The 144,179-nt window shown below is 44.9% G+C and overlaps 2 protein-coding genes and 1 non-coding gene across 5 annotated transcripts; 1 reads left to right on the forward strand and 2 right to left on the reverse strand.

Moving 5' to 3' along the window:
• The first annotated feature begins 950 nt into the window (after nt 1-950).
• On the forward strand, nt 951-2,666 carry LOC137504834 (piggyBac transposable element-derived protein 4-like). Its single transcript, XM_068233426.1, has one exon. The coding sequence runs from the start codon at nt 951-953 to the stop codon at nt 2,664-2,666; it is 1,716 nt and encodes a 571-aa protein (XP_068089527.1).
• Nucleotides 2,667-6,550: 3,884 nt separating this feature from the next.
• Nucleotides 6,551-80,770, reverse strand: PAPOLG (poly(A) polymerase gamma). Of its 3 annotated transcripts, XM_068232409.1 has the most exons (24): nt 80,554-80,770; nt 59,592-59,750; nt 59,377-59,443; nt 56,399-56,480; nt 56,209-56,318; nt 48,296-48,349; nt 45,063-45,174; nt 43,449-43,538; nt 41,561-41,699; nt 41,387-41,459; nt 38,780-38,900; nt 33,870-33,954; nt 30,185-30,235; nt 28,613-28,732; nt 26,182-26,291; nt 24,956-25,077; nt 22,111-22,280; nt 21,823-21,990; nt 20,368-20,465; nt 20,064-20,284; nt 19,160-19,216; nt 15,061-15,120; nt 8,864-8,981; nt 6,551-6,862 (listed from the first exon to the last, which is right to left on the reverse strand). In XM_068232409.1, the coding sequence occupies exons 1-23, from the start codon at nt 80,568-80,570 to the stop codon at nt 8,883-8,885; spliced, it is 2,385 nt and encodes a 794-aa protein (XP_068088510.1). In that variant the 5' UTR covers nt 80,571-80,770; the 3' UTR covers nt 6,551-6,862; nt 8,864-8,882. The 3 variants fall into 3 exon arrangements, with proteins under 3 accessions (XP_068088510.1, XP_068088509.1, XP_068088511.1); XM_068232408.1 differs by having other exon boundaries at nt 6,551-8,981; XM_068232410.1 differs by lacking the exons at nt 6,551-6,862; nt 8,864-8,981; nt 15,061-15,120; ... (10 more) ...; nt 38,780-38,900; nt 41,387-41,459 and having other exon boundaries at nt 41,557-41,699.
• On the reverse strand, nt 71,938-72,030 carry LOC137505484 (small nucleolar RNA U83B). Its single transcript, XR_011020095.1, has one exon. It is a non-coding gene; the product is annotated as a small nucleolar RNA U83B (small nucleolar RNA).
• Nucleotides 80,771-144,179: the final 63,409 nt, after the last annotated feature.

A 144,179-nucleotide genomic window follows, 5' to 3' on the forward strand; every position in this document is an offset into this window, starting at 1 on the left:
CTCAGCGGGACTCCTGCATCTGTCCCCCGCAATGCAGCATGTGTGTTTGGCCGCCGGGATCCCCAGAGCCCCTGTAATCTAGCGGGGACCCGGCGGCCATGTGATCGGGGGTAGTGGCGGCTCGCGGAGGCGGCAAATACCTGCTGTGCGGGAGTCCCTAGAGCGATCGGCGCTCCCCAGGGACTCCTGCCTGGCTCCCCCAGCAGCATTTCCCCTCTTCTTCTGCGGGAGTCCCTAGCGCGATCGGCGCTCCCCAGGGACTCCTGCCTGGCTCCCCCAGCAGCAGCGGCTGTCCCCTCTTCTTCTGCGGGCTCTCCCCGCTTCCTCTCTACGAATTCCGGCCTCCGGGTCCCCCTCTCGCCCCAGAATGCTCCTGGGGACCCGGCGGCCAATCAGAGCAAGCAGCGTGACGTCGGGCGGCGTGACGTCATGGGGGTGGGCGGGAAATTTGAAAAGGGTGATTTTTCATTGGCCCTAAAGTGCATTGTATTGGATACACATGTATGAATTACATGTGTATCCAATACACTGTTGCCACTTGCATCCCTGCTGTGAGCTGTGAGCTGTGAGCTGTGAGCTGCTTTGATCTTTGTGATCTGCTTTGATCTTTGTGATCTGCTGGATTTTTTGGATTTCTGTGTACCGACCTCTGCCTGAACTTTGACCTACTCTCTTTGCCTGCTGATTTTGCCCGATTGGATTTCCGTGTACCGACCTCTGCCTGAACTTTGACCTACGCTCTTTGCCTGCTGATTCTGACCGATATTGGATTTCCGTGTACCGACCTCTGCCTGAACTTTGACCTACGCTCTTTGCCTGCTGATTCTGCCCAATTTGGATTTCTGTGTACCGACCTCTGCCTGGATTTCGACTACTCTGCCTGCCGCCTGTACCGACCTCTGCCTGGATTTTTACTACGCTCTTCTCCTGCCACCTGCCCATCACCTGCTATGGCGTCATCTTCAAGGCATCTCACAGCGGAAGCGCTGATGCAGTTAGAGGACAGCGATCCGGATATGCCGTCGCTGGAGGACTCCAGTGACAGTGATGCGCCTGGCAACCTGTCGTCCGACAGCGAGAGTGACAGCGACTCCATCTCCAGCGACACGGAGGTCAGTGACGCACGAGTTTGGTGCCCAGTCAACACCACTCGGGCCCCACCACCGCCCCCCCGTTTCCCTTTTACTGGGGAACCCGGCCTGAAGGTTGCTTGTGAACACTGCCCCCTGGCCTACCTGCAGCTGTTCTTCAGTGACGCTGTCATTGACAAAATCGTGGTGGAGACGAACCGCTACGCCGCGCAAGAAATTGCTGCTCCACGAAGGCCCCTTTCCAGGACCAGGATGTGGGAGCCAATTACGAAGGAGGATTTGTGGCGGTTCCTTGGACTGATTATTCTGCAGGGGGTGGTGGGGAAACCCCTGCAGAAATGGTACTGGTCGACCAACAAAGTCATCGCCACCCCGTTCTTTGGCACGGTCATGTCAGAGTACCGCTTTGGACTCATTATGAAATTTCTGCATTTCGCAGACAACACTGCCTTTGATGAGTCCACCCACCCTGCGCCAAAGCTAAAGAAGATATGGGAGGTTCATCAGCTGGTCATGGAAAACTTCCGCAACACTTATGTACCCCAGAGGGACATAAGTGTGGATGAAAGCTTGATGGCCTTCAAGGGCAGACTGTTCTGGATCCAATATATCGCATCCAAGAGGGCCCGGTTTGGAGTAAAGTCCTACACTTTATGCGAGTCTGCCACCGGATACATCTGGAACAGCGTACTGTACACCGGGAAAGGGACACAGTTCAACCCTGCATTCAGCAATTACGGGCTGGCGACTTCATCCGTGCTGTCCTTGGTGGAGCCACTTTTGAATAAGGGGTATTGTTTGACGACGGACAATTTTTATAGTTCACCTGAACTGTTTGAATTTCTTATCAGGAACAAAACCGACGCCTACGGCACCGTTCGTCCTAACCGGCGAGAAATGCCTACTGCCTTCGCCAAGCAAAAGCTAAAATCTGGGGACATTGTGGCTTGGCAGAAGGGAAAAATGTTGGCACTCCGCTGGCGTGACAAGAGGGACGTGTGTGCGCTCAGCACAGTCCACGATGCATCCTCTGTCACCACCAGAACGCGAGGAGGGAAAGTCCTGGACAAGCCGCAAGTTATCCTGGACTACAACCATACAATGGGTGGGGTGGACCGAGCTGACCAGGCGATGACATACTACCCCGCAGTGCGGAAACAGCAGAAAAAGTACTATAAAATTTTTTTTCGTCATCTGCTGGAACAGGCATTGTGGAATGCATTCATCTTGCATAAGCAACGCAGTGAAAGGCCAGGATCACATGCTGACTTCATATGGAAACTGTGTGAAACCATATGCCTAAAGTACCCAACTTCATCATCAGATGTGCGAGTTGGGCGCCGTGCATCATATGTGGTCAATCCGGAGCGCCTCACTGGCCGCCACTTTTCTGAATACATCCCACCCACTCCAAAAAAAGCGACACCAACAAGAATGTGTGTGGTTTGCTGCAGCAAGACGGATAGCAAGGGGAAGAAAGTCCGCAAAGAAACCCGGTTTTACTGCCCGGACTGTGATGTCGGCCTGTGTCCCGTTCCATGCTTTAAGATTTATCACACACGGGAGGTGTACTAGGGATATACTGTACTAATTATTGTATATACTGTACTGATTATTGTATATATATATAATCTGCTGCTTATTTGTACAGTTTTGCTATTTCATTTTATTGATAAATTTATTTTTTCCTGCAAATTTGTGTTCCAGTCTTTTATTTATATGTAAAATGTCTACCATGCTTTTATTCTGACATATTTTGGTGAGTTATAACTTTTGAATCGGAGGTCCTAAAATTCTTGAAAACAATGTACCGCTTTTGACTCCTAATTCCAGACAGAAATGAACCGCCAGGAGGGTTAACCACTTAAGCCTAACTGGACGAGATTTGTCGTCCAGTTAGGCTGCGCGCGCTCCCACGGGCCCCCCCGTGCGCACTCCCGCTACCTGCCGTTAGCCGAGCGAACAGTGAAAGGGATTATAGATCCCTTTCACCGATCGCATCCCCCCGGAGAAAAGCCGCCAGCATCTCTAGACGCTGCAGCTTTTCTGCGTGCCAAAAAGTTCCGTGTCTTCTTTCTTCTTCCTGGGAGCGAGCTCGATCGCTCCCAGGACTATTTGACTGTGGCCCACATACATTTTCCTTTAGACATACACTTTTTTTACATTAAAAATAAACAGTTTACCTCCCACACCAAAAATTACCCACATTTCAATTTTTTTTTACAATAATAAAAAAACAAAAAACAAATAGTTACCTAAGGGTCTTAAAAAAATATGGGCTTGTAAATAGTGATGGACGCAAATTGAAAAATTGCACCTTTACTTCCAAATAAAATATCAGCGCCATACATTGTGATAGGGACATAATTTAAATGGTGTAATAAGCAGGACAAATTGGCAAATAAAGTACATGGGTATTAATTATGGTGGCATGTACGAATTTTAAACTATAATGGCCAAAAGCTGAGAAATGATGATTTTTTTCCCATTTAATATTCCTGATAAAATGGATTTAGAATAAATTCATTTTCAGCAAAATATATCACCCACAGAAAGCCTAATTGGTGGCGGAAAAAACAAGATATAGATCCATTCATTGTGATGAGTAGTGATAAAGTTATTGGCAAATGAATGGGAGGTGAAAGTTGCTCAGATGCAAAAAAAAATTTCAACCCTGTGGGCTTAAGTGGTTAACAGACATTCATCTGCAGATCTGAAAATCCATCCTGGTGGATCTGATCTGCAGATGAATGTCTTGTTAAACAAGGTGTGTATGAGAATCTGCAGATATAGATTATGAATACATTTTGCAGGAACGGATCTTCTGCAGGAACAGATACAAATCTTTTGCATGTGTACAGCATCTTGCAAAGATTTCTATCTGATGGGGAGTTCGGCTCCATAGAATAGACTGTAGGTATGGCTCTCATACTACATGGAAGGGGGTAAAATTGGTCTGATCTTTCATTTTCCAAAGACTATGGTCTGATGTGTGTATGCACCCCTACCCCATAGAAATCTATGCCAAGCACTGAGGAGGATCAATCTGAAAGTCTGTATGCATGTTGGATTCATTCGGCTCTGTAATATTAACAAGCTTACACATCATTGCATGCCAGCAGTTCTGGAGGGGTGGTTAGCTTCCATGGACAACAAAGGATGATTTGCATATTCAGCAGTGTTGCATTGTGGGGCACCTCATGTACTCACTCACCGAATAATCGCAGATACCTTTTGTTTTAATAAGGCAAATGTGTTTTCCATAGCATTCACAATCTGATGGTTCTCATACTACATGGTGTTAGGGAGGCCAATCAAAATTGGATTTATGCATGCACCTTTACCCCGGTACACCTTGCCAGGTTCAGGCCACCAAGATAAGGGGACCTGATATGGTCTTGCACGAAGATCAGTATGAACTGGCTATCAGGTTATCACGTTCCTAATGACCATAAAAGGCTGCCCTCCAACTTTATTTTTAAAGGACAACCGAGGTTACGTGACATGAGATAGAAGTGTATGTACAGTGCCAAGCACACAAATGCAGTGTTCCTTTTTCTTTCTGTCTGAAAAAAAAGTTAATTAGGTATGCAAAAGGACTGTTTCTGTATGGGTTGGACTATAGCAGAACACTCACTGATAAGCAATTATAGCTATAAACCACTTCCCTGTCCATAATTAGCATCTGAGAGGAGAAAAGAGATAAATGGTCAATAGTTCATTGAAGTATGCCAGAGCTCAAATCTATGAAAGGGTCATTGAGCAGAGACAATAGTAAAACAACATTACAAAAAAAAAAATCTAAATTTAAATAGACTAAAAACTGGGATATCTAAAGTCATTTTTTTGGGGGAGGATAGAAACATTTGTCTCTATTTTCACCTCAGATATACTTTAAGTATGTTAGCTTACAAAATTTAGGAAGTTTAGCAGTTTGTATTTGAAGCCCTGCATAGTGTTTGCAAAACGCTCATGGTTGCAGTTACTGTCCAGTCTTGTAATGTAAGGATCAAGGCAGCTAACGATGTACTACCTAATAGAAAAGCCATCTTTCAGCACAGAAGCACTTCTGTCACATTCTGGCTCTCTGCACACAAGTGAGAGAACCCAAAGTTATCCACAGTTCATGTAGCAGGATTGACAAATGCCGTGGATAGACTGCTTTCCACCCACTTTTTTTGGGGGGGGGTAAATTGTATGGGTGGACTCTCTAGGTCAGGGGACCCCAAACTTAGTCAGGGGCCGGGTCAATATACTTTAAACTGCTGGGGGGCCAGAGTGTACATAAAATGATGTAGAACAACATTACATTGAACCTAGGTAGTGTAAGCAGCACCTGAAAAACAATCCACCACATGCAAAGCAATCAGTTGAAAATACAGTATGGATGTTGAATAGTCCTCCCAAAACAACCCTCTTTCCCCAGTAATTGCAAGGACTGCAAATTATCCCCCCAACACACTGCTTTTAGAGTAGATTACCTCTAACCATCCCACCACAATGTTTTTGCGCACCAGACAGTGGAGCATACCCAGGTAACAACCTGCCATACAATTGGACAGTAATTGGATTGGAAGCCAGCGAATTACTGCCGCAACTATAAGTAATACATTTTGTGTGTGGAGGGCTGGTAAAAAAGCCTCAGGGGGCCGCATTCGGCCCGCAGGCCTTAGTTTGAGGACCACTGCTCTAGGTATTACTACTGTTTTGTTAATGTTGTAGATTCCCTTTTGAATGTGTCAAGTTCTGCATATTGTTTTTATATACCAAGTGACTTTTAATCTCCAATGTGTGAGCCTACGGCAAAAGTACATATGATATGTGGTGTTTTGTCTGAAGCTTGAATACTATATTGTGATGTCATTTGTTGCATGGCTGCGGATTTATATATTAAAATGTATCCAGCTTCACTTTCTGCTTTTGTTCATCCGAAGCACTACCAGGAATGTTTACAAATAGTGGCTGATAAGGAAACATACACAATAATCGAATCACTTCCCTTAACTTCAGATACAAGCTTCAGGTTTGGATCAAAGCTTCCGATTGAAGAAAGTGTCGTTTTTAACTGTTTGGTAGCAGAACAGCATTCAATTTTTTTTTTCCCTGGTAGCAGATTTTTTGCTCTAAAGAATCTTTTAAAGCAAAGAAGAAATGCAGAGTTTCAGACCACTTTAAAGATCAAGAAGTTTTGAATCAGGATGATACCATTTATTGGCTAACTTAGAGATGGATAAACAGTGAGCTTTTGACTTATAAAAAGCCTTCGTCGGACTGGTTCCTGACCAAAACTGAAAAACACAGCTTCTATACACTGACATACAGAGGAGAAACATTCTTTACCAAACATAAATGTAATTAGATGCCTTAACTGTTACTGAGAAGGCTTTCCCAGGCATCCTATCTAAATTGATAAGATCAATAGAATCCTCAACATGACAAAGCAGATCACACAGACAAAATGGGGGCAGTAGTTTTATTGGCACTTTAAAGGATATGACACAGGATAATTTGAATATATGGCTTATATTACGTTACTGGAGGATTTGACAATACAATGACACAGATGTACATAAAGTGGATTTACGAATGTGAAGCTTTATAAAAATGTACTTGCATTTGTAATATATAGCTATATAAAAAAAAAAAAAAAAAAAAGTGTACAGATTAGACATTGCTGAATTGAGGCAGCTGTAAGGACAGTGGTCGAGGCCTCCACTGTGCAGCACCATGTAACAGATGCTCCTCCGCAATGCTCAAGAATTAACACAGACCTGATTAGAGAGAAATAAGGAAGCCTCCATTATTGGTGTCCTAAAATGCCAATTATCGGAATGACTTACATGGAAGCTGTGTGAGAAAATCAGGTTTTCTGCAGAATTGTTAACAGGCGATTAATTTAGAAGACATACAATCAGAGGATTAATACTACAGCTAGGCAACACTTTTTAATTACTATAGTAAATCGAATGTTAACAGTCCCTGAGGAATTTGCCTCTGAAGAAATCTCGCCGGGAGCATGCTATTACTGTATTGTAATTCCTGTTCCAAGGAGTCTGTACACCTACACTAAACACTGCTGTGCTGCTGCCTGCTACTAGCAAGTTTCCTCATGTATCTCTTGCTTCCTCCCAACATCCCGCTGCTGCCCATTCCTGTGGATGGTAGTATTACCTATCTACGTTTTATCTGCACATTTCATAATCCACGTCACCCATCCAAAACTAAAACAGCAATGTAACTGGGATCATAGAAATGCTAATTAATAGTGATACCACACAGCAACAGGCAGGTGTGTAAAAAAAAAAAAGCAAGGGAGGGAGTAATGAGTGTGCAAGGGGGTGGAGGGAGAAAGGATTTAGATGGAGGAAAGTCAAGAGCAACTGGCAGTAGCTGCACAGCAATGCAGTATTTTGTGTACTTGTACACATGGCTGTTGAGGAGGAGAAGTACATTTAAATAGGCTAGGGTATACTCCCTGAGGTAGGGGCAAAAATCAGTACTGTACTATAATTATTCCTGGTTGCGTTGATTTCAGGGTGTATTTTACACACAATATATAGACTTATTGGCAGCTTCCATATTTCTCACATGACAGGTGCACTTTAAGATGAGCCTGATGGTAGAACTATGCAAGGGACCATTGTGGATATTTCTGTGGCTTTCATATCTAGGGTCTGACTACTTGGCAAGCAACTGATCTTTCAGTCAGGAACTTTAGTGCCAGACTTCAGGCCTTTTGTACTACATTTAATTCACTTGGAGAGATTTTTATTGAAAACTCTGAAGGGGGAGGGGAGAAGATAACCTATAAGGGAGCTTAATCAACACATGCGCAAAGAAAACTGGAGGCATTCCGTTAGTTGTCACAAGGTTTCTTTTTGAAGCCATTCCAGTTTCTGCACTTGCCTTCATAAATGTGCTCCATGGAGTACTATGTGGGTACCAAAAGAGAAAGGATTTCAAATTTCCAGTTAGATTACTACTTCCTATCAGAAGCCATGGGTAGAAAACTCTTCCTATAAACAGGGGAGTCTATAAGCGTACTTACCACAAGCTGTGGAGTCTACAGCATGAGCTGAAGTAGTAACCTGTGAAGACAGCCTTTACCTAATAGCAGATTTCATGTGCACTTCTGAATAAATGCAGGTGAACTTGTTGGATAAATTATTGGGGATATAATCTAACTATTGCCTTGAAAATAATTGCTAATTTACCGTACAAGTCTCCACAGGAGACAGTTCTGGGCTTTGTATTCCACATAGAAACTAAAACCTTCATCTGCAGACTGCAGATATCCTTAGCAAGCCTGCAAAAGACGAGGCCTTGCTCCAGCATACTGTCCAGGAACGGCCATTATCCCAGAGAGTACGAGTGAGGTAACGACAAGCAATACACTTTGGAATACTAATCAGGGATGCAGAAACAAAAAAGGACGACATAAAAACACAAATCTTACAAAGAGCACTGCATACAAACAAGACGTGTTTTTCTTCAGTTTTTAGCAATTTTTGGAAAAAACGTGACAGACAAAGGTTACAAACTGAAAACAGAATAATAATTTTTTTTTCTTTTTACATTTTTAAAGTTTTTACAAAAAAAGGAAAACGTGAAAACAAGTTTTAAAAGGCTATAAAAAAATATGGTGTTGGCAGTATGCAGCTGGAAGCCTGAAGATCGGAGGAAGATGTCCATAACATTGCTTCAAGTCACTTAGTAACAGTCAGGTGGATGAAGCTATTCAGGCCACACTACAGCAAGTGATCGCTTCTTACCGCTATAGTAATACTCTGGTTACCGGTTAAGAGTGAGTCTAATAGAATTCTTAGTAACCCGTATTCTGCTGGTTGGCACAGGGGAAGATGCATCAGGCAGCTCGTTACTTGGCAGTCTCTGTAAAAACAAAAAGGGAGCAAATAAACATTCTGAAGGCATGCCTACAAGTTTAGAAACGTGTTCGCTTTAATGTAAGCTTTAATGTAATCAGAACTGAACACTTAAAGTGGTATTTTCACCATAAAATCAAATTTCAACAGCATGTGGTCTGAGTGTATTAAGTGATAAAGATGCTAATCCTGCATTCAAAACTTGCAAACATTTTTTTGCAGTTATGGTATGGAGTTATCACATACTGAGCACTGGCCCTTTAATAGTCAGTGTCAAACAGTTGAATGCTGGGGGTTCTTTTCATCTAGAATATATTCCTCTTCCATTTCCCTGCCTAGCTGCTTATCAGAAACACCCTCTGATCACTCAGCGATTGGAGAAGATTCCTAGTATACACCTCAGTGGGAGTGTCTGAAGACTCTGGGATGAGGGTAGCTAATGAATATACAATGAACAAGAGAAGGGTGGGGGAAAACAAGAGTCGGGGGGGGGGGGGACACAAGAGTCAGGGGGGATATGAGGTCAGCATTAGCTTGGCAAGATGGCTACTGTAGAAAATAGGATTTTCTGTTTTTCCTTTATAAAAAATTCACATATATATGTGTGCGTTTTTTTATTTCTAGGTTAGCATGGGTGTGGCTTGTTCTTTAAGTACCATATGCCTATGTGTGTTACAGTATCAAGAGCATAATAGCCTCCCAGGCAAAGTTTTCCTGGAGCCCCCTGCACCTCCCACATGTAGTGCCTAGTCATTCCATCACCCCCATACCCAGGGCCGGATTACCGACCAGGCAACAAAAGCAGTCGCTTGGGGCCCCATTCAGAGTCAAAGGGGCCCCATCAGCACATAAACCAGCAGTGCAGTAACTATGGAAAGATGCATATCATTTTAAAGCTCTCTTTCTCCTCTTTCCAATGATATATAAATGGTCACCCTATGCCTTTCAGTTTTCAATATTTTTGCGATCAAATTGCGGCCACAGCAATTTCGATCGCGAAAATAGCGAAAACGAAAAGGTGTAGGGTGGCAGTTTATCTATCATTGGAAAGAGGAGAAAGAGAGCTTCAAAATGATATGCATCTTTCCATAGTTACATTGTATTACACAGGACAACTTTTCTCCAAAGTCGGCAGCTCGATTCAGCACAATGCAATGAAATATAAAGAACCCAGGGGGATATAATTACAAACATCATGCTGGTAGGTGTGAGGATGTAATTAGTTGTGGGTATGCTTAAAGGCATTTCCACAGGCACTGCTCGGAGTCCCTTTAAAGGCTCTGCCTTTGACACAGGAGACCAGGGTTCGAATCTTGGCTCTGCCTGTTCAGTAAGCCAGCACCTATTCAGTAGGAGACCTTAGGCAAGTCTCTCTAACACTGCTACTGCCTATAGGGCACGTCCTAGTGGCTGCAGCTCTGGCGCTTTGAGTCCACCAGGAGAAAAGCACGATATAAATGTTATTTGTCTTGTCTTGTCAAATGATGCCGTGCGCTGCTGATTGTCTTCAGAGCCAGGCTCTCTTCCTAGGTCCCCCTCCTGCTACTGTGCGCTCTGCCGCTGCCCACTCCTCCCTCCCTTCCCACAGAGAACCACAGCTGTAGCAAGAATGATAGCAGCAGATGGCAAACGCTCACTCACCTATCCATGATCCAAGCGATAGAGATCCCGTCATCTGAAACCCATCTGTCTTTTCTACAGTGCAACCGCTCGCTCTGAACTTCCTGATTCTCAGATCAGACAGGAAGTAGTAATAGTAGAAGTAACAGAGCAGCAGCAGAGGAGACAGATGGGCTCCGGATGACAGGACCTCTATTGCTTGGATCGCAATAGGTGAATGTGAATCAACTGGTGCTGTCATTCTCCCCCGCTGCGGCTGCCTTCTCTTCTGGACTATCGTATTAACTGGGATGGAGGCTGCATGTTGGCTGTCTAATTTGGGAGGAAATCGGTTGTTCGGTGGTGGGGTGGTTATGTAATTCTGTCTGGGGAACGGCTTCCGGTTTGGCGGTGTCCAGAGCTTTCTGCTATTGCCTGGCTGGAGATGCAGGGGGAAGTGCTGCTGCTGTGATATCTGGCGCCCTCTTCAGAGGGGAGCCCAAGCCCTTGAGTGCAAATGTCCAAGCCATTCATCTCTCACTCTGAATTTTGCCGCTGCTATTCCCTTTTGCACCCACAGAGGAAAGCGGGCTGTTACCCATAGCAACCAGTAGCTCGGCTGCCCCGGTGTGTGCGGCATGTTGCTGTGCAGCTGCACCTTCTGATTCTATTACGACATGATGGGGGGCCCAAATCAGTTACTTTGCTTAGGGCCCCATTTAGCCTTAATCCGGCTCTGCCCATACCTACTGGCCAATCATGTCTCCTCAGAGTAGTGCTGTAATATTTACCTGGATCCATGCACACCTCGGATCTCCTCCTCCTGGGAACCACATGCTCTCTGCTGCCATCCTCCATCTCCTGATGCAGGTCATGTGATTGGGCAGTGGCGTCCCTACCATAGTGCGCAGGGGGCGGGGCGCACCGGGTGTCAGACACCCAGGGGGGTGTCACCACGACCCCCCACAGCAGCACAGCAGGAGGGAGAAGCAGGGGCAGCGGTGGGGAGGGGGGAAATATTCCCCCCCTCCCTCACCTGGGACCCCTCCTTCTGCCTCTCTCCCCCTCCAGAATAGCGGCGACAAGTGCGGGGCGGCCGGAGACGTATGAACAATTACTCACCTGATTTCCGCGTTCCAAGCGTGGAGCGCAGCGTCATGACGTCACAGGTCTCTGTCTTCAATGCCGCCCACTGTGCTTCCTGATTAGTGGAAGCACAGTGGGCGGCATTGGAGACGGAGACCTGTAACGTCATGACGCTGGGAACGCGGAGATTAGGTGAGTAATTGTCTATACGCCTCCGGCCGCCTCGCACTTTGTCCCAGCTATTCACGAGGGGGAGAGAGAGGCAGAAGGAGGGGTCCCAGGTGAGGGAGGGGGGGGGATATTTCCCCCCCTCCCCACCGCTGCCCCCACTGCCCCTTCTTCTAGCGCTGCTTCTCCCCCTCCTGGGCATCTTTATTGGGGGGGGGGGGGGGGGACTGTACTAGCTATACTGGGGGCAACTATACCAGCTATACTGGGGGCAACTATACCAGCTATACTGGGGGCAACTATACCAGCTATACTGGGGGCAACTATACCAGCTATACTGGGGGCAACTATACCAGCTATACTGGGGGCAACTATACCAGCTATACTGGGGGCAACTATACCAGCTATACTGGGGGCAACTATACCAGCTATACTGGGGCAACTATACCAGCTATACTGGGGCAACTATACCAACTATACTGGGGGCAACTATACCAACTATACTGGGGGCAACTATACCAACTATACTGGGGGCAACTATACCGGGGGCAACTATACCAGCTATACTGGGGGCAACTATACCAGCTATACTGGGGGCAACTATACCAGCTATACTGGGGGCAACTATACTGGGGGCAGCTATACTGGGGGCAGCTATACTGGGGGCAACTAAACTAGCTATACTGGGGGCAACTATATCAGCTATACTGGGGGCAACTATACCAGCTATACTGGGGGCAACTATACTGGGGGCAACTAAACTAGCTATACTGGGGGCAGGTATACTAGCTATACTGGGGGCAGGTATACTGGGGCAACTAAACTAGCTATACTGGGGGCAACTAAACTAGCTATACTGGGGGGCAACTAAACTAGCTATACTGGGGGGCAACTAAACTAGCTATACTGGGGGGCAACTAAACTAGCTATACTGGGGGGCAACTAAACCAGCTATACTGGGGCAACTATACTAGCTATACTGGTGGCAAATAGCTTCACTGGGGGCAACTATACTGGGGGAAACTACTAGCTATACTGGGGCAACTATACTAGCTAATACTTTAAAGTACAGTTAGCTCCGCCCTCATCCGGTCATGACCACGCCCATTTTTTGCCGCGAAGCACGCCACAGGTTGTGGCCACGCCCATTTTTTTAGGGGGGGAGGGGGGTCTTTTAATACCCAGCACCGGGTGCCAAATGCCCTAGGTACGCCACTGTGATTGGGAGACCAGAGAATGGCAGCATAGAGCACGCGACTCCTGGGAGGAAGAGGGAGGTGCACAGCTCAAGTGGCTATTGGTGGGAAATTGGAGAACAGAAGTTGGAAAGTAGGGAATTGAGGCAATTGTAGCCAGTGACATTCTCCAAGCCCTGCTCGGTAAGCATCACTTACCAGCCTTCTAGCAGGGCCGCGGGCAGGCAGGGAGCTGCGTGTATCACTAAGGTTTTCTGTCCTGTGCATCCCAGTTATCCCTTTATATGTGCTGCAGCCACCAGGGGGAGCTCTTCTGTATGCTAGAAGATATACTCATCTAAAGGGATGCAGGACAGCCCTCAGAATTGTCACCTTCCTCTGCTTTGATACAGTGAAAACCCACCCAATACCCCATCGCATCAAATGATAGTGAGAGGCAGGCTGTGTGACTCTACCCATTGGCTGCCTGTCAAATCCACCGCACAGACAGCATGGGGAGAGCAAATTATCGGCTGCTGTGAGCTGGAGAAAAATACTGAACACTTTTGCCCGGTAAATAAAATGCGGAAATCTTTGTTAATTGATATTTATGATGGAGAACAGGGATGTTTGCCAAGTATTCCTCACTTGCAACAATCTATACAGACATGGATCAGCTGACAGGCACTTGAACTACTCTAAGACCACTCCACGCCAACGGGCGTGGCCGCAGCGGCAGCCACAGGACCGCCTAACCCCTACGTTTGCAGGAGATCGCGCACAGGCTGCCCGCGCATCTCCTGCTCTGGAATACATCCTGGTGGATCTGATCTGCCGATGAATGTCTGTTAAACAAGGTGTGTATGAGGATCTGCAGATATAGACTATGAATGCATTTTGCAGGAAAGGATCTTTTGCAGATACTGATCTTTTAAATGTGTAAAGCATCTGTGTGTGCAGCATCTTGCAAAGATTTTTATCTGATGGGGAGTTCAGCTCCATAGAATAGACTGTAGAGTATGGCTCTCATACTACATGGAAGGGGGTAAAATTGGTCTAAGATCTTTCATTAATCTTTTAAGTGTGTACACACCACAAGAAACCACGTTTCAGTCCTGCATAAAATTGACAAGTAAACAGATAGCAAAGCAAAGAGGGGGGGGGGGGCGGGGGGAAGCTAAACGCACTCCAAAAGCCATATTTAAAGAGACACTGAAGCGAAAAAAAAATGATGATATTATGATTTGTATGTGTAGTACAGCTAAGAGAAAAAACATTAAGATCAGATACATCAGTCTAATTGTTTCTAGTACAGGAAGAGTTGAGAAACTCCAGTTATCTCTATGCAAAAAAGCTATTAAGCTCTCCGACTAACTTAGTCGTGGAGAGGGCTGTTATCTGACTTATTATCTCAACTGTAATTGAACTGTTTACTTTTCCTCTGCTAGAGGAGAGTTCATTACTTCACAGACTGCTCTGAAAGACTCATTTTGAATGCTGAGTGTTGTGTAATCTGCACATATTATAGGATAATGCAATGTTAGAAAAAACACTATATACCTGAAAATAAAAATATGAGAATATTTTCTTTGCTGCTAATCTTCTAGTAATTATTCATAGTACACAACCAATTCACTATATCATATTTTTTTTCGCTTCAGTGTCTCTTTAACCACGTCTTGCACTGATGTAATTCAAAATCCTTCTGTCTGCAAGTTTGTGTATGTCTTAGGGTGCCCATACATCACTCGATATTGCAGCCTGATCGACCTTCCTATTCGATAATTTCATCGAAACTGAACAATCAGTGCCACAACACGGCCACACAATTGAGCTTTCATCCATAATGATCAATTGGGAAGGTCAGAAAATGTACACAAGTGGATTTGGCTGTGAGTTTTGCAGTTTATGGACAGAAAAGGTTTGCACATTCACTGACTAATGCAGGAAGAAATTCCCATGATGCATCACTTCTGCTCACTTTTCTTACTTCTGTAAGCCGTTACCCAGCAAGTTACAATTTGATGGTGTTTAAACAGCAGACTTTCACAACCGTACCTGTCCTCTCCGGCGTTCAATAGTAGGAATTGGCAAAACTTCTGGGACAGCCACACTTTCCTAAAATCAAAAAGGGAAGCAAAGAATTACACTTAAATCTATCACTGCTTTAAAGGTTTACTAGAGTCAGGGAAATTTACTGCAAAAGGAGACAGAGGGAACACCAGTGAAAATAATTTAATAAAAAAGTGCTTCATTTTTATAATAATGATGTATAAATGATTTAGGGTTTGCCCATTATAAAATCTTTCCTCTTCCCGATTTACAGTCTGACATTTTTCACATGGTGACAGGTTTACTGCTGGCAGGTAATGCCAGGGGAAGGAGAGGATGCTTGTTTTTTGGCAGTTGGAAACCGCAGTAAACAGCTGTCATTTCCCACAATGCAACAAGGCTCCCACCACAATATCAGCCCTGATCAGTTTGAGAAAAGGAAGTTATTTCTCTTGGGAAAGGGGGTATCAGCTCCTGATTGGGATGAACTTCAACTTCTGCTTAGAGTTTCTATCTACGCAGGTCTAACTTAAAGGGAAGGTTCAAGCAAAATAAGAAAATGAGTTTCACTTACCTGGGGCTTCTACCAGCCCCCATGCAGCCATTCTGTGCCCTCGTAGTCGCTCACTGCTGCTCCAGTCCCCCGCTGGCAGCTTGCCGACCTCGGAGGTCGGCGGGCCGCATTGCGTACATTTTTACGCATTCCCGCTAGTGTAGGAACATTAACACATACATTTTTACGCATTACTGGTTCAATGCGTACATTTTTACGCATTGAACCAGTAATGCGTAAAAATGTATGTGTTAATGTTCCTGCACTAGCGAGAATGCGTAAAAATGTACTCAATGGGTCCCGCCGACCTCCGAGGTCGGGAAGCTGCCAGCGGGGGACTGGAGCAGCAGTGAATGACTACGAGGGCACAGGATGGCTGCATGGGGCTGGTAGAAGCCCCAGGTAAGTGAAACTCATTTTTTTTTATTTTGCTTGGACATTCCCTTTAAAGGGGGTTCTCCGGTACCTGTCAAAAAGCTAAAACTGACACTTACCTGGGGCTTCTATCAGCCCCCTGGAGCTGTAATGTCCCACGCCTTCCTCCTCCAATGCTCCGTTTCCAGCCGCTGGTAATCTGCTAATTATTAGTCTAATTAGACAAATCGAACTGTGGCTATGCGCTCGCTCCTGCACGCGTCATGGGGAGCTTACTGCGCAGTATGAAGTTTTCTTGTACTGTGCCTGCGCAGTAAGCTCCCGATGTGTGGGAGTGAGCGCACAGCCACGCAGGTGCAGTTCTATTAGTCTACTTAGACGAATAATTAGCAGGGTACCAGCGGCAGGGAACGGAGCATCGGAGCAGAGTGAGACGGAGCGGATTGAAGACAAACCGAGGACAACGGGAGGACAGCGAGGGACGCATCCAGGCTTATGGGACTGGAGGAAGCCCAAGGTAAGTAAAATCTTTATGTTGACTCAACACTGAGTCTCTTTAAGGGCGTTAGGCTGCCGGTCCCCAGGAGGTTAAAGTGGACCTGAACTCTTGCACAGGAGAAAAGGAAAACCAAGAAATGCACCCTGTATGCATTTAGAGTTTAGTCTGTCTAATTCTCCCTCTGTGACTAATCACAAGTTGTAATTTGATCCCTCAACTGTTTCAGCTGACTGCCACGACAGAGCTAATTGGTAAAAAACAAAAAAACAAAAAACAAAAACACAAGATGTTAATGGGTCTGCTTCCATTAAAGCAGGAAGTAGGCACACTACAGAGAAATGGTTTTCGTTAAAGGAATACGATACTCAAGTGTTCTAAAATGACAATGTACAAATAATGTCTACGTAGCTGTGTAACATTTTCCTACTTTTCATGTTAAATATCAGAGGCAAAAGCTGTAATTGAGGGTAGGATTTAGCTATATTGGGACAAATCAATTGGAGAAGGGGTGTCTGATATGCAACTCTGGCTGTGCATTGAAGCAGATACAGAAAGCAAATATCAAACAAACTCTGAAAGCAAAAACAGTATGAAAAGCTGTGACAGTTACATTTCCTCTGCTCTCTTCAGACAGGTCAGTCAGAAACAGGGTACAGGAGCTGCAGCTGTTGGGAGCTCTCTTCTCTGTCACACACAGAGCTACACAGAGTTAACTGATCAAGTGACTGGAATTTCCCCTCTCCTCATGGCTCAGTCAGCCATCAGTTTTGGCATCAGTAAAGTTTGAAAGTATTTTGCTAACAGTAAACAAACAAGTTGCTACTAAAATGTATACACCAGTAGCACTTCCCAAACAATTCCTGTGTCAACTGAAAAAAAAAAAAAATATGTGAATCGATAGTATTCCTTTAAAGGGAAGGTTCAGGGACTGTTTAAAAAAAAAAAAAAATCCGCATCCACTTACCTGGGGCTTCCTCCAGCCCGTGGCAGGCAGGAGGTGCCCTCAGCGCCGCTCCGCAGGCTGCCGGTGGCCGGGCCGACCCGACCCGGCCAGGCCGGCGGCCAGGTCGGGCTCCTTCCGCGTTCCAAAATGCGCCTCACGGCGGCGCGCTGTCATCGGACGTCCTCCAGGCTTTACTGCGCAGGCTCAGTAGTTCTGAGCCTGCGCAGTAAAGCCCGGAGGACGTCCGATGAAGTCAGCGCGCCGCTGTGAGGCGCATTTTGGAACGCGGAAGGAGCCCGACCTGGCCGCCGGCCTGGCCAGGTCGGCCACCAGCAGCCTGCGGAGCGGCGCCGAGGGCACCTCCTGCCTGCCACGGGCTGGAGGAAGCCCCAGGTAAGTGGATGCGGATTTTTTTTTTTTTTTTTAAACAGTCCCTGAACCTTCCCTTTAAGGCTAGGTTCACAGTGGGCTGTTGCAACGAAAAACAAAAAAAGTTGCAACACAGCATAATGCTACATTAGTCGCATACAATAGTTACAGTGGTGTGCATCTGTTAACATATTGGTTTAGAGGTAACGCACTGCAGCAGTGCGTTACCATAACGCAAAAGTTACACCACCACTATCGGAGCAGTCCTTTTCAGCGCAGGAAAATTTGGGCCGGCGCAGGAAGATTTGGGCACAGCCGGCGCCACCGCAGACTATAAAAGGGAATTACTTCTATAGCGCGCTCAGTGAGTAACATCGGCTCCGGCAGAAGACGTAGCCGAAGTTGCAAAAAATAAATAAATAAAAAAATTCGGCCTCCAGCAATCGCTGGAAGCCAAATTATATCATTCCCCCATTATCCATGGTGGCCTGGAGGGGGGGGGGGGGGGGGAATAGTAATTAACACGGCCGGGACTTGTGCAGCAGCAGGATCAGCCATATACCGGCTGTATCCTGCGCCCAAGTCTCCTGAGCAGATTTCATATGCATGCCACCACTATCACTGCAGTGCGGTAACCAGCATTATAATGACTTTATAACGCAGGATAATGTCCCACTGTAAAAGTAGCCAAAAGGTTATGCTGTTGCGTATCTTTTAGGGCAGAGAGTAAGTTCTGAGTTCAGGTCTGCTTCAGAGAGGAACTGTCGCGAAAAGCTTAACATTTAAAACACATACAAATAAGGAGTACATCTCTTCCAGAGTAAAAATGAGCCATACATTACTTTTCTCCTATGTTGGCGTCACTTACAGTAGGTAGTAGAAATCTGACATTACCGACAGGTTTTGGTTTAGTCCATCTCTTCATGGGGGGATTCTCAGCATGGCCTTTAAGAAGAAATCTTTCAGGGAATGTCTTTATAAAGATGCTGGCCAGCCTGCCTGCACATTTTTTTTGGCAGTTGGACGGAGCAACTGCCGTTCACCAAGTGCCTTTATAAATAAAGAAAACCCTGAGAATCCCCCATGAGAAGAGGGGCTAGTCCAAAATCTGTTGGTAATGTCAGATTTCTACTACTTACTGCAAGTCACAGCAACATAGGAGAAAAGCAATTTATGGCTCATTTTACTCTTTAAGAAACATGCTTCTTATTTGTAGATGTTTACATGTATTTAAAATTAAGAATTTCGCAACAGAGGTCCTTTAAGAGTGACAGGCATACTTTGATTTTCTGATCTTACTGCATCACATAGTGAAATGTTGGCATATAACAAGGTTTTCTCACAAGAATATACAAGATGTGCTTACCACAGCTCTACTTTCCTCCTGCTTAGGAACCGGAGACTCTGCAGACAATCCTAGAATCTACAGGGAAACAATTATTGCATAATGGGGTATTCATAGTTCCACAGGAGAAAACAGATGAAAACAAATATGCAGCAATTTGTCCCCAATTTATCAGTAACCACCATGCATTAAAGTGAAACTATCATGACCATTGGCTGCATCATGGTAATAATAAGTTGTGTTTATGAATGTAGACATTGCACCATAAGGAGCTTGCACATAGCCAGGTCTTGAAGCACTTTGGTAGCTGTGAAACTGGGGGTGGGGGGTTACAAATGTACAGAGCTCATGCTCAAAAAGTGTGATTAGTGATAAAGGTCTACTTATTCCAGTAAATGACTTGCTTAGAAGATGGAATACGCAGGCTGGCCCATAGTAGACACACATGGTTCAATAGTGCCACGATTTTGCAAAACATTTCCCATTCTGGTATCGGCTTACTCACTAAGTAACTGAAAATTAAGATGCAGCTCTGATAACTCTGTACTGCTCAACACAAAAAAAACCCTCAATGATGTCCAATCAACAAACTGCTGATCAATTGACAAAGGGGAGAATAGATCAGTGGCAGATTTGTCAGTCGTTCTGTCTGGGAGGAGTGTGACTGTTCTGGATATGTCACATGTAAAACAGGTTTTTTTTGTGTTGGTTTTTTAATACTGTGTGGTGATGGTGGGTCTCATGGGTAGAGAAGTTTGGAATGGCTAATACTGAGAATAGCAGATTTCCAGAAAGAGCAAGCTCTGCATTATAAATGCATTATGGAGAGAGCATTTACTAAACTGAGGAAGAAACCTAATGGACCTCTGCAGAAAGTCAAATTAGAATGTAGAACTTCAGGTACTCCATTGAGTTGATGTCAAACCTTTTGGAAGTCCCTCATCCGCTTTGGAGACAGCTCTGTACATGGAGAATGAGGCCTCTTCGATAAGCTGGTCGGGCTGACATTCAGCGCTTTATTGTAGGCAGGCTCACAGAATATGTCCGGTGCAGACATATGACGAGGAACAACATTCATGCCCACTACTGTTGGTATAGTAAATTCAGGCTGAGACCTAATTGCTGTTGCTTGATCAGGATCAGTTTCTGAGGAGGCAATGGAAGAACATGTAACTGTGCTGGCAGGATTCTATCCTACTATGAAGCAATCATTCAGCTGAAACACTTACTTTTCCCAATGACAGGAATGGACAATCCCTGAGATGGGTCATAAGGCACAGCCGTCTCTGGAGAAAAGCTTGCTGCAGCAACTACTGGTAAAGGCCACCTGATAGAAAGATTGCTGCATTAATGAAGATCCATTAAGTATCAGCATCAGCTACTGGGTTATGCTGCTCATTTCTGTCCGTACAAAATAAACCTGATTAAGGCTTGTAAGCAGGGATGAGCTCCGGATAAAAATGCAGATAAAAAACCCGAAAGTTCCCCCCCTTTCTAGAGAACGGGGTTAAACTTACCCAGCAGCCGTCTTGTTTAACCCATCCCAATGTTTGTCACGTGACTACAAACACTTCCTCCTTCCGGGTTGAAGGAGGAAGCGTAGTAGTCACGTGACAGCTTGGAACGCAGTGTTGGACACATGGTCGGACAGGTTAAAGAAGGCTGCTGGGTATGTGTTTAAACACCTCTCCCCCCCCCCCCCCCCCCCCCCACACACACACACACACACTCAGCTGCACTAATTAGAGGATGAAATTCATTCGGATTTCATCTGTTATTTTATCCATAACTCATCCCTGCTTGTAGGTGGTGGCATAGGGTATCCAATGTTAAGGTTTGAGAACCAGAACCCTTTTGGTTTTTTAATAGTCAACTAAAGAAACCCAAGAGCCCAGCAAAGTGCAAATTTGACTTCTTAGAGCAGCAAGGATTTGCAAAATTAATCTCTAAGTGAGCAACAACTTCTTGAAGGGCTTTTTGCACAAACAGCTGAACTCAGTTCAGCCGCCTAGCTGTTGGCTATGAGTGCCATCCACCTGGAATTAGGAATGCCGACAGTGTGGCGTAGGTGTGATGTCAGGTGGGGAGAATAGCACTATTGGCTGTCCCTGGGTCGAATTGATCCACCAGACGGATCGCTGGCTAGGTGGCCATCGGGGGTTGCTGCATACATGCTGGATTACTGACAAGCAGAGGTCAAGTATGGGCCGGTGTTAGTCGAGGAGCAGAAATGCAAACCTTAAACCAACAGAGGTTGACTCCGGTGATACCTTTAATGACTAACTGTATATGGTTTATTACAAGCTTTCTGTACGGTTCTAAACCAGTTCTGTATAATGCTTGATTAAGACTTTTGAAAGCTTGCAATAAACCATGTACAGTCATTAAAGGTATAACCAGAACAAACATCTTTGATTTGACATCTGCATGACAGGAGGAGGTTATCGGCCACCTCAGCCAAATTTAATCTACCGTGTGTACAATCCTTTAAAAAGACACTGAAGCATACAAATCATAATTTTTTCCCGTGTAGTACAGCTAAGAGATAAAACATTAGGAGCAGAGACACGAGTCTATTATTGTTTCCAGTACAGGAAGCGTTAAACTCCAGTTATCTGTGCAAAAGAGCCATTGAGCTCCACGACTTCCAAAGGTGCATGGTTTTGATAGTATGCATTGCTGACCTGTGTGGATCTGGGCTGTTTCTACTGGATGTTCTAGAAGGGGCAAACGTCTCCAGAGATGTGTACTCTGTAACCTGGGGATTGCTTGACCTGCGAACAGCTTGGTAAGGCACTGCTGAACTCACTGGGTTCTGGTGGGATGGGACAAAGTTTGGCACACCATCCTCCCTGTAATGAAAACAGAATTACATTTCTAACTTCCAATGAAAGACAGCTACAATAGAAACAGAAGGGGGGAAATTTCAGTGAGGAAACGAAGGTTTCACCAGACAGATGGCTTGCCCTGACCTCTGTTCCTGTAACGATGGACTGTTTGGTCTGCAGCATTTGGTACATGGTGGGAAAGACTCGTTTGAGCCAGAGTCTGTGTCCTGAGAGCTGTCCAGACTGCTTCCATCCGAGGAGGCTCGCTTCGATAACAGACCAGAGGCAGATTTACCGATATCTGGGATACTTTGCTACAAGACAAAGAAGAAGGTACGGTTAGGAGGAACCAATATCTGAAAAGGATGGTCAATGAGATGCCAATTCCAAGTTGATGCAGTTGAATAGTACATATTTAAGCTGCACAAATTTACATAGTTTTGGCATCAACTGATTTAGCAGTATCTCATTTACCATCTACAACGAGTGCAAGCTAGGAGAAACATTCTGGCCATGCAAACTTCATCTGACATTCTGAATTCTCAGATTGAGGATAAACCTCAACAGGATCGGAGATTTATTTTCAGATCAGAGAGTGAAAAATCGAAAAGCTCTTATTTGTTAGCAGAAAACCTACAAATCTGTCTTAAAGCGGACCCAAACCAAACATTTTTTTAATTCTAAATTTTTAGATGCCCCACTCTGACACGTACAAAGATAAATAAACACTCCTTCAAGCCTATGGGCATTTCAGTGCATGCTTTTCCCCCTTCTCTTTTCATAATTAGGGTTATACAGGTGGCAGCCATTAGCAATTCCTCCTTTGCCAGACATTCCACCAGTTTGCCGGTTTCTGTCCCGACAATATGAAAGGAAGGGAGGGGCTCCTCCAATAAATGTAAAATAGTTTATATTGGAAACCAGGGGGACGGGAGCGCACATGCACACTAACATGGAGCAGCGGTAATATTACTACCTAGAGCCTATTTTTAAACGGGCTTAAGTAGACTAGAAATTTAGATTTAGCACAAACCAATTTATTCTGGTCAAATGCAATTTTACAATCCATACCACGGAGTCAAAATCAAAAAGAAAAATTGTAACATGTGGCCACCTTTAGGGCTCGTTCACATCTAGGGAGTTTTCTGTCTTTTTTCAAGCGCAGGCGATTTTGAAAAGACGCCCTCAACACTTGTCCAACGATTCCCTAAAAGAGAGTTCACATCTGAGCAGTTCGTTCCCAAACCTCTCAGCAAAGCAGTGCCTGTAGCATTTGAGGCTTTTGCCTCTATGGAAGGTATAGGGAAATCACAAAATGCTTGGGGGGGGGGGGGGGGGGGGGGGATGTGGCTGGGGGAAAAACTAAAAAAAAAAAAAAAAAAAACACACGCTTTACATAGCGATTTCCCAGGCGCTTTAAGAATACATTGTCTTCATTTACGGTTCAAAGAGTTCATGTCAGGAAGTGAAAGACGCAATTGCTCTGCAAAAGCGCTTTACAAAAACCGCAGTGCCCACCCGAGCGTCGGAAGAAACCCCTCCCACAAAGTTGTGAATTGCTGGTGTCAGTGATTTCGATTTTAGATGTGAACAGAGCCTTAGACAGAAGTGAGAAGAATTTCTCCAGACACTAACCGCAATAAACCTGACATCTCTCCCACTTTATCCCAAACTAATCTGCTCTCTCCTCTAAATCTCAATTTGTGATATTTCTGGAGCAGCAGCAGAAATGTTACATAGAAACCTAGTGAGCCCAGACAACAATTCTGTTTTGTTTCTAATAGAGAAATACAGAGCTTGCCATACTGAGCTCCTCATATGCTGCTCGCTTCCTGCTTGCAATGCTGTCCCTCTATATCTACTGTCTTCTGAGCCACTACCCTGATGCTACGTACACACATGCGACAAAGATCGTTCGTTGAGAACGACGAACGAACTTTTAATTGATGAAAGAACGACCTAAGTAAAGATAGTTTTAAAAAGTGTGTAACGATCTGATCGTTAGAACGAACGTTACATCACATAAAGCAACTATTGCGCCTGCGCATAAAAATGAGAAGTTTCACAGAGAAATAGTGAAATGCGCATGTCAAGCCTAGTACGAACGATCGTTTCCAACGATGTACTACTTTTGCAAACGATCGTCGTTGGTTAAAATCCGCCGAGACAGAACTTTCTTTTGTAGCGATTTGGCTCGTTCGTCATTTGCCTTAATAGTCGGTGGTTCGTTTTTTGTAACGATCGTCGTTGGTAAAGATCGGGGAACGATCGTTACAAACGACTATAGTCACATGTGTGTACGCACCTTGAGACATGCATGCAGATCGGGGATAGGCATGGTCAATGTAATGCAAAAAATAAAGCGGATGTGGAATTGTGCACATTTTTACACAAATGTATGCAGTCTGAAAAGGGACCAAGCAAATCCTAGCTCTGCCTCATTTAACTCATTAGCAGTTTCAAAAGAATGATATATATAGTTTGAGATAAGTGCACTGCTTTTGACCTCAGTCTGCAGAACTCCTTGTGCTGTAATTACCTTGGAATGCCTTGATCTCTCTCTGCTAACATACATTACAGAAACTGAAAGCATAAGTCCTATTATTGTCTCACACTGCCCCCTGGTGACAAGTGTCCATAAATACACATTACAGCAGTACTAATTAGAAGCTAGGAAATCTAACAAAGCAAAAAAAAAAAAGGTGTTAAAATTTTGCTTGGAGCAATTGCAAGCCTCTAAATAAATTGGCTGCCAAGGGGTTAGTCAATTTTCAAGTTACATAAATTGACATAATCCTGTATAGACTTGAAATTTTCATCTCACTGACCATTCCAAGTAAGCAGTACAGCCAGGAAGGAGAGCAATATGGCAGCTCTCACTTCACCAAAGGCCAGATGCAAAGAAGATAGTTTGTGAACATGGATGAAATGGCAATTCTGGGTGTCCCCACTCTTGTACAGACGGTTATAGAGAAAAGTATTACCGTACCTTCTTTCTCTTCTGCAGCACTTCTGGCGGGAGATATTTATTGAGCTGCTTCCTCCGGACATGTGTGGCTTCAATCTTCACATCCTTCTTCAGCATGGATATGTTGTTAGCCTGTCTGTAAACTGCAGAGCAGAACGAATGCAAATTAACAAGATGCCATGAAGACTAAACTTCTCTGGAATCCAGAGGAAACGGGAAGAAAAAGGATTCAATGTCAAGCATCATGCAGTGTAAAGACTATTGAACAGTAAATCCTCTACAATAAACAAATGTTTCAGAGGAAATCTAGTAAAAAATTTACACCTTGCAAGATTTGTAAAAGCAGCAAATTGCATAGAAGTTTTTATTTTGTGCAACTGTTATAGATCAAGAAATATTTTAAAGGCAACCTGAACTAAGTAATTCGATCAGGGAATACAGAGTTGCCTGGCTGTCTTTGATCTTTTGGCTTCAGCAACTGTAAAATCACACCAAGCATTAAGGCCGGCTTCACACTGTAGATTGGCACCGAAATGCCAAAAACAGGCCTTCAGGGATTGTCATGTTAGAGATAATCCCTGCCTAGCATCTGGCCAAACAGGAAGTGGTGCCCCCTCAATGTTCGGCACTTCTAGCGCAGGGTACCGCAACGGCTGCAGTAAATTTACCGCCCCGCCTCAGTGTGAAAGAGCCCCAAAGGATACTCTAGGTGCATGGCTGGTGCTTCCGTAGAGGCATAGGGGGCAAACCCCAGAATGAAAAAGCGCATCCACACTAAATGTACATCCGTGCAGCGGAGAACAGAGGCACTGTGCGTGTGTGAGCCTCTGCACGGAGGTGGGACACTTATCGGGAGCGAGCAAACAGGAAACCAATGGGCAGCAAAAGAGTAAATTGGATGCAAAAGGGGTGTTAGGTAGGATGGACTGTGCGTAAATAGAGGATTGCCTTATCCTCCTTGTCCGTATTCAACAGGCATTCCAGTCGAATCTTTAGGAGGAGGATTGCAGGGAACCGAGGAGCGCAGAGGTAAGAAGGGTGCTGCGATGGTAGTCACAATACTACCTACACACACTTGCCTGAACAGAACCAAATCAGTTAAGGAGTATTTTAAGGCTTTAGAGCTAAACTCTGGGCATGGCTAAAATAATCCTTTCCTCTTTCCTCCTTTAGTGTGTCGTTTGTTTATTACATTTAGCGTCATTCAGAAATTGGCATTTTTGTTCACCCAGATTTTGCAGACTTACCAGTGTCTGTAAATAGCTGGATATCCTGTGTTAGATCAATGTTTACACTGTCAGAATTTTCCAGTTTCTTAAAGAGGATTCCAAGAAACCACATGGACATGTGCTCATCACTGGAAGAAATGTACACGAGAAAAATTACTAAACAAAAAGTTTTACTGCAATCCTGAACTGACATAACTGCTTTAATAGTCAAGAGGGGTTTTAATTAGCTCAGGTGTAGGTGCTCTTCTAGACAGGCTCTGTCCATGATGCATTCAGTACCTGTATTCAAACTCCACAACACTCTGGAGAATCCAGTGGTCTGGTGGCTCAGTAATGTAATTCTCTATGTGAACAGAAGGACAATGATCTCCAGCCAAGGAAACAAAGGAAATGCAGCTCTGCCAGGGCATCACCAGGAAAAGGTACATATAAATAGCTGCAGGTGAATCTGCGCACGAGTTAAGGCCCATACACCCATCAAATTTTCCCAAACAAAGGGTTGTTTGAACGTTTGAAATCAGTCTCATCACCCGAACGACAGACTGTGTACACGCCCGATTTGGCGTGCGGACGACTGAACGTTCAAATGACCCGTCGTTCGGGAAAATATCCGACTTGTGTATGGGCCTTAAGTGTCAGGAGAGGAGATAATACGGATATTCTAACCTCTCCCAACACTGAACTCCCTCCCCTCTACCTTACTGAGTAGCACTGGCCTTCATAGCTCAGCTAAATGACAGCCAAACCTGCTCATATCCCCTCACACTGAAGTCCTGACCCCAACATTTTTCCAAGTTTGGACACACCACAGCTAAACTAATTTCCCCAAATAAGCACCCAGCACACCATAGCTGCCCATTCGCATTGTAGTCAATCGAGGCAGAGCAGGCATACATGGATTTTCAGCATAGTCTCACCCTGCTGCCACACAAATTCGGGGTGGGGGAGATTGGGGGGCTTTGGGTTTGTTTGGTGGTAAAAATTATACCCCCTCCGAGTCGTCACAACTCGGAGGGAGAAGTAATTCCAATTACTTGTGCAGAAATCACCCAACATGCAGAATATTAGATACAGCATAGCAGCAGAATGCCAATCTGCATCCAACACCTGTGACCTTAGTGAAAGCCATGAGAGCGCATGGAGACGAGCTGTGTACAATTTACACACAGGTTATCACATTGCTACAGGAAGAGTGGTACAGAAGGTTTCCAATGCACATTTGTGACATATCTGACAGTATGACGTATAGTGAAGCCATCCTGTGATATATCATACTTTCAGATGGGGGTAAAATTGCATGTTATGCCCCCTTACCACCTCAGCAGCACTGCCTGCTTTTATTTACAGGTTTCAGAGTCCCAGCAGGCCCCAGAACCAGCATGTTGGTACAGCAGTTCAGCCAAGCCCCATCACTTGGGAGTCAGGCCTGCGAGCGAGTAGTCTGGCACATAGGGTGTGGCATGGAAGGCCAAGTAATTGGGTCTAGGGTCAGATTTTTTTTCAGTTTGAATAACCCAGAGAGGTTCAGAAGAGCCTTACTGGTGCTAGCAGGAAGGGCTGCTGACTGTTAAAGCTGTTAAAGCTACAGCAATGTACCGCAGTGAAACTAATGGAACCTGGAGCGAGGAGGTATAGTGAAGCAGCCATATTTATTTCCTTTTAAACAAAGCCAGTTGCCTGGCAGCCCTGCTTCATCTATCTGGCTGCAGTACTATCTGAATCCCACACCTAGAACAAACATGTTGCTAATCGTCAGATTGTCAAAAACATCTGATCGGCATGCTTGCTCAGGGTCTATGGATAGAAGTATTAGAGTCAGTATCAGCAGGACAGCCAGGCAACTGGTACTGTATTATTGCTTAAAAGGAAATAAGTATGGCAGCTTCAATATACCATTCAGGTTCCCTTGAAGGCTTGTTCCACTAAGAGTTTCCGATTTTAGAAAAAAAAATAAAGCCCTAAAAGTGCTTGTGGAATAATTTCCTATGAGAGTATTCACATGTGCGCGTTTTGATTTTATTAAAATCGCAAATATGCTGGCGTCAGAAAAGCGCTTTTCTAAGCACGATTAGTTTATTCACTTAAGCGCTTTTGCTGAGCAAAGCGCAGGGGAAAGCGCTCTATAATACGCTCACCGAGGTTAATCACGAGTAATCGCGACTGATTACTCGTGATTCAAATAAGGGTTCAAGCCGGAAAGGAGGAAATGCGCCATAGCGAGGCTTGCAACACGACTAATAGGACGCTTGCAATCTTGTTGACGCGCAGGGCGGATGGTGGCACTATGGGTAATTAACCCCGCTGCAGCCAACCCTTATTTGCATCACAAGTAATCAGTCGTGATTAACCTTGGTGAGCATCCCTGCCCCCCTCTCAGGTACACTAAGTGAAATATGCAGCATTAGTCAAATACTCACACCGTCTGTTATAAAGCAGTTCAGACACTTACTCGTTACAGCATTCTCTGTCTCCAGGATAACACTGTGGATTTACATGGGCTAGTGTAATGAACTCGTTTCTCTCCAGGTTTCCCACAAGAACACGGATTTTAGATTCTACCAAACCGAACCTATGAAAGAAGGACGTTAAGTTAAATTGCTCTAGGTAGGGAGCAGAAAATGGGTAAACCTATTCTCCGAAAATACACCTGTTCAAAAAAAACAATAAGGCCAGGTTCACAGTAGAGCATTGCAGTGTGGCTGCACTAGAACGCGGAACATTGCAATTGAAAAAACAAAACAATGTGACATTCGCAGTGTGGTCATTACGTTGGCTTTGGTTGGAATATGGTTCTCTACGTCTGCATTAACAGTACAGTGAAGCATACTTTTCACTGACTTATGCGACAGAATGTGCAGATGATGTACAGCAGTGCTTTCCCAATCCATTGTATTCCTGCTAACCCAGGGAACACAACTCACACTGAACTTAGCCTAAGGCCCCTTTCTGTGCATTACCCTTTCTGCACGCAGGATAACGCAATGGCAATGAAAGTCCTATGGAGCCCTAATACATTTACTGTGTTGCGTCGGAAGCTTCTGTTCAGCCGCGGACCCGCCACAAATCAACAGCACATTACTGTCAGCCTTCCACAGCAACGGCAGAATGCATAGAAAATGGGCAATGCAGAAATTTAAAATTTGATGGCGGCAGTGCGCATGTGCAGGAAGAGGCAAATATGGCGGAGAAGCCTGGAATCCCAGTGACATACTTCCTGTCCAGCAGGGAGTATATCACTGGGGCAGTGGCAGAGCTGCACTATGCAGGACCCTGCCAGCACACTCAACTGCAGGGTGAAAGGATTGTAGTTTTTTTGCATTGCAATGGGGCGGAGCATCGCACCACAAGGGCCAGGTGTAAAAAGGTTTTTCCTTTGCTGGTCCAACCCATTATTCTTGTCAAAGCTGTAAAGTTACTGCAACATTGCATCATGGGAAATTAAGGATCAGACCAGACCTGTTCAGGGCCACAGATTTCATTCAATTTGTCTGGCATGTCAGTTATTTCTTCTGTGCATGTACACAAATTCCCATAAGAAACTGATGCCCCCCATGCATGCTGGCTGATTAGGTCAATCAGCATCTGTATATGCACAGATATGGCAACATATGGTTGAGTGGCAAGAGAGACATGGGTGGGACTGAAGCAGCTTCCACTCACTAAACAGACATGTTTATAACCATCTCATACTGAGGTGCGGTGAGGCAATGCATGTATGCACAGTAAGTATGAGGTTTAGAAAGGCAACAAATGTAGACATCCACGTGTTTTCCAGTACAACCAAAACGGCTAGGTCCAAATTAAAGAGATATAAAGTGACCACTCCCTACTGCCCTCATGCAATTTCTATAAAATCTACTATAGATTTCCAAAAGCACACCAAACAAGCCAGGTGAAAAGGTTCATGCGCCATCCAATTATACTCGGCCTGGGCCTCCATGCTGCCCAAGTTCCTGTCTAAGCAAGGGAAGCTTATTTTGCAGTTCAATCTGTAGGAAAAGATGCATTAACAAATACATACCATTCGAGGTGGTATCCTGAGGATGTGGTAGCGATCAAGACAATGTAATGCCTAATAAGTAAAACAAACATTTGTTCAGAAACTAAAATGAGAAAATTTGAACACTGCCTTAATTGTTTACATTTTATAACAAGTCAACATGTAGGCCAAAAGGTCTAAACAGACCACTTTTGCATAACAAAATCATAAACACAATTTGTTAGCATTTCATTGATTTTCACTCACATGTATGAATTATGAATGTCAGCCATAAATTCCATCCCCCAAAAATAAATACTACATTAGAAACAATGGATTTTAGAAAACTTTAAGACTGCATGGAAATGCCCCATTGACCCCCAGCAGCTAGAGACACTGAGCTCGCTAGTCAACCAGCAGTGGCGTTTATTAGCCAAATTTAAATTCCACTTACAGGAAAACCAAAATTAGTCTTATATTGTGAAAACTGGTTAGGGCTATAATCCACTAGAGCGATTTGAGCATTGAGGGCCCTTTTCCACTAGCAATCGCAATCACAAAAGCCAGCAATTTCGATTGGTCATTAATCCTGTTATGTGATTGCAATTTTTCATTTGCATTGCATTATCACAAAAAAAAAAAAAAAAAAAAAACTCCAGAAAGCGATTGAGATTTCCAAATCAAATCACTATAGTGGAAAGTACTTCTCATGATGTCTATGATAAAGTAACAACACTAGCGATTTAAAAAATAAATAAATCACTAGCGATTTGAGATTTAGCTCTGTAGTGAAAAAAAGGTCCAACAATTCAAAAACGCTAGCGATTTCCCTAAATGCTCAGCTAATGTTAATGGATGGGCCAAACTCCACTGGAGCGATTGAGATTAGCAAAAATCGCCAACACAGGACATGCAGGATTTTTTGAGAGTTAGGGCTGGTGCACACCAAAAACCGCTAGCAGATCTGCAAAATGCTAGCAGATTTTGAAACGCTTTTTCTTATTTTTCTGCAGCGTTTCAGCTAGCGTTTTGCGGTTTTGTGAAGCGTTTTTGGTGTAGTAGATTTCATGTATTGTTACAGTAAAGCTGTTACTGAACAGCTACTGTAACAAAAACCGCCTGGCAAACCGCTCTGAAGTGCCGTTTTTCAGAGCGGTTTGCGGTTTTCCTATACTTAACATTGAGGCAGAAACGCATCCGCAATCCAAAATCTGCAGCAGCCCGGGAGTATGCGTTTCTGCAAAACACCTCCCACTCTGGTGTGCACCAGCCCATTGAAATACATTACCCTAGCGGATCCGCACCCGCAAGCAGATCGCAAACCGCAGCGGAAACGCTCCGGTGTGCACTAGGCCTTAGTGTTTCTGCAATGTAATGTATATAAATGCTGGCCTAATCGCTCATGAATTATACAGAGCGATTAGCTAGAGTTTATAAAAATTACTGCACAATTAAAAAAAAATTAAAATTGAAATAAAAAAAAAATGCTACTTAAGATCAAACTTTTGAAAAGCTCTACCAAAACAGCCAGAAAACACTCATGAATTTGCTTACAAAACGCTAAAAAAGGGTAGCAATTGTGATTTGCACTTTGAAGTGGGTTCCAGGCATTAGTCATTGTGGGTCTTCATTGCCACTTCTGAAAATGCTGCAGAGATTTCAAAGTCCGAATAAACTCCCCAAGTATTAAAGAGGAGCGGTCAGCCATACGATCGCAGAAAAAAAAAAAAAAAAAAAGCAACCTTTAAGTAGATAAATACTTGCTCTACTTACATATGTATTGTACTGTCCATATTTTGATTTTAGTGATTTTTCTACAGATTTTTTTTTAGCATTTCCCATTTTAAGTGTGGCCATTTTGAAGCCAATCCTGATGCAATTTCCTCCCTTTTCCCTTGCCCGATTTGACCGCCCTTCACTATAGAAAGCGCATTGTCTCAGCATGAGAAATATTGGCCAAATCAGAGAGGAACAGAGATGTGGGAGGGGAAAACAGGAGGGAAAGAGGCTTCAGCCAATCAGGTTGCATTAGTAAAGTTTGAGGGGAAATGGAGAAGTAAAAAAAGGACAAGCCAACATGCCCTGCAACTTCCTTTGTGTGTACCAAATTAAATTTAATTAAATTAGAGTCAGGTAAACTGGGGAATGATCATTTATCAACAAGAAAAGTAATAGTGATGTTAACTTTTGGATTGCCTGGTTAGCATCCATATTACTTGTTTACCAGATAAAAATAAAGAATTGATTTCTGATCTTTATGCCTGACAATTACACACACAAACAAAAATTCCCTTTGCAGTATTGGGCCCATATCCCATTTCTCTCCTGAAACGTTTTCCAAGGAGATATTTTCAAAACTTACCAATACATTACCTCCCACTATGCACAAAACTGCTCAAAATAAGTGAAAAAAAAAGTACTAAAGTTGGTAAATTAATCAATTGCCCAAATGCTGAAGTTTGTGAAAAGATGAAAAATCTCCTGGGAGGAAAAAAAACCTCAGGAGAAAAAGTTAAATTGGTTAACGACCTTTGTATTTATAGACTGGATGAGATTTGTGCTGCTCCTCTGCCCACTTTTCCTCTGTTACTTTTCTTCTCTTTCCGCTTATAATGTCATTTTCACTTCGGTTTATCCCTTTGGGATAGGTTATTGTCCAAATGATCACTTTGTTGCAGATTGCCTTGTATAGCCCTGGCTATGTTATTTATGCCTGGATAATGGGTGTCCTGATGCAACATATTTTGTCTTATTTTTCATCTCTTCCTCTTGACAATGTCCAAAAACTTTTTATGATTGAGATATTGGTCAAAAATATAAATCTTTAAAGTATGGACTTTTCAGATGAGCAAATTTTTCCTAAAGAACACTTGACAACATTTCCAGAAACTCATTACTCACGCAGCAAAGTGGGAGTTTATCAGCAACCAGTACTCCAGAGGAATGTTGCCATGGTTGCAGAAGTGCAGTTTCAGTTTACAACCAGTTTTGGAAATTATTAATCGAGCTCTAAATTAAGGTTTAAAAAAAAAAAAATGTATGTTAAATTTGCTAAAGGATGTGCAGCAAAGATCAAGCGCTGTACTGGGGACAGTCGTGACACTCGGCTGTCCCCCTGGGAGGCTCAGAGACCAATCGGCTCTCATAGGCTGATGTCTGAGAGCCGATCGCTGTGATTGGCTGGTGGTGGGGGGGAACTAAACAAATAAATGATATCGCACAGTATGCTTAGTCTGAATGCCAGAAGTGCTCTCTATGCACTTCTGATGTTCTTGCTGATCACATACTATACACACTGCCAAAATGCGCACTGAAGCACATATAGTGTGAACAAGGCTTTATTCCAATCTTTGCAGCCTGGAGAGCTCATTGACAAGGCTCACAGGTCTGATTAAAAACAAACCTGCTGCTGCTGCTTTAGAGAACTTATGTGTATCTATTGGAGCAGGGTAGTAACTTCTAACTCCTACATCATTACATGTGTGGGACTATAATTTATTACAATGCTCAAGTTAAAAATTCAACTTCCTCTAGGAAAAGTCCAATCTCCTGATAACTTTACGATATTAATCTTTTAAAATGAAAAATTGTGAGGGCACAAAAATCCCCCCCCCCCCCATGGATCGGTGGCATAGTTCATTGGTCACATGAGAGTTCTTGCGTATAAACTGAATGTATTAGCGTGATTTTTTTACTGTGTGTATGAATCATGATCAGTAGGACTTACTTGTATTTCTGGAAAAAGTTGGGTGGTTCAAACAGTTTTATCCAGTCTGCTTTGCTGTTAACGATTTCGTGGGTCACATGAAGACCTTTAAAGAAAACATTGCCGGCAGATTGCAATTCATCAGTTTAGAAAAATCCCAGTGTAAGGACAAATTTCTCCAAATTTAAGTGAAGACTTTACCAAGATTAAAGGTTATACACCAATCAGCCACAACAACATTAACTTCCCCGGCGGTAGGAATCCTTCCTGATTTTAGGGGCTAAAATCAGTATCATTTTCTTCGTGTTTTAGACCCTAAAAGCAAGGGGGGGGGGGGGATTCATACCCTTAGAGAACCTGCAACAGGCACTTACCTTCCTGGGATCCAGCGCTGCAGTTTTCCCTCCATCCTCCAGGTGGTGCTGTAACCCTATAGTGCTATGTCCAGCAGTAGTCATGATGACGTAAGGAGGAGATCTCACCAGGGGGATGCAGAGCCTCTGAGCCTCAGAAGGAGTATGGCTGCTGGCGTCCGGATCCTAGGGGAGGGGAGTTGAAGCACCTGCTGCACACTATGCTCTGCGGTAACCTTGAGTCAGGCTCAGGGTTACCCCTCTGAGCTGCAGATTTCCAACCCTGAACCCGACTTAGGGTTGCTGCTAAGGAGGTTCAAACCAGGGCTGTGGAGTCAGTACAAAAATAATCCAACTCAGATTCAGTTTATGATTCCACTGACATCTCTAATTTACATGCAACAATCTTGTTGATTAAAAGAGTAACATAAAAAGGAGTTTCAACACTGCCAATGCTTGGAGATTTTAAAGCCATATTAAGATGGCATCTGCTTTTGGGAACAAAACAAAGCTCCTGGGCAGGAAGCTGACACTCTACCCTGCTGGCCATTCCAGCCTGTCATTGCCAAAGTGAGTGTCCCAGCACGTTGTCTGCATTATAAAATTCACTAGAGCCCTATATCAGTTCTGCCATGTTTCAGAAAAAAAGCCTCTACCTTTTCTATATCTGATAAACACGGCCTTTCTGCAAGGGGTGGAGCGATGCATTGGAAGCCAGCTGATCCAGGGTTCCAGTAAACCAGATTAAACAGTGTGTTGGAGCATTCTAGCTCACTTTCAAATTACAGCTCCTATTACTACCGTATTTGGTAATGTACTCAATTATTAACATGACATAGTAAAGCCCCAGTTATCCAGAACTCCACTAACCAGAAGTCTCAATCAACCCCCAAGGTTAATATAGTTTCAACATTTGACACAGTTCATGGTGTGTATAGATAGATAGAGATAGATAGATATGTATAGAGTGGAGTATAGAACTGTATTAGCTAGATTTCTTACAATTGAGTCTCAAGCAACCAGACAGCACACTTATCGGTATCAGCTGAATCCTGACAGTGCCTGAGAACAGACTCCTGTGTATAAATGTCAGTTTACATAATAGCTCAGCTGGATGTCGCAAATGGTGACTAGTGAAGGTCAATTGTCCAACAAGCAAAGAGTGGTGACTAGTGAAGGTCAATTGTCCAACAAGCAAAGAGAGGGTGGTGGAAAACACCCCTTGGTGCGATCAGGCCCCTATCAAGTATGCTCAGCTGCTCCCGATAATACCACTGTAGAGAAAAATATAAAAAAAGAAGGGGCGCTTTGAGTCTTCTACCAATATAAAGAAAAGCTGCTGCTGGGCAGGTCTCACCTGTTTCCGATGTGGCTGGCACAGCGTACACAGCCTTGGCACACTTGCGTCCCACTTAGCCGAGCCGGGGACCAGGCTCACACACGTATGGGCGGATGTGACGTCACGTCCCAGCGTCCTCCGGGGCCTGTCGTGATGGAAACCAGGACGCCCACCCGGGGAGCGATATACGGAAGTGGACTAGCCAATAGGCTGCAGCGGATGGGATTCCGCAGTTTGTATGGGGAAATAAGGTGCATGCAGAGATAAAAGTACTGGGAAAGTACAATTTATTAAAACGACGCGTTTCACGAAGGCTCACCCTCCGCTTTATCAACTTGATAAAGCGGAGGGTGAGCCTTCGTGAAACGCGTCGTTTTAATAAATTGTACTTTCCCAGTACTTTTATCTCTGCATGCACCTTATTTCCCCATACAAACTGCGGAATCCCATCCGCTGCAGCCTATTGGCTAGTCCACTTCCGTATATCGCTCCCCGGGTGAGCGTCCTGGTTTCCATCACGACAGGCCCCGGAGGACGCTGGGACGTGACGTCACATCCGCCCATACGTGTGTGAGCCTGGTCCCCGGCTCGGCTAAGTGGGACGCAAGTGTGCCAAGGCTGTGTACGCTGTGCCAGCCACATCGGAACCAGGTGAGACCTGCCCAGCAGCAGCTTTGCTTTATATTGGTAGAAGACTCAAAGCGCCCCTTCTTTTTTAGTGAAGGTCAATGAGATGCAAATTGGGTTTATGAAGGATTATGCAAATTTTGAAATTTATGCAGCATGAAAATGGACCAAACAGATCCTGCAAAGGTGGAATTTGATTGGTCCATTTTCACTCCGCATTAACCTGCATGAACAAAAATACTGGCTTTTCATTGACCATTCCTACTAATGACAACTATATAAGGTTTTAGTCTAAAGGTGCCCATACACTCGTCAGATTGGCAGCAGATGGATAAGAAATGCATCTGATGATCTGATGTGTTTTTAGAACATTTTTTACCAGGATAGAATTCCAATAGATTTCAGTTTGAAATCTATTGAAATTCGATCTGATGGCATTTTTTTGCCATCAGATTTCCATTAGAACCAATGCAAAATGATAAGCAATCTCATCAGATCGACCTAGATTTTCCACCCTGCCAGTTCGATGGAAATCCATCGAAAGCGATCTAAATCGGCCGTCGATCGGTCGATTGCAAATCGGTTGGCCAATCGATTTCGATCGGCCAGAAAATCGGTTGGGTGTATGGGCCCCTTTACAGAGATAACAGATAGATAGAGATAGCCAAGATTCCCATGTACACATCAGATTTTAAAACTACGGTGACTGCTTTATTACAGAAGCACAAGTTTTTTTTATTTGGTTTATTTTTTAAATTGTAAGTGAACACTCACGACCGACTCCAGGTACAGAAAAATTGCTCCGACTCCACCACCCCGATGAAATCCACGGACAGGTGAAGTGAATATTATGGATCTTACTACAATGGCATCTGTAGAGGTGTGATATTTGGCCGCAAATGAAGTCCGTTCTTGAAGGCGATTTGTTCGAAGTAGGAAAATGGACGAGCATAATAATCGGAATGACTGACAAGTGTATGGCTTAACAGAAATGGAATTCACTAGGGCTTAAAGCAGACCCAAACCAAACTTTTTTAATTCAAAATATTTAGATGCACCACTCTGACACATACAAATATAAATAAACACTCCTTCAAGCCTATGAGCATTTCAGTGCATGCTTTTCACCCTTCTCTTTTCATAGCTAGGGTTATACAGGTGGCAGCCATTAGCAATTCCTCCTTTGCCAGACACCATCTACTCCACCAGTTTGCCGGAAAAATCCCGGCAATTTGAAAGGAAGGGCGGGGTTCCTCCAATAAACGTAAAATATTTTAGATATGTCATCATGCAGCTGAAAAAAGGCTGCCATTTATTATTATAATTTAGAAAATAGATTTCTGAAATCTTGTATTTTTAATTTGGGTCCGCTTTAAGTGAGACTTACGATGTGAAATAGCCAATTTTTTTACTCACTTGGGGCTTCTTCCAGCCGCTCACAGCAGTCTCCGTCCATCGCCGCAGCTTGTCCTCCGTGTCCCTGCTGGCCGCCCATAATTATGGCGAGCTCTCGCCAGGGTCTGCTCTTCTGTGCTCGCATGTCCACGTCATCTGGTGCGTACTGCGCACAACTACTGCGTAAACAGTATGCGCCAGGTGACGTGGACGCGTGAGCACGCAGGTGCAGAAGAGTCAATACCACCAGCAGGTCACGGTCATTGCAGGCGGCCAGCGGGGACACAGAGAGGACTGGGTCTGCGGCGAGGGATTGAAATGGCTGCGAGGGGCTGAAAGAAGCCACATGCGAGTAAAAAAAAAATAAAAAAAAATAAATTGGTAATTTCGCATCGGAAGTCCTTTATTGCACACTTTACGCAAGGCCAATCAGATTTGCTGATAAGGGATACTTGGTAGTTTGATTACTTAAGCTATCAAATTATACATAACCTGTGAAAAGTTCCAGGTCTGCCCATACAAGTAATGGTCAAAAATTATTTAGAGTAGGACCATGGAGCAATAGAAGATGGTGGCCTAGTCTTTTTGTTGGGGTGCATTGAAAAAGCTTCATTATTACTGCTCATTTATACAGCACTGACATTCTGCGGTGCTGTACAGAGTAGTCATGTCACTAACTGGGCCTCAGAGGCGCTCATCCCTTCCAAGTCAGTCAATGTCTCATGTTCCTATTGCAGTCTAAGGCCAATTTTAGGGGAGCCAAATCAACCTTCTGTAGGTCTTTGGGAGGAATCCTGAGTACCCGGAACACACCCAAACTCCGGGAAAACATACAAACTATTGGCTGCTAGTGTTCTAGCCCAGGTTGTAATCGGGGACCCAGCGCTGCAAGGAGAGCGTGCTGTCCACTACATCATTGTCCTGCCCAATTAGATCCATGGAGGTCCCACCTCAATTTTGGAAGAACACAAAACTATGGGGAGTCATAAGTACCAAAAAAACGTATTTTCTTGCTTGCGGATGGCTTAAAAAGCATTTTATTACCAAGGTGGGAAATTACCTTGGTTTGCTGTAAGGAGAAATAGTTAACTGAATAAAGGCCCTATGTCTCAACTGGTCAGAACAGATTTAGCAGCCGAAGTGTGACTTACAGTTAAACATTAAAACCACTTGCCTATAATATATTTATTGCATAGCTTATTTCTATTTAGGCTTACCATAGTTAAACTCTTCCATCATAACTGCACGGGTTGAGGTAGAGGTGTTGAAAGTAGAATTCTGCTGAGGATATGCTGGAGTAATTATAGGCATAAGGTGATAGCGGTCTGCAGGGTTTACCTGTAGAACAAAGACATCTCAACATACATACATCTCAACATACATAAATCTCTGGTACACATTAAGTCCCCCGTTTTTTGAATGAGATTGATCACACCAGAGCAATACGTTTTTTTCCCCCCAAATGCAATCATAGGTCCTGCGGCATTTTGGAGGCGATTACTCCTCAATATAAAGTATATGAAACATGGAAAATCGTTCTAAAAAAAGTGCTGAACAGAGCGATTTTCCGAGCTTTTTTGCTAAAGCGGTTCACGTGGAGGTCAAACTGTACAAAAAGTATATAATTGCTAAAGCAAAATGCGCCAAAAATCGCTAGGCATAAATAGAACATAGTTAGGCACATGCCTGGAAACTCTTCTAAAAATTGCTTCAAAAAGACGCTAAGCCCTTGCCATTTCGCTAGTGATTTTTAATGTGCACTAAAGCTGGCCATACACTGGCCCGATTTGCGCCCGTTTCGACAGCAGATTCGATCACTGGGATCGAATCTGCTGCCAATCGTTCACGCTACACGCCGAATTTCGATCCATTTCGTCCGATCCCGATGTGCGGAAAACAACAGTCGATCGCCCGCGGGTATAGAGCGCATCGCTAGCGGCGTTCGAGTGCCCGACGACCGACGCAATAGAGCCCGCATACATTACCTGCTCCGCCGGCGCGACTCCAGTCTCCCGGTCACCGCTGCTCTGTCTGCGCTCTGGTCTCCAGGTCCGGTATGCCTCACTTCTTCTAGCCCGGCAGGAAGTTTAAACAGAGCAAGAAGTGAGGCATACCGGACCTGGAGACCAGAGCGCAGACAGAGCAGCGGTGACCGGGTGACTGGAGTCGCGCCGGCGGAGCAGGTAATGTATGCGGGTCTATTGGTCAGGTCGAGGGCACCACTCGAACGAGATTAAGCGATTGCAGCTGTATATCGGGGGTTCAGCAAGTCTGTTTCGCAAGGAATGGACAGCCATGGATCGAATTCCGGCGTGTAGCGTGAAGTAGGCAGCAGTTCGGATCATGTGATCGAATCTGATGTCGAAACTGGAGGCAAATCGAGGCCAGTGTATGGCCACCTTAACCCAAAGTAAAGGTCCTTTATCATAGAGTGATGTCCTCTAAAGAAAACCTGAACTGAAAATTAAGTCAAAATAAGCATACACAAGTCATACTTACCTTCCATGTAGTCTACTCCTCAGTGTCTTTCTCCTGTCCCGCGTCCTGTTTGTTCACTGATCAAGGGAATTTTCTGTCCTCCATTTTGAAAATGGCCATTACCCATAACAGCTTTCTGGTCAGCACACAGTTAAACTGTAACATCGCCCACTTGAGCCATAGGGAAACATGGACATTACCTGGTACATCAGTTTTCCTCTCAGCTATAACTGACAGCAACCGATATTTTACTGACAGCAACTGATAGATTTCAGATCTGACAAAATATTGTCAGAACTGGAAGGGATTGTCAGAAGAAAATGGTGAGCTTCTGAGAGGAACTGATGGCAAGGTAACTATGTAATGTTCGTTTGAAGCTACCTCATGTGTTTATTTAAAATATTTTTTTACTCAGTACAGGTTCTCTTTAAGCTACAAATGTCTGCACTGAGAACAGTGACCATTTAGGTTATGTAGCAACCTGAGAACAGTCTGGTTTCATAATAGCCATTTATCATATTTAATGTACAGACTTCGGCTGCATTGAAAGAGACTCTAAAGTCTCCAAAAAATGAGGTTTCTACTTTAAAAACCTCAACAACATTACCCCTCTTAAAATCGCCACATCCCCGCAGCTGAAAACACCCTAAAACACCCCAAACTCTGGGGTGCATCGCGGGCTCCTTCCTCAGAGGCAGAGCATTTGGCTGCAGCTCTGCCTCTATACGCGTCAATCAGCACGCATCGCCGCCTCTGTCTTCCTTCACTGAGAGGGGCGGGGAGAGGTGGAGATATGCGCCGATTTACACGCATAAAAGCGGCAGCATAATCCACAACCAAGAAAGTCGTGGATTTTGCAGGGCGAGTTAGGGGTGATTTAGGGTGTTTTCAGTCGTGGGGATGCAGCGATTTAAGAGGGGCAATAATTTTAATGAGGTTTTTAAAGTAAAAGTCTGTACCTGTATGACGTTGGCCATCCGCGCCCTCCATGCAGCTCTGCCGGGTCCCTGCTGCTTAGCCTCCCCCCGGCCGGACCCCGACCCCACTACGTAGCGTGGATCGGGGAGGGAGGCCCTAGAGCTACGCAGCCGCACCGCCGCGGCCTCCTCCGGCGGCCATATTTGAGGAGGCAGGGGAGCCCGACCCGGGCTGTGGGGTCCGGCCGGGGGGAGGCTAAGAAGCGGGGACCCGGCGGAGCTGCACGGATGGCGTCCTCCGTGCCTTCCAACGTCATACAGGTACAGACCTTTTTTTTTTACCGTGTTGGGCTCGTAAGTCCTTTAAGTATAAATATATGCTGTTTTTGACAGCTAGCATTGAAAATATAGAAGTACAAGGTTACATACTCTAGGATCCCAGACCGGTAAGTTGAGATTGCTCTCTTCTGGATGTTTTAGCAGCACTGGATTAGGCCATTCCCTGTTGCACAATAAAGAAAATGCTCCTTTTAGGATTCCAGAAAGGTTTGTAACAGAATGTAAAAAGATTCACACTGACTCATTTCAGAAGCTCCAACTTACCATTTCGAGAAGACCAGGAAAAACTTGTGCACCAGAGTAGAGGCTGCAGCATTGGGGTACAACTGGCAAGTTCTTGCTACCAACATTGCCCAGGAAACACCGCCGAGAAACCCCAGTATGTTGGAATAAATGCCCCTTCCTTAAATATAAGTAATGGAACAAATGTAAAAATGCTGACAGACAAGGCACAGAACATTTATATTGCACTTTTCTCCTGGCGGACTCAAAGCACTTCAGGGCTGCAGCCACTTAGGGCATGCTCCACGGGCAAACAGGATAGTTAGGGAGCATTGCCCAAAGACTCCTGTTTACATACTGGCTTGAGCCGTGATTTGAACCCTGGTCAAGGGCTCAAATCCTACCTCAAAAGGCAACAGCCTTACCAGTACACTCTCCAGCCTGAATTCTATTTCAATGCAAGTATTCTGGAATTAAAACATTAATGACAAGTAACAGCGCAACTACACACCTTGCAGCTCATGGCTTTTTAAAAGCTGAGCTAAAGACAAAAAGGTGAATGCCAATTCTGAAAAAGAATCCCGATGATTAGTTCCCATACTAATCAATTTCCCAAGCAACTTAACCCTTTCCATTCTTAAAGAGACTCTGAAGTGACATTAAAAGAATTGCCTTTTACCTTATAAACATGGCCATGTTTGCCCCTGCTAAAACGCCACTATCCCGCAGCTGAACGAGGTGTCTTTACCCCCAAATCCCCCCCCCTGCAAAATACACGACCCTCTCACTGAAGGGAGACAGAGGGGCGGAGGGAGAGGCAGGGCTGCAGCCGTTAGCGCTGCCCGGGAACAACGGAGGGGATTTGGGGGGTAAAGACCCCTCATTCAGCCGCGGGATAGCAACATTTTAGCAGGGGCAGACATGCCCATGTTGATTAGAAGGTAAAAAACGATTTTTAATGTCACTTCAGAGTCTCTTTAAGGCCTCTTTCCACAGGCAGTTGAACTGTGGCTCATCAAGCAGTTACCAGGCAGCAGTAAGCAGTTGTGAGTGTGAGAGGCATTTCACTACCTATCAACTGCCCGTGAAGAGAGGCCTAAAGGATAGCAATTATACAGGGCTTACAATAAACAACTGAGAAAAATCACTACTGAGTCCATCTGGCCATCTGGTGGTGACTGGCAAGAACCTGTTATTTTAAAATGGGAACCTGAAGTGAGAGGGATATGGAGGCTTTCCTTTTAGACAATACCAGTTTCCTGGTAATTCTGCTGATCTGTTTGGCATCAAAAGTGTCTGAACAACAAGTGCTAGAAGCATGCAGCTAATCCAGTCAGACTTCAGCCAGAAACATCTGATCTGCATGCATGCTCAGGGTTACTAAAGCCCAATCTACACGATACGATTCTTTATATGATTAGATTACGATTCTATTTACGATCTGATTAAATCCGACATGTCCGATCGGGATTCGATTCGTGATTGTTCTGCAATGGCAAATCTTATTGAATCCCGATCGGACATGTTGGATTTAATCAGATCGTAAATAGAATCATAATCGAATCATAAAGAATCGTATCATGTAGATTGGGCTTTGGAGGCAGAGGCTCAGCAAGACAGCCAAGCAATTTGCATTGTTTAAAAAGAAATTTGTCAGCCTCCACATCCCTCATTTCAGGTTCTCAATCACTTCAAGGAGGCACAGCATGGCTATGCAGCACTGCTGCTGCAAATGACAGACATCCTTGCAGAGTGTGTAAGCCAAGACTTGGTTTTCACTCCAGTACCAGAATGTGAAGGACTATAGTGTATTATCTAAAAACAAAAAACCCACAAAAACTTCTTTACAGTGGCTTGAGGAAGGAGGATGGGCGAGCACAAACACAAACAGTAAATAAAGCACATGTACACTTAACATGGCCATACTTACTGTTTGCCCACAGCTTGATGGCTCTCAGAGTTGTCCTGAAATTCTTTCTGTTTGGCACCAAATGTAAAATTTCATCTGTAACTCTGCAACCTGTAAGAGCACAATAATAATAATAAAAAAAAAAAAAAAAAAAGGTTAATTGGGCGGACAACGTTTGGATTGAGTTAAGGACCATCTTACACTTACCGCGTTTGTGGTACTCTCCCCCGCCACAGCGGCTATTAAAGTAAAGGAGACATGACACACTGCCGGCATTACGATGCAAATGCTCTGGGCACCAAAGAAGGAAAGCACAAGCTGCAGTGCATTAGTTGATTGTTCCAAGTCGCACCACTACTGCAGCCACAAGTCTGAAAGTACCCTAAATAAAACTATGGAACAAGGCTGTCCTGACTTGTTAATACTCATCAGGTGTTTCACCCCTTTGACAAGGTCACCTTCTAGTGTAGTACAGTCAGTTAACAAAGGTCAGATGCACAGGCTGGAACTACCACAAGAGTAGCTGGCAATTTCATGGACTGCTATAAACATTTGGGGCTAGTGGTGACAGATTTGGTGCATGCACAGTATTCATGTACATGTCAGCGTGCAACAACAGCCACCAGTAATATTATGCAAGATTTTAAACTGCACTGTAACCACTGACACCCACAGGGTTTATAAAATCCATCACTACCATTATATGACAAATAAATGGCAGTGGATCGAAGACTTAAAGGACCTATGTTGCAAAAAAGTCAAAATTTAAAATACATGTAAACATATACAAATAAGTATGAGTAAATTGAGCCATAAATTACGTTTCTTCTATGTTGCTGTCACAGTAAGTAGCAGAAATCTGACATTACCGACAGATTTTGGACTAGCCCATCTCTTAACGGGGGGGTTCTTAGGGTTTTCTTTTTTAGAAGCACTTAGTAAATGGCAGCTGCTCTGTCCAACTGCCAGAAAAGTGTACGGTGAGCAGGGAGGCTGGCCAGCATTTTTGTATAAATCTTTTTCAGGGAATGTTTTTATAAAGAATGAAGGCTATGCTGAGAATCTCCCATGAAGAGCTGGAACTAACCCAAAACCTGTTGGTAATGTTAGATTTCTACTACCTACTGTAAGCGACAGCAACATAGAAGTAATTTATGGCTCATTTTACGCTGGAAGAAACGTACTTATCTGCATGCATTTTAAATCTTAACTTAGGATTTTTGTGACAGTTCCTCTTTAAGAGCGAATGTACCTTTAAGAGCATCTGAGTGAATAAACCCTAGGCATTAAACTCGCGAGGTGAAAGCGATTAGCAATCGTTATTTACCTTGGGCTTCTTCCAGACCCTAGATTGTCTAAATCCCTTGCCACAGCTCTGGCGGTCCCCACTGCTTGCCCGTGAAGGTAGGCAACCCATCGGTGAGTCAGATCTTCTGCAAAGGCCAACGGGGGAAGGAGGACACCAGAACTGTGGCGAGAGACCCAGACGACATCTAGGGGCTGAAAGAAGCCCTGAGTAACGATTGCTAAAAGTTTTCACCTCGTGAGTCCTTCAAGACGGAAGTCAGTGGCGACACCAAAATTGCTTTTACATGCCAACAGATACAAAGCAAACAAGGAGACAATTGCACTTGCCATTCAAACTTCGTATGCATCTTATGTCCAAGTTCTTCAATCGCGCATCATCACGCAAATCCAGATGATCAGGAATGCACTGTAAGGGTAGCTGTGCAAAAACCAAATCGATCTAGGAAAAGGAAATAAATGAGTTTTTTTTTTAACTACCCAACGACCGTGTCATGCCAATTGGCATGACCGCAGCCCCAGGACCGCCTAACGCCAATTGCCGTTAAGTCCTGGGGCTGGCTACTGCTCCGCTTGGAAGGCTGAGCTCCGCCCTGCCTTCAGTCTCGAAAACCACCGTCTATACACCTTGTACAGTGCTGCGATCTGCAGCAGCTCTGTACTGGGGACAGCCGTGTGACACGGCTGTCCCCGTGGGACACTGGAGCAATTGGCCTATCACAGCCGATCACTGCGATAGGCTGGCCGGGGGAGGGAGGGAAAAATTAAAGGAAAATACACTTTTTTTTAAATAAAAAAGGAAAATAAATATATTTGTCAAAAAAATAAATAAAAAAAACAACACATCTGGAGGGCGATAAGACCCCACCAACAGAAACCTCTGTTGGGGAGAAAAGGAGGGGAATCACTTGTGTTGTGCGGCCCTGCAGTGCGCCCTTAAAGCTGCCCTTTTAGTAAAACATGGCCTGGTCTTTAGGGAAGGGGGGGGGGGGGTAGCACTGTGGTCCTCAAGTGGTTAAGGCAGCCATATAATGGGGATTTAGGTTTCATACACAAGCATTTTGTGCTGCTTTACAGGCAACCTTTCCTGAATAAGGAGGGCCAGATTGCAATCCTGACATCAGATGGAGGAGCTGTGGATTGTAGCACACAGATATTCCACTTGTTATGATAAATTGTATACCTAGCATGATCTTTCTAAAGAAAGAACAGTTTTCCCAAAAATATGAACATATTACACCAAGGCCAGTTTCAGAGCAGCTTCCTGCTGTGATGTACAGAAAACACTGCAGCAGTAGTTATCCTGTGCTGAGCCAGTTTGGCACAGTGACAGGAGGATGCCATTCATGGAAGAATGCAAAGAGCTATACAATAAAGCCGGCTATTGCACACATCAGTGACAACTTCTGCTATTGTCAAATGCAGATGTATGCAAGCAGGACTTCATGCATTCGATCCAGTAGTACTAGATTGTATCCTATCCCTCAACAACTCATCTGTGCCCAGTTACAGTGGGATGCGAAAGTTTGGGCAACCTTGTTAATCATCAGGATTTTCCTGTATAAATTGTTGGTTGTTACGATAAAAACAATCAGTTAAATATCATATAGGAGACACACACTGATATTTGAGAAGTGAAACGAAGTTTATTGGATTTACAGAAAGTGTGCAATAATTGTTTAAATACAAATAAGGCAGATGCATACATTTGGGCACTGTTATTTTATGGATTCTAAAACCTTTAGAACTAATTATTGGAACTCAAATTGGCTTGGTAAGCTCAGTGACCCCTGACCTACATACACAGGTGAATCCAATTATGAGAAAGAGTATTTAAGGGGGTCAATTGTAAGTTTCCCTCTTAATTTTCTCTGAAGCGTAGCAACATGGGGGTCTCAAAACAACTCAAATGACCTGAAGACAAAGATTGTTCACCATCATGGTTTAAGGGGGGGGGGGGGGGGGGGGGGGAGGGAGGGAGGAAGGATATAGAAAGCTGTCTCAGATTTCAGCTGTCTGTTTCCACAGTTAGGAACATATTGAGGAAATGGAAGACCACAGGCTCAGTTCAAGCTAAGGCTTGAAGTGGCAGACCCATGGAAAAATTTTCGATTAAACAGAAGAGACGAATGGTGAGAACAGAGTCAACCCACAGACCAGCACCAAAGACCTACAACATCATCTTGCTGTAGATGGAATTACTGTGCATCATTCAACCATTGGGCGCACTATACACAAGGAGACGCTGTATGCGAGAGTGATGCAGAGGAAGCCTTTTTGTCCGCCCACAGCACAAACAGAGCCGCTTGAGGTACGCTAAAGCACATTTAGACAAGCCAGCTTCATTTTGGAATAAGGTGCTGTAGACTGATGAATCTAAAATTGAATTATTTTGGCATAACAAGGGGTGCTATGCATGGAGAAAAAAAAGCATTCCAAGAAAAACACCTGCTACCTACAGTAAAATATGGTGGTGGTTCCATCATGCTATGGGGCTGTGTGGCCAGTGCAGGGACTGGGAATCTCGTCAAAGTTGAGGGACGCATGGATTCCACTCAGTATCAGAAGATTCTGGAGACCAATGTCCAGGAATCAGTGACAAAGCTGAAGCTACGCTGAGGCTGGATCTTTCAACAAGACAATCTCCCTGAACACTGCTTAAAATCCACTAAGACATTCATGCAGAGGAACAAGTACAACATTAAGGTCTGGAGACTGAGATGGGCATTCCAGAATATAATTGAAAATCTGGGGTGTGAGTTAAAGAGAGCCGTCTACGATCAGAAGCCATCAAACCTGAATGAACTAGAGATTTTTTGTAAAGAGGAATGGTCTAAAATGCCTTCAACCAGAATCCAGACTCAGAACCTATAGGAAGGAGTTTAGCAGCTGTAATTTCTGCAAAATGAGGAGCTACTAAATATGGTTTTAATTTCTTTTTTGTGGTGCCCAAATTTATGTACCTGCCTAATTTTGTTTAAACAATTATTGCACACTTTCTGTAAATCCAATAAACTTCATTTCGATTTATACAGGAAAACATGACGATTAACAAGGTTGCCCAAACTTTCGCATCGCACTGTAGGTGAGAAGAATATGGTGGACAAGGAAACACTACAAGATAAGCAGCTTCATCTATTAAGCTATGTACTCCCTGAAGATGGATCGGAGGATCCACAGCGACGCAGCGAATGAGCATTCCCCGATCCATCTTCTGCAATCGTGTACCACGGGAACAAACTAGGTGTGCAAATCAAATTTTAAACAATAGTGGTTATTTGCGCAAGAGTCTACAGGGATCTGACTGATCACTTGCTCAGTGATCTGACATGATGGTCCCAATCGTTGAGCAGAGCTAAACATGACTGCTTCACTGCAAAAACATACCCACGGTCGCAAATTTGTGAAACAATTGTTTGGCGCAGAAAAAAGTAGCCTGGTGCTAAAAATATATAAATAAAAATCAATCATGTTGTCGGTACAGACTTACAAAATAGATTCTGGGCAAGCTTCAGTTATAACACAACATGCTTTTTCTCTTACACAAGTCACAAGCTTCATACCTCTATGTTCAGGAAATCAAATTTTATAACAGGCACATAGGCATCCTCCACAGCCTAAAGGGAAAAGACACAAGCGTTAGTCACAGGATTTCAATGTACACTATTGGCGCATATATTTCAACTGAATTTTCCATGATGCAATTCATACAAAATTGGCAGCTATGGCCCAATTTACAGTGCCCAGCATAGAAAAGGAACTGGCGAAAAATACCAGGGCTGTGCAGTCTGAGTAATTCTGTTCAGGAAAACTACCAATATTTCCCCCCAAAAAGACATCCCCTGAAAATAAGCCCTAGCATGTCTTGCCCTGCACTCCCCCATACATCAATGTCTCAAAGAGCTCCCTCTATCTACGAGTCTTAAGCCCCATCTACACCATACAATTTATGCGATTCGATTCATTACATGTTCAATCGGTATTTGATTCCACTCAATTTGACATTGCAAAACAATGGCAAACCGAATCCCGATCGGACATGTCGGATTGAATCAAATCGATGAATCGAATCTCACAAAAAATTAAAATGGTATGGTGTAGATGGGGGTTTAATGCTACACTACTATAGTGTGAAGCTCAACACGAATGTTGGGAGGGATGTGCATAAACAAAAAACGTATAAAAACAAAGTACCGTATATACTCGCAAGCAAGCCGAATTTTTGACCCCCCAAAAGTGAGCCAAAAGTTGGGGGGTCGGCTTGCTTGCGAGTCACGTTGGTCGATGGTCGTAGTGCGCTTCACCCCCCCCCCCCCCCCGCGGCCGCCACTGCTATCAGCTTACCCTGCGGCTGCCGGCTTCCAATAGTCCCCTCTCCGTCTCCCGGGCATGTAAATAGATCACAGCAGCTCACTCCACGGCGGCTGCTGTGTGATGACAGGATTGGAAGCTGTAGGCAGAGCAGTTTCCATAGTAACGGCGATGCACATCGCCGTTACAGGAAGCCGCTCTCCCTACAGCTTCCTGCCATCACACAGCAGCCGCCGTGGAGTGAGCTGCTGTGATCTATTTACATGCCCGGGAGACGGAGAGGGGACCATTGGAAGCCGGCAGCCGCAGGGTAAGCTAATAGCAGCGGCGGCCGCGGGGGACAGGGGTTGCTTGAGGTGGGGGCACTATACTAGCTATACTGGGGCACTATACTAGCTATACTGGGGCACTATACTGGATATACTGGGCACTATACTGGATATACTGGGCACTACCTACCCATACTGGGCACTATACTAACTATACTGGGACACACTGGGGGGGGGGGGGGGGAAATCACACGGCCAGCATTTCCTACCCCCGGCTTATATGAGGGTCAATCATTTTTTCCTGGTTTTTCAGGAAGAAGTGTGGGGGGGGGGGGGGGTCGGCTTATATGCGGGTTGGCTTGCTTGCGAGTATATACGGTAAAAATATCTAACTGTCAAAATAATTTTCACTAAGGTGATCACCAATGGAGTCAATTTTGACAATACAATCTTGATAGTATAGACACCCTAATCAAATCATCGATGATGTTGAGCATGTCTACATTTACACTTACCTGGGGCTTCCTTCTACCCCCTTTAGGCAGTTTTCTTCATTGTAATCCTTCCAGGATACACCGATCCCCTGCCTGCTGGCCCGATCTCTTCCCCAAGTCACCACCAGTTCCACTGCATTGCACATGTGTGGCCCAGCCATGCGCCCCATCACCTGGAGCCTCCTGCACAGTACTACAGTGCGAAGGGGGCATTCATAGCCAGGCATGAGCAATACGGGCCAACTGGGGGAAAAGCCTGGACAGTAGAGGATCAGAGTGTCCCAGGAGGATGGCGAGGGAGCAAACAGCCTAATGGGGACTGAAGGAAGCCCCAGGTAAGTAAACACTTATTTTATTTGTCTCTGGAACACTTTCAATATATAAAGGGAGTCATTTTTTAGAAATAAGATCAACAAAATGGTTTCTCTCCCAAGTTAAAGTTGAAATGACCAGCAACAAAGCCTTCAGTTTAAGGTATTGCTGCCACCTAGAGTGGTTTCCTACAACTGCTTTTAGTACACCACAGGAGCCCTATAAAAACTATGGTACATCCAGGGTCGGTTCTAGACTTTTTGCTGCCTGAGGCAATCTTGTGACGATGCGCACCCTCCCCTCCTACCAATATGGAATGGAAATGGCTGTGAGTCTGTGACAAACAAACTTGCTCACACAGCCACTTTCCTCAGTCAGGATAGCAGTGCCACCTCCTCCATTCTGCTGTGCAAGTCAAAAATAACACTGCCGCTCTGCAGCCTCCCACATCCTCACTCACTGTCAGACTCCTCACACAACAGGCTGCTCCCCCCCCCCCCCATTGATGACCTCTTCACCTCACTCTTCTCTTGCTTCTCCTCCTACTCTGTACAGTTTACACTAACAGCATGCAATCACACATGCTGCCCATGTAATCTCTGCGCCTGATGCAAATGTTCCACCTTGCTCCATGAGAGAACCGGCCCTGGGTAAATCTAATATGTAAATAGAAAATGCAGCAAAGGTTGTATTTGGTCCTACATATGCCATTTCCTCACATTTTGCATGCAACATTATTGATCAATTATCGGAGAGGCCCAGCCAAGCCATATGCAAGTCAAGAGAACCTGTAGGTGCCATATATAGTGAAGAGAACCTGCAGGTGCACAATATGCATATTTGCAATTTAGTCCAACTTCCGGCCTCTGGGTGCGTACATATGAAATCGCTGCCGGGAGACTTGGGCGCAGGATACAGCCGATATATGGCTTACCCTGTCCTGCACAAGTTTTGGCGGTGTTAATTACCATTCCCCCTCGAGGTCGACATGAATGAGGAATGCTGTAATCCGGCTTCCAGCTATTGGTGGCGGCCAAAATTACAATGTTTTAAAAAGAACTTCAGCTCTGTCTTCTGATGGCACTGAAGTTACTTGCTGCGCGCCACTATAGCGTAATTCCTATTCCGGTCTATGGTGGTGCCAGCTACGCTCAAATCTCCTGCGCCGTATTAAAAGAGTTTGCTCTGGGCTGGGTACAGAGCGTCTGAGTAGTAGCGACTGGCAGTGGGACACGTGAGAGGGGATCTCGGGCAAAGGTGCAAAAACTACAAGCGGATTTAAAGTTGGATGAAGCGCATCCTTTCGCATTCGCTCAAGTGTGGACCGGCCCTCCATATCCCTCTCACTTCAGTTGTCCCTTAATCTTTTGCGGACTGACGCAAGTAAATCCTATGCCGCACTTGGCTACTCTAGGCTGATGCAGCGTAGTATTTACACCACTCGCCATTTCCGCTCCTGACGCAATCGTACGCACCTGAGAGGGGAGATTAGCTGTCATGACAGCTGACATCTCCCCTCACTGACCAGGAGCCATTGCTCCTGGGGTTTGGTGGTGAGGGAGGCTAGAGGACAAGAGGATCCACTCACCTTCCTACCGTTCCCCTGATAGTCACTCCCCTCCGCTCTGGCCGGCATCCCCGCTTGCTCTGTCGTAATTGCTAGGTCCCGGCTTCATGACGTCATCAAGCCACGACTGGGAACTTAGCGTCAGTATGACCGGGGATGCCAGCCAGAGCGGTCCACAGCAGCTCATCGCTGGAGCCTGGGAGGTGAGTAAGTGCATGCTGCTGGCTACAGGGTGGGATAACTGGATACAATAGGGGGGGGGGGGGGCGTCGACGGGAGGCTATGCCCAGCTACCAAAAGTGGGGATCCGGCTGCTGACACCCCCAAACGCCCTCCCCCCTCATACAAAGTCACCTTGTCCTGAGGTTTTGGGGGGGGGGGGGGGGGGGATTTAGGCAGCCGGTCCCCAAATGGTTAATATCAGTTAAGCTGCGTGTCAGACCTAGAACGGCTGTGCGGATCAGACGTTCTGATGCCACTGACTGCATTCCTTGTTACTAGAGTGACAAACTACTGAGTTCAAAGATCAGCAAGACAGCCTGTCAACTGGCAGACTGTAAAGGAAATAAATACAACAACTGGCATATGAAGACAACATAAGCAGTTTCAGAATCAGATATAGAGCAAGGGAATTAGAGAAGCTCCTCTCAAGGTGGCCACACACCATACAATTTTTTAAATATCTGTTCAATTGAAGAATTGCAATCAATTTTTTTAACGGATTGTAACATTTCAAAAATATGACCAATGTACCACACACACGTTCAATTTTCCCCCCAATTATGATATAAATGATTGGAAACTGACAAAATTGCTAGGGTGTGTATATTAATAAATTGACAAACACACCATACAATCTTTAGAAAGAGTGAAGAAAAATATCTGGCATTCCGGATCGATAAAAATCGAAGAAAAAAACGGGAAATCCAAACGGATTTTACAGTCGAGTGAAAAAAAACCTTTAGATTTTTTCAGGAGATATGATAGTTTGTATCGAATGGCTGTAAAATCGGATCATTTTATTGTATCGTGTGTGGCCATCTTTACTCATGCAGACATTCTGGATATAAAACTCTAAGGGCTCGTTTCCACTATCGCGAATCTGCATGCGTCCAACGCATGCAGATCCGCACATGTAATACAAGTGGATGGGCCTGTTTCCACTGTAGCGTTGTTGAGGTGCGTTTTTTTCAGCGTGAAAAAAAACGCACAAAAGAGCCAACGATTTCGCCTGCGTCGGGAATCCGTGCGAATCGCCGCTAATGTATTTAATAGTAAAAACGCATGCGTTTGTTACATGCGTTTTTGCGTGCGATTTCGCACCTTTTTCAATTTTATTTAGCCCTGGCAGTGTCATGGTTAATTTCGCATGGCACCCTGCCATGCGAAATCGCATGCGAAATCGCGGGTAAAAACGCATGTGGAAACGCATCCACATGCGTTTTTACAAGCGTCGGAATGCGGCCGAAATCGCGTCGCAACAGTGGAAACAAGGCCTAAGATTTACCTTCCTGGACCAGGTAAACTAAGCACCTAGCAATGCTGTCCATATAGAAAGTAGTTTGTCAATGAGATGCAAATTTCTCCATGCATTCAAATTTTTTTGTAAATTATATGCAGCCTGAAATTGGACCAATACCTGTCAGTTTTCATTGATCCAAGTTCAGGCTGCAGAACATTTGAACGCAAGGAGACATTTGCATGTCAATAGTGATGTCGCCAACCTCCGATTTTCGGTTTGCGAACTTCCACGGAAGGTTTGGCCAGGAATTGAACCCAGGGCTGAGTGCTTGGTAGTCGGCTCTCTTAACCGCTATACCACAACCAACACTACATACTGAAGGCAGCCTAGCATGTACCATTATGATATATCCTAGAGAAAAATAAGCTTGCTTAAAGAGACTCACAAATTTTTCAGCCTTAGTTCTTCTATCCTATAAGTTCCTATGCCTGTTCTAATGTGCTCTGGCTTACTGCAGCCTTTCCTAATTGCACTGTCTCTGTAATAAATCTTATCTCCTTTCCTCTGTGGTGTCTGTCGGGCTAAGGCTTGAATGTGTGGAATGTGCAGGGCTGCTTGTGATTGGATAGAAGTGATCCACACCCTTTGCAGGCCCCCTGCACACTCTGTATGACTCACACACGGTTTATGTGAGCCTATCACAAGCTGGTTAGCTTGTTTGTAAACACTGCCTAAAACTGTTAATTACAAGCCAGGATTGCAGCAGAGAGTGGCAGAAACAGCACAGAGGTGCACAGGAGAAAAGGAATAGAATGGTATGCTTTTTAGTGTAAAAATATTAGAGTACAAATTATCTTTAAGGATGTGTAGTATGTCAAAGGCCAATTCACATTGGCCAGGAATAGAGCACAGTCTCTGTGGCACAATTGGTTAGCGTGTTTGGCTGTTAACTAAAAGGTTGGTGGTTCAAGCCCACCCAGGCATGGCCTTGCCTTTTGTGTTCAACAGTTGTCCGAAGAGAACCCCAGATAGCCATGTAGATTCATCTCTCTAGTAGGGATGGTCACCGCTTTCCGCAGAGTTGTATTTTCCGCAATTTTGGGCGGAAATTGGTCATTCCATTCCGTTTGGTGGGAACGGAATTGCCTTTTCAATCCGGCAGAATTCTGAAATTGCCTGTGAAATTCTGCTGGTATCCGTTGATGCCATTGAAGTGAATTTTCAGCTTAAAAACGAGAGCGATCATTTTTCTCTTGGGTATATCACAATGTTACATGCTAGGCTGCCTTCAGTAAGTGTTGGTTGTGGTATAGCGGTTAAGAGAGCTGACTACCAAGCACTCAGACCTGGGTTCAATTCCCGGCCAAGACCTGGGTTCAATTCCTGGCCAAGGTATGTAAGCTGGCTTTTAAAAGCCTACAATTCCCTGGAAGATGAGACCCTCCTCCCTCCGGGAGTGAGGGAGCCTAACTAAACTCTCCCTAGCAGCGTCTGTCAGCAGCTGTCCCTTAACTAATTAGTCTAGGCAGACTAGTGAGTAAAATGGCACAAGGACCTTGCCTTTTCTAAAGGGGGGGGGGGGGGGCTCCAGGAGTGAGTGCAGTCTGATTGACCCTCTACATCAGTCAACAGGTACATTGTTGCCAAAGTTCTGCTCAATAGCGCATTATAGGCCGAACCAAACTTCCGCAAAAGTATAGTATAGGCGAACGCGAACCACCAAAGTTTGCCTGGAACCGTTCGCTACATCTCTAGTCATTAATCATCCTTAATAGAAAGGACCACAACCTAAGGATAAACATTGCTGCTGAAGAACCAGCATTGCTTAAAAGGACATCTGAAGTGAAAGGGATATGGAAGCTGCCACAATTCCTTTTAAGCAATACCGGTTACCTGGCAGCGCTGCTGATCATTCTGGTCAGTATTGTCCGAATTGCACACAGGAAGCAAGTATGCAGCTAATCTTGTGAAAAACATCTGATCTGCATGTTTGTTCAGGCAAAAAGTATTAGAAGCGGAGGATTAGTAGGACATCCAGGCAATGTTTATTACTATAAAAAAAAAAAAAAAAAAAAAAAAAAAACACAGACAGTTGCCTTAAAGTGGACCTCCGGACTAAAAATCTACTCAGCAGAACTGAAAAGGCTTGGTGTTTAACAGCATCAGAACTTTGTTTTTCTTACCCATTTTTAGCTAAGCTCCACTCAAAGAAAAAAAGCCTGGGCTTTTTTTCCCTGATGCTGTGCAGAGCATGATGGGATTTGCTATGTTATTCAAGTTGCCTAGCAACTGGGGGGGTGCTCAGGACACAAGACAGTTGCAACTGTCTCATACTCCGTCACCTCCTTTCAACCAAAAAGATGGCTGCCATCATGAAAACAAACATTTGCCTGTTCTTTTAAAACAGGTAGGGTAAGAGAAAAAAAACATTTTCAGAATTAAATACATTGTTTTTTTTATTTATACAGTAGCAGTATTACTTATTTTAAACTAAAGGGGATGAATTAGAAGTATTTTTTTCCCCTATTAAAATGCACAGAAAATTACTGAAAACAAGCATCGCCCACAAAAATCCTAATTTGTGGTGAAAAAAATATATGGATCATTCAGGTGTGAGAAGCAGTGATAAAGTTCTTGTCAAATAAAATGGGAGGTGCGTTAACAGGCAGCCTCTTGGCGGCGAGGCAGGGAACACACTTGACTGTTTTCGTACGCGTTTTCTGCACAGAAAAACTGAGAACTCATGTTAATCAATGGGCTAGTACACACTTAATATTTTGTTTGCGCGCAGAAAAAAAAAAAACTGACATTCTGCATCATGACTGCACATTTTGTCAGTTTTTTGTATCAATTACATCAGCTGCTATGAAAAAAAAAAAAACACGCGTTTTCCTGCATAGACACACTTGGTGTGCAGAAAAAGTATGCAGGAAAAAGCGCGCAGAAAACTGAAAGACAAGTGTGTTCCCTGCCTAAGGGTATAATGGCCTGTGGGGTAAAGTTGTTACACAGGATCGGTGGATAGCAAGAGCGATCGTGAAATGCAGCATACTTTACCTACCCTGACATTCTTTATTCCGTTATGCTGTTTTAGTTTTTCAACAAACGACTGAAAGAAATCTGAACGCTCAACATGCCTTGGACCAACACACAGAGCATCGATGTCAGACCCTATAAAAAGAAAGGCATGCCATTCATTATTCAAGGCAGCAGCTAGAACAGAGCACCCACATAGCAGGAAGAACACTGACCTTTAGTATGAACCCCAAGCCGATAGGACCCAAACGTGTAGATTTTGCCCCCAGCTGAAGATATCACAGATTGTGGAAGGCCCTGTCAAGAAAGGAACAGACCGATCAATGCTAGGAAAAAAATCTTGAAGGACCAAGTAAAAAGTTTTCTGAACAGGTCCTGTGTTTTAATAGTTTACAATGTGTACATATGGCTGAGATAATAAATACCTCTTCCATTCACATACAGAATCCCTGAATGCACGGATTGCTCTAAAGATCACCAATTCTGAAAAGAGGCCATTTGAAAAGCTAACAATAGAGAGGGTGACTGATTAAGCACAACTGTGCTTCTTCGAAATGGCTAGAAAAAAAAACACCACAAAAAACAAACAGCGACATATTTCATGCCTCTTCTGGGCTTTTAAACAGACAGTAGGGACAATGAGGGGTAGTCTGGGGCACTGAAGAGGTGCTGTGAAGTTTGGAAACCCACTAGGTAAAACCCTTACACACACAAAAAAAAAAATAAAAAAAATTAAACAGTTCAGTTTGACACTAAACCTGTCGGCTATGATATCCCTTACAAATTTACCTTCAAGTGGCAATGAGCAAGTCACCCACCCACCCACCTAAGAAACCAATATTGCCTCCAGATCCCATTCTAGCCACGATACTCCTTTATCCTCCCATCCAAGTGTGTCAATTCGAGAGGTATTTAGCTGTCCAACTCTCATGCAGCCTTCTGACCGTGTAACTTTGCAACAGCCACAAATCTTTAGTGCATGCCAACTGCTGTTGTGCTCTTTCAGAAGTACTGAAGGCACAGCGTTGAACACAAACAGCAGTGTGACCAAACTGCATTCAAAAGCTGAAGAAAATTCTACTCACAACAGAAGAATGAATCCGCTCACCGGTCGACCTGATAAAATGTACTCTTTATTTATAAAACTGCAGACCAACAACTGGTAGCTCACGCGCATCAATGTGGAAGTAGCGCCATAGCTCTGACCAAGGAGTTCCTTCCACTCCAATATGCATGAGCTACCACAGTTGTCTGCAGTTAAATAAAGATTGTACATTTTATTAAATAGACCGGTGTGTTCTAGTGAAAGTTTGGCATGCCTGCTCCCGGTGATTGGTTTTGATCAGATTTGTCTGGATACGTCACACTGTATTGTACAGGTGGTCAAGGAAAAGCAGCATCCCTCCGAAACCTCACCTGACTGATGCACATCCCAACTTGCACTGTGTTCAACAGGAACTTGTTAGGGTTCTAAACTTTTCCCTTTCCATTGGCAGCCTATTAAGAATGTCCAAAACTACCTGAAAAAAGGTGCAATTTGGGCTTAAACAATAGAATCTGTACCAGTTGTCCAGGAGGAGATGGAACTCGATCCCTCATGCGACAACAGGTCTGAGACTGTTCCAGATTACTGCTCTGCTGTTATGCGGAGGGCCTATGAGTGGTGCACGAGGAGCATCAGAAAACAAGTGAGGAGAATGATGCTCTCTGCAATATACCAGGCTGGTCACTGCCCAAGGTACAGAGGAAGGTCAGGAGGCTGCTGTTTACACGCTAGATTCTTGGTGAAGGTGGTCATTATCAGCAGTCATGGCCCACTCTAAACGTAGTGTTTGCTTAGCTTTACAGGACAGACTTCCCAGGTAGTTTCCGCTTCTTGCATTAGTAAACAGATGCACAAGAATGTAGAAACCACTGCTCATTATTTGCTAAGCCCAGAGTGGCTGGTGGCAGTTTTGACATTCACAATCTGTCAGTGTTAAGGCCCATACACGCGTCGGATTTTTGCGAACGACCCGTCGGGCGGATCGCTGAAAACCAGTCTTATCACCCGAACGATAGTCTGTACACACGCCGGATTTTTGATGTGCGAACGACGGGACGGAACGTTCAAACGACGGGTCGTTCGCAAAAATCCGACGTGTGTATGGGCCTTTAATGGTGGCGTGACTGTTCCACAAGAATCATACAAGCAAGTTAAAATGTTTGCAATTAATCCAAGTACTGTAATATATACGGATGAAGTTACAATATCACAAAAGAATTTGACATTTAAGCAATTGACTTTGGTCAGCCACCATAACCCATGTGAGAAAATTTTCTCCATTTGCCAACTTATTTTATATACAGTAGAGTCACATACCATGTATTAAAATGTTAAAATACAGTCATTAAGAGTATATTAACCTTGGAGCATTGGAACCCAGTTTTTAAGCACAAAAAAACCTAATCAGTTTGCCTTTACCAACAAGTACTGCCAAAAATTTGTGCTGGTTGGTTGGGACTGCTGGTTAAGGTGGTCATGCATCAGCCGACCAACCAATCGACCATCCGATTAGTATAATCGAATTGGATCGAAATTGGTGCTGCCAAGTGCATGCCCAACTGACAAGGCGACCAATTTTAGGACGGAATTTGGCCGCATGGTCGATAACGCATGCTGCAAGATGTCGGGCCGAAGTTGATCAGGTGCGTGGCGGTCGATTTGCGAACGAGCGATGAAATCCCCGCTGCTGCAATGTATATAGTGTGTGCATTTATACATTACTTGTCCAGAGTCAGCCTCCATGCAGTTTCCGTCCCATCTCGCCAGGTTCCAAATACACGCCGCGGCGCATAGCGTCTGACACTATGCACCGCTAACGTGTATGTGGCTGTTATCCAGCGAGATGGACGGACACCGTGCAGAAGCTGCTACAGGACAGGTAATGTATAAATGCACACACACTACATACATTTATACATTTTGGGGGCAGCGGAGGGGCGGACGCGGCTGCTCAGCCGATTCCCTGCTGAAATAGGACGGGAATCGGCCTGTAGTGTATGAGCAGATTCGACCAAGAGAAATTTATATCTAATCAGATTAGCGATAAAATTTGTCTCTTGGTTGAAGCTGCCCATAATCTGATGTATGGCCACCTTTAGTGGAGTTCCAGATAACCAGTACGCTACTCTATCTGCCCATTACCCTTACCTTCAGTTCCCCAAGTTCAGAAATCCATTCCTTGACTAAACTGTTCAGCTTGCCCAAGACAAACATCCTGTGGGGAAAAGGAAAAAAAAAAACGGCACGTATAAAAGAAGAAATTACAGAAGGCTTTGTGCATGTGGTTTTGTATAGAAAGAAAAAAACAAAAAAAAAAAAACAAAACTCATCTTCAAGCAGTATTGTTTGACCACAGTGCTTACCTGTGACCGAGCGCCGCATCATCCTCAAACACGCCAAAATGTTTCAAGGCTTCCATCAGCCTCTCTGTATGGATGTGATCAGTTTCTGTGGGACCAGCCCAGCTGATTGGTGAGGTGATGCCATAACACTTCCTAGGGTGGACTTCAAGGTGACCATTTCTGTCATGGTGAATAGAAAGGGGAAAAAAAAAAAAAAAAAAAAACCTCAATGAGGTTTCAAGGAAACAAGTGCTTTCTAATCCATTTTTATAGACAGCAATTTGTTCATTTTTTTCAGGCAAATTATGAATTTCTCATTTACCCAAAATATCCAGATGTTGACTGTCCTTTGACCAATCTGAACCACCACCAGAAGGTATTTGTTACCCTGTAGTACTAGACATTATCTAAAGCAGGGATGTCCATCTGGGATATGTGAGGGTGCAGGACAGACGTACCCATTTTTCACTTTTGTGTTTTTTTTATCCACCCAAACTATGTAGCTGTAGTTTGCAGCCGTTCATGAATTCATCAAATTGCATAGTTCCACGTCTGCTTACTAGTTCCTTTGTACCTAGTATAGGTCACCGTGGATTGTGGGAGGACTATTTTGGGGAGGAGGAACAGCCATATAAGTGAAACAAGAGTGCAATGGCATATTAGTAAAGATCGAGAACCTAAACTGTCTCTTGGTCAGATCTTAAAAAGGAAGCCATAGCTAATGAAAGGTAAGTTTTATACATACCTGCGGCTTCCTCCAACCCCATAAGCTTAGATCGCTCCCACGCCGCCATCCTTCGCTGCCCGTAGCTCCGGTATCAGGTCCCGGCACTTCAGCCAGTCACGGCCAGTCTGCGCAAGAGAAGTGCGCCCTCAACGTATATCTTACCTTTCATCAGCTCTGGTACACTTTGAAAGGGGAAAAAAGAAAAGGGGAAAAAAAAAAAAAAAAAAAAAAGACAGACCTCCATATTCTTCTCACATCTGTTTCCTTTTTAAACGAATATCAGTTGCCTGGCAGCCCTGCTGATCTATTTGGCTGTAGTAGTGTCTGAACACCAGAAACAAGCATGCAGCCAATCCTGTCAGATCTGACAATGTCAGAAACACCTGATCTTCTGCATGCTTGTTCAGGGTGTATGGCTAAAAGTATTAGAGGTAAAGGAGCAGCAGGACAGCCAGGAAACTGGCATTACTTAATATATGGCAGCTTCCATACACCACACAAAACCAACCACCAGTTGGTTTTGTTTTCGGCCAAAAGAGTCAGCCCCGCTGCACGTGTCTGCTGACGTTCCCGCGCAGGATGGGAACGTGTACAAAGATGCGTGGAGAGGGGCCAACTCAGTCACCTGAAAACTAAACTAGCTGGTGGCGGGGGAACGGAGGCTCGTTCAGGACTTCTGCAGGGTGGCTTGGGAAGGCCCGGGTAAGTGAAACTTTTTTTTAAACGTTCAAAAGAAGAAAAAAAAAAACAAAAACAAAAAAAAAAAAAACAGACCCCAGCCAAGGCAACCTAAAAGGTGAGCACAGAGGAATGCTGGATCCACTGTACATTGTCCCCCTCTCAGAGACCTGCAGTTTTATACATGTAGATTCTTATGCTAGGTACACACCATACAATTTTCTAGCAGATTAACCTGCCAGATCGATTTCCAACATGTCTGATATGAATGTTGATTGATTTTGACCATTTTCGATTATCGATTTTACAATTCTTTTTTTAAATCAATTTTTGCTCAGTTCTATGAAAAATCGAAATTCAGATCGGAAATGTGTGAAATCGATCTGGCGGGTAAATTGCCAGAAAATTGTATGGTGTGTACCTAGCATCATGGATTATACAAGTGAAGGAAGCCAATTTACAAAATACATAGCACAGCTTCAAATTATGAAGTTTGAGACTGGAATAACCTCTACCTATATTAATATATTGAACCCAATTTTAGGAACTTTCTTCCACAAATACAAGCCAAACAGGAAGGGACAGTGGGATGCCTGTGGCAATTGTAACAAAATGTTTGTTCTAAACCAGAAGCGTGAAGCAACAGTACAGAGAAAGGTTTTAAATCAATGGACCTGCTGACTTTGGCCTTGAAGTTACAAACCACAAAGGTCTTTAGTTTTAGTGGAGGATGTTATTCTCACACTGCCAACAATCAGTTTTCTCAAGGCCTAACAGTTGTGCTGCATTCCAGAGAATGTGTTCAAGGATGTTCTACACTGAACTCTCCCACAACCTGCATTCTCTTCTCTCAACTTCAAGATAACCTGCATAATACTACAAGTAGAAGATTAGAGGTTTAGTCTCGAACAAAGTTGGGTACCCGGAATTGGAGTCAGTCAGCGATTTCATAAACTGAGGAGTCGGGAGTCTGAGTCCGATGATTTTGTACAAAATACACAGCCCTGGTAAGTATTCGACCAAGGAGTCGGAGTCTGAGCCATTTTGGGTACCCAAAGTCTGTTTCATAAACTGAGGAGTCTGGGTTGGAAGATTTTTGTACTGACTCCACAGCCCTGGGTTCTAGGTTATTACACAGTACATGGCAGCAGTAACGGCCCTTTCACATTCAGTAGAATCCCTTTATTAGGAAACTCCCAAGGGTCCAGGAAAAGTAGTTACCATCAGCAATTTACTATATCAGAATTGGTCATACATTGTATATTTATACAGATGCATTTGCTGGCAATGGAGGAGTAAGTTTGCTATAGCCAGAGGTCAGATTCTGTAGTCCGGGTAATCGCTGCCTTCCGTGCATGTGAGCCGAGCTTGGCTGAGCATGCGCAGAAGACCTAGACTGGTGGCAACTAACTGGATTACTGGCAGCCATATTGCCGAAACAGAAGGGCCGGGGAGGACGGCAAGGGAAGGCACAATTTTCATGGGGCTGGAGGAAGCCCCAAGTATATATAAGTGCCAGTGTACCATTTCAGGTTCACGTTAAGAGAGGAGTGAGCAATGATCATCAGGAAGCAAGCAGATTTGAGCTGGCCTTTTTAAATATAAATGTACTCAAGGTAATCAACTCAAGGTAGCCAGTTTCAAGAATATAACCAGATTCACAAGTGGTGAAGTCTCTGCACCCTCCATTTAAAACAGCTGTTGCTACCACAAACTATTGGCGATACTCAGCATTAAAGGTGCAATGCAGAATTATAGATTGCTTGCCCTGTCATTTCAGCATTCAAGTGCAAAGTTCACATTTATCATTTTCTGTATAAATAGTTAAAGTGGACCCGAACTTTTGTACTGGATATAAGACCTAGAGAAATGCACCCTGTATGTATTTGAAGAGTTTATTCTTTCTAATGCACCTTTAGGCTGCTTACACACTAAGACGTTATAGGCGCACGTTAGACTGTTTGCACATGCGCAGTGGGGGTGAGAGGAGGCGGGGAGATGCTGCTACAGTAGCCGCGCACATGGCTACTTAATATTCACTGCACTGGCGGCCGCTGATTGGCTGGCGGGACCACGTGATGCGGAGTGTCTCGCTCCGCATCACGTGGTCCCGCCGGCCAATCAGCGCCACTCTAGGAGACCTTATACGGATAGAGCCGCCTAACGCGGCTCATTACCGTCCTCTCCCGCACCACCATGCGTTCCATTAGGTGCACGTTATGTGACCTTAACGTAGCACCTAACGCAACGTCTTGGTGTGCAAGTAGCCTTATCCATGACTAATCACCACTGTAAATTGATCTCAGCTGTGCCAGCTGGCTGCCTCAGCAGAGCAGCTAATTTGTAAACATAGGATGTGCAACCCTATGTCTGCTTCCCTGACAGCAGGAAGTAGACACTACAGATTTATTGCAACAGCTATAACAAAAAAAGTTCTCTTTAAAGGTTATTATGCTGTTGCTTATCTTTTAAAGCAGAGAAGACGTTCAGAATTCCGGTCCACTTTAAAGGATTTTTCAGTTACACAGGCAAAGAAATGAGAACCTGAAAATGTCAGAACAAACTGTACCCTTGCCTTGGTAACAGGAAAGAATTCTGAATCAACTGCAGGGTCTAGAAAAATCATACTTGTGGCTACAGACCAAAATGATGACTGGTCTTTAGTGTAGTCTCTTGATTCCCAGCACTAGCAGATTTTCATATTAAAGCCACAAGCTTCATGGAGTTCCCAGAAAGTGGAGTGAAACAAAAAAGTAGTCTCCATTGGGGACAGAGAAATTAAAACCCTAAAATTTTTAACCCCCCCCCCCCTAATGCAATATACAAAACTGAACAAGCTCCTGGAAGGTTTGTTGGGTGGGTGAAAGATGGCCCCTAGTTAAAATTTCAAGGGGGGGGGGGGGGTTGGGGGGGAGGAATGGAATGGAGACATAGGAGTGAATGATGAAACACAAGTGACTGATTAATAACTCTCCCTTTCAGGAAGGACTATAACCCAATGGGGAACTGAACACTTAAGCCTCTTACACAGTGCGATGGTAAAACATTTAACGCAGAATAACTCACTGCAAAGAAAGATCAATGCTCCATTCACAGTACACACAATGCAGTGGTGATTAATGCTGCACATTAAAGGGAACCAGAGGCCCCAGAAAAAAAGCTATTCTACATACCTGGGGCTTCCTCCAGCCCCATACGCACGGATTGCTCCCACACCGCTGTCCTCCGCTTCCTGTATCCGGCAGTGCCGGGTCCCGTAGTTTCTGCCAGTCGGCGGCAGGACGCGGCCAATTGTCCGCATCACAGGGGCTCCCGGCATACACTTACGCGTGCAGCTGCATACTGAGCAGCCGCACGCGTAAGGGTATGGAGGGAGCCCCTGCTCATGCGGACAATTGGCCGTGTCCGCCGGACGTGACGGGACCCGGTACCGCCGATACAGGAAGCGGTGGACGGCGGCGTGGGAGCGATCCGTGCGTATGGGGCTGAAAGAAGCCCCAGGTATGTATAAAAGCTTTTTCCGTTTTTAAAGAGAGTTCCTCTCTGGTTCCCTTTAAGTGGAAGTACTGCATGCAGTGCGTTATACACGTGATTAGCTGCGCTGGACTGTTTGCACATGCTCCGTAATGACTAGAAAACACACTTTTCATTGCCTGTAAGCTCTACTGTATGCGACGATAATGGGGCATGAAGTTACGCTGCAACTTTTTTGGGTCATTGCGTTGCGACTTTAACGTTGCATCAAAACGCAACGTCCTACTGTGAAAGAGGCCCAAGACTAGTTTCACACATGTGGTGCAATGACAGTCCACAGAACAATTGCACAACACCATTTTGTATAGAATACCACCTGCAGCAGACTGTGCCAACAGGGTCATTTCCCCAGCTCCGCCCCCTCAGCAATGTGCTCCCTGCTGGACAGGAAGTACGCCACTGGATTAGTGACAATCAGCACATGTGTGCTGCACACCTACCACAACAAGCTAATTAGCTAATGCCTCCTTTCTTCCTCCTAAACATGCAAGTGTAATTTAAAGGGAACCTAAACTGAGAAGGATATGTATTTTTCCTTTTAAAATACCAGTTGCCCGACTCTCCTGCTGATCCTGTGTGTCTAATGCCTTCAGTCACAGCCACTCAACAAGCATGCAGATCAGGTGCTCTGACTAAAGTCAGACTGGATTAGCTGCATGCTTGTTACAGGTGTGCAATTCAGTCACTACTGCAGCCAAAGAGATCAGCAGGGCTGCCAGGCAACTGGTATTGTTTAAAAGGAAACATCCATTTACCTCAGTTTTCTGAAGCGAATAATAATATACATTCACCTAAGGAGAATTAAGGCTTTGGGTCTTACCGTTCATCCTACGGTCCCTGCATTCCAGCGTGGAATCCCCAGTTAGTCTCCAACCGATGGGTTGGAGACTGCTCACTTCCACTGCTGTGAGAGGCTTCAGCAATCTTCAGGAGCCTGCCGTTCTGTACTGCATGAGAATGCGCACTCACGCCTGCACAGTACAGAGCGGCTGTCTTCAAGAGCACTCCCGAAGATTGCCGAAGCCTCTTGCAGTGGTGGAAGGGGATCCTGAAGTCTGTCAGAAAGAACTCTTTGACCCGGAAATGAATACCATGCATTTATTCATAAAAGCGCTTGGGAAATAGCTATTCAAAGCACTTTGCGATTCCCCTATACTTTTTATTCAACACAAATGCTCAGAAAAATGGTACAGCAGCCACGTTTGCTATTCAACAGAAAGCGGTGCGCTCAAGTATGAAAACTCATAGGAAAGCATTGCACAAACTTTTAGAGTAATTTCCAAAAATCGCCAGCGCAAAAAAAAAAATAAAAAAAAAATATATATATATATATATATATATATATATATATATATATATATATATATATATATATATATATATATATATATATATATATATATATATATATATATATATATATATATATATATATATATATATATATGCTCATAGTGTGAACAAGCCCTTTAAGTGTTAAAGAAATAGGAATTGAAAAGAAACTTTAGGGCCAGTTTCCAGTACATCGGCACTGCCGGGAGCATTCACACGATTCCATGTAGCCATGTCACAGCTTTAGGAATTTGGACACATGCTGTAGTAAATTGCTTGGTGCCATCCAAATCGCGACTGCATGTGATCTAGCAAAACTATTGGCGGAATGGGCAGCATTTCCCACACAAATGGAAATAGTCCCAGGGGGGGGCTTTTTTTTTAAATGCTTGCAGGGTGAAAAGCGCTTGGCTAATGAATATGAATGGGCTGGTGCACACCAGAGCGGCTCATTTTTTCCCCAAAAGCAAACTCTGTTCCTGCAGCACCTGTGTGGTTTTCTGAGGCGTTTCTGCCTCAAAGTATAGGAAAGCGAAGGGGGGAGAAAAAAAAAAAAAAAAAAATAGATCAGAGCGATTTTCCAGGCGTTTTTGTTATAGAAGCTGTTCAGCTACAGCTTTACTGTAACTAAATTAAAATCTACTACAAAAAAAAAACTAGGCGTGTTTAAAAAAGCGCTCTATACTTGCCTAGAATCGCTGTGAAAAACAGCTTGCGTTTGTGGATCCGCTAGCTTTTTTTGGTGTGTACTGGCCCTGAGATGCGCTGAAACTGGACAGGCAACTTAAACATTGACAATCGTATCTTAAAGAAAACCCGAACTGAAAATTAAAAGTCAAAATAAGCATACACAAGTCATACTTACCTTCCATGTAGTCTACTCCGTGTCTGTCTCCTGTCCCGCATCCTATTTGTTCACTGTGATCAAGGGAATTTTCCGTCCTCCATTTTGAAAATGGCCATTACCCATAACAGCTTTCTGGTCAGCACACAGTTAAACTGTAACATCGCCCACTTGAGCCATAGGGAAACATGGACATTACCTGGTACAGTTTTCCTCTCAGCTATAACTGACAGCAACTGATATTTTACTGACAGCAACTGATATATTTCAGATCTGACAAAATATTGTCAGAAATTGAAGGGATTATGGTCAGAAGAAAATGGTGAGCTTCTGAGAGGAACTGATGGCAAGGTAACTATGTAATGTTCATTTGAAGTTACCTCATGTGTTTATTTTAAATATTTTTACTCAGTACAGGTTCTCTTTAAGGCATGCGATTGTGAATCTTGTATACTAGTGTTTATTTGCTATAGGCAAAAGACATCCAGCTCGTTATTCAGATACTATTACTGCTGGAATTTTTCTAAACGACCAATTAAGGTCTCTGGGCTTGTTTTAGATGGAGGCCTACATCCAATAGAACACTAATAATTGTATAGCATTGCCAGCACAGTTAAGCAAAATGCACGATTCCTGAAAAACAGTTATTACATTAAACCCAGAGTAAGAAGCAGCAATGGAACCTTTAAAATATTGTTCCGGTAAAGTGAGCCTTTAAAAATAGACGCAATGGTCTGAGATCCCCACCAGTCTATTTATATGACCAGTCGAACTCTAAAAACCTGCATACCATCTGTTCCAATAGACGGCTGGCCATAGGATCTACAGCTTCCAAATATACCTAGCAGCCTGAAGAGACCAAGACATCTGACCTTAAAGAAACCCGTGCTAAACTTTCCTTCACTTATCTCTGGTATGTTCTACCCAACTAAACATTTCACTAACGCACAATGGGCCTGATGCATTTAACAACGATAACATTGCCGTGCGCAGGTAGCCCACACCAATTTTACAGGCACCAACGCCAGGGAGCGCAGCCCATATACCAAGCAGCACCATGCATGCACATTACCAGGGTAATCCAGGTTAACCTAGTAAAATACGCGGTGCTATGTTAATAGGCGACACTACAGCAGATCAGTAAAAAATTGTTGTGCACCGCCTGCACACAGCAACTTTACCACCGTTAGTGCATCATGGCCATTGCTCTCTAAACTTATTGCTTGCACCTACAAAAATGTTCAGACTGAAGTCTCACTTCCTGCAAATTTGGAGAAATATTTGCTGCATCCGAAACATAACAGTTTTTTGGGGCCTGTAAGTTCCTGCAAGCACTTATAGCTCTGTGGCAACCAATTATTCAACTGCTGGGTAGATGAATCCTTTAGTCTGGGAACCCCCACGGCCATGAAAAAACACATTATCACTGTGCAAGTGCATAAACCGTATAAATCAGGCAATATTTTATTTCATTCCAGCAACTCATTCTGTATAATGACTGCTTTGCCACAGAATCAGGAGTAACATTCTGCTGCAAACAGACCCGCAATTACCTCACAGGTGCCTATGCACAGATGTCCAGGCACCTTAGGCTCAACACTAGGAATCCAGTGCAGGAGGTTTGGTGTAGCCAGCGCCACCATAAACCGTAATAGGAATCAGGGCTGTGGAGTCGGTGCAACAATCCACTAACTCCGACTCCTGAGTTTAGGATTCCTCCGACTCCTCTAATTTGCATATTACAATCTTCTTGATTGAAAGTATGTAACATGAAATGCATCTCTTAACTGCGAACGCTTAGGAATTTTAAGAGACAACTGAAGTTAGAGGCTATGTAGACTGCCATATTTATTCCCTTTAGTCAGACTAAAACTAGTCCTTGGTAAGAGTACTTGTAAAAAGGTACAGTGCGGAACAACCAACATCTATCAGGCCCTAGGCAATGTAACTGTGGGTACATGTAAGAGTGATGTGCAGGTACTCTGCAGGAGAATGAGGCGATTCTTCCTCTATTACACATTCTTCATGCACAATCTGAACCAGGTTTATGGGTGACAGACAACACCTCTGTGTTCAATGTGCACAACATTCTCAGTGGATTCCCTGCAGCTCTGTGGTGAGTGCATATGTAGAGTATAGTACTACTGAGTAACAAAATTAAACCTGAGACAGATTAAATTAAAGTTTTATACATACATGGGGCTTCCTCCAGCCCCCTTCAGGCTAATCAGTGTCTTGATGTCCTCCTCCGCTACCTGGATCTTCTGCTTTGAGTCCAGGTATTTGAGCCAGTCTGCTGTAGTGCGCATGCATACTCCGCTGGAAGCGTACTATTCCTGCGCAGGTGCAGAATGTTCCTGGTTGTAGCAGCAGCACGTGGTCAGACTGTGCTGACTGCCCGAATTACTGGGACTCATAGCAGAAGATCCAGGTGGTGGAGGAGGACAGAGAGAGACTGATTGGCTTGAAGGGGGCTGGAGGAAGCACAAGGTATGTATAAAAATATTTTCATCCGTCTTAGGTACCCTTTCATTTGTCGTCACCAAACCAAATTTTAGCAACATATCAAATTATTTGATTTCATGAGCAAAGAGTACACCAACGCAGAATTATGTCCCATCTCATTGCCCAGCTCTATTAGTGACACGGCTATACGACGTAGGGACCTTTTCTCCCTATTTTTTGAAAGAATTGTCCAAAAATGAATGCAGTACTTTTGAGTTGATAAAGGGATCTGAACTGAGAAAATTACGTATTTCCCTACCATCCACGTCGACCTGGAGGGGAATAGTAGTTAATGCCACCAGGAGTTGTGCAGGAGCAAAGTTAGCCATATACCGGCTATATCCTGCACCCAAGTCTCCCGGCGACTTTTAGATTTCGCCCTCCATAAACCTGCAAACCCCAAAACTGAACCACAAGTGTGCTGGCTGTCCCAGCTGTGACATCTCTTACTTCCTTTGCCCGTCAAAGGTAGTTGCAGGTGCGCATTAGTATTAGGTAGCCAGAGGTACCCTCAGTATTAAGCAGCTAGAGCTGCCCACAAGTGGCTAGAGGAACTTTAGTAATAAGTAGCTAGAGGTGCTCCTGACAAAAGGGAGATTCTGTCAGTGGAATGCGGAGACCCGGGTGAGCAACCTCTCATTTACGGTCTCATTAGGACTCTGCACAGGGAAGGAGGGATGGAGGCACTTGGGGAGGGGTGTGAGACGCCTCTCCATCTTCAGGCCTTAAGCCCCATACACACGGGCTACAACTGTCGCCGCAGCCATGTGGCACGCGCATGTTGCGGCGACAGGTCTCCCGTGTGTATGACGCGCGCCCCAAACCGTCGCCCATCGGAGCTGACGCCAGGCGACTGGCGCGGTCAATCGCCTGCTACAGCTGTCGCCGCAACTGTGGCTAGTCTGCCGTGTGTATGCGGACTAGCGACAGCAACACACTTACCATTGACGGGGGGACTTGAACCTTCGGCGACAGCTTCCGCCGCATCTCTGTCCCACGTGTGCACAGCTGCAGCACAGAGGTGCCCCTGATGAGTCATGCCTTTGACGAAATCGATAGGGCGGAGCTACGAACGGCGTGTTTGAAGCACTTGCAGACCAGAGAGACAGCTGGAGGGTTCCCACACGGAGAGGATTGATACTGCTGGCCAGACCGGGAAGGCCAAAGGGGGGAGAGCCCGTGGATAAACTATGTGCAAAATCTGTAAGTGCAAACTTGAAATAAATTTTAAAAGTTTTTAAACAGTGTTGCACTATGAGCGTTGTGCTTTTTATCCTGAGGGAACGCTAGAGTGCAAGTATTGGATCTATACCTGCATATGGTGACTGCTGCAAAGGTGGAACAGGTCGTTTTAGGTGAGGGGAGCCTGAATACCCCACATGCGCATCTGACCATTGTTTGTGGTCCAACGAAACTGGTGAGCCGCTGTCCATTAGGTGTTGGTGGTGGGAGTGACACACTGTCTATACGCAGCGCTGGTCAAGTTTGATGTTTGGATTGTATAACAAGGAATAGCTTGCCTATGTTTTGACTTCAGCGAAGCATAAAGTCCGGGCTCTTTTCCACTATGAAATGCGATCCCGATCGCAATCGCGTTTCAATTTCCACCATGCGATTGAGCTACTATACTCAGTCCAGTTCAATCGCATACAAAACGCGGCAGGACAACGATTGCGCTTTGACCAAAATCGCATCGCAATCGGATCGCACTAATGGAAATTGCTGCTGCAGTTTCCATTAGTTTAATGTACCTTGCGATTTGCGATCACAAGCAAATCGCAGGCTAGTGGAAAAAGGCCCTCACAGTGATTGGGACTTTTTATTATACATGAATTGACTAATGAATTAGGAAGGTGTTGAAAAGCACTAAACCGGACTGATTCATCCTATCTGCATTGGGCAGCTTGGTGTAGCTGCAGAAGTGCAGAATTGAAAGTGCACACTTGTATTTTTATTGTATTTTAACTTTCAATTTGTATTTTAATTTTTATTTTATTGTTACGTTTGGATTAAGCGCAGAGCTAGCACAGCCCGCGAGGACTGAAAGTGGATTTGAAGACTACTTTTTAACCCTTGAAAATTGTCTGAAAAAGTCAGGGATCGTCTTATAAGCCGGTGTCATTGATACCAGGCGATACGCCCTATCCAGTTACTGACTCTCAGATCTGGCTGCTGAGGACTGTAGTGAAGCGGAGCAGGCACACATGTGTGAGATCTGAAAGGCAGAGAAGGAGGTAAATAGGATACAAGGGTGTGCTAGAAGGGTGAAAGGAGGGATTTATGGGCACAGCACAATCTATTCTTCCATACCGCTGGGATAAACAGGTAGACGAGGAGAGCTGACCAATCCAACCAGTCAATTGCCTGTATACTGTTATACACTGGGTACCACATATAGTACAGCACCAGTATATGATGTTTTTTCATTTTTATTTGGTGTGCGCGTTGAAACAGGGGTATTCTTATACGGCGAGTAAATCCCAAACTATATTTTAACTGGAAAAGTTGGGGGGGGGTCGTCTTATACGCCGGAATATACGGTATATCAGTGAACACGTGCTGTGCCCAAAAACCAGCAGCAATTTTTTCCCCATATGCCAAAATTCTGATTAGATGGAAACAGAAAAAGTTTGGATGTGAATTTGCATTCAAAATGCGACCTGTACCTAAATCTGTCTATAAATATCTTTTTCACATCATAAAGGATAATGTGAGGAGTGGCTGACATTGGTAGAAACACGTAGCTGAATGTCCTCAGAAGGAAGGCAGCATGGAATAACTCCTCATGCGTTTCAGGAGCTGTGACCAGCACTTATTCCATCCCATCATCACAGGACACACTGCTGCTTAATATAAAGAGATATGGAGGATAGGAAAAGGGGCAAACCACGGAAGAACTGCACAAACTTAGTGAGCAGCGGGAACTCACCAATCCATTGCTGTGGGTAGAGAGCAAGGGGTACCTACTCTGCCATGGGGAGCAAACTGAAGTTGTGCCCGGAACCAGGGCTGTGGAGTCGGAGTAATTTTGGGCACCCGGAGTCGGAGTCGTGGTTTCAGAAACTGAGGAGTCGGAATCGGAAGATTTTTGTACGACTCCACAGCCCTGCCCGGAACACCAAATATTGTGCCTGCTTCTCCACTGGTGCTGCCAGATCGGCACCAGCGTCTCCCAGTGTTACAGTCCATCTCCATAGCGCACTGAAGCTGCGCTCCGGGACACTGCGGTAGCAATCAGTCTCGCCATTAGGTGATTTGACCGCAGCTCATAATGATAGCTTGTACAGGGAAGCTTCAGGCAGCAGTCCCTGAATAGCATGGGAAGGCTGTGATTGGCCCCAATGACGAGCCTCGGCCCCGCCCTCGAGACTTGGCTTAAGGGCTCTTTCCCACTAAGACATTGCGTTAGATGCGACGTTAAGGTCGCATAACGTGCCCCTAACGCAACGCATGTGAGCTTTGAAGTTGGACTTTATATAGAGCCGCGTTATGAGTCTCTTGATGCGCCCGTGATGTGTAATTTTTGACACATACTATCGCACGAAAACGACGCATGCGGGGAAAAAAAAAAAGTACTGAGCATGTGCAAACATCCGAACGTAGCCAAATAAGAGTATAACAACACGCTGCACTTTCATTTACCGTGCAGCGTTATACTCCAACGCAACGGGGGCACTGAACAGCCCATTGATTTTTCAGTGCTGTGAGTTGGGCTGCGTTACAGGCTGCTCTAACATGCGCCTGTAACATCCCACTGTGAATGCAGCCTCAATGAACTAAAGGGAGCAGGTGGCGGATGATTTCAGCCTGCTTATGAGAGGGCACAGCAGAGGTAGCATTCTGTATTAGGAGGTACAATGTCAGTGCAGGAAGGGGATAGCGCAACAGCGTGAGTCTGAACAGGACAAGGGACAAAGGGAGGGGGGGGGGGGGGTATGGGTCGAGCGGGAGCCACATGCAAACATTTTACTCAAGGGGGGTAATATTTTATTTAACAAGACAAGGGGGGGAATTTTTGTATTTTTTTTTATGCTGCTCTGCTCCCCAGCAGGGTTCCAGTACTCAATCCCTCCCTGCAGCATTAATGTCGGCACCGGTCGAATTTATATTACTGTATTCAGACCACAAGACCCATCACATTCATCATCCTAAGATTATTTTATCCAACCACAGGGCAGTTGATTAACCTCCTTAGCGGTAACCCAGAGTCAGGCTCTGGCAGAAATTCACAGCTCAGGGTGGTAACCCTGACCTGGATGCATGGGAGGTGTGTAATGTGCAGGGCTGCCACAGATCTAGTGGTATAATTTTTAGGGTCTGAAAGCTTGTGAAAAAAATCATACCGCCAGGGAAGTTAAAGGAAACCAGAGAAAAGCGATAGTCAAAGTTTGATACATACCTGGGGCTTCCTCCAGCAGCATCCACACAGATTGCTCCCACGCCACCATCCTCAGTGTTCTCCGTCTTCTGTACCGGGTCCCGTAACGTCAGCTAGCCGCTGTCATGATATAGCAACTAGTTATGATGTTGGGATAATACAGGAACATATTCTATCATTTTTCTATCTGCTGTGTATTATGTCCAAGGTGTAGATATGCCAGGCTAGCTTCATGGACTGTTAATGGGATTGTGTGTGTGATTGTGTGTGGGTGTCAATAGATCTACATTTGCATTGAATTCCTCTGGAAGCAGGGGGCTAATGCTGGGAATACACGGTGCGTTTTTGCGTTCGTTTTTGCCGTCGTTTTCGCTTTCGATCGATTCTACTCTCGATTCACTGCTCGATTCCCCTCTCGATTCCTTATCTTTGCTTATCAATTACATTCACTTGAATGAGGAGAATCGAAACGAAAGTAGAATCGACCAGATCCAACAGGTTGGAATTTATCTATCGAACCCATCTATCTAAAGTAAAAACTTAACGTGTATTCCCAGCATTAGACATTAGCATACAGTTCCTCTGGACAGCCAGAAACAGGTAATTGGGAAACACTTAATCAGACAGTTGCTTTGAAGCCTATACAGGTGGTCTGACCCTGTTGTCGGAATACTGTCTCAGAGGTGTATTGTGCTTGGGAGCAATTGTCACCTGGACTGGTTGCAGTATGCTTTGACACACCTCACACCAGCCTGAGCCAGGAGTTTACATATAACAGCCAGGAAGCTTCACCCAAAATACATTCTTGTGATGTATAGACTTTTACCTGTGGAAATTGGGGTTGTGGAGGTGTTCTAAAATCTCTGAAAGGATCAAACACTAACACAGGAAAGCTTTGAAGGTCGCATATCACAGGAAGGATATGACAAGCTGAGAAATTGCATTAGATTGTGGGATGAAACATTCTTTGCCGGGGCAACACTTGGGGACTATAAAACAGCAGCTAGGACAGTCACAACTGGTAGCTCTTTGGAGATAGCAAACGCTAGGGCTGCCCGACTACTGGTCGAAAGCGGCGTTCTCCCACCAATGACGTTCAAACAACGCTGGTAACGTTTTGATCCGTTTTATTTTTATGCAAATATCCTTGTGTTGTATCGTACCTTTTATCTTTGTAACTTGTATTTTGTATCTTTTACCTTTTTTTGTAAATCTTTTGTATGTATTTTCTGCATTGTTCCACTTTTACCTGGAATATTAAATAGTTATTTAATAAGTTTGACTTCTGCTGTACTAACACTCATAGCCTAGAAGAGACTGAAGTGTAACTGTGTACAAGTCCATGCCTGATTGTATGTTTGAGCAACCCTACCGTATAAGATTGTAATTGCATTGTGTGTGGGGCGTTTGTCATACGTTGGCCTAAAGCGCACAGCTGACCCAACGTACGAAAACGGCAGTGCGAGTAACTCGACAGCAGAGTGGAAGTGTCTAGCAACAGCTAGTGGTGGCAGTGAGAGGTGTTCTGAGGGGTCACAGCCTTGTTTTAGCTTGACTAAGGCTGCTTACCCTCTCGATCTGGTCAAACCCACAGTCGGGAACCGTATACGCAAGCATGCCGCGGGCCGGTTCCTGACAGCCGCGACCAGTTTGAGCATGCGCAGTGCACTCTGGCTGAGAATTGTACTGCGCAGGCGCAGCTCAGAATGGCCGAACTTACGGGACCCGGTACAGAAGATGGAGAAGACCGAGGACGGCGCCGTGGGAGTGACCCGTGCAGATGGGGTTGGAGGAAGCCCCAGGTGTGTATAAAACTTTGAATACAGTTAGTCTCATATACTTAATTTGCCTAGAAATTTCCCATCTTTAGCCACACTGCCTGAACACAGCTGCATTTGTGGCAAGAAAATTGTACTGAGCATGCAGGAGTCTATGAACTGCACTGCTAATGTGTGTATTGTTTCCTTCGTGCACAAGCTGTTGCTTGCACTGGGCATGTGTGAATAATGAACTTGAGCATGCTCAGTAATCACTTGGGCACAACGATGGCTGGGCTGTGGGAAGTGTGGTTGAAAATGTACAAATGAATGGATTAGATAACCCGCCAACAGCCAAACAGATGCGGGATGAAACAGGGAGCTCAAAGTTCCATCTGGATGTCTGGGCAGCACGTGGCGTTGTGCATAGCACTCACGCCTTGCAGCTCTAAGTGTCTGGTTCCAATCCCAGCTAGGGCACTATCTGCACAGAGTTTGTATGTTCTCCCCGTGTCTGTGTAGGTTTCCCCCAGGCACTCCGGTTTCCTCCCGCACCCCCAAAACATACAGATAACTTGATAGTAAAAACTTGATATAACTTTATAATAAATTGGCCTAGACTACAATACTTACACTACACAATACATACATAGACATATGACTATGATGGGGATTAGATTGTGAGCTCCTCTGAGGGACAGTTAAAGCACCTGAGGTGATAGGTGACATGAGATAAACAGGAGTATGTAAGTATAAAACTTAATAACCAGGCTGTTTTACTTGATTTATTTTTCTGTCTGAAAGAGTTAATTTCTAGGCATGAAAGTGACAGCCTTTGGAATACAGGACACCTCGCTGATAAGCAAATTACAGCCATTACAGTTTGCCTGGCAGAATCAAACTTCTGAGAGCAGAGGGAGATAAAATACATCAACTATTGCCTTTTTCTAACTGTGGGACATAGGCTTCCACTGATCAGAGACAGTAAACCGTTTAAACCAGGGCTGTGGAGTCGGAGTCGTGGAGTCGGGCAATTTTGGGTGCCTGGAGTCGGAGTCGGGAAAAATGCACCGACTCCGACTCCTAATGAATTTGTAACTGTAATTAAAATAGAAAATATGATAAAATGTTCTATTTCTCAGATAATAGTCATTAAAAATAATGTATAAATACAGTATATATACAGTAATAGCTGTCCACAAAAATGAAATAAACCAATCAAAATTAGTTACTTGTGCTGCTTCAATAAAGCAGTTCCCGTATTTTTAAGGTCAGATATACATATCTGATTGTGACTGTACAGTATATATGATGTGTACACAGGAATCTCTTATATATACTAAATAACATCTATGCTGTAAGAATAAAGCCTGATGTGTAGCCGTGTCACTAATAGAGATGGTCAATGAGATGGAAATAATTGTGCACTGATGCTGATTTATGCAAATGTATGCACTCCCTTTGCTGATGAAATCAAAAATTTGATATGTTGTTAAAATTTGGTTTGGTGACTACAAATTAAAGGGTACCTGAGACAGATGAAAAGTAAAGTTTTATACATACCTGGGGCTTCCTCCAGCCCCCTTCAGGCTAATCAGTCCCTCGCTGTCCTCCACCACCCGAAAATTCTGCTATGAGTCCTGGTAATTCAGCCAGTCAGCGCTGTCCGGCCACATGCCGCTCCCACAGCCAGGAACATTCTGCACCTGCGCAATAGTGCTGCACAGGTGTAGTATGCTCCTGGCGGCGGAGTGTGTGCATGCGCACTACGCCCGACTGGCTCAAGTACCTGGACTCATAGCAGAAGATCCAGGTGGTGGAGGAGGACAACGAGGGACTGATTATCCTGAAGGCGGCTGGAGGAAGCCCCAGGTATGTATAAAACTTTAATTTCATCTGTCTCAGGTTTACTTTGTTACACAGTAGTACTATACTCTACATATGCACTCCCCACAGAGCTGCAGGGAATCCACTGAGAATGCTGTGCACATTGAACACAGAGGTGTTGTCTGTCACCCATAAACCTTGTTCACTATGTGCATGAAGAATGTGTAATAGAGGAAGAATCTCCTCATTCCCCTGCAGAGTACCTGCACATCATTCTTACATGTACCCACACTTACATTGCCTAGGGCCTGATAGATGTTCTTTGTTCCGGTTTGTACCTTTTACAAGTACTCTTACCAAGGACTAGTTTTAGTCTAAAGGGAATAAATATAGTAGTCTACATATCCTTCTCACTTCAGTTGTCTTGTAAAATTCCTAGGCGTTGGCAGTTAAGAGACGAATTTCATGTTATATACTTTTAATCAACAAAATTGTAATATGCAAATTAGAGGAGTCGGAGTCGAGGAGTCGGAGTCGGTGGAATCCTAAACTGAGGAGTCAGAGTCGGAGTCGGTGGATTTTTGGACCGACTCCACAGCCCTGGTTTAAACCTACTTTGTAAATTTTTCAATATAAAATAAAACCATGAGAGAAAAAAAAAAACAAAAAAAAAAAAAAAACAAGTAGGAGTATAAATATAATGGTTTAGTTTATTTTCACTTCAGGTTCACTTTAAGTGACAAGACAATATACTCTGTACAGCGCTGTGGAAGATGTCTGCGCTATATAAATACTATATAATAGTGTCGGTTTGGCTTCTATGTCCCATTTTCCTCTGTCAAGACAAGTGACAAGGAATCAGCCTCGTCTGATTTTTTTTTCTCTCCAACGACTGAGTTGTGCCCTATGAGCAGGGCTCTGGAGTTGGTACAAAAATCATACAACTCAGTTTATGAAACCACCAACTCTAGGTACCCAAAACTGCTTTCGACTCATTCAGCCCTGCCTATGGCCCCTGCATGGCTATGGAGTAAGTACAATAGTCATCCATCCTCAGTTTAAGTAACCATCGACTCCAGGTACTCAAAAATTGCTCTGACTCCTCAGCCCTGCCAATGACATTAGGATTCCTGCATGGAGTCTGCTGCAGGTCTTCGTCCTTACCTCTACATAGTGCATTACACACTACTGGGCTGATCCTAATTTAAAGAAGATCTCATTGGCTGCCACCACTACAAACAAATTCAGACGGCAAACCTCTGGGGCTTTTGCCATTACCAAAAACGTAAGGTTAAAGCGGAACTTATTTTTAAAGAGCTATGGAAAGCCAGGCTCTCTAGGAAACTTTGCCTTCCATTCATAAAGCATTTCCGCATGCGGAAATGCTTAAAACAGCTGACTTTACCGAACACTCGGCAAAGTCAGCATTCATAAAGGCTCTTTCCGCATGAAAAAAAAAAAAAAAATGACACTACCGAGCAGAGTGATAAATCACTGCCTTGTGCGGTGATTATCGGAACAAATGTAGCAAAATGTTAATTCATGAAGATCACTGCAAACGGTGTGAGGTCGGAAAGTACCGCTCACTCTGATGTGGCGATAATGTAAGTGAATAAAGACACAAAGACCTCCCAGGCAGCTGCAGCAGAGCGGAACACGGAGAAATGTATCAACTCGGCAGCTTCCGTGTCTCCACAAGCCTACCGCCTGCCTACCACCAGCCTAGTTCGGGGAATCTCCGCACTGCTACCGCACATGGATACATTTTTATGAATGCCCACCCAGAAGTCTAAAATACCGGCAGCGGTGTTTTCCCGCATTGATTGTCCTTACCGACAGCTCCTTTATGAATGATAGCCTTTAAAGTGGACCTGAACGCTTGCACAGGAAGGAAACACCAAGTAAAATGCACCCTGTATGTACTTAGAGACTTTAGCCTGTCTAATTCCGCCTCATCTGTGTCTAATCATGATTTGAAAAACTTAATCCCTCAGCTTTGTCAGCTGACTTCCACAGCAGAGACCCCAAATTGAAAGCACAGAACGTTAACAATTCCATAAAAGCATGAAGTAGATACAAATCCTACAATACATCTGCAGTGTATCAGCTGTAACACAGAAAGTTTTCTTTAAAGTTTATTATGCTGTTGAATAGCTTTTAGAGCAGATGGGAAGTTCTGAGTTCAGGTGCGCTTTAAATCTATTCAGCCAATACATTGTATCATTAAACCATACACTGTATAGTATAAGGTAATATTGTATTGCATTCAGTGAACTTCCCACCCCATTTCTACACTTGTCTGACATCAGATTTACCAGCTGCTCCCCAAAAGTTACTAATTTAATGAAAAAAATAAAAAAATGTAATAACTACAAGACAAGAGTTTAAACGTAACAAGGGTGGGCAACCCCACCATCTTCTCCACAAACTATTCCAGCCACCCATATAAGCAGTAGCATGCCTCATCTTATTGAAATAACAAAGAGGCACCTGTCACACCTCAAGTTACATCCCCAGCAGGGATTCTGGCACTGCAGCCAAAGAGATCAGCAGGACTGCCAGGTAGCTGGGAAATAAATATGGAAGCCTCCATACCACCATCAGTTCAGATGTCTTTTAAAAAAGGAACACAAGTAGTTTCCTAGATGAGAAGTTTACTAAATCAGAATTGATCATACCTTGTATATTTATATAATCACATTTTCTGGGACCTGAGGACTGAGCTTAGTATATCCATCAATTTACTATGAGATATTTCTAGGAGTACATGTGTCAGCTAGAAGATTAGCAGCACCAGCAGAAGTAGCAGAACTTCTGGAAATGGCTGGCTAGTACTGGCAGATTTAAGTAGCACCAACAAAACTAGTAGTTGTAGCACTGTTGGAAATGGCTAACTAGTACTAGTGGCTTAGCAGCACCAGCAGAACTGCTAGAAATGGCTGACTGCTACTAGCAAATTAGCAGCATCAACAAAACTAGTAGTAGAAACACTGCTGGAAATGACTGACTAGTACAAGCAGATTAGCAGCACCAACAAAACTAGTAATAGCACTGCTAGAAATGGTAGACTAATACTAGTAGATTAGCAGCACCAGCAGTATTAGCAGTACCGCTGCTAGACATGGCTGACTAGTACTAGCAAATTAGCAACATCAACAAAACTAGTAGTATTAGCACTGGTGGAAGTGACTGACTAGTACAAGCAGATTAGCAGCAGCACCAACAAAACTAGAAGTAGTTAAAGTAGTGGCACTGTTGCTGGAAAAGGCTGACTAGTAGCTTTAGCAGATCCAGCAGAGCTGACAGTAGCGGCAGCACGTCTCGTATTAGCTGACAGTAGTAGTAGGTTAGCAGCACCAGCAGACAGAGCTGTTAGTCGTCCAGGAGCGGCGGCCACTCACGTGAACATGTCTCTCATCGCTGCGGAGCCGCTTCGTGTGAATTCAGAAATCAGCAGCCGACACGTCAATCACCCCCCGAGATCACAGTATTCAGGCCACCATTCAATACTCCGCCCGCTGCTCGCCTATCTTTATTTATAAGAACAAAAAGCGCCCAACATGGCGTCCAGCGCCGATAAAATCACTGCCGGGAGTTCCCGACCTGCACCGCGCTCAGATACTGCTGCCAATCTTCCGCCCAGACATCACGTCGAGGCGGGCCGCTGCTGCTCTCTCATGGCCACTATGGAGTATGGCAGGTGCAGCATGCAAACCGCCAAGAGCAACCATGGATTAAAAAAAAAATAAAAGAGAGAGGAACCTGATGCATTCAAATATGATAAATTCACAGATAACAGATACATTCTCATAAACAGTAATATATAAATATATATAGCCAGATTTGTATTAAGGCCACTGTCACCAGGCGCCCCTTCTGTATAGGTAGCAAGATGACCCCTCTCCCCTTCTCTCCAGTATAGATAGCTAGATGACCCCTGCCCCCCTTAGCTCTAGTACAGGTAGCCTGTTGACACCACCAGTATTGGTAGCCAGATGACATTGCATGCGGTTTTTTAATCGCAAGGACTTTTGAAAAAGAATGAAAATCGTGAAGACCTGTACACACTGGTGCGATGCACTTTTTCTATTCTTAAGGTGGCCACTAACTGTCCAATTTCTAGCAAAAAATCATTAGAGCGATCAGAAATTCTGATCGGACGAAAAATTGTTCACTGCACCATCAACTAACCAATCTTTGCTTCCTAGCTATCATGACCACCAAGAAAATCCAAATTTTCGTTCGACGAAAATTTATTCGGGCGACATTTTTTTCACTCGTTCATAATCGATTGTGTCCATCAACTGAGATTATTTACAACCAATCCGATCAGAATTTCTGATCGCTCGAACGATTTTTCGTTAGAAATTGGACCGTTAGTGGCCAGCTTAGGAAGGCTTGCGATTTAAAAGCACAGCAGTGTGTACAGGCCCTTACCTTCAGTATAGGTAGCCAGATGACTCCCTTAGGCTCCCTGCACACTGCATGCAATTCTGATTCCGCTTTTTAATCGTTTTTTACATCCGATTCCGATCTTTAATCTTTACTGCATGCTGCATTATTTGATTTGTTTTTCTGTTGAATGTATTCAGGGAAAATCAGAATTGAAAATCGGAATCGGAAAACGGATTTGCAGTGTGCAGGGAGCCTTAATCCCTCCTTCCCCCCCTTCAGTATAGGTAGCCAGCTCACCTTCACACCGCAGCAGCTCAACATAATATGAGGGACTATCTAAATATCCATTCTATGTATATTCGCTCACTTTACCTTTCTCGCGCAAAAGAAAAAAAAAAGAAAGAAAAAGATTTACTTATTAGTGGGCATCATTAGCATGATTAAACAGAGGGAAAAGACTAGCCATAAAAACAACCCCACAAATTAAATCCTTTCAGCCATTGTTGCGTGATTGAGTAACAAACATCCAAACGTTCTCACTTAGAATATCAGTGAGATGTGTAAGGGGTTTATTTTGGTAACTATGGGAGAGGCGAGGTGGTAAGTGGTTAATTTTAATGGGGATTTATGTATTTTTATTTAATTTTATGTATTAGGGTGCAGTTTTACTATTTGGCCTCTAGATGCTCCGCCCCCGTTTATTCCTGTGCACAGGAAGTTATGTGTGTATGCTTTCTCTTACATTTTATCAATGACCATCAACATCTCATTGATGCCCGTGATCATTGATCACAGGCACATTGATAGGTGAATGGGAACTGTGTTAATGTAATTTTTATTACAAAATAATCCAATTTAACAATTAAATAATAACAATTAAAAACAATTAAAACAGACCTGGATTAGAATAATGTAACATTGAGTTGATTTAGTCTGTGGGGTTTGTATTATGGGAAGTCTTTTTCCTCTGTTTTGTCAACTAGCAATGGAAAGATGTTTCAGGGTAACTTTTTCAGTGCAGAATGAGGGACATTCCTACAGGTAATCCATGACATGACCCAGACTCTGCAGTGCATTGCCGAGTGGTACCGCACGGTAGGCATTTGCACTGGAGTCTATGGCAAAAATAGATAGTGATTGTTGTGGTGGCAGTGCGCATGCTCCTATCGGGCGGAAAAACAGTGATGTACTTCCTGTCCAGCAGGGAGCACGTCACTGTTCGGGGGCGGAGCTATGCATATTACCCTGTCAGCGCACTCTACTGCAAGGTAATATGTACAGGGGAATGGTGCAGTGCAACTGTCCTAACCTGGGCTGTCCAGCTACAGGACAATCGCACCACACCATATGTAGAGTTGGGCCGAACGGTTCGCCTGCGAACGGTTCCATGCGAACTTCAGTGGTTCGCGTTCGCGTCCCGCAGGCGAACCTTTGCGGAAGTTCGGTTCACCCCATAATGCACATGGAGGGTCAACTTTGACCCTCTACATCACAGTCAGCAGGCCCAGTGTAGCCAATTAGGCTACACTAGCCCCTGGAGCCCCACCCCCCCCCCTTATATAAGGCAGGCAGCGGCGGCCATTACGGTCACTCGTGTGCTGCCTGCGTTAGTGAGAGTAGGGCGAGCTGCTGCAGACTGTCTCTCAGGGAAAGATTAGTTAGGCTTAACTTGTTCCTGTCTGGCTGCATACCTGTGCTGTGAACCCACCACTGCATACCTGTGCTGTGAACCCACCACTGCATACCTGTGCTGTGAACCCACCACTGCATACCTGTTCAGTGAACCCACCACTGCATACCTGTGCTGTGAACCCACCACTGCATACCTGTTCAGTGAACCTGCCACTGCATACCTGTTCTGTTCAGTGGACCCGCCACTGTATACCTGTTCATTGAACCCACCACTGCATACCTGTGCTGTGAACCCACCACTGCATACCTGTTCTGTGAACCCACCACTGCATACCTGTGCTGTGAACCCACCACTGCATACCTGTTCAGTGAACCTGCCACTGCATACCTGTTCTGTTCAGTGGACCCGCCACTGTATACCTGTTCATTGAACCCACCACTGCATACCTGTGCTGTGAACCCACCACTGCATACCTGTTCAGTGAACCCACCACTGCATACCTGTGCTGTGAACCCACCACTGCATACCTGTTCAGTGAACCTGCCACTGCATACCTGTTCTGTTCAGTGGACCCGCCACTGTATACCTGTTCATTGAACCCACCACTGCATACCTGTGCTGTGAACCCACCACTGCATACCTGTTCTGTGAACCCACCACTGCATACCTGTGCTGTGAACCCACCACTGCATACCTGTGCTGTGAACCCACCACTGCATACCTGTTCAGTGAACCTGCCACTGCATACCTGTTCTGTTCAGTGGACCCGCCACTGTATACCTGTTCATTGAACCCACCACTGCATACCTGTGCTGTGAACCCACCACTGCATACCTGTTCTGTGAACCCACCACTGCATACCTGTGCTGTGAACCCACCACTGTATACCTGTTCATTGAACCCACCACTGCATACCTGTGCTGTGAACCCACCACTGCATACCTGTGCTGTGAACCCACCACTGCATACCTGTGCTGTGAACCCACCACTGCATACCTGTTCAGTGAACCCGCCACTGCATACCTGTTCTGTTCAGTGGACCCGCCACTGTATACCTGTTCAGTGAACCCGCCACTGCATACCTGTTGTGTTCAGTGAACCTGCCACTGCATACCTGTTCTGTGAACCCGCCACTGTATACCTGTTCTGTTTAGTGAACCCGCCACTGTATACCTGTTCTGTTTAGTGAACCCGCCACTGCATACCTGTTCTGTTCAGTGGAACCGCCACTGTATACCTGTTCAGTGAACCCGCCACTGCATACCTATTGTGTTCAGTGAACCTGCCACTGCATACCTGTTCTGTGAACCCGCCACTGTATACCTGTTCTGTTTAGTGAACCCGCCACTGCATACCTGTTCTGTTCAGTGGACCCGCCACTGTATACCTGTTCAGTGAACCCGCCACTGCATACCTGTTCTGTTCAGTGGACCCGCCACTGTATACCTGTTCTGTTTAGTGAACCCGCCACTGCATACCTGTTCTGTTCAGTGGACCCGCCACTGTATACCTGTTCAGTGAACCCGCCACTGCATACCTGTTCTGTTCAGTGAACCCGCCACTGCATACCTGTTCTGTTCAGTGGACCCGCCACTGCATACCTGTTCTGTTCAGTGAACCCGCCACTGCATACCTGTTGTGTTCAGTGAACCTGCCACTGCATACCTGTTCTGTGAACCCGCCACTGTATACCTGTTCTGTTTAGTGAACCCGCCACTGTATACCTGTTCTGTTTAGTGAACCCGCCACTGCATACCTGTTCTGTTCAGTGGACCCGCCACTGTATACCTGTTCAGTGAACCCACCACTGCATACCTGTTGTGTTCAGTGAACCTGCCACTGCATACCTGTTCTGTGAACCCGCCACTGTATACCTGTTCTGTTTAGTGAACCCGCCACTGTATACCTGTTCTGTTTAGTGAACCCGCCACTGCATACCTGTTCTGTTCAGTGAACCCGCCACTGTATACCTGTTCAATGAACCCGCCACTGCATACCTGTTGTGTTCAGTGAACCTGCCACTGCATACCTGTTCTATGAACCCGCCACTGTATACCTGTTCTGTTCAGTGAACCCACCGCATCAGTGCGCATACCTGTGCAGTTAAGTGAACCCACCTACCTACGTGAGTGCACGCAGTGTGATATACCACTCCGTGCATACCCGATATGGACAAAACAGGTAGAGGAAGAGGTAGTGCCAGAGCCAGAGGAAGGCCACCCGGCAGGTCTGCGCGAGGTCGTGTAAATGTAATTTCGTGTGGACCTGACCCACAGTACAGTGCTCGGAAGAAGGCACGTCCCATCACCTCCCAAGATTGTCAGGACGTGGTTGAGTATTTAGCGACACAGAACACCTCATCTTGCTCAGCCACCAGCGCTACTACTAGCACCACTTCCGCTGCATTTGACACTTCGCAAGAATTATTTAGTGGTGAAATCACTGATGCACAGCCATTGTTGTTACAGCCAGATGAATTTTCACCAGCTCATATGTCTGAGTTACGCGGCAACACTATGGATGTAACGTGTCAGGAGGATGAAGGACCTACTGATGGTGCAAGTTTGGATTTGTCTGAGGCAAGCGAAGCTGGGCAGGATGACTACGATGATGACGGTAATAGGGATCCTCTGTATGTTCCCAATAGAGGAGATGAAGAGGGGGACAGTTCAGAGGGGGAGTCAGAGAGTAGTAGGAGGAGAGAAGTTGCTGAAAGAAGCTGGGGCAGCTCTTCGTCAGAAACAGCTGGTGGCAGAGTCCGGCACCATGTATCGCCACCTATGTACAGCTAGCCAACTTGCCCTTCAGCATCAGCTGCTGAGGTCCCCATAGTGCCCACATCCCAGGGTGGCTCAGCGGTGTGGAAATTTTTTAATGTGTGTGCCTCAGATCGGACCAAAGCCATCTGTTCGCTCTGCCAACAAAAATTGAGCCGTGGAAAGGCCAACACTCACGTAGGGACAAGTGCCTTACGAAGGCACCTGGAGAAAAGGCACAAACAGCAATGGGATGGCCACCTGAGCAAAAGCAGCAGCAGCACACAAAAGCAAAGCCACTCTCCTTCTCCTCTTCCTCCTCCATCAGGTGCATTATCTGCTTCTGCCGCTTTCTCCCTTCCACCTTCACAGGCACCCTCCTCCACTCCGCCTCTGCCCTTGAGCGGTTCCTGCTCCTCTGCCCACAGCAGCAGTCAAGTGTCCGTGAAGGAAATGTTTGAGCGGAAGAAGCCAATTTCGGCCAGTCACCCCCTTGCCCGGCGTCTGACAGCTGGCGTGGCGGAACTGTTAGCTCGGCAGCTGTTACCATACCGGCTGGTGGACTCTGAGGCCTTCCGTAAATTTGTGGCCATCGGAACACCGCAGTGGAAGATGCCAGGCCGCACTTATTTTTCGAGAAAGGCCATACCCCAACTGCACCGTGAAGTTGAGAGGCAAGTGGTGTCATCTCTTGCGAAGAGCGTTGGGTCAAGGGTACACCTGACCACGGATGCCTGGTCTGCCAAGCACGGGCAGGGCCGCTACATTACCTACACAGCCCATTGGGTTAACCTGGTGGTGAACGATGGCAAGCAGGGCGCAGCGGACCAAATTGTGACACCTCCACGGCTTGCAGGCAGGCCTCCTGCCACCTCCTCTCCTCCTGCTACATGCTCTTCGCTGTCCTCCTCCTCCTTGGCTGAGTGGCAGTTCTCCTCTCCAGCTACACAGCCCCAGCTCCGCAGGGCCTATGCTGCATGCCAGGTAAGACGGTGTCACGCCATCTTAGACATGTCTTGTCTCAAAGCGGAGAGTCACACTGGAGCAGCTCTCCTGGCTGCTCTTAAGAAACAGGTGGATGAGTGGCTGACCCCGCACCACCTGGAGATAGGCAACGTGGTGTGCGACAACGGCAGCAATCTGCTTGCCGCTTTGCATATGGGGAAGCTGACACACATACCCTGCATGGCACATGTCATGAATCTAGTGGTTCAAAGATTTGTGGCAAAGTACCCTGGCTTAGCGAATGTCCTGAAGCAGGCCAGGAAGTTCTGTGGGCATTTGAGGCGGTCTTACACAGCCATGGCACGCTTTGCGGAAATTCAGCGCAAAAACAACATGCCGGTGAGACGCCTCATTTGCGATAGCCCGACTCGCTGGAACTCGACCCTGCTCATGTTCTCCCGCCTGCTAGAACAGAAGAAACCCGTAACCCACTACCTCTACAACTACAGTAGAATGAAACAGTCTGGGAAGATGGGGATGTTCTGGCCCGACAACTGGACACTGATGGAAAATGCATGCAGGCTCATGCGGCCGTTTGAGGAGGTGACCAACCTGGTGAGCCGCAGTGAGGGCACCATCAGCGACTTAATTCCCTACGCTTACTTCTTGGAGCGTGCTGTGCGTAGAGTGGCGGATGAAGCTGTGAATGAGCGTGACCAGGAACCGTTACGGCAGGAACAGGCATGGGACCAATTTTCATCAGACCCAGCTGTTTCCTCAATACCTGCGGCAGCACAGAGGGGGGAGGAGGAGGAAGAAGAGAAGTCGTGTGCAGAAGACGAGTCAGACTCAGAGGATGATGAGCAAGGTGTTTCTTTGGGGGAGGAGGAGGAGGAGGAGGAGGAGGGGACAGCGGCAGGAGAACAACCTCAGCAGGCATCGCAAGGGGCTTGTGCTGCTCAACCTTCCCGTGGTATTGTTCGCGGCTGGGGGGAGGAGGTTGACTTACCTGACGTCACTGAGGAAGAGCAAGAGGAGATGGAGGGTACTGGATCCGACTTTGTGCAGATGTCGTCTTTTATGCTGTCCTGCCTGTTGAGGGACCCCCGTATAAAAAACCTCAAGGGGAATGACCTGTACTGGGTGGCCACACTACTAGACCCTCGGTACAGGCACAAAGTGGCGGACCTGTTACCAACTCACCGGAAGGTGGAAAGGATGCAGCACATGCAGAACCAGCTGTCAACTATGCTTTACAATGCCTTTAAGGGTGATGTGACGGCACAACGCCAGCAAGGTACCACTGCCACTAATCCTCCTCCCATGTCCACGCAGTCAAAGACAGGACGCTCCAGCGATCTCATGGTGATGTCGGACATGCGGACGTTCTTTAGTCCAACGCCTCGCCGTAGCCCTTCCGGATCCACCCTCCACCAACGCCTGGAACGGCAGGTAGCCGACTACCTGGCCTTAAGTGTGGATGTAGACACTGCTGTGAACAGCGATGAGGAACCCTTGAACTACTGGGTGTGCAGGCTTGACCTGTGGCCAGAGCTGTCCCAATTTGCCATCCAACTTCTCTCCTGCCCTGCCGCAAGCGTCCTGTCAGAAAGGACCTTCAGCGCAGCTGGAGGCATTGTCACAGAGAAGAGAAGTCGCCTAAGTCACAAAAGTGTTAAGTACCTCACCTTTATCAAAATGAATGAGGCATGGATCCCGGAGGGCTGCTGCCCGCCCCAAGACTAAGTCAGTCCCCGCACACACAGCATCTCTGCCTGCACGCCGTGTGACTGGCTGCCTGGCCTGCCCCAAGAAGACTAAGTCGCTCCCAGTCCCTCCACACAGCATGTCTGCCTGCAGGCCGCTTGACTACCTTCTCCGCCACCACCAACAGGGTCCGAGACTCCAGGCGGATTGCTGAATTTTTTAGGCCGCTGCTAGCAGCGGCCACTGTAATAATTTTTCTGGTGCGTGTACATGACTGCCTAATTTTTCTGGCTGCACTGCGGGCAGCTGCAACAACAAAAGAAAAGGCATGTACATGCGCCCATTTCCCTTCGTGATCATTACCTTGCCGTGGTGAAGGGGCTTGCGTATCACAATGAAGCAATGACCGGCGCCTAGATGAGTGTCTCGGGGGGCACACCCACGATAATAAGGTCGTTGCCTCATTGTGGTCAGACCAAATTTGATCAGCTGGACAGTCACTGTTCTGTCATTCAGCTACATCAGCCAGGCGACCATATGGGCTGTAAAGCCACCAAAACCTGCACTCTCGCCATGGTACGCACCAGTCCAGCACGGCCGTCACTACACAAACAGCTGTTTGCGGTGCGTTACACGGTGAGTTTGGTGTGTCAGTGTGAAGCAGTACCTTAATTACACTACCTGATTGATGTATACACATGCAAGATGTTTGAAAGCACTTTAGGCCTGTCATTTAGCATTCAATGTGATTTCTGCCCTTAAAACGCTGCTTTGCGTCAAATCCAGATTTTCCCCGGGACTTTTGGCATGTATCCCACTCCGCCATGCCCCCCTCCAGGTGTTAGACCCCTTGAAACATCTTTTCCATCACTTTTGTGGCCAGCATAATTATTTTTTTTTTTCAAAGTTTGCATCCCCATTGAAGTCTATTGCGGTTCGCGAACTTTAACGCGAACCGAACCTTCCGCGGAAGTTCGCGAACCTAAAATCGGAGGTTCGGCCCAACTCTAACCATATGTAAACTAGTCTAGCCTAATACTTTGAGAATAGCAGCATACTTAAAGAAAACCTGAGCTGAAAATTAAAAGTCAAAATAAGCATACACAAGTCATACTTACCTTCCATGTAGTCTCCTCCTCTGTGTCTTTCTCCTGTCCCGCCTCCTGTTTGTTCACTGTGATCAAGGGAATTTTCCGTCCTCCATTTTGAAAATGGCCATTACCCATAACAGCTTTCTGGTCAGCACACAGTTAAACTGTAACATCGCCCACTTAAGCCATAAGGATACATGGACATTACCTGGTACATCAGTTTTCCTCTCAGCTATAACTGACAGCAACTGATATTTTACTGACAGCAACTAATATATTTCAGATCTGACAAAATAGTGTCAGAACTGGAAGGGATTATTTTCAGAAGAAAATGGTGAGCTTCTGAGAGGGACTGATGGCAAGGTAACTATGTAATGTTCATTTAAAGTTACCTCATGTGTTTGTTTTAAATATTTTTACTCAGTACAGGTTCTCTTTAAAGGAAAACTGAGGCGGTTAATAGTCGTGTATTTATACTTACCTTACCTTTATACTTCTTCCAGCCCCATGAGGTTTGTGGGCTTCTCGCTGTCCTCCCGAGCTGCTCCGTTCTCCCATCATCTTGTCCGATAATATAGCCAGTCGTGCTCTTCTGCGCATGCACGGCTCGACCATGATCCCCTCTCCCCGTGCCTGCACAGGCAGAGAATGCTTGCAGATGCAGGAGCACAACAGGGGCGCTCACATGGCTGGGCCATGTGCACTGTCAGGCCACGCATGCGCAGAAGAACATGGTGCCGCGACTGATAAATGTATCACAACATATAAATTTACAGACACAAATGTGACACATTTCAAAAATACAACAAAAAATACTACGGTGACGGTCATCATTTATTTTACACCCTAGTGGGCCCAATCCAATTCACTTTTTCTTCTAATTTTCTCCAAGGTGATATTTTCACACCTTGTCAATAAAATTTCTTTTAACCACATCCCAACCACAGGTTTTTTTTTTCTCTTTAAAAATCAGAGAAATTTTCACATCACGCTCCTCCCATTCATTCGCCAATAACTTTACACACCAAAATAATCTCTCTATATTGGGCCACAAATTAGGCTTTCTTTGGCTGGTACGTTTTGCTAAGAATAATTTTTTTGTATATGCATTTTAAAGGGAAAAATAAGAAAAAAAATGAAAAAATCATTTCTGTTTTCAAACGTTATAGTTTTAAAATAAAATGTGCTACGATAGATAAAACCCACATGTTGTATTTGCCCATTTGTTCCGGTTATTACAACGTTTAAATTGTGTCCTGGCCTCTGGAACTTACTACTGAGTGCAGAGGCGCCTCTAGGCACCAGCTGATAAGCCAACTGCCTGGAGTGGCAGATTTATCTGGGGGCGCTTCCAGGGGAAAAAAAAATATTTTTCCTGTCCTTAGAGACTGAAAACTGAGGGTGCAGAGATAAAAAGTTCTAATGAAAGCATCTGCTGCTCAGCCTCTCATAAGGAGTCTACAAAACTTTTGTCTTCAACTCTTTGTATGACGTTCCCTAATCAGTTGTTATCTCGGGATCTAGGAGTGTGTCTGTTCACTCCTGTCCCCCCCCCCCCTCCTTCCCCTCCTTATGACCGCGAAAAGAAAACATCTGCAGAGGAGGATGGTGTCTTTCTGGGAAGCAGGTACAAGGCATTCCAGAACGGACTGGGGGGAGATTTTCCTCCAGGCTGCTGGTACAGTGCCTGGTGCATTGAGGTTTTTCTTGTATAAGGCAATGTGAAGCACTAGGCTGGCTGAGGAGGCTTGACTTATACAGAGTTCATAGAAAACAAACCTCTGCTCTCTCACCATTGTAAAGTCTGCATGTGGGCAGCTTTATAAGGAATTACACAGGTTGAAAAGTTTTCGACTGTCCCTAGACTCCAGGAGGGCTGCTGCAGCCTTGCGTGAGAGACTGGCAGGGACATGGGTCACATTACAGGCAAGTAGCCTCTGTGAGATATGGGACTGCAATACTATCTAAGCTCTCTGCTCCCTCTCAGTATCTCTCCACTTCTCTTCTCTCCCTTATTAACCTTTGTTTCCCCCTTCCCCTAGTTCTGGCTGTCTTCTTGTCATACAGGAAAGCTAAATAAAAGTTGTTTTCTCCACTCTCTCTGGATAGTGTAATGGTTCAAACCTCAGCAAATCTCAGCTATTCCTGCTCAGTAAGCCAGCACCTATTCCGTAAGAGACTTTGGGCAAGACTCCCTAACACTGCTACTGCCTATAGAGTGCGTCCTAGTGGCTGCAGCTCCTGACTCTGCCAGGAGAAAAATGCAATATAAATGTTCCTTGTCATTCTCTACTTTGCCTCCAGGGCCCCCCCCCCCCACCTCTTACCCTCACAATTTAATCACCCCGATCTTATTATTAGTAACCCTAGCCTATAGCTGTCAATACATGCATTCATTTTTACTGACAGATTCTTTCACTAGGATTGAATCTGGTGATTACCAACCACCCACATCTATTATACTTCCATTCAATGAATCCTTTGCAAAAATGTATCAAAATTACGATCAAACAGTACATTTTTCAATTGGACACAATGGTATAGAGGCGGTAGATCGGCGGCTCGTAGTATTGCACTGAACCACTAAAGTAATACGATTATTTTCTGGTGAAATGCTGCAGCATTGTAATTATTTTAATGGGGGGGAGGGGGTGGGCGGGCGGCACAGATTTCTTCACCTGGAGTGACAAAATGGCCAGAGTGGTGAGAGCCTCAGTGAGGCAGCTATCCATTTTTTTTGCAACTAATTGCGGATATGGACTATTCTTTTGCTTTACTGCTGGATGCAATAAGTGCTTTAGGGATGAATACCGGATTTGTCATTGATACGATACTGTGATTTTTTGCAATACAGCTTTGCCTGTTTATCTCACAGAACTGTGACTCTAGGACCAATTGTATTTGCCTTTATATCAGAGGAACATTAGAGGCAGGGGCGTAACAATAAACCCTGCAAGGTATGCAGCCGCAGGGGGGCCCAGGAACCACAGGGGGCCCCGTCCTGAGAGACTGACAACTAAGGGTAAGGAGAGAGAAAACTATCTGTTCTCTGCACAATTGTTCTAATGATTGCATCTGCTCAGCCACTGATAACAAATCAAACAAAGTTTTGTAGTCAAAGATTTGTAGAGAGTTCCTATTCAGAGTGCAGGGGTAGGGGGCCCCATCCAAAGTTTTGCAGGGGGGCCCTGTGATTTCTAGTTACGCCCCTGATTAGAGGCTGGAATTTTTTAGTCAACAACAGTTTTTTTCATTGGACAGTGTACCTTGTTGGGATCCCTGTGTGTATGGCTGAATGGGAGCATGTGTGCAGGTGTGTGCCGGCTGCGCTATAGTTTCATCTTGAAGAGAGATTTTATGATTTTAATTGGCACAAATGTGGTTATTCAGTGTTTTCTATTTTTTAATAAAAGTTATGGTGATTTGAAGCAGGGCTTTGCTTTCTTGATTTTCCTGATTTTGTATCATCCAAAACCCATGCTCCCTCGCTGTGTGTGTGAGGTACCGCTATTAATAACGGCTAGTGTGATCCAGGAACTTCTTTTGTAAATTGTGTCCCTAGTACAATGTATGGAGATAACTCAGAGCGAGAAGTAATTGAGGGTCTGGTGTGCGGGTTGTGCACTATAGCAATAGTACTATAGCAGCACTCAGCTCAGGCACCACCTGCTTCGTTCCTTTTTACTAAAATGCCCCATTTTGCTTTTGCTTGTATTATTTATGAACAGTTTTAGTAGGAAAAAAATGTGCCTAGGTTTTCACTTTACCTTATGTCAGATGTGTGTCTTTCTTCTCTGTGTAGACCAAACAAAACATTTGAAAGCCACGATTCCTCAGTGTAGCGCAATTGCTCTAAATTGGTCATCCATTTCCTCCAAGCGTTTGGAAATGTAGGCAGAAGGAATTAAGCAACTCACCTGGCTCTGGATCAGGTTTTAGTCATGGAACGTAACTGAGCGAAGTGAAGCTTCACTAATTTCACTGCCTTCAATCAGGCCCCCATCTCTGATCAGCTCATTCCCTCTCAGCAGGGCAAGTAGATCACCACAGGACACAAGTGCTTTGTTCACAGCCTCATTCATTTAGCGTTTTGTTTGTCTTTAATGGTTGCAAAGTAGTGTTTAAAATTGCCACCCATTTTGTTTTAAGTACTATGTAGGAAGACTCCAGTGTGCTTTGCTAATTACCCGGCACAGAGAGATTGCCTTCTACAGAGAACCTGCTACACTGATATTGTCGTCATTCTGTCTTAAGCTCTGCCATGCCGCATTGCAGTCACCTGGTTGTATTTAGCAGGCCCCAGCCCCCACCCTGTCTTTTGCATTTACCACATGAGACAAACCTGCAGTTATTTCTGGGCACAGGCCATCCAGGCAAAAGGCTTAGGACACCCTCTAGTGTACAGGGTTCAATATTGCACCCTCTGTGTTAGATCAAATTCTGTTTCAGACAGTCTGCAGTGTCCAAAACAGTATACTCCATCTTTTGCAGTGCCCTTGTAATGTCTTGCAGCTTTTCCGTGTCCCCTGTAATGTAATCCTTAGCTGATGTTGCCCCACTCATCCTCTCCCCTTTCCTCTCCATCAAATGTTCATGAGTATGTGGGGAAGGTAGATAGGTTACCAAACAAGACAAATGCGGCCTTGCCTGCAGTGGTGGTGCTGGACATCCAAGCATGGCTGTAACTGTCTGACCCAATGTTTTATATTTCCTTAAAGGATACCTTAGCACTGTTCATGCCCACCGCTCCCCCCTTTCTTCTCCGTCCTCTTCTGTTATGTTCTAATGGTCCCCCGAAGCTACTTCCAGGTCAAGTGAGTCGGTGAGCAGTGTACAGACACTGCCTGGCCACGCGCATCCCTGATCACACGCCCGGGGGCGCATGCACATGACCAGTGGCGTAGCAATAGGGATTGCAGAGATTGTGACCGCATCGGGGCCCTTGGGCCATAGGGGCCACGTAAGACTCTCCCTCAACTGCAGTTTTAGCTCTCTATTGGCCCTGTGCTTATAATAATCACTTCTATAGATACTTTGAATGGTAGTAATCATTAACAAACTGTTCCCCATCCCCTTCTTGCACCTCTGACACTGTGTTGTCCTTGGCAGGTTTCAGTGGGCTGTATTAATTGTTATGTATAGAGTGCTTGGGGGGCCCCATGTAAAACCTGTACTTGGGGCCAACAGCTCCTTAGTTACATCACTGTGCATTACCTAGTTGTGATGTCGAGCACATGCACTGAGCACTCACAGCTGTGGGTGGACGCATGATCAAGGGCGTGAGTCACCGGGCAGCGCCTACAAACTGCTCACCAACCCTCCCGACCCAAAAGTAGCATTTGGGGGGCCATTAGAACATAACGGAGGTGCACAGAGGAGAACAGGGGGGGGGATGGGAGCGGTGGGCATGAGGAGAGCTTCCTACACATGCCTGCTCCCCCCCCTTTTACATTTTTAACAGCGCTAGTTGTTGTTTCAGAGTAGCGGATGGTGCTCCTTCTTGAGAGGATAAACACATTCCTCAAATTCCAGTGATCAGAAAAGACAGAACTTGGTGATAAGTGTCAGGGTCAGACATGCAGGTGAAAAAGTCCCAATAAACAGGGACAACATTTATCTCTTTAGAGCAGCAGGATTAGCCATACTATGCCAGGTAAAAAAAACCCACATATATAAGTAGATAAATACTTGATCTACTTACATAACTCATGTATTGTACTGTCCACGGTTTGGTTTCAGTGAATTTTATATAGTAAATGAAGAGAATTATGTTCCTGGTGGGGGTCATGTCTTTTGCCCACAGTTTGAGGCTAAATCCTGCTGTAATTTGTTCCCTTAACTTTTTTTTCTTTTCTCCTCCAATCGCTGAGTCACCTCAGCCTTGCTTGTAAACACGAGTGAACAGAAGATAATGTTTCAGCTAGGCAGCAGTCTGCTCAGCCAATCAGTAAGAAGCAGAGGAAGGTGGGAGGGTCATTGGCAATGGCACAGAAAAGAGCCTGGGGGACTGAGAAAATATAATAACAGCAGAGAGATTCCTGAATAGATTGGAGACCTTGTACTTGCAGAGAGAGATTTCTGGCAGCAGTGCAGTGTTTAAATAGAATTTGGTTTTGTGGCTGACAATCCCGCTTTAAAGATGTTGCAATGCAAGCAATAATAAGTCTTATGTGCTTCAATAAACTTACCTTTTCCATTATATATGGTTTGTTCTGAGAAGGTAAGAAGTCACACTTCTCATTAACGTTATTAGCTTATATTGTGAAGGGCGCCTCCACCAGTGTTTGTTAGTAAGTTCATACCCTGTGGGGTTTGGAGTAACAAGGACTTTGGCATCCATTCCTCAGTACTTTTTCCAGGAGTGTGACCTATACCAGCATCTGCTCCGATAGACCTGGGACACTGAGCTGGGATGTTTATCTTCCCGCGGGCTCTAACGATGGCTGCAAGTTATTGCAGTGTTTAGGGTCAGGCATCAGCGTAGGGGTGGTTAGGGTTTGGCACCGGCAGGGAGAGTGGTTAGTAGGGATGATCAATGAGATGCAAATATTTCTGAGTTTGTGCAAATTTATATACATTTTATGCAAATGTATGCAGCTTAAAAATAGACCAATAAGGTCCCAGCCAGGTTTAAACTGATTGGTCCAACTTCAAGCTGCATATATTTGCATAAAATGTACATATATTTGCATAAACTCTGAAGTATTTGCATATCATTGATCATTCCCAGCGGTTAGGGTTAGGCATCAGCGGGGAGTGGGGTTGTGTGGTTAGATATTTCCAGGGGGGTTGTTAGGATTAGGCATCAGAGAGTGGTGGTTAGGGTTAGGTATTGACAGGGCGGTTGGTTAGGGTTAGGCTTCAGTGAGTGGTGGTTAGGGTTAGGCATAGGAGAGGGGGGTGGTTAGTGTTAGGCATCAGAGGGTGGTAGTTAGGTTTAGGCATAGGAGGGAGGTTGGTTAGAATTAGGCATCGGAGAGTGGTGGATAGGGTTAGGCATCGGAGGTGGGGTGGTGAGGCATCAGTTGGTGGTGGTTAGGGTTAGGTATTGACAGAGGGGCTGGCTGGGTTTTGGCTTCAGTGAGTGGTGGTTAGGGTTAGGCATAGGAGGGGGGTAGTTAGGGTTAGGCACCAGAGGGTGATAGTTGGGGTTAGGCATAGGAGGGGGTGGTTAGGGTTAGGCATCAGAGGGTGGTAGTTAGGTTTAGGTATTGACAGGGGGTTGGTTAGGTTTAGGCGTCAGTGAGTGGTGGTTAGTGTTAGACATAGGAGGGGGGGTGGTTAGGGTTAGGCATCAGAAGGAGGCAATTAGGGTTAGGCATAGTGGGGGGGTGGTTAGGGTTAGGCATCAGAAGAAGGTAATTAGGGTTAGGCATAGGAGGGGGGTGGTTAGGGTTAAGCATAGGAGGGGGGGGGGGTAGTTAGGGTTAGGCATCAGAAGGGGGGTGGTTAGTAGTAGGCATAGGAGGAAGGGGGTGATTAGTATTAGGCATAGGAGGAGGGTGGTTAGTATTAGGCATAGGAGGGGGGTGGTTAGGGCTAGGCATCAGAGGGTGGTGTTTAGAGTTAGGCATAGGAGGGGGAGTGGTTAGGGTTAGGCATGAGAGGTTGTTGTTTAGCTTTAGGCATAGGAGGGGGAGTGGTTAGGGTTAAGCATAGGAGGGGGGGTAGTTAGGGTTAGGCATCAGAAGGGGGTGGTTAGTATTAGGCATAGGAGGAAGGGGGTGATTAGTATTAGGCATAGGAGGGGGGTGGTTAGTATTAGGCATAGGAGGGGGGTGGTTAGGGCTAGGCATCAAAGGTTGGTGTTTAGAGTTTGGCATAGGAGGGGGAGTGGTTAGGGTTAAGCATAGGAGGAGGGGTGGTGGTTAGGGTTAGGCATCAGAAGGGGGGTGGTTAGTAGTAGGCATAAGAGGGGGGTGATTAGTATTAGGCATAGAAGGGGTGGTGGTTAGGGTTAGGCATAGGAGGGGGGGTGGTTAGGGTTAGGCATCAGAAGGGGGGTGGTTAGGGTTAGGCGTCGGTGGGGGTGGTGGTTAGGGTTAGGCATTGACGTGGGGGTTGCTTAGGTTTAGGCAACAGAGGGGGTGGTTAGGGTTAGGCATAACATGTACGTGATGGAGAGCCCTTCCCTTATATAAGCATCAACTAAAATAATGCATATTTGGGAGTGTTCTGCACGATGGAGGCTAAGCATGACTTCAGCGATTTACCAAGCCGTCCAGCGGGGGATCAGAGCAGTCTGGGGAGACGGTGAGGAAGCCATCAGCCTAAAGGGGGCTGGAGGAAGCCCCAGGTATGTATGATGCATGCAGGGTACAGTTAGATAAGTTCAGTAGTTCAAGATTTGTGTGTTGTCTCTGAAAGACATAAAAAAAACCTGTCATTCACCTGAGGTTTTAGGTTTAAACTTACTTTTTAATCTTTAGAAACAAAATAAAACTATGGTATTTCAGGAAAATCCCATATAGGAGTAGGACTATAGGTATTTTTTTTGTTCTGTTTATTTTTACTTTAAGTATGCTTGTTTTGAACAATATTCTTTTTATATATTATTTGATTTGTCACAGCAGGATCCTCCTCCCCCTCCAGCTCCCCCTCTATCCCCTGCTCTACTGAGTCTTCGATAATGGGCGGGGAGAAAGTGTCAGTACTTCCTCCTCTCTGCCTGTCCTTAGCTCCACCCACTTTACTTGCAGCTTGCAGTTCCGATCTGAGGACTGCACACAACGCGCAGGGGAGTTGTGCTGTGTGCAGGCTTGTGATAATTGAGGTCAGAACAATAGTATATATTAGTACACTATCATTCTGGCCTCAATTATCAGAAGTAATTTCTTAATCTTTTTTTTTAAATAGTTTAATACATGTCATAATCACTATTCAGAATATTTTGCATTATTCAATTTGTGTCTTGGAATTTGTTATACATTTTCTTCATCATGTTATATTTGTCGCTGTAATTATGTCTACCAATTCTGTATTGTGTAACAGTGTCTATATTTGGTGTATACCATTGTCCGTATTATTTAAGGCCAACATCCCCTCTACCAAGATGAAAGCCCAGCAATGGCTATTCTTCCTTTGCCTACCCCTTGCCAAGAGGTTTGGTATGGCTCAGGAGCGGTGCTTCTATTCTGCCAGACTGCCACTATTGTTTATGTCCTCTGTTTTATCCATTCTGGTGTATTACACCAACTCCTACGCTGGCGATAGATACAAACTCCAGAGGGCCATCAGATCAGCAGAGATGATTATAGGAAAACCTTTTCTTGACCTCCTCCACAACTCCAGGCTGAGCTCCAGAGCACTTATGAGTGCTAAGGACTTCTCCCACCATGCAACCATTTAATCAGTCAAGTCACATCAGGTTTGAGGTTTTGGGCCATCTCCACCAGGAGGACCACAAGGCATAGAAACACTTTCTTCCCCTCAGCTGTCAGACTCCTGAACTCCCTCCATGCCCCTCCTTCTCTTGCGATCATCCCGTGTCGGTGCAAATAGTGACAAACTGTACAAACAGTAGGCAGGAGTCACATACCAAGTAAATGTAGAGCATGCAGAGAGATGAACGTGAGGGCTCATGGTCATCCCCCTGCACCCACCTGCATGCTCTGCATTTACACGGCATGTGACTTCTGCCTACTGTTTGTACAGTTTGTCACTATTTGCACGTAGACATGATTAAAGCATTTTTCAGCAGTGCCGACCATCTCCTTCTTGTTCATGCTTCCTCCACGCATATAGATGTGAGCATGCTGGACATGCTAGCAGATACGCAGCCTTTACAGCCAGCCTCTCTCCCCTTCCTCCTCCATCATCCATACTCTTTCCAACTGTAGTGCCAATGTTCCTAGCCTTCTCTTGCTGACCAATTGTCCTATATGTGGCAATACTAATTTGGGGTACAGTGTGGTTGATTCATTAAGAGCTTTGCGCAGTAGATCTTAATGCTTAATAGAACTGGCCAATAGAAAGAGGTATTTTTTATGGTGTCAGACTCTCTTTAAATTGGAGAGCAGGAGCTAAGAGCCGCAGTCTATGGCAGGGGGATTAGGAGAGTTTGGGGAGCCCACTCCAGGTATGACAGGTGGGGTATGGCCCTGGCTCACTGGGCCCTCAGGGGCACAGCCTCATAACAATCGCTATGAATATCCTATGCCGCTGACAATCCCATAGAAACACAGAAACAGTAAAAGGTTATCAGAGCTTAATTTTTGCATGGGCTGCTTTTCATTTTATATTATTTATTTTCCTTTGTAGCAGAACAAAGCTTACAAGAATCTTTCATTACATTAAAGGGACTCAGCTACAGGGAGCTTCTGAACACTAATTGAATGATTATGCTAACAAATAGGTAATTGAAACATAACCTCAGGAGGATGTACACATACCATAGTGCTGTGACTATGCAGTGCTTGGGATTACAGACACACTATGTGAGAACCTTCAGGTATATTATTGTTATTATTATTGTTATTCATTTATAGATCTAACTCAGTTTCTGCAGCGCTTTACATACTGTACGACACTGAGCAAATCACATTGGCTGTACCACAAGGCAAGCAACCTACTAGTATGTTTTGTTGAAAGGGGGGGGGGGGCAGTAAAAACTCCATCACACACCGGGAGTATGTACAAGTAATGTTTATTTGTGGTGTTAAAGCAAACCTGATCACTAATGAAAATATAATTGTAAGTCTGTCTTCCAACAATATTCTGGACTAAACCTGAGGTGAAAATATACCGTACTACCGAGATATACAATTGTTTTATAGTGCTATTTCTAAATAGCACTTTCCTAAAATGCTATAAATCCATTTTGGTTAAACATACAGGTGATTGATAATGTTTATTCACCTCCAATACAGACAAATCTTGAACTACTGTATTTTTGATCTGTACGGTGTACCCTACACTCACACAGGCGTTTTATGACTTGTAATTACTTATCAATGAGGGTTATGCAGTCCAAATGCCCCAGCTGAAAAGAAACTATATTTTAAAGCTGAATTCTTAACCCTTACATAAGCTTTTAGTATTAGGTAGCCAGTGGTTGGCCCCCCATTATAGGTAGCCAGATGTGACCTCCAGTAAAGACAGCCATGGGAGCCTCCAGTATTAGGTAGCCAGAGGATACCCCAGTATTTTGTAGCCAGAGGACACCCCAGTACTTTGTAGCCAGAGGATACCTTAGTATTAGCTAGATAGAGAGCGCCCCCCGCCCTCCCCCCGAAGTAAACTTAGTCAGAGATGTGATCTCCCAATATAGGTAGCCAGAGAAGACCCCAGTATAGTTAGCAAGATGTGACCTTCCAGTATAGGTAGCAAGAGAAGCTCCCAGTATAGGTAGCCAGACATGACCTCCCAGTATAGGTAGCCAGAGAAGCTCCCAGTATAGGTAGGCAGATGTGACCTCCCAGTATAGGTAGCCAGAGAAGCTCCCAGTATAGGTAGCCAGACGTGACCTCCCAGTATAGGTAGCCAGAGAAGCTCCCAGTATAGGTAGGCAGATGTGACCTCCCAGTATAGGTAGCCAGAGAAGCTCCCAGTATAGGTGGCTAGATGTGACCTCCCTGTATAGATAGCCAGAGAAGCTCCCAGTATAGGTATCCAGATGTAACCTCTCTGTATATTTAACAAGAGAAGCCCCCAGTATAGTTAGCCAGATGTGACCTTCCAGTATAGGTAGCCAGATGTGACCTCCCAATATAAGTAGCCAGAGAAGCTCCCAGTATAGGTAGCCAGATGTGACCTCCCAGTATAGGTAGCAGAGAAGCTCCCAGTATAGGTAGCCAGATGTGACCTCCCTGTATAGATAGCCAGAGAAGCTCCCAGTTTAGGTAGCAAGATGTGACCTCCCTGTATAGGTAACAAGAGAAGCCCCTAGTATAGTTAGCCAGATGTGACCTTCCAGTATAGGTAGCCAGATGTGACCTCCCAATATAAGTAGCCAGAGAAGCTCCCAGTATAGGTAGCCAGATGTGACCTCCCAGTATAGGTAGCCAGAGAAGCTCCCAGTTTAGGTAGCCAGATGTGACCTCCCTGTATAGATAGCCAGAGAAGCTCCCAGTTTAGGTAGCAAGATGTGACCTCCCTGTATAGGTAACAAGAGAAGCTCCCAATATAGTTAGCCAGATGTGACCTTCCAGTATAGGTAGCCAGATGTGACCTCCCAATATAAGTAGCCAGAGAAGCCCCAGTATAGGTAGCCAGATGTGACCTCCCAATATAAGTAGCCAGAGACCGCACAAGAGATAACGGCGCTGGAGACTTAGGCACATGATTCAGCCGGTATATGGCTGATCCTGCTGCCGCACAAGTCCTTCAGCTCCGTCTTCTGACGGCGCTGAAGTTACTCCCTGTGCTTGCTATAGCCGTAATTCCTATTACGGCCTATGGTGGCGCCGGCTGCACCCAAATCTCCTGCGCTGGTTTCTGCGTGTTCGGCCAGAGAGCCCCCAGTATAGGTAGCCAGATGTGACCTCCCAATATAAGTAGCCAGAGAAGCCCCCAGTATTAGGTAGCCAGATAAGGTGCTTCCTCCCATCATGCAGACAGTAACAGAGATTACTAACATCTTAATAAATCAAGCCCAGAAATTCTTCCAACTGGAGGATCATTAACTCATTAGCTCATTACCTACAGGTCTACTTTTAAGACATTTTTCTAACGCATATTGGCCAATATGCAATACACTTTTTCTCCTGCGTTTAATCCTAGGAGATAATTTCTCAATTTATTTTTTAAATAACTTTTCAGCATTTCGGAATTGAAAAGTACCAACACGTAAGTGAAAAAGTAGTATAAAATTATTTTGAGTATTTTCTTGTTCACTGGTAGCTTAAAAGGCATTTTATTGAAAAGGTATGAAAATATCACTTAGGAGAAAACTCATGAGAAAAAGTAAATTGCACACAGATGATTTTTGCGTTCTTAACATTGTATTACATGGTTTGCTGGGCTTGCAATGCTAACCTTCTATGTGAATTTCTGATATTGCATGGTTGGTCTGAACAGAAGACTGTGGGGGACATTTATCAAGAGTGTCTGAGACAAAATATTAGTAGGTTTTTAGAAATCCATGCAGAATTGTCTCATACATCCTAAGAAATCACTAAATAGTGCAAATTCCTTCTTAAACTTTTAGGAATAGGAGGAGTTAGGAAGGTCTCTCAGGCAGTGCAGTGTGTAAGGGAAATTACTGTTGATGAGGTAACCAACACACCTGCTGTCATAAAGGGGGGGGAGGAGCCCTTCACAAATCACATTTAGCCTGCATTCTGCACTGCATCTCTACATCTGGAGAACTGCTATCATATGAAGCACTTCTTAATCTGCAGCAGTTTAGGGATGGATTTGCACTTTTCTTCACTGTAGTGCAGCTCTAGAAATCCATGCTAAACAGACAGTATTACATAGGATTTGAGAAGATTCTTACTATCATGCAGAACAGTTCCTCTGCTGGTTAGAACACTTTTAGAAAAAAAAACTGTCAGTAATGCTTTGATAAATCTGGCCCTGTGAGCTGTACAAACTCACCCCCCCCCCCCTCTCCACCTCAGTGATCTGCAAACTTGGCTCTCCAGCTGTTAAGGTACTACAAGTCCCACAATGCATTTGCCTTTATGAATCATGACTGTGGCTGTCAGACTTCTGCAATGCATTGTGGGACTTGTAGTTCCTTAACTACTTCCCGACCGCCGTATAGACAAATGGCGGCCGGGAAGTAGACGCCGCAAGGACCGCCGTATTGACAAAATGCGGCGGTCCTTGTATGGGCATGGGCGGAGCGATCGCTTCATCCGTGACGCGTTCCTCCGCCTCCGCCTGTCGCCGCTCACTCGCCGCAACATCCCGCCGGCCATACGGAAGCGCCGGCGGGATGTTAACCCGACGATCGCCGCATACAAAGTGTATAATACACTTTGTAATGTTTACAAAGTGTATTATACAGGCTGCCTCCTGCCCTGGTGGTCCCAGTGTCCGAGGGACCACCAGGGCAGGCTGCAGCCACCCTAGTCTGCACCAAGCACACTGATTTTCTCCCCCCCCCCGCCCCAGATCGCCCACAGCACCCATCAGACCCCCCCCTGCCCACCCCCCAGACCCCTGTTTGCACCCAATCACCCCCCTAATCACCCATCAATCACTCCCTGTCACTATCTGTCAACGCTATTTTTTTTTTACCCCCCCCTGCCCCCTGCTCCCTCCTGATCACCCCCCCACCCCTCAGATTCTCCCCAGACCCCCCCCCAGACCCCCCCCCATGTACTGTATGCATCTATCCCCCCTGATCACCTGTCAATCACCTGTCAATCACCTGTCAATCACCTGTCAATCACCCATCAATCACCCCCTGTCACTACCACCCATCAATCAGCCCCTAACCTGCCCCTTGCGGGCAATCTAATCACCCCCCCACACCAATAGATCGCCCGCAGATCCGACATCAGATCACCTCCCAAATCCATTGTTTACATCTATTCTCTCCTCTAAACACCCACTAATTACCCATCAATCACCCATCAATCACCCCCTATCACCACCTGTCACTTTTACCTATCAGATCAGACCCTAATCTGCCCCTTGCGGGCACCCAATCACCCGCCCACACGCTCAGATTGCCCTCAGACCCCCCCTTATCAATTCACCAGTGCATTCATTACATCTGTTCTTCCCTGTAATAACCCACTGATCACCTGTCAATCACCTGCCAATCACCTATCACCCATCAATCACCCCCTGTCACCCCCTGTCACTGCCACCCATCAATCAGCCCCTAACCTGCCCCTTGCGGGCAATCTGATCACCCACCCACACCATTAGATCGCCCGCAAACCCGCCGTCAGATTACCTCCCAAATGTATTGTTTACATCTGTTATCTTCTCTAAACACCCACTAATTACCCATCAATCACCCATCAATCACCCCCTATCACTGTTACCTATCAGATCAGACCCTAATCTGCCCCTTGCGGGCACCCAATCACCCGCCTACACGCTCAGATTACCCTCAGACCCCCCCTTATCAATTCGCCAGGGCATTATTTACATCTATCCTTCCCTGTAATAACCCACTGATCACCTGTCAATCTCCTGCCAATCACCTATCACCCATCAATCACCCCCTGTCACCCCCTGTCACTGCCACCCAACAATCAGCCCCTAACCTGCCCCTTGCGGGCAATCTGATTACCCACCCACACCAATAGATCGCCCGCAGATCCGACATCAGATCACCACCCAAGCGCAGCGTTTACATCTATTCTCTCCTCGAAACACCCACTAATTACCCATCAATCACCCATCAATCACCCCCTATCACCACCTGTCACTGTTACCCATCAGATCAGACCCTAATCTGCCCCTTGCGGGCACCCAATCACCCGCCTACACGCTCAGATTGCCCTCAGACCCCCCCTTATCAATTCGCCAGTGCAATATTTACATCTGTTCTCCCCTGTAATAACCCACTGATTACCTGTCAATCACCTGTCAATCACCTATCAATCACCCATCAATCACCCCCTGTCACTGCCACCCATCAATCACCCCCTGTCACTGCCACCCATCAATCACCCGCTGTCACTGCCACCCATCAATCAGCCCCTAACCTGCCCCTTGCGGGCAATCTGATCACCCCCACCCACACCAATAGATCGCCCGCAGATCCGACGTCCGATCACCTCCCAAGTGCAGTGTTTACATCTGTTCTCTACCCTAAACACCCACTAATTACCCATCAATCACCCCCTGTCACTGCTACCTATCAGATTAGACCCCTATCTGCCCCTAGGGCACTCAATCACCCGCCCACACCCTCAGAATGCCCTCAGACCCCAGCCCTGATCACCTCGCCAGTGCATTGCTTGCATCTATTCCCCCCTCTAATCACACCTTGAGACACCCATCAATCACCTCCTGTCACCCCCTAGCACACCTACCCATCAGATCAGGCCCTAATTTGCCCCGTGTGGGCTCCTGATCACTCGGCCAAACCCTCAGATCCCCCTCAGACCCCCTTCCGATCACCTCCCCAGTGCATTGATTGCATCTATTTTCCCCTCTAACCACCCCCTGAGACACCCATCAATCACCTCCTGTCACCCCCCTAGCACTCCTATCCATCAGATCAGGCCCAATACAACCTGTCATCTAAAAGGCCACCCTGCTTATGACCGGTTCCACAAAATTCGCCCCCTCATAGACCACCTGTCATCAAAATTTGCAGATGCTTATACCCCTGAACAGTCATTTTGAGACATTTGGTTTCCAGACTACTCACGGTTTTGGGCCCGTAAAATGCCAGGGCGGTATAGGAACCCCACAAGTGTCCCCATTTTAGAAAAAAAGACACCCCAAGGTATTCTGTTAGGTGTATGACGAGTTCATAGAAGATTTTATTTTTTGTCAAAAGTTAGCGGAAATTGATTTTTATTGTTTTTTTCCACAAAGTGTCACTTTCCGCTAACTTTTGACAAAAAATAAAATCTTCTATGAACTCGTCATACACCTAACAGAATACCTTGGGGTGTCTTCTTTCTAAAATGGGGTCACTTGTGGGGTTCCTATACTGCCCTGGCATTTTAGGGGCCCTAAACCGCGAGGAGTAGTCTAGAAAACAAATGCCTCAAAATGACCTGTGAATAGGACGTTGGGCCCCTTAGCGCACCTAGGCTGCAAAAAAGTGTCACACATGTGGTATCGCCGTACTCAGGAGAAGTAGTATAATGTGTTTTGGGGTGTATTTTTACACATACCCATGCTGGGTGGGAGAAATCTCTCTGTAAATGGACAATTGTGTGTAAAAAAAAATCAAAAGATTGTCATTTACAGAGATATTTCTTCCACCCAGCATGGGTATGTGTAAAAATACACCCCAAAACACATTATACTACTTCTCCTGAGTACGGCGGTACCACATGCGTGGCACTTTTTTACACCCTAAGTGCGCTAAGGGGCCCAAAGTCCAATGAGTACCTTTAGGATTTCACAGGTCATTTTGCGACATTTGCTTTCAAGACTACTCCTCACGGTTTAGGGCCCCTAAAATGCCAGGGCAGTATAGGAACCCCACAAATGACCCCATTTTAGAAAGAAGACACCCCAAGGTATTCTGTTAGGACTATGGTGAGTTCATAGAAGATTTTATTTTTTGTCACAAGTTAGCGGAAAATGACACTTTGTGAAAAAAAACAATACAAATCAATTTCCGCTAACTTGTGACAAAAAAATAAAATCTTCTATGAACTCACCATACTCCTAACGGAATACCTTGAGGTGTCTTCTTTCTAAAATGGGGTCATTTGTGGGGTTCCTATACTGCCCTGGCATTTTAGGGGCCCTAAACCGTGAGGAGTCGTCTTGAAAGCAAATGTCGCAAAATGACCTGTGAAATCCTAAAAGTACTCATTGGACTTTGGGCCCCTTAGCGCGGTTAGGGTGCAAAAAAGTGCCACACATGTGGTATCGCCGTACTCAGGAGAAGTAGTATAATGTGTTTTGGGGTGTATTTTTACACATACCCATGCTGAGTGGGAGAAATCTCTCTGTAAATGGACAATTGTGTGTAAAAAAAATTAACAAATTGTCATTTACAGAGATATTTCTCCCACCCAGCATGGGTATGTGTAAAAATACACCCTAAAACACATTATACTACTTCTCCTGAGTACGGCAATACCACATGTGTGGCACTTTTTTGCAGCCTAACTGCGCTAAGGGGTCCAAAGTCCAATGAGCACCTTTAGGCTTTACAGGGGTGCTTACAATTTAGCACCCCTCAAAATGTCAGGACAGTAAACACACCCCACAAATGACCCCATTTTGGAAAGTAGACCCTTCAAGGTATTCAGAGAGGGGCATGGTGAGTCCGTGGCAGATTTCATTTTTTTTTTGTCGCAAGTTAGAAGAAATGGAAACTTTTTTTTTTTTTGTCACAAAGTGTCATTTTCCGCTTACTTGTGACAAAAAATAATATCTTCTATGAACTCACTATGCCTCTCAGTGAATACTTTGGGATGTCTTCTTTCCAAAATGGGTTCATTTGGGGGGTATTTATACTATCCTGGAATTCTAGCCCCTCATGAAACATGACAGGGGGTCAGAAAAGTCATAGATGCTTGAAAATGGGAAAATTCACTTTTTGCACCATAGTTTGTAAACGCTATAACTTTCACCCAAACCAATAAATATACACTGAATGGGGTTTTTTTATCCAAAACATGTTTGTCCACATTTTTCGCGCTGCATGTATACAGAAATTTTACTTTATTTGAAAAATGTCAGCACAGTGTCAGCCAAATGTCAGCCAAAATTCATGTCTTTTTTGATGAATATAATAAAAAGTAAAAATCGCAGGAGCAATCAAATAGCACCAAAAGAAAGCTTTATTAGTGACAAGAAAAGGAGCCAAAATTCATTTAGGTGGTAGGTTGTATGAGCGAGCAATAAACCGTGAAAGCTGCAGTGGTCTGAATGGAAAAAAAGTGGCCGGTCCTTAAGGGGTAGAAAGCCCTAGGTCCTCAAGTGGTTAACAGCTGGAGAGCCAAGTTTGCAGATTACTGCCCTATCTCATCACACATATAAAGTCAAGGAAGACATGAGAGGGGGAATGAACCACACTTTCACTGAGCTGACCCCACCCACCTCTTCTGTGCTTCTACTGACAGATTAACTCTTTGTGGCCAGCACTGCAACACATCCACTCTGCATATCGCATCATCAATGCATGTCTAGTTTGTTCCTCCTCAGCAGTGGCGTAGCAATAGGGGGTGCAGAGGTAGCGACCGCATCGGGGCCCTTGGGTCAGAGGGGCCCCGAGAGGCCCTCCCTCAAGCACAATATTAGCTCACTATTGGCCCTGTGCTCATAATAATCACTTCTATAGATGATTTAAATAGCAGTAATCATTAATAAAGTGTTTCCTATCCCCTTCTGGCACCTCTGACACTGTGGAAATCCTTGGCTGGTTTTGGTGCAATTGTTATGTATACAGTACAGTTATGTATAAAGTGTTTATATATTCCAGGCAGGACAGGGTGATAAGTGTACATATGGCTTTTAGAAAGACATTGAAGAGCTTTATTACATGAGGAAGAACTGTTGTTGCAGCGTTGGCCAGAATGGGTGCAGTTGAAGGAGGTGGGCTGAGTCAGATGATCTCCCCTCCCCTCCTACTCCCTTGGATTTAAGGGCCAACTGGACGCAGCCTGCCAGAAACCAGACAGGTAATATAATATGATTGTACAGCTGTGCAACGGACAAAATCTTGTTAATTGTCAGTGTAAATGCAAATTTACTATCATGTGCTTTGAAAACGGAAGCCTGTACTAATGTTTTATGTCTACTGAAGAAGATAATAGAGCAATCAGCCTATGCCAGTTTCCACGAGCCACAGGACAAAAAAGGAGTCCATAATATGATACTTTACTGTCAAAAGGAATAAAACTGCAAGTGAGGTCATTCTTCTTAAGGACTAATCATTTTAGGTCTATTGTACTAAATTTAGAGGACGCTCATTAAATCATTAAACTGCCTGCAATAAAAGCGCACAAAGTCATTACACAGTTATTCCCAAGCTAGGAAGGTGGTGTTGCCTTAAGCACAGTTTAATCAAATTAGAGAGTATGTTACGTCTTGGGGTTTCTTCTATTGATATTCATTAAAATACAAGATTTATCGCTAATCTGCGGAAGCTACACCCCCTTTTCCAAATGAATTTTCCAAATGTCAAGAGGGAGAAAAACAGAACATTTTATTGTTCTAATAATTCAGCATTCGCGAGACACATTTACATTTTATATACTGTGCAATTTAGCAGCAGATAATGGGTCTAATCCTGCCGTATTCTTTTCTTCTCTTCAGTTATGCTCGAAAAGGAACCCACAGGGATAGTAAAGTTCTCTAGGCTGATAGGCACAAGTTATTACAAGGATTAGGCTGCATCATCATTATGTTTGTTGGATCGTGCAGCCTAAGCAATTAAATAGCAATGCATAGTTATTAGGGAGGCCAGTATATCAATCTGCCGAGAAATGACACCATTGTGTCCAGGAAGCTTTGTGGCTCTCCTTTTAAAGGAACTTCTGTGTATTATCGTGTATGAGAATACACATTTTGAGGTATTACAGTATAATCTCGTTATAATAACTTGGGTATAGTAAACTACCTCTCCAAGTCCCGGGCAATCTCCATTATTATTATTGCTCCTATCTCCAAGTCTATATAGGTATAAGGTATAGTAATCCCAGATATAATAAAACTTGTGTTATAGTAAACATGTTTTTCGTCCCCTACGTGACGCTGACCCTGGATATAGTAAAAAGTGGGTGGTGCACGTGTCATATGTCAGTGTGAAACCCATGGTCTACTGCTATCTTCAGGCTGGTGCTGCAAGGCATGTGCTGCAAGTCACACCCGTGGAGGTATTGGAGCCACTTGCATTACAGATGCGAGTGGCTGATCATGATTGGCTGTATTTTGAAGAGGCTTCATGATTGGCTCAAGCGTGAACACAATGTTTTGCAGGACACATGCTGCAAGTCCCGCTAACGGAGGTATCGGAGCCACTTAGGGCCCGTTCACACTGCACGCGTTTCCAGCCTCGTTTTGGAAACGCGTGCAGGTGGCCGATACGCACGACATCAGACATTGCATAGAGTGCAATGTCTGATGTTCACACTGTATGCGTTCCGGACCTGTGCGGTCCGGGAACGCATGCTGCACGCAGATTTTGCTAAAACGCGTGGCTGTCCCATTCACTTTTCAGTGATGGGATCAGCCACGCAACGCACACAAACGCGGATGGCCATGCGTTCGTACGCGTTGCGGTCCGCACGCGTTCCGCACGCATGGCCATCCGCATTTGTGATCTGAACGGGCCCTAACAGGAAGCCAGTGGCTGCCTCTATTCAGTGACGGCTGCAATTTTTAAGGAGCCCTGGATACTGTACCAGCAATTTATTCAGCCTTGCTATGCAGCCCTAAGGTATTCTTAACCTTCTAGTCCACCAAATGTGCAAGTGCTTCTACCGCTCCCCCTATGGAAGGACAAAGTTGGTCCTTTGCAGGAGAGAATGTACCAGGGCATGCTGGGCCATTTCTAGGACAATTTATTTTCTGATATAGTAAACTTCTGATATAGTAGACCACTTTTCCTGGTCCCTTGAAGTTTACTATAACGAGATTATACTATATTGTTATATTTACCTGAAAGTCTATAGAGTTTTCCTATAGCCATCCAAATTTCAGGCAATGTAATTTATATGTTGCTTATTTCCTACATCAGATGCTGCTGACACTGATCCCAGAGGTGTAACTATAAGAGGAGCAGTACCTGCAACCCCAGGGGGACCTAGAGGTGTGGGGGCCCCAAATTAGCTATGCTTCTTCCTTGTGTCCAGGGCTGCTGTCAGGGCAGTAGGAGGAGCACTGCCATATTTTGGGCTGGTTCACACAAACTGTTGTGGGCATTAAACCTGGCGTTTTAATAGCAATGTTTTTAGGGATCGAGCACTGTCCCATGCAAGGGAATGGGAGCAATTAGTAGGAGCTTTTGCAGGCTCTTATGAAAGCTTGTCAGTAGATCCCGGCATCTTGCCTCGTCTAAAAAGCAACATGCAGCTTCTAGAAGTAGTTTGCTTTTGCTGGGCTTGTGTTTAAATGTCAGTAAAAGCCAAACAAAAGCCCATAAAATCCCAGCCCTTTTCCCCACTTCCTACAAAAGCCACCAAAAGCCCAGAAAATGCAACGCTCTCAAATGCTGACCCCCCGGCAGATGGCACCCCAGGCTGTTGGAGTCACCGGTGAGGAAGGGAAGTGAATGTTGGGTGGCTCCATCAATGTTTTGCTGGGTAGCCCCATATTTTGTATTCACGCCCCTGACTGAACCACTGCAGCCACAAAATGGTGTGATTATCACTGGTTGCCATACAATTTATGTGACTGCATTTGATTGATTTCTCTCTCTCTACTAGCGCCAGGCCAGTCAAGAAATGACTGACACAGGTCTTAGAACTTGTACAGACATTGGACTTTGGCCATGGATCAGTTGAAGTCCAATGTTGCCGATCCAACTTGTGGGAATAACAATAGGCCTATGTGCTTTTTTGTCAGCCATTTGCTTTTCTATTCCAGTGAGGTAGTAGCATGTGTATCTTCTCCCTTGTCCCCTTGCAGCACATGACAGTCAATCAAGCATGCATGTCTGTGCAGGCATCAATGGCCAGGCTTGGCATGACAGGATTGTGCTTTGAATTCTCTGTTATCTAAATGTCCATATACAGCATTGATATAGTCAAACAGAAAAATGAAAGCTGACGGACTGTTCCTGTTTGCCTTTGACCATCATGTACCCACCATGTATGCATTTATCCAGAGTAGACGTCCCACTAACATTTCTGCTGTCTTCAGACACAAGTGAACCATCCAGTTGGAGCAGTCATCTCATTCATGTCACTATTCTGCTCAAGGCCTCATCCAGGAAAAGGATATGTGATTAAAGCGTACCTGAACTCAGAACGTCCTCTCTGCTCTAAAAGATACACAACAGCTTAATAACCTTAAATAAAACATTTATTTGTTACAGCTGATACAAATCCTATAATAAATCTGCAGGGTGTGTACTCCCAGCCTTCATGGAAGCAGATATAGGGTTAACAAAATTAGCCGTGTATACAAATTAGCTGCTCTGCTGAGGCAGCCAGCTGACACTGCTGAGAGATCAAGTTGCAGCTGTGATTAGTCACAGATGAGGGGCAATTAGACAGGTTAAACTCTCTAAATACATACAGGGTGCATTTCTCTGTTTTCCTTCTGTCCTGTGCAAGAGTTCAGGTCCACTTTAAAGAAATGTTTCACATCTAGAAACTGTTGGTCCATCAGCAGAACGACAGGCAGGTCTTCAATTCAATTCCCCACCAAGATTGCAATTTACTGTGGAATTACCAACGATGATAATGCTTGTGGTTGTCTTCTGGGGCCATCAAAGCTTTGGAATTGCCAGTGGAGTGCCTGCCCCATGGTCAGTACAGTCAGCTACTAAGTCAAGGGGACTTCAGTCCTCTGTTCAGTCTTAAGGTGGCCACTAACGGTCCAATTTGTAGCGAAAAATTGTTCGACCGATCAGAAATTCTGATCGGATTGTTGTAAATAATCTTCGGTCATGAGTACAATCGATTACAAACGATTATAAAATTAGTCGTCTGATTGGATTTTCATCAAACCAAGATTTGGATTTTCTTGTTGGTTGTGATAGATAGGAAGCAAAGATTGGTTCGTTGATGGTGTAGTGAACGATTTTCCTTCCGATCAGAATTATCTGATCGCTCAAATGATTTTTCACTAGAAATTGGATCGTTAATGGCCACTTTTAGAAAATCTCAATCTGCCGAAACCAAACCAACAAATGTTGATTCAATGTGGCAATTTCAATGCAGAGACATGCCTGCAGAAAAAACTGAAAGTTTCCACATCTTGCAAGAATATTATGTACAGTTAGTTATTAAGGCCTAAAAACGGATCGTAACAGAATGGACGAGAATGAATGAGAGTAAATCCATGTTAACCAATGCAATGAAGGGTCACAGATGGAAAACTGATGCCTATAAAAACTGACCCGTTCCATCAGTTTTCAATGTGACTAGCCCGTACACAAGCTTGATTGATGTCACTTGATGTGGATCAGGGCCTGGTCCCTTGGGCGACATTGCTGGGCCAAGGCTGTACAGATGCGGGGTCAGCCTACGAGGAAGGGGGGAGGGGGCGGAGGGTCGAAGGGAGCGGCACAAGTGTGGCATCATCATGGGCAAGGACAGAGGTATTGGCTGTCACTCAGCTGAGTTGATCTGCCTGGTGAAAGTTACAGGCCACAACAATGATAAATATCATGTGGGGTCTGTGTAGATTCCTCCTACAATGGTGTGTGGGGGCTGGGTAAAGCACAATTGGGGTAAAGAGGCACCCAGGTTGGATAAAACTGAGTTAAAAAACAGTATAGAATTGAGAAAAAAAAATGAGATGGCTTACCTCAATGTCGACATCTTGTTACAGACAAAAAATAATTATATTAACACAGGCAACATGTTTCGCGTATTAGAGCCTGCTTCCTCAGGCCAGTAACAGTGCCAGAGTATACACAGCCTAGCACAGAGCGCCTACCAAGGCGTTAATGGCCTGAGAAAGTGGGCTCTGACCCGCAAAACGCGCTGCCCGTGCTAATAAAATTATTTTTTGACTGTTGTCATTGAGTTAAAGGGACACTTAAGTCAAACAAAAAAAATGAGTTTTACTCACCTAGGGCTTCCAATAGCCCCCTGCAGCTGTCCGGTGCCCTCGCCGTCTCCCTCCGATCCTCCTGGCCCCGCCGGCAGCCACTTCCTGTTTCGGTGACAGGAGCTGACAGGCTGGGGATGCGAGTGATTCTTCGCGTTCCCAGACACATTAGCACCCTCTATGCTGCTATATGGTATATGATATATGCTATAGCAGCATAGATGGCGCTATTGTGGCCAGGAACGCAAAGAATAACTCGCGTCCCCAGCCTGTCAGCTCCTGTCACCATAACAGGAAGTGGCTGCCGGCGGGGCCAGGAGGATCGGAGGGAGACAGCGAGGGCACCGGACAGCTGCAGGGGGCTATTGGAAGCCCCAGGTGAGTAAAACTCATTTTTTTATTTTAACTTAAAGAGAGTCTGAAGTGAGAATAGATCTCGCTTCAGACCTCATATATAGCAGGGGCACTTGTGCTATCCCGCGGCTTAACGGGGGTCCCTGTCCCCAAAAAATCCCCTCCGTAATGCGGGGGAGCGCTTCCTGGCTGGGGCAGGGCTAACCGCCGCAGCCCTGCCCCACGCGCGTCTGTCAGCGTGTATCTCCGCCTCTCCCCCGCCCCTCTCAGTCTTCCTTCACTGAGAGGGGCGGGGGAGAGGCGGCGATGCGCGTCTGATAGACGCGACTGGAGGCAGGGCTGCAGCCGTTAGCCCTGCCTCCAGGAAGACAAATTCTACGACCAACTTTGCGACCAACTTGGGGCAGGGCTAACCGCCGCAGCCCTGCCCCACGCGCGTCTGTCAGCGTGTATCTCCGCCTCTCCCCGCCCCTCTCAGTCTTCCTTCACTGAGAGGGGCGGGGGAGAGGCGGCGATGCGCGTCTGATAGACGCGACTGGAGGCAGGGCTGCAGCCGTTAGCCCTGCCTCCAGGAAGACAAATTCTACGACCAACTTTGCGACCAACTTGGGGCAGGGCTAACCGCCGCAGCCCTGCCCCACGCGCGTCTGTCAGCGTGTATCTCCGCCTCTCCCCGCCCCTCTCAGTCTTCCTTCACTGAGAGGGGCGGGGGAGAGGCGGCGATGCGCGTCTGATAGACGCGACTGGAGGCAGGGCTGCAGCCGTTAGCCCTGCCTCCAGGAAGACAAATTCTACGACCAACTTTGCGACCAACTTTTGCGGGGGGTGGGTTGGGGGTGAAGGGACCCTCGTGCAGCCGCGGGAGAGCGGCGTTTATATATAAGAGCTGAAGCGAGATTTAGTCTCGCTTCAGTGTCTCTTTAAGTGTCCCTTTAAGCCACCTCATCTTTTTCTCGATTTAATACTGCTTTTAACTCCGTTTTATCCAACCTGGGCGCCTCTTTAGCCCAATTGTACATTCACAATGGGGACTTGCATTGCATTCCTTGTTTAACAGGAATGCAACGGAAAGAAATAGGAGTACTGCACGTTATGGCCGTGTTGCGTCGAATACAGTGAAGCATACAGCACACAACCATGTGCCCTGAAAGAAGAGGTCAATGCTATGATCCCTCCAAACCCAGATCCATGGGTCCTATCAAGAGCCCAGATAAAACATACTACAGCTAAGAGCAAAATAGGACTATGTGGCTAAATGGAGGATCAAAGTAAAACAGCCAGAAACGCTAACCATATACCGGTCCCTACAGAGAGAATATAAAATGGTTCCAACTAGGAAAATCTCCAAAACTCTTGAGAGGCAAATCCCAAGTGTCTACAGACTGAGTGCTCACAACCTCGAAATTGAGTCTGGGAAGCACAGACAGACATACAAACCCAGGAAAAATAGACTATGCCAACCAGGCCCAGATTTACATCACAGGAGCCTATAGGTACACATGTCCTGGCACCCTGAACTCCGCCCTTCAGAAACCCACAAACCCCCGCTGAACTGCACCGCAAGTGTGCTGGCTGTCCCAACTGTTACTTCTCCCTTACCAGTCATAGGTAGCATTAGGCAGCCAGCTAGTGGTGCCCCGACTGAAGGAGGATCTTGTCAGTGGAATGCCGAGAGCCAGGTGACTAAACTCTCATTTACACTCTGCTCAGAACTCTGAATAGGGAAGGAGGGACTCTGCGCTAGGGAAGGGTAGTGAGCAGCCCCTCCATCATCAGGGGCCTGTAGGCGCGTGCCTACAGTGCCTTATGGTAAATCCGGCCCTGATGCCAACACTATGTGCAGAAGACCTCGAGGATAAAAATCACTTCCTGCTGCACTGCCCCAAATATACTGTAACCAGGGAAACTTTCTTTATGAAATTAATGGAACTATTTCCAGACTTTGACACAATAGAGGATAAGAGAAATCATTGCATTCTACTAGGAGAAGAGGAACCCACAGTGACAATCGCTGCACACTATGTCACAGCATGCATCAGACTGAGAGGAATGGACTGTAAACCCTAAAAATGTCCCTGGACTGCTTACCCATCGTACCCCCTATCCCACCCCCAACCCCCAGGACTCACCCCCTTCTATGTCCCCCCTTTTCCCCTTGCTTTGCAATGCCAGTATGAATCTTGGTCATGCCAATAGAGCTATTTTTGATTTAATTTTGATTTAATTTGGTTTACAATGAAAAGCATGCTTCACTTCCACTATTAACACGCGTGTTTACTGCATGCACTGCGTTACCATACCGCAACCTGTTATACCACAACGCACCCATCGCTCTGTGAACATCACATAGGTGGTGCATTGCAGTACGGTAAGCCACGTTACTGCCCTTCTGTTTGATACATTTGGGGTATTACATTTCCCACAATGATTAAAGGACTAGTATTGCGAAAAATTGTAACATTTAAAATACATGTAAACATATATAACAACAAATAAGAAGTATGTTTCTTCCAAAGTAGAATGAGCGATACATTACTTTTTTCCTATGTTGTTGTCACTTACAGTAGTTAGTAGAAATCTGACGGAACTGACAGGTGTTTGACTAGTTCATTTCTTCATGGAGATTCTCAGTATTTCATGTATTCCTTACAAAAGCACATCCTGGAAAGGATCTATACAAAAATGCAGGTTGACTGCCACCTACCTGTTTGCACACTATGCTGGCAGTAGGACTGAGCAACTGCTGTTCACTAAGCACTTTTGAAAAGAAAGAAAACCCAGAGAATCCCAAATGAGGAGTTGGGCTAGTCCAAAACCTGTCAGTTCTGTTCGGTTTATACTACCTACCGTAAGTGACAGCAACATAGGAGAAAGGTAATTTATAGCACATTTCTGGAGAAATTTTATTTTTGTATGTATGTGTTTTTTTTTTATTTAACATTTTTTTCACGATAGTGGTCTTTTAAATGCTTATGTTCAGTTACCTTTCCTCGTAAGAAAGCAACACTTTACTCTGCAGTGCTTTTCCTGGAAGGCATTTAGCTTTCTTCTATACCTTTTACTTTGGGGTTAGTGTAACCAGAGTACTCCATATAGCTGAAGACTAGGATGGCATCAGCAGATAACACCTGTATAGTATATCAACTGCACACTGCTCACGAATGTCTGTGTTTTTATTTGTGACATATATTCACTCAAAGTGACTGCTCCCCGCAATCCGGCCCCATATCTGGCTCTGCAAAACAAAAATGTCACTCAGTTCTGTCATTACAATCACTGAAATAACCGCAGTCAGTGAATGAGCTATCATTATCGCAGGCAAGACCGCGGCCTCCCGCAGCACCGGCGCAGCTGACATTCTGGACAGAAAAGAGAAGAGATTGTCTAAAAATGTATTCATCATAACACTGTCTCTATATCCTAGCTAGTGTATACTTGTTTAATAATTCCCCTCCGCATTGTGCTTTGAGATTGACTTCAATGATACTGCTATTTAGGGCCAATTGAAAATAGGAACAGCAGTCGCACTGGCACGACTGAATAGCTTTAATCAGCTGTGAAGCTTCACAATGCACTTTGGTGGTAATTTTAAAAGACTTATAAAATAAAAGGCAATTATATAATAGGCTGAAGGAGCTTTTTAATGTGCCACCGTATCAGAAGCCAAGGAGTTTTGTTCGAGTGTTATTAAAACATCTGTAACCCATACGAATTATCGTCATTGGTCAGATTTCAAGAGCCAAAGATTTTCTCGTTCCAGCCTATATTTTTACTGCATTTTTAGATTTCTTTTGTTCTACCAAATCAAACAGCGCAGTTCATGGTCGGGGTACGCTTCTCTTTACGGAAAGCGTATGTACACTTTTTCAAAATGGTTCCAGCTCTGCTCATCTCCATAAGGTAAACAGGCCATATTTAAAGGCGCACTATCGCAAAAATCATAAAATTTTAAATACATGTAAACACATACAAGTAAGAAGTTCATTTTTCCCAGAGTAAAATGAGCCATAAATTACCTTTCTCCTATGTTGCTGCCACTTACAGCAACAGAAATCTGACAGAACCAACAGGTTTTGGACTAGCCCATCTCCTCATGGGGGGGGGGGGGTTTCAGGGTTTTCGTTATTTTCAAAAGCACTAAGTGAATGGCAGTTGCTGTGTCCAACTGCCAAAAAGGGTACAGCGAGCAGGGAGGCTGGTCAGCATCTTTGTTTAAATTCTTTTCAGGGAGGGTCTTTATAAAGAATAACGGCCATGCTGAGAAACCCCTATGGAGAGATGGACTAACCCAAAACCTGTCGGTAATGTCAGATTTCTACTACTTACTGTAAGTGACAGCAACGTAGGAGAAAATTAATTTATGGCTCATTTTACTCTGGGAAACATGTACGGTACTTCTTATTTGTATGTGGTTACCTGTATTTTAAATTTTACAATTTTTCGCGATAGTGGTCCTTTAAAGAGACACTGAAGCAAAAAAAAAAAATATTATGATTTGTATGTGTAGCACAGCTAAGAAATAAAACATTAAGATCAGATACATCAGTCTAATTGTTTCCAGTACAGGAAGAGTTGAGAAACTCCAGTTGTTATCTCTATACAAACAAGCCATTAAGCTCTACCACTTTCAAAATCGTGGAGAGGGCTGTTATCTGACTTTTATTATCTCAACTGTTATTGAACTATTTACTTTTCCCTGCCAGAGGAGAGGTCATTAGTTCACAGACTGCTCCGAAAGAATCATTTTGAATGCTGAGTGTTGTGTAATCTGCACATATTATAGAATGATGCAATGTTAGAAAAAACACTATATACCTGAAAATAAAAGAATATTTTCTTTGCTGCTAATCTTCTAGTAATTATTCATAGTACACAACCAATTCACTATATCATATATTTTTTTCGCTTCAGTGTCTCTTTAAGGGAATAAATAGATCCAAATACATAGCTACCAACTGTCCCTCTTTTGGAGGGACAGTCCCTCTCTGGGAACCAAATCCCTCCATCCCTCCTCCTTCCTTGTTTGTCCCTCTTTCTGGACTCATGTACAGATCTGTGTTAATATATGTATTTTTCTACTGAAAAATGTATTTAACTGACTTTAATATCAATTAAATTGATATATTTTTATTTTCAAATGTTAAAATGAAGAAAAAAAACTAATGGACCAGTGTAGTTTGAATATGAACGACATCTTTTGGTTTATGCTTTGTGATATTCATAGTATATGTTGTTAGACAGGGACGTGTCTTAAAGAGGAACTCCAGTGAAAATAATGTAATAAAAAAAGTGCTTCATTTTTACAATAATTATGTATAAATGATTTAGTCAGTGTTTGCTCATTGTAAAATCTTTCCACTCCCAGATTTACATCCTGACATTTATTACATGGTGACATTTTTACTGTGGGCAGGTTATGTAGCTGCTCCTAGCTGTTTTGGCTGTTACAGACAGCTGTAAACAGCCATTTCCTGTCTGTGAACATTGTTACATTGTGGCAGTTTGTCCAGAGTACCGCGGTACCAGAGCCTCTTGTGGGAGGGGTTTCATCACAAAATCAGTCATACAGCGCCCCCTGATGGTCTGTTTGTGAAATGCAATAGATTTGTCATGTAAAAGGGGGTATCAGCTACTGATTGGGATAAAGTTCAATTCTTGGTCGGAGTTTCTCTTTAAAGTGTCCTTCGTTCTCATCTCAAAAAGTTGGGAGGCATGCAAATACCTTTTTTTATTTTTGTTACCCAAAATCATTACTAGGTGGTTTTGGTTTCTGCAAAGCTTACTAAGTCCTTAGTCCTTTCCAATGCTCCTCAATCCCCTTTATATACTAGCTTATTCCACTTACCCTATTCATTGTGAATTGTGTAAGTGTTCCCAAAGGACGTGCTACACTCCTCCTTATTGGATTCCACAGTGTTGAGCCTTGCACTGTACACACACATGTGAGGCACGATGCCTGGCAGTGTTCAGGACTCCATACTTTGGGTGACATTGAAGGGCCAAGGCTGTACAGACTCATCACTAGCCTTCAGCCTAGCAATGTGTTCTGTTGCTATGCAAGGGGGTGGGGGAGGACCAATGTAACGGTGCGTGAGTGATATCATGTGGTGGGCGGGGTGAATGGGGAGAGCAGCTGGTGCAGGACTGAATCGATCAACTAGGCTGATCGCTTAGATACTTGCTTGGATGGCCCAGAGGCTTCTCTGATCCTCCGACAGCCCAGCGATCCTTGCTCGGACCCTCTTCTTTTTCATGGCAGCATGGAGAAAGCAAAGCAGGAGCGTCTCCATGCTACTGCACAGGCACAAATCATCTTGCACCTGTGCATTATGGCCATGTTATTAAACGGATGCGTGTGCGGCTGCACTATCCTATTTGACAAGCCCTTGTCCAATAGGTTTGGAGGGTCCCAGCCCTTCAATGGCAAGCATGAGGGGTTTATGAGTAGCCTCAGAATCATCTAGATCAGGGCTTTTCAACCGGTGGCATGTGTACCACCGGTGGTGCTTCGCAACTGGCCAGGTGGTACGTGCCAATCATTCTCCCTTCTCTAACACATGGTGCCGGCACCTGTTGCCATGGCATCATGAAACCGCCGATTTCCACAGCCTGCCCATCCTCCCTCTCCGTCAGACCTACAGATCAGCACGGGACACGGGTGGCACACAGTTACATCGTACTTCAAATGTGGAGTGACGTCACTTGCTATATTTGAATTTGATTTGCGCGGCTGCTGGGTGCCGCTTGGGTCCCGTGCTGATCTGCAGGTCTGATTGTTGCCCTGCTGATCTGGACGTCTGAAGAGCCAGGTGAGCTTCCTGTACTGGGGGCAATTTTCTACCTATACTAGGGAAGCATACTACCTATACTGGAGGATTTTCTACCTATACTGGGGACAGCATACTACCTATAATAGGGCAGCATACTACCTTTACTGGTGACAGCATACTACCTATAATGGGGCAGCATACTACCTATACTGGGGGGCAGCATACAACCTATACGAGGGAAGCATACAGTACTACCGTAACTCAGGGTAGCATACTACCTAGACTGGGGGCAGCATACTACCTATACTAGGGGCAGCACACTACCTATACTAGAGGCAGCACACTACCTATACTGGGGGCAGCATACTACCTATAATGGGGGCAGCATACTACCTATACTGGGGGCAACATACTACCTATAATGGGGGCAGCATACTACCTATACTGGGGGCAGCATACTACCTATAATGGGGGCAGCATACTACCTATATAATGGGGCAGCATACTACCTATATAATGGGGCAGCATACTACCTATATGGGGGCAGCATACTACCTATAATTGGGCAGCATACTACCTATACTGGGGGCAACATACTACCTATACTGGGGGCAGCATACTACCTATAATGGTGGCAGCATACTACCTATATGGGGGCAGCATACTACCTATAATGGGGCAGCATACTACCTATAATGAGGGCAGCATGCTACCTATAATGGGGACAGCATACTACCTATATGGGGGCAGCATACTAACTATAATGGGGCAGCATACTAACTATAATGGGGCAGCATTCTACCTATAATGGGGGCAGCATACTACCTATATGGGGGCAGCATACTACCTATAATGAGGGCAGCATACTACCTATAATGGAGACAGCATACTTCCTATATAGGTGCAGCATACTACCTATAATGGGGCAGCACACTACCTATACTGGGGGCAACATACTACCTATAATGGGGGCAGCATACTACCTATACTGGGGGCAGCATACTACCTATACTGGGGGCAGCATACTACCTATACTGGGGGCAGCATACTACCTATAATGGGGGCAGCAGACTACCTATACTGGGGGCAGCATACTACCTATACTGGGGGCAATTTTGTACCTATGCTGGGGGCAGCACTGCGTAATATGTTGGTGCTTTATAAATACAATAAATAATAAGTGTGCACACTATCATTTTTTTCACTTATTGTGTTGTTGACATCTTGTAAAAACACTGGTGGTACTTGAACATTTTCATGCGATAAAAGTGGTACAATTTCTGAAAAGGTTGAAAAGCCCTGATCTAGATGCTTCCCTCAAGAAAAAAATTATCAAAAATGTTTTTACATTTTAAACGCTCAGGTACTCTAAAAGGCTCAGTACACACACACACACACGCATGCACACACACGCACGCACGCACGCACGCACACTCTCTCTCTCTCTCTCTCTCTTTCTCTCTTTCTCTGTCTCTCTCTTACATGCAATCACACGGACACACGCACATTGCACATTTACTTTTTATTCACTTGTCAGACCGCAGAAATGAACCCATATGTTTCTGCGTTTTGTGTCATTTTAATGAAAACTTTCACCTAAATCCTCCCATCCAATATTATGCCTCCTCAGTGACCAGCAGAGGAGAACCCCACTGGACAAGAAGATGTTGGAGTGGAGCTTGTGGTACCTTTGATTTTTTATTATTATTTTCATTTATATAGCACCAACATCTTCTATAGCGCTGTACATAGTGGGGAGCAAAGATACATGAGACGTTCAAAACTCTGTACAATCAGGCAGTGGCGTAGCTAAGGAGCTGTGGGCCCCAATGCAAGTTTTACAATGGGGCCCCCCAAGCACTCTATACATAACAATTGATACGTCACACCAAAACCTGCCAATGGCAACTACAATGTCAGAGGTGCAAGAAGGGGTTGGGAAACAGTTTGTTAATGATTACTACTATTCAAAGCATCTATAGAAGTGATTATTATGAGCACAGGACCAATAGAGAGCTAATACTGCAGTTGAGGGAGGGCCCTTCGGGGCCCCTCTGGCCCAAGGGCCCCGATGCGGTCGCTACCTCTGCAACCCCTATTGCTACGCCCCTGCAATCAGGACATCCAGCAATACACGTACAAATACAGACTTAGTTGATGACAAAGCAGGTTGTTTCGGCACACAAACGCTATAGCTGCAATTCTATAGTCCCCGGCCTGGGCAACTGCCCTCAGCAGCTGTACCCCAAATTACGTGTCCCCCTGAATTGCTACAACTCATAGGGGGAATAGTATTTAATGCCGCCGGGGAGTTTAGCGGGAGCAGTGTGAGCCGTCACTCGGCTCACTCTGTGCCCAGCTCACCAGCGGCGATACCATATGTATGCATTGATGAGTGGTCTGAGACTTCACCAATACCAGCACACGGTCGTTCATATGATAAATTACAGTAGAATAAGAAAGGAGGAGGTGCCTGCCCTTACGAGCCTCCAGTCTAGAGGGTAGTGAGTTGGAGACATTAGGGAAGAGTCAGACACAGGGGTTAGCAGATGAGACAGTGAGCCTTCAATGCCACCTTTAGCAAATTATGCAGTAGACCCACGCCCGTTTCTTGGGCCGTGCGGGGCCTGCCCCCACCCGGGGCGCTGTTGGGAGGGGGGCGCTATAATGGAGGGGGGAGCCGGAGCCGCGGAGAGGGCAGCCCGACCTCTCCCTCTCTCTCCTCTCCCGGGCCGCCCTCCGTGCTCCCCCCTCCAGACTGCGGAGTAATGCGCAGGGAGCGCTGTATACAACATACCTCTCTGCGTTCCAAGCGCTGCTCTCTCGCCGCCGGTCTCTTCCTCTCTGCCTATACGATGATACACACGCTGCTTCCGTCTAACAGGAGGTATGTTGTATACAGCGCTCCCTGCGCATTACTCTGCAGTCTGGAGCTACCTATCTAACCTATACTGAGGGGCACCTACCTAATCTTACCTACACTGGGGGGCACCTACCTAATCTAACCTACACTGGGGGGCAGCTACCTATCTAACCTACACTGGGGGGCACCTACCTAATCTAACCTACACTGGGGGGCAGCTACCAACTAACCTACACTGGGGGACAGCTACCTATTTAACCTACACTGGGGGGCAGCTACCTAATCTAACCTACAGTGGGGGGCAGCTACCCATCTAACCTATACTGGGGGCACTTATCTAACCTGTATTGGGGGCACCTACCTAGCTAGCCTATACAGGTGGCAACTATACTGGCTACCTATATTGCAGGCACCTACCTAAATAATCTATACTGGGGGCACCTACCTATCTAACCTATGCTGGGGGCAACTATTCTGGCTACCTATATTAGACAAGACAAGACAAGACAAATAACATTTATATTGCGCTTTTCTCCTTGCGGACTCAAAGCGCCAGAGCAGAGCAGCAGCCACTAGGGCGCCACTAGAGGCACCCACCTAGCTAACCTGTACTGGGGCACCTACCTATCTAACTTATACCGGGGGCGACTGCCTATCTAACCTATACTGGGGGCAACTATACTGGCTACCTATACTGGAGGCACCTACCTGGCTAATAACCTATAGCGGAGGCAACTATACTGGCTCACCTATGCCTGGCTACCTATACTGGGGTACCTATTCTTGGCTACCTATACTGGGGGGACCTATACTAAGTGCAACTAGACCTGGCTAACCTATACTGCGGGCACCCATACCTTGCTCAGGGGGGGGGGGGGGGCGCAATTTTTACACCCTCGCCCTGGGTGCATTTTAACCTCGAAACTGCACTGAGTAGACCTTGTATAAACCTTGCAAAATATAGATTGTATACAACTATAATGTAATCTATACAAATTATGTAGGCCCTATACAAGGTATTCTTGGTCCGTTTGGTCCTACATGGTAGAACTTCCTCCCCCACCCCTACCGAGGGGCAGCCTGGAATTCTCACTGTGACTCCCTGATGGCAGCTCTGTGGCTGGTGTCACTGTGACATGGAAAAAGGGTAGCAATAGTGACACGTCAGAAAGGACAACCCATAGAAATTTTTTTCTTCAGACAACGTCATCCATGGTAAGGTTTTTTTATTTAATAAATATGTCACTATGGGCTTGATTCACAAAAGAGTGCTAACTGATAGCACAGGCGTGTCCATGCGAATGTTCACGTTTCGCGTGATCGTGAATTTTTGCGCGCAAAAAATATCGTTTTCACGGAAAAAAATCGCAAAACCGTTATCGCTGCGTGCAAAAATTCGCGATCATGCGGAACGCGAAAATTCACATGGAAACGGCCGTGCTATCAGTTAGCACTCTTTTGTGAATTAAGCCCTATGTGTAGCTAGGACCAGTATTTATCCAAATTCAAATCCAAAAAAAGCTTTATTGACAGGACCAAATACATTTAGCATTTCCAAAGCAAAACATTAGCATGGGAGGGGGTGGTTGTGGGAATAAGCGAAGGATATAAGGGGTTAGGGTTTACAGGCCATAGGGGTGTGGATTATATACTGTGGATAGTATAGGGGGCTGGGATATGCAGTCCATAGGGGAGGGGGGTATAGGGGGCAGTATAAGAGGTATACAGTCCATGAGGTATCATGTTCCTCTCAGGTGGTGGCAGGTACCAACATATTGGGCAGCAATTTGCATGGTAATTTCCTCTACCCCTAGTAGGATGTAGAGTTGCCTCTCCTCATCTGTGGCGGGGAAATCTGGAATTTGGGCAGAGAGTCTCTGGAAGTGGGCAGTCCTCACAGGTGAGTACTTACCTGTGAGGACAACAGTGTAGCAGGAAGTGGGCCTGCAATGCAGTGCAGGACTGCAGTGTAGCAAGAAGTGGGCCTCATCCTCCAGGGCCCCCTGGTAACACAGCCTGCACAGTCTCTCCTCCTGGTGCTTCCAAGTCTATCTGTGCCACCCTCTCTCTATCTCTAGGCTGTGGGTCCAGGCTCAGGGTCTGTCTGTCTTTGGGGTGGTGTAGCCTCTCACCATACGGTGCCATTGTGTACTCCGTCTGCAGTGTACTAATACACATACAAGGTCATGATTTTTCCTATGAGCTGACACTGAATATAGATCACAGGTCCACTTTAATACTTTATAAACCAGCTATGCTGACGTTACATGATGTGAATGAAAATCATGCAACCTTAAATTCCAGGCAGTTGTTCTACTGTTTAAAAAAACAGCCATGTTTGTGTTTTAGTTTCACTTACACTTATTCACTTATGTGACAGAAATTTTCAGCCATTCCTTGGAGAGGTACTCTTCCTAACAGAGGTTTAATATTTATTCAATTAATGTGTAATGAATTCAATTAAGGCCAACCGGTTTTCACAGCAAACTTAGGTGATGGAGTGCATCTTAATTAGCAAAATCCCAAAACGCTGTCAAGAAAAGTACTTCCTGTAGGGTTGGATGGAAACTGTGACCTGTCAAATTGGATGCATCTTTTTTCCTCTGCCCTCTCCAGTCTTGTTTTCATAGTCTCCGAACTGCATTTTATTTAGCAGATTATGATAAGAATAAATGGCAGCTATCTTCCCTGGAAAACGCTTCTGGTGCATTGTACTTTTCTTAGAGTATATGGTGTCATTTAACATTTAACATGTTATATAATTAAAGGCATGGGCTTTGTTAAGGTGACCGACCGTGACCGACCCCACAAAAAAACTTTTATACGTCTTGTATTTTTACCAACCAACTGATCGACCAACTCATTTACATACTGTACGACAGACTGCACAACATGGCGGCATTCGAAACAAGCGCATGTTATTTAAACGACTTGTAAACACTGGCCAATGCCAAATGCACGATATCAGCCCAACAGTCATATGCAGTGTTGGACTGGGAGGTGGTAAAGCTGAGGAAATCTACCTGCTGGCCAAGCAGTAGAAACCATGTTTTATCACTACTAACAAAAACCTGTTTTTAAGTGATTCTGAGGTGAGCGTGATATGGAGGCTGCCATATTTATTTCCATGTAAATTACACCAGAAACAAGCATGCAGATAATCTTGTCAGATCAGACAATATTGACAGAAACACCTGATCTGCTGCATGCTTGTTCAGGGTCTATGGCTGAAAGCATTAGAGGCAGAGGATCAGCAGGGCAGCCAGGCAACTGGTATTGCTTAAAATAAATATGTCTCTCACCTCGGGTTAACTTTAAGTTATCTATGTGAGCAGCAACACAAGATTACTGCTGCTTGGCCACTAAATGGATTTCCTCAATGTTACCACCTCCCAGTCCGGCTCTGGTCATGTGAGTTGATCTGCCCGATAGATTGGGCTCGTCTAGTTTTTTGCCATGCGTAGACACGCCTGATTATTGTCCAACACACCAAAATCAGATGACAATCGGTCATATTTGTTGGACGTGTGTGGAGTGTCTGAGCCTTTAGACTGTGGCCCCACCCTGGGGAATGTGCGCCTAATCTTTATCAGGGTTCATGGCCTGGATCACTCTGATGGCGTGTTTTGCAATAATATTGCAAGGTCAGCCAATTATGAGACAGCTAGGCCAGTTGGCAAAATTACTTTTGAAGTTACCATACATGCCTTCATGTACATTATCATTGTATGTTAACTGGACTACCTGTAAATTTGCACTGGACCTTGCTATTTGCACCATCACCACTGCCGTGTGTACCACTATTAATTTTAGGTGTGATATCTATCGCACTTGGCAGATAAAGCTGATTCTGAACAGACAAAATATAACCCATTGTTCCGAATGTTATCGATTATCATGAATATTCTATTGAATAAAGCTACCAAGGGACTAAAAGATCATCGTACACACACTGAGATGGGCCAGAACAGTCGCAATTTTAGCAAAGAAGCATTTGTACAGCTGCGCCCTGATGATTTTTAGAAAACCATTCTTCATCCCTCCTCCCCTCTCTACAGAACTGTACACGCTGCTCATCTATATGAACACAGCACAGGGAATGCATGGCAATTTTACTGTACCTTCCACGGACAATTTAGCGGGTTTTGCGCAACTAGCGCAATAATGACTCAGGTAATGCAAGTTGCACTAATTGCACATGGACGCTACGCAGTCTGCATGAATAATGGTAAAGTTGCAGTGCACTCCCTGCGCATGTAAACTTTACAGGAGTTTATGGAATATGCCCCAAATGTTTCAGGAATACTTACGATTAGAGATGGCCCGAACGGTTCGACCGCAAACTTATTCACGTGAACTTCGGTGGTTCACGTTCGCGGTAAACCGCGAACTATATGCGAGTTCGACCCGCCCCCTATACTACATCATTAGGGTCAACTTTGACCCTATACATCACAGTCAGCAGACACAGGGTAGCCAATCAGGCTACACTCCCTCCTGGAGGCCCCCCCCCCTTATAAAAGGCAGGCAGCGTCAGCCTTTTCACTCACTCGTGTGGCTGCAGTAATTAGAGAAGGGAGAGAACCTACTGACATAGGGAAAGCTTAGTTAGGCTTGTTAGGTTGCTCCTTCTTGCTTGCTGATAATTATTGCTAAAAAGCACTCCTCATCCTCAACAGCTCTTTTGAGAGCTAATGTTGTTCTTGTGATCTATTTTTTTATTTGTGTGTGTGTCCCACAGACACTTGTGTTGCATATACAGCCCTGTCAGTCAGTCGCAGCTGCTGGACCTTGGCCCCTTGGTAATTCCTACTGTGCCATTGCCAGGCCCAGCACATTCAGTGACTACCTGTGTGTGTGACAGCTGCACATTTGTAATACCAATCACTGCATACCCACCTGTTCAGTGCACCTACCTACCTAAGTGAGCGCATGCAGTGTCACTGCACCTGTTCACGGTACCTGTGTGTGTGACAGCTGCACATTTGTAATACCAATCAATGCATACCCACCTGTTCAGTGCACCTACCTACCTACGTGAGCTCAAGCAGTGTCACAGCACCTGTTCACGGTACCTGTGTGTGTGACAGCTGCACATTTCTAATACCAATCACTGCATAATTGTTCACAGTACCTGTGTGACTGCATGTTGTGTAATATACCAGTCCGTGCATACCTGTTAACTGCACCTGTGTGACAGCTGCACATTGTATTGTAATACCAATCACTGCATACCTTTCACTGCACCTGTGTGACTGCACATTGTATTAGTCAAGTCAGTGAGTACCTTTCACTTCACCCCCCTGATATGGACAAAACAACAGGCAGAGCCAGAGGCAGACCCAGAGGAAAACCCAGAGGCAGGTCTGTTCGAGGTTGTGTTGATGTGATTTTGTGCGTCCCTGGCCTAAAGTATAGTGCTCTGAAGAAGGCACGTTCCATCAACTCCCAAGATTGTCAGGATGTGGTTGACTATTTAACACAGAACACCTCATCTTCTGCAGCCACCAGCGCTACTACAAGCACCACATCCGCTGCATTTGACACTTCACCGGAGTGATTTGGTGGGGAATTCACTGATTTACAGCCATTATTGTTACAAGATGAAGGCGCTAAGCGAGTTACACCACCTCATATGTCTGAGTTAGGCGACACTATGGACGTAACGTGTGAGGAGGAGGATGATGAAGTACCTGCTGTTGGTGCAGTTTATGAGGTGTCTGAGGCAAGCGAAGCTGGGGAGGATGATTATGATGATTATGATGATACGGATGCCACGTGGCATCCTAATAGACAGGATGACCAAGGGGACAGTTCAGAGGGGGAGTCAGAGAGTAGTAGGAGGAGATGAGTTCCTGAAAGAAGCAAGGTGAGCTCGTCGTCAGAAACAGCTGGTGGCAGCGTCCGGTGCCATGTATCGCCACTTATGGACAGCCAGCCAACATGCCCTTCAACGTCAGCTGCTGATGCCACCATAGTGCCCACACCCCTGGGCTCAGCGGTGTGGAATTTTTTTCGTGTGTCTGCCTCAGATCAGAGCAATGCCATCTGTTCTCACTGCCGCCAAAAATTGAGCCGTGAAAAGACCAACAGCCGCGTAGGGACAACTGCCTTACGAAGGCACATGGAGAGAAGGCACAAACTGCAATGGGAAGACCACCTGAGGAAAAGCAGCACACAAAAGAAAAGCCACCCTCCTTCTCCTCTTCCTCCTTCAGGTGCATCATCTTCAGCGGCTTTCTCCCTTGCACCTTCACTATCACAGCCACCCTCCTCCACTCTGCCTCTCAACTTGAGCGGTTCCTGTTCCTCTGCACACAGCAGCAGCCAGGTGTCCGTGAGGGCAATCTTTGAGCGGAAGAAGCCAATGTCTGCTTGTCACCCCCTTGCCCGTTGTCTGACAGCTGGCTTGGTGGAACTGTTAGCTCGCCAGCTGTTACCATACAAGCTGGTGGACTCTGAGGCCTTCCGAAAATTTGTGGCCATTGGGACACCGCAGTGGAAGATACCAGGCCGCAATTATTTCTCAAAAAAGTGATACCCAAACTGTACCGTGAAGTTGAAAGGCAAGTGGTGTCATCTCTGGCACACAGTGTTGGCACAGGGGTCCATCTGACCACGGATGCCTGGTCTGCCAAGCACAGTCAGGGCAGGTACATTACTTACACAGCCCATTGGGTCAACCTGGTGACTGCTGGCAAGCAGGGAGTACGTGGCTGTGCAGCGGACCTAGTTGTGACACCTCCATGGTTTGCAGGCAGGCCTGCTGCCACCTCCTCTCCTCCCGATACATCCTCTTCGCTGTCGTCCTCCTCCTTGGCTGAGTGGCAGTTCAACTCTACTGGTGCTGCGATCTCCTCTCCAGCTACACAGCCCCAGCTCCCCAGGGCCTATGCTGCATGCCAGGTACGACGATGTCATGCCATCTTAGACATGTCTTGCCTCAAAGCGGAGAATCACAACGGAGCAGCTCTCCTGGCTGCTCCGAACAAACAAGTGGATCAGTGGCTGACCCCGCACCAACTGGAGATCGGCAACGTGGTGTGTGACAACGGCAGCAATCTCATTTTGGCTTTGAATTTGGGAAAGTTGACACATGTACCCTGCATGGCACATGTGCTGAATCTAATAGTTCAGAGATTTGTGTCTAAGTACCCAGGCTTACAGGACATCCTGAAGCAGTCCAGGAAGGTGTGTGGGCATTTCAGGCGGTCTTACATGGCCATGGCACGCTTTGCCGATATTCAGCAGAGAAACAAATTGCCGGTGAGACGCTTGATTTGCGATAGCCCGACTCACTGGAATTTAATGCTCCTGATGTTCAACCACCTGCTACAACAGGAGAAAGCCGTCAAACAGTATCTCTACAACTACAGTCAAAGGACATACTCTGGGGAGATGGGGATGTTCTGGCCGAAGTACTGGACACTCATGCAAAATGCCTGCAGGCTCATGCGGCCGTTTGAGGAAGTGAAAAACCTGGTGAGTCGCAGTGAAGGCGCCATCAGCGACTTGATCCCATATGCTTTCTTCCTGGAGCGTGCTGTGCGTAGAGTGGTGGATCAAGCTGTGGAGGGCCGTAAACACGAACAGGAGGAAGAGTTGTAGGGTCAATTCTCAGCAGAAGCAGATGATTCCTCAACACCTGTGGCAGCACAGAGGGGGGAGGAGGAGGAGGAAGAGTCGTGTGGGGAAGAGGAGTCAGATGATGAGGAAGGTGTGTTTTTTTGGAGGAGGAGGCAGAAGAAAATCCACAGCAGGTGTCGCAGGGGGCTTGTGCTGCTCAGCTTTCCAGTGGTATTGTTCGTGGCTGGGAGGAGGAGAAGAACTTAGCTGACATCACTGAGGAAGAGCAAGAGGAGATGAATAGTACGTCTGCATTCAACTTTGTGCAGATGGCGTCTTTCATGCTGTCCAGCCTGTTGAGGGACCCCCGTATAAAATAACTCAAGGGGAATGAGCTGTGCTGGGTGGCCACGCTACTAGACCCCCGGTATAGGCACAAAGTGGCGGAGATTTTCCAAATCACCAGAAGGCAGAAAGGATGCAGCACTTGCAGAACAAGCTGGCAAGTATGCTTTACTGTGCGTTTAAGGGCGATGTCACAGCACAACGGAATAAAGGTGCCACTGCCACGGTGAAGGGGCTCACAATGGGGGGGGGGCACACCCAAGATGATAAGGTCGTTGCTTCATTGTGGACAGACCAAATTCGATCAGCTGGACAGTCACTGTTCTGTCATTGAGCTACCTCAGCCCAGCGACCATATGGGCTGGAAAGCCGCTATCACATGCACTCTTGCCATGGTGCGCACCAGTCCAGCATGGCCGTCATTACACAAACAGCTGTTTGCAGTGCGTTACACAGTGAGTTTGGTCTGTGAGTGTGAAGCAGTGCACTAATTACACTACCTGATTGATGTATACACATGCAAGATGTTTTAAAGCACTTTAGGCCTCCAATTTAGCATGCAATGTGATTTCTGCCCTTAAAACGCTGCTGTGCGTCAAATCCAGATTTTTCCCCGGGACTTTTGGCGTGTATCCCACTCCGCCATGCAAAAACTCAGATGTTAGACCCCTTGAACCATCACTTTTGTGGCCAGCATAAATGTTTCTAGTTTTCGAAGTTCGCCTCCCCATTGAAGTCTATTGCAGTTCGAAAAGTTTGCACGAACCAAACTTTTTGCGGAGGTTCGCGTTCGATGTTCGCGAACCTAAAATTGGAGGTTCGAGCCATCTCTACTTACGATTGACATATTTATAAATAGCTTAAAGTGGAATGAAACCCAGAATTTCCTCTTTGCTCTAAAAGATTATTTACAGCATACAGTATAATATACTAACAAAGTTTTTTTTTTGTAAAATAGCATTCAAAGGATTAAATCACAGGACTGTCTTTTTCTCCTGCAGGGGCAGCAGCATCCGAACTGGTGATAACCTTATCTTGTGTTTACATTCTTCACTTGATACAATTAAGTAAACATTCTCTGACTTTGCAGAACCTTCTGCTAATGAGTCCTGAACTGAAACACTGCTCAGAAATCATTACTGGGTGCATTTACAATAGAAATACAAAAGTTATGAATAAAATGCACCAGCAGCTTTCAAAGTAAATAAACTGAACTTTGGGAACTTATAATTTCTAAATGAATAATAATACTTGTGCACAAAAGCAAATATGATAATTGTATGGGTTATAAGAAGTAGGAAAACACATTTTTATTGAATATTTTGTCAGAGTTTAAACCCGCTTTAACTCATATTTCCTAGTTTTCAAAACTTTGCTTTCTCCTGTCATATATTAAAAAGGGTTTGCTAAAGTATCATAACAAATGGCTACAGAAAGCCTAGAAGAATTACAATAATTTGATTTTGACATTCTAATTCAAGTTGGTATGATATATGGCTGCATGCATCTGAGTTCTGTTGTATACCTATATTTCAGTAGTTTTCTATCACCCCTTCCATGGCTTCCCGTGACCCTGGTGATGGCTTTAAATATTTGAAGCCTAAAGGTGGCCACACATCATACAATTTTTTTAAATATCTGTTCAGTTCAAGTAAAGCAATCAATTTTTCTGACTGACTGTACAAATTAAAAAATCTGACCAATGTACCACACACCTATGTTCAAATTTTCCCCATTCATGAATAAAATAATTGAAAGCTCAGAAAAAAATGACTGGAACTGTACATCAAGTAATTGACAATCCATCACACACCATACAATTCTTTATAAAGTTGATCTGAAATTTCCAACATGTCCAATCTCCAAAAATTGAAAAACAAAATGGGGAATACGATCGGATTTATTGATTGAAAGCAAAGAAAAGCTCTCAATTTTTCGAGACAACCGACCTCAATGATCAAATTGCTGAAAAATTGGATCTTTTAATTGTATGGTGTGTGGCACCTTAACAGAAGATATATTTTTATTAAATTCAGGCCATGTTTGTAGCATCACGTGTGTTCTCTACTGTTCTACAACCTTGGAGAACCATCGCAAATCAGGCCCAATATCATTCACTACTGTTCACAAGATAGAGGCACTGTAGTGACACATAGTAGAATGCAGCAAATCATTCAGGATACCCACTTTAGCTTCAGAATCCATATAGAGATATGCAGCAAATCCTTCAGTTCTGTCCTGAAATGTTCACGTCTATAAAGGAAATATGCTGCAAAACATCTTGTACAGAAAAAAACATACAGTACACTACAATTTAAAAACACCAATCAATAAAAACTTCTAGACACACGAGAAATATACTTCAGGTAACTGACAAGATATTACAGCAGTACAGTGGCATGACATTTTAACCACTTCAGGACTGCAGTGTTAACCCCCCCCCCCCCCTAAAGACCAGGCTATTTTTCAGTTAAATAGGCCACTGCAGCTTTAAGGCCAAGCTGCAGAGCCGCACAACACAGCACACAAGTGATTTCCCCCCCACCTTTTCTCCCCACCAACAGAGCTCTCTGTTCGTGGGGTCTGATCGCCCCCCAGTTGTTTGTTATATTTTTGTATATATTTTTACAAATATATTTTTGGATATATTATATGTTTGCAAATATTTATTCTTATTTATTTTTATTAAATTTACGTTTTGTTTTTTTAATTCTCCATTACCCTCCAGCCCACCCGCCGCCAGCCAATCACGGCGATCGGCTGTGAAAGGCTTCAGCCTATGAGAGCCGATCGCTCTCTGGTGCCCCAGGGGGACAGCCGTGTCATTCAGCTGTCCCTAGTACAGCGCTGCTGCAGATCGCAGCGCTGTACAAAGTAATTAGATGGTGGATCGCCGTCTAACAGTCTCCCGAGCGGCGATTGCTGCTCAGAGACTGAAGGCGGGGCCGTTCACGCCAATCGTGGCGCGGTCCTGGGGCTGCCTCACTGCTCACGCCAATTGGCGTGGAGCAGTCGGAAAGTAGTTAAACATAGTTTGTAGTCTAAAATAATTCCTATACATGTATTTAAAAAAGTGAATCTTGGCCAATCATCCATCCTAAATTGAGTCCATCCAGGGAAGAAGTCTTTAAACTTGGGAAGTTTTCCACCAAAAGGTCCGCATTTTTTGTGCTTTATCGGATGGTGCTGTCCTCTCTTTTGTAGTCTCTTCCATGTATGCGCTGCTGTCATCAGTTTTCATTAAGGCAATTTTTCCAAAAGTTCACCTAGTGGATCTCTCAAATGTTCCATGTCTATGGAGGAAATACGCTGCAAAACATATTGTTCAGAATTTTTTTTTTACAGTACACTACAATTTTAACAAAAAAAAATAAAAAATGATAAAATGCTAAACTGGCAGCTATAGAAACACAATTCGACATTCAATAACAAAGTATTGCAACCTGCAAAGTAAAACTCAGGGGCATATTTAAAGTGATTCAAATATACCCCTAAGCTTTACCTATGGCCTCCTCCTCCCCTACAGCCACACCAAACACCAACCCAACTGGTACTAAGCAGGTTGCACACTGTAAACTGGCGTCAATGATGCGATGCGTCCCGCCCATCACACTGCCAAAAAAGACCTTCAGGGAACGCGTTGTTCCCTGAAGGTCTTTTTTGGCAGTGTGACAGGAGGGACGCATCGCATCATTGACAGTACACGGTTAGTACTCGGTGTTCACAGCCCCTCAGATGAAGTCCAAATATCCATCCCAAATTAAGTCCATCCAGGAAAGAAGTCTCTAAACTTGGGATGCCATGTCTCTCTTTTCCACCAAAAGGTCCGCATTTTCTATGCTTCATCGGATGGTGTTATCCTCTCTTTTGCAGTCTCTTCCATGTATGCGCTGCTGTCATCAGTTTTCATAAAAGCGATTTTTCAAAATGTTTACCTAGTGGTATCCTCACATGTTCCACGAGATATATCTCTATATTGCTGTATTTTGGTATGTAGCCCCGCCGTCCCAGTGATGTTTAACCTAGGCTGCTTAGCTATTCAGAATTCTCCTCCAAGATAATTCTGGGAGACCAGGCATCATTTTCACTGGCTTCAGAATTTTCAGAAACAAACATTCTGCTGAGATCACCTGGCAGGACTAAAGATGTCACCACCTGTGATACATTTTGGATTGTAAGTCTGTGTGAGGAAATATTTTAAAATGAGCAAACACCGACTAAGTAATTTATAAATGAATATTGCAAAAACAATTAAAAAAAATGTATTCATGACATTATTTTCTCTAAAGTTCTCTTTGTGAACCTGTGTCCAAATGAATATGGAGTGGGGCTTCAGCCTGAGATGTAAATTGTGCCCGCCCCTTCCTTCTCCACTAAGCTGCTCCCACTGGCCACCAATCATCTCTCATCATGCAACACTGGTCACAGGGTTAAGGCTAGTTCACACTACGTACGCAAAACGCAAATTACGATCACAACCACAATCGTGATTTTATATCGCAGTTTTGCCGCAATTTGCATTGTGATTCCCGTTAAACAGAACAAGAATCACATCACAATCGCCCCCTTGTAGCACACACGTTTGTGATTTATGCAAATCGCAAACGCTGCAGTGAGAATGATTCCATAGGGATACATCAACAACAGCCCTTTGTTGATCAACAGCGATCAGCAAAGTGCTGAAAAGCACTCAAGTGTGAACAAACCCTCAGTGGGCAAAAGTATGAATTTAGCCCAATAGAGTTCATGAAGTGAGAAAAGTGAAGCTGCAATCCATGGCCTCATGTTAGTGTTTATGATTGTTGCCCATAGCAACGGACTCTCATATCAGAGTAATGAGGGGGGGTTGCTGAAAGATCATGGCATTAGACTTTGTGCAATTGCAGCTGCATACAGCACCCACATCAAAACAGGCCAACTGCATCCATTTTTTTCTTCCTATAAAACTCAGCAAATCTAAAATAAAATTCTATAGATTAGTGCAATATCCTGTTGTGTCACAAGAGGTCACTATAGCATACAATAAGCATATCATTAGTGCAGGATTTTGATATAGTACTGTATGTTTTATTATAGCCAGTGCATTACAAGAGATCTGACCACATACATTTTGTGTGTAAATATGTTTTTGGCTATTTTATACTTTCCAGATTTGTTATATTAGGAATTTACAAGGCTATTTTCACTTCATCACTTTCGGCATAAGTCACAGGAACAAGGTAATTATCTTCATTTTAAAATTGTGAGAAAAAAAAAACAGAAATCATTTATTTATGGCCATGGTGGCCCAGCTTTCTTATTTACAACTCAATAGACTAATTATGGGCTTTACGCTCGATTCCAGACAGGCATATGCTTCTGTGTAAAGGACCGCATACACGCTTGATTAAAGTCGACTGAGGCCACGGGCATCCGCACGTTGGGCAAAATGGGGCGAACGCCCCCCCGGCCGTCAGCTGCCCCCCCGGCCGTCCCCACTGCCTAAACCCAGCAGCCAGCCCAGCATCAGACCACAGAATCAATCAGCGACTAGTAAGTGCGGGAGCTAGGACCTTGCGGACACAGCACTGATTTGTGGAAGTGACTTCACTTCCACATATGCAGCGCGGTGTCTACAGGGGTATCAGCTCTCACTGGTCACCGGCTGATTCTGAGGTGTGACGCTGGGCTGGCTGCTGGGACATGGTGAGTGGGGGTCCCTGTCACTCACTACATACACTGGGGGGCACCTGTCACTACCTAAACTGGGGGGCACCTGTCACTACCTAAACTAGGGGGGAGTCCCTGTCACTACCTAACTGGGGGCACCTGTCACTACCTAAACTGGGAGAACCTGTCACTACTAAAACTAAGGGGCACCGGTCACTACCTAAACTGGGGGGCACCTGGCACTACCAAAACTAGGGGGAGTCCCTGTCACTAAACATTGGGTTTCCTGTCACTACCTGGGGGGCACCTGTCACTACCTAAACTGGGGGGCACCTGTCACTACCTAAACTGGGGGCACCTGTGTCGGGGGCGCTCACAATCGAATTCCTACTATAGTCCTATTCTAATGTACCACCATAGCTAAGTTCATGTAAATTTTGCTCCAACCGTGACCACACCCACATCCTGGTCCATGGCCTTGCCCATTTTTGGCATATTATCCCCATGTTTTGGCCCAACTTTCCCCCCTGTATTTCAGCACGCCGCATGGCTCCCCCCTATTTTGCCACCCCTGGAAAATTTTCTGCAGACGCCCATGGCTGAGGTGGCTGATAACAACCACCTTAGCCAATAATCAAGCATGTGTACAGAAGCCCTTGACCCCCAACTGCCGCCCTGCAAGCAATCCGCCAGGCGGATCAACTTGGCTGAGTGATGTACATGCGAGTGCCCTGCCCGCCGCATGATGTCACATGTACACCATTCCGTCGTTCCTCCGCCCACCCGCATTGCAACAGAGCATGTCGGCCCAGCGTTGTCTCCAATGGGTGACATCAATCCACCCGGGCCTGTGTGGAAGCTGAATAAAGAGCATGAATGTAAGTGTGGTGTTAAAAATAGCTCAGACTCCGGACTGAGGTTTTAACTTTTAAACCCAAAATAAGTAAATTGGACTCCAGAAATGTTCTACTTAAGATTAGTTCTACAGATATAATTACTTATCTCCTATGTTTATTTTTACTTCGGGTTTGTTTTAAGTGCTGTTTTTATTTATTGTGCTTGTTAACCTCTTGAATGACAATCAGACACTTCTGCAGAAAGGGGGAAAGAGGCGCACAATAATCGATAAAACTGCGTTAAAAACAGTTAAAATCAAAAAAATCATGGTCAATATGTTCTGACAATATACTACCTTTCCTGAACAAAGCTAAGCAGTGGATCTCCATATACCCAAGTACTTAACTCTTTATAAAATAATCTCTTGCATATATAATGATAAAAACAATATGTTTGCTCCATTTACTATTCATACATAAGCTCAAAAGAAACAGACTAAATCACTCTGTCTCATAAATACTTCAAACCCAATAATCCAGGGAATAAATCAAGTTTCTGCTCTTGTTATTATTGTTTTTGTTTATTTTTACAAATTTTCATTAAAATTGGGTAATACTTTAACTATTTTATTTTATGGAAATGAAAAATGGTAGTACTACTATATCTAACTATAAAAAAAATCTCAAATCGTTTATATATAGGATGCGACTTTGGAGCCTTGGTAGGGTGTCTCCTAGGCCCCAGACTCCAGAGGACCTGCTCCTAGTTTACATCAAACTATATGCATCTTTTATTCAATACGCTACCATGATTAATGTATATGTTATGGCCAAAACCAGAAATCGGCCAATTCTAGAATTGGCCGGTCGTTTCTAGAACTGGCCGATTTGACATCGGCCAAAGTCCAAAATGTTGGGAATTTCTGACATTGGCCGGCCAGTTTGCAAAGTGGCCAAAGTCAACTGGCCAAAGTCCAAAATGTAAAAGTCCCGGGTCCTTTCCGACAGCATGAAAGGCACTCAGAACTTTGTCTCTGCTCTGAAAGATACGAAGTAGCAGAATAACCTTTAAAGAAAAGCATTTTTAATTTTTTTTACAGCTGATACAAATCCTACAATAAATCTGCAGTGTGTCTACTTACTGCTTTAATGGAAGCAGACATATTGTTAACACCCTGTGTTTACCAATTAGATTCCTGAGCCGACCCAGCTGACAGATCAAATTTCACTAGTGATTAGTCACAGATGAGGAGGAATTACACAGTAAACTCCCTAAATACATACAGGGTGTGCATTTCTGTATATTTTCCTTCTGTCCTGTGCAAAGAGTTCAGGTCCACTTTCTAAATACATTTCTATAAGTTTAAATGCATTTCTGAATGTTTTCCTTCTGTTCTGTGAAAAGAGTTCAGGTCTACTTTGTAAATACATACAGGGTGCATTTCTGTACGGAACTTCGGGACTTGGCCGGCCACATCTAGCCAGAATGCGTTCTGGCCGGCCAAAGTCCGCAAACAGCCTCAGTTTCGCAAACTGGCCGCTTCAGCCGGCTATTTCTAGCTTTGACCGGCTAGAAACCAAAGTGGCCAGACTTCGGGTTCTGGCCGTAACATATACATGTGAAAGTTCAAGTTCTTATAAAAGTCTGTCAAACATTATATGTATATGGACTCTTGGTTCAATATTTTGGAAAACATAATCTAAATGTATATGATCATTTCATGCATAAAACGACCATTTTTAATTTTCTTTATTGTAAAAACCCAATAAAAATGATTTGAATATAAAAACAGTTAAAATAATAAGGGAAGAGGTCACTTAACTCAATAATGGCACATTTATACACATATGAACCTAAATACTGCACAGGCAACACGTTTCGTGGGTGTAACACCCACTTCCTCAGGCCAAATACAGTGCCAGAGATATATCTAGAACTCTAGATACATCTCTAACAATGTATATCCCTGCCCTTTCACTTCTGGTGTGTACTTTAACAGTCTGATAGTGTGGAGTTCTTCAGTCGGATGTGGAGTTCTTCAATGCGTTTACATTGGTAACAAGAGCCCGAGCAGGAGAGGTTTCAGTGCTTTCAACAATGTATTTTAGAAACACATTATCCAGCTCAGTTTTCTTGCAGGCTCTGCATGTTTGGAAGGTGGGTGGCTCGGGTGGGTACATAAAAAAGGCACCTGGAAAAAAGGGCACAGGGGAATGCCGCTTGTAGAATATTGTTAAAATTAGCGATATTATGGTGGCGCCTATCCCTAAACCCCTCGTGGCGTCTAAACCTTAATCTTCCTCCCGCCACAGAGCTGCAATATTTGGCAGTGAGAGGATATCACTGCCTCCCTGCACCAAAATTTCCTCTCGGTGTCGCAAAACGTGGCTTTTATAATGAGAACATATGGCGGTACCCTTTTTTTCCAGGCGTCTTCGGTGCCCTTTTTTCCTGCTTCCAGTTGGGGCAGCAACTATAAAGAGGGGTAGTAGTTGGTTTACCTCCCTTGAAGGATAACCGATAGAGTCTTGGACAATATGGTTTATTAGCACAAATTGTTTGGGTCAAGAAATCAACAATCCAAACGTTTGAATAATTGATCAGAAAAACCAGTCACTCCAGATTGACTTATATAAGTAAAAATATGGAAATTTGTTCAGATATCTTGCTCGAAAAAAAAAAAATGAAACTTTAGATTTTTCTGTACAACCAATCATTTTTATCAAATTTTTTTTATAGTATCTTGTACGGCCATCTTTTCATAGTATCTTGTATGGCCATCTTTTCATAGTATCTTGTATGGCCATCTTTTCATAGTATCTTGTATGGCAAAACGCATGCGATTCAAATAAGAGAGCTCCGAGCCTAAAGGAGACATGAGAGCATTTCAGGTGTATCATTTACATTAGCAATGTTTACACTTGATGTTAATTTGTTTAATGCAGGGTTATGTGTATATGAATTAGTCTATTTCAAAGGAGGCCATCATTCCTTATTAAAAAAATAAATAAATAAAAATGGAATCAGCCAAAGTATTTTTGTTTGTTACATGAAAATTACATTATTATTGTATCTTCCTTGCTTCCATACTTTTATTAAATTATCTAAAAAAAGGAAATAGTTCTAAGAATTATTCAGGCAGTAAAAGAATTGAGCCCGCTATACGTGAACATGAATTACTTACACTGTTATGGATTCTGCATATTAGGGTGACAATAGTTTAATTAACATTCACTTGGAAACCACTAATTACACGCCTTTAATGCAATTCTTTAGCAACATACTGCAAGTAATGAATTCATTTTTCACCACTGGGACTTATTTATTTATTTTTAATAATTACGCCTAAAGGTGTTTTATACAATTAAATCAAACTATCTTTAAGGAAGTAAGTGATGGAGAATCAGAGAAAGTCTCAGGGTAAGCAGGCAAAGCAATCGCTTCCATTTAAGGAATAAACGCTCTTCGATGAGAACAATAAAGATTAACCCTTACGTTGTTGTTCATACCTTGCTGACTTGTTTTGAGTTGCAGGCCACCCTCAACAAATAATTATTTAACCCCTTATGGTCCAGTACATGTTTAGAATTTTAACACTATCAGTTTAAAGAGGAATTTTAACCAAGGAATGAACTTCATCCCAATCAGTAGCTGATACCGACTTTCCCACGAGAAATCTTTACGTTTTCTCAAATAGATCATCAGGGAGATCTGTGTAGCTGATATTTAGCAGTAGTTGAAATCTGTGCCCTGGCAGGCTTAGGCTGACACAAGCAGGGCATAGATTTCAACTACTGCCACCCTACAGTGGTTACAGTGTACCTTAAAGAGACTCTGTAACAAAAATTTGAGCTGTATTTCTTCTATCCTGTAAGTTCCTATACCTGTTCTAATGTGCTCTGTCTAACTGCAGCCTTTCCTAGTTGCACAGTGGCTGTATTATCTCTGTTATATGATCTAATCTTCTCTCCTCTGTCTGCCTCAGGCAGTCAGGCAGGAATGTGCTGTGCTGCTTGTGATTGGCTAGAAGCTATACACACCCTCTCCAGGCCCCCTGCACACTCTGTATGACTCACACACTGAGCTATTCTCAGCCTATCACTTGCTATGTCTTTTGTTTGTAAACACTGCCTAAAAATGGCAATTACAAGTCAGGATTGCAGCAGGGAGTGGCAGAAACAGCACAGAGGGGCCCAGGAGAACATAATTAATAGAATGGTATGTTTTTTATTGTAAGAATTTTAGAGTACAGATTCTCTTTAAAGAGGAGCTGTTAGGTATAAGGTCTCAGAGAAAATAAACACATATATCAGTAGCTAAAGATTGGCTGTACTTACATCACATATGCATTTCACTGTCCACGTTTGGATTTCACAGAATTTGTATATAGTATATGCAGAGATAGATGCTCCTGACAGCTCATGGCAGGCTCCATGTTTTTCTGTCAAATGTGTCGTCATGTCCTGCCTGCTTCCTGATCACAGATAAGCTGGTACTAAATAACACAGTGTGCAGTGAATATTAATGAGCCATGTGGCTAGGAACAATAGCTGACTTCTGCAGTGTACTCTGCCCGAGATTTATCAGTGCTACGGGATTACAAGCTGCTGTAACTTCTCATTAGCAGCCGAGGGGAGAGCTCCAGAATGCTTTGCAGTATGGTATGCGGCTTGCGTCTTCTTAAGAATAACAGACTTGCTGATAAGCACACATCAAAGGTAACTGAGATTTTTATCTTCACTAATTGCTTTTGGGCTTCCTTCTAAACTGTTTAACACAGGAGAATAGAGGTTTAAATTAGCTTCTGCAGCCTGACAGTTACTCTTTAAGTTAAGGTATGATTAAAAAATGGATACCTCGGTAGAAGGACGCCTTTCAGTGATTTTGTACGTACCACACAAACCCGCCACAACCACCGATTACGCCACTCTCCCATCGCTGCAGCTCGCTTGCCATGCTGTCGGTGTGACAGTAGAGCTCCATGAGGTGGTCAGGAGCCGATTTCCTTGCCTCCTGACCCCGTGATCACTGTGAGCCAGTCTCATTGGCTCACATTGATCACAGGGTCAGGAGCCAATGAAATCGGCTCCAGGCTCCTCCTGACCGGCTCATAGAGTTCTGCTGTCATATCGACGGCTGCAGTGCTGGGTGAGCAGCAGTGATTCCATGTGGAGAGACCTCGGTAGCCAGGTTTTTGGTACCAGCAGATTCTGGTCCTTAGGGGGCCAGAGGCTGCTGGTACTGAAGTGGTTAAAGCGGGAGTGTCACCATAAAAATAATATTTCATCAGCAACTGGTCTGAGTGTATTAAGTGATAATTATGCTAATCCTGCATTCAAAACTTTGAAAAAACTTTTTCTGCTGTTATGGTTTGGAGTTATCACATACTTAAGGAGCACTGGCCCTTTAGTAGTCAATGCCAAACAGTTGCATGCTATATATTATCTATAATATATTCCTCCTCTTCCATTTATTTCCCTGCTTAGCTGCTTATCTGAAACCTGATCCCCTGCTCACTTGTGTTTACAAGCAAGGCTGAGGTGACTCAGCGATTGGAGGAGAAAAGAAAAAAAGTAAAGAAATTACATCAGGGTTTAGCCTAAACTGTGGGCAAAAGACATGGTTCCCACCAGGAACAGAATTCTCTTCATTTACTATATAAAATTCACTGAAATCAAAACGTGGACAGTACGATACATGTGTTATGTAAGTAGATCAAGTATTTACAGTATCTACTTATATATGTGTTTTTTTCCCTGGCATAGTATGACTAATCCTACTGCTTTAAGCACACTTTAGTAAAAGTATACAAAACTTTAACAATGAGGTATAATGCTGCTTAC

This window comes from Hyperolius riggenbachi, chromosome 4, assembly GCF_040937935.1.
Source record: "Hyperolius riggenbachi isolate aHypRig1 chromosome 4, aHypRig1.pri, whole genome shotgun sequence".
In the NCBI taxonomy this organism is placed as follows: domain Eukaryota; kingdom Metazoa; phylum Chordata; class Amphibia; order Anura; family Hyperoliidae; genus Hyperolius; species Hyperolius riggenbachi.

Bases quoted from the DNA above. Each gene is read 5' to 3' on its own strand.
- LOC137504834 (XM_068233426.1), top strand. From the start codon at position 951: ATGGCGTCATCTTCAAGGCATCTCACAGCGGAAGCGCTGATGCAGTTA.
- PAPOLG (XM_068232409.1), bottom strand. The intron at 41,460-41,560 runs GTAAGTTGGAGC...ATTGTGCAACAG, and splicing joins TTCCTGGTCTTCTCGAAATG to GGAATGGCCTAATCCAGTGC. The intron at 20,285-20,367 runs GTAAGTGTTTCA...TTGCCTCCTCAG, and splicing joins CATTCCTGTCATTGGGAAAA to AAACTGATCCTGATCAAGCA.